The 144,179-nt window shown below is 45.6% G+C and overlaps 1 protein-coding gene and 1 pseudogene across 2 annotated transcripts; one reads left to right on the top strand and one right to left on the bottom strand.

Annotated features, from left to right (window-relative positions):
* Window positions 1-50,465: 50,465 nt before the first annotated feature.
* Window positions 50,466-50,704, bottom strand: LOC139264904 (U2 spliceosomal RNA; annotated as a pseudogene).
* A 7,693-nt stretch (window positions 50,705-58,397) lies between these two features.
* Window positions 58,398-118,457, top strand: LOC139264343 (transcription factor E2F3-like). 2 transcript variants are annotated; one of them, XR_011593326.1, is made up of 8 exons: window positions 58,398-58,916; window positions 77,349-77,460; window positions 84,479-84,698; window positions 90,345-90,505; window positions 92,300-92,412; window positions 92,612-92,750; window positions 113,257-113,695; window positions 114,308-114,376. XR_011593326.1 is itself a non-coding variant. In XM_070880633.1 (7 exons), exons 1-7 carry the CDS (start codon window positions 58,665-58,667, stop codon window positions 114,568-114,570), a joined length of 1,260 nt encoding a protein of 419 aa, XP_070736734.1. In that variant the 5' UTR covers window positions 58,398-58,664; the 3' UTR covers window positions 114,571-118,457. The 2 variants fall into 2 exon arrangements, 1 of the variants encoding a protein (XP_070736734.1); XM_070880633.1 differs by lacking the exon at window positions 113,257-113,695 and having other exon boundaries at window positions 114,308-118,457.
* Window positions 118,458-144,179: the final 25,722 nt, after the last annotated feature.

The following is a 144,179-nucleotide window of genomic DNA, read 5'->3' as shown; positions in this document are numbered from 1 at the left end:
TCCCCTTGGAGGATAAGCCACACCCTGAAGTTTCACTGGAATGTGTAACTGGAACCGCCCATCCCAAGGTCTCACTGACTTTGCAAATTGTAACTTGATCCACTTTGACTTCCTGAAGCGACAGAGGAAAGAGCTCCCCAGAAGACAGCAAGGGCCAGTCAAAGTGCCTTACCCCAGTCCAAGTGCAGGCCTCCCCCAGCCGAAGTGCCTTACCCCAGTCCAAGTACATCCCTCCCCCAGCCGAAGTTCCTTACTCCAGCGCAAGTGCATCCCACCCCAAGCCAAACTCTCTCCTTACACCAGCGTATGTGCATAACTTTACCCCCACCCCACCAGAGACGGGGCATTGTGTACGGATTGTTCACAGGTTTATTGGGTATGAAGTGAATAGTAACAATGTCGTGACTTCTGGATTTCATCCACTCCAAGGTGTCCCTTGTCGGGGATTGGAAAAACGTGATCCGTCTTTCCGTCTTCCCTGAATTCCCCCTCTCCATCTGATCCCCCCCCCCCCACCCGTGTCTCTTCCCCCGCCCGCCCAACCATCTCTTTTCCACCCCACCCGTCTCTCTCCCGCCCCACCCCCACCCCCAGTCTTCTCTCTTTCTCTCTCGATCCCCCAGTCTCTCCCCCAGTCTCTCTCTCTCTCTCTCCCCCAGTCTCTCTCTCTCTCTCTCCCCCAGTCTCTCTCTCTCTCTCCCCCAGTCTCTCTCTCTCTCTCTCCCCAGTCTCTCTCTCTCTCTCTCCCCCAGTCTCTCTCTCTCTCTCTCTCTCCCCCAGTCTCTCTCTCTCTCTCTCTCTCTCTCTCTCTCCCCCAGTCTCTCTCTCTCTCCCCCAGTCTCTCTCTCTCTCTCCCCCAGTCTCTCTCTCCCCCAGTCTCTCTCTCTCTCTCCCCCCCAGTCTCTCTCTCTCTCTCTCTCCCCCCGCCCCCCCCAGTCTCTCTCTCCCCCCCCAGTCTCTCTCTCTCCCCCCCAGTCTCTCTCTCTCTCTCTCTCTCTCTCCCCCCCAGTCTCTCTCTCTCCCTCTCCCCCAGTCTCTCTCTCTCTCTCTCTCTCCCCCAGTCTCTCTCTCTCTCCCCAAGTCTCTCTATCTCTCTCCCCAAGTCTCTCTATCTCTCCCCCAGTCTCTCTCTCTCTCCCCCAGTCTCTCTCTCTTTCTCCCCCAGTCTCTCTCTCTTTCTCCCCCAGTCTCTCTCCCTCCCCCAGTCTCTCTCTCTCCCTCCCCCAGTCTCTCTCTCTCTCTCCCCCAGTCTCTCTCTCTCTCTCCCCCAGTCTCTCTCTCTCTCTCCCCCAGTCTCTCTATCTCTCCCCCAGTCTCTCTATCTCTCCCCAAGTCTCTCTATCTCTCCCCCAGTCTCTCTATCTCTCCCCCAGTCTCTCTATCTCTCCCCCAGTCTCTCTATCTCTCCCCCAGTCTCTCTCGCTCTCCCCCCAGTCTCTCCCTCTCTCTCTCTTCCCCCCCCCCCAGTCTCTCTCTCTCCCCCCCAGTCTCTCTCTCTCTCCCCCCCAGTCTCTCTCTCTCTCCCCTAGTCTCTCTCCCCCAGTCTCTCTCTCCCCCAACCTCTCTCTCTCTCCCTCTCTCCCAGTGTCTCTCTCTTCCCCAGTCTCTCTCCCTCACCCTCCCCGTCTTTCTCTCTCTTCCACTCCCCCCTCTGCCGCCCACCGCTGCTCTCGGCCACCCATTGCTGCTCTCCTGCCCTCTTGGCCCCCCTGCAGCTGCAAGCGGGCCCTCTCGGTCCCCCGCCGAGATCAGGTCGGCAGTCTCGGGCCTCAGGTCCTGCTTCTTGGCACCAAGTGGAGTGAATTATTTGGGGCAGAGGGTGGGGGGGCGAAGCTTGACAGATGCGGCATGGGGAGGGGGGAGGGCTTGACAGATGTATGCACAAAAAAAATGCAGTACAAATAGTTATATCGTTAAAAAAGCAGGGCCTCAAAGTTCATCATCGGCAGTCCTTCGAAATCGAGCAAGACTTGCTTCCATTCCAAAAGCCGGCACGGACACGATGGGCTGAAATGGCCTCCTTCCGTGCTGTAAACTTGTATGATTCTAAGAATTCTAGAAAGGAGTAGAAATGAGATCAGAGGGCAGTGAGATATGAACAACAGTACAATTAGAAATCTCCCCCAAATTGGACCGTATTGAGGGAAATAATCAAAGTGATGAAGGAGGCATTAAGTTGTATGTTCAGCAATATATAAAGAGTAACTAAAGATTGGTGAGCTGCAGGGAGAATTTTCTACATGGGATTATGATGTAGTCACATTGACAGAGACGTGGGTCAAACAAGGCCAGGAATGAGTTCTTAATAATCATGGTTACCAGGAATGATAGAGAAGGAAAAAGAGGGGGTGTGGCAGCATTGATTAAGGATGATACCATTGTAAATAGAAAGTATATACTAGATGGTTCTAGGATGGAATCTATTGGGCTTGAGTTGTTCTAGGACGGAATCCATTTGGCTTGAGTTGAGGAACAGAGGGGGAACTGTTACATTGTTGGAAGTTTTTTTTATAGAGCTCCAAACGGTGATAAGATGGATGAGCAAATTTGTCAGCAAATTTCAAAGGCGTGTAACAAAAATAGAATACTAACATTAGACTTTAATTACCCGAATCTAGACTGGGAAAAACATAGTGCTAAGTGTTAAGCTCATAATAAAGTAATGCAACTGAGTATTGTAGACAACGAGTAAGTGTGACCTTAGCTCCTTTATTCAAACTCCAGAGTGCCGGTACAGCATGGGAGGCCTGCTTATATACAGAGCTCCCAAGGGATACTGGGATCCCTTGGGACTCCAACAGGTTAGGCGGTATGATGCAGGTTGCCTAGGTTGCATACATAACATCACTCCCTCCCAAAGTCAATAGTACACTTATTTACAGGGCGAGACGATCTGAGGCTTTTCACTCCCTTGTTGATCGTCTCGGTACAAATGCAGGTGTGGGTGAGTTGGTTGGTTCTTCACTGGGCTGCTGGGCAGCTGGCCTTGCCGGGCTGCTGGGGATGGTGAGTTCAGCTTCGTGGTCAACCGTGATGTCGGTTGCCACTTGTGTGTGTGTCGGAGGGTCGAAGTTGGTGGTGTCCTCTTCGGGTTGCTCGTGGCTGTTGTGAATCGCAGTTTGGTTTGGTCCAAATGCTTTCTTCAAGTTAGTCCATTGGCAAGTTTGACCTGAAACACCCTACTCCCTTCTTTGGCTATGACTGTGCCAGTAAGCCATTTGGGATCATGTCCATAGTTGAGTACAAATACAAGGTCATTGACTTCAATATCGCGTGACATGTTTGCGCGATCATGGTACATGCTTTGTTGATGCCGCCTGCCCTCGACATGATCATGGAGATCAGGGTGGACAAGAGAGGGCCTTGTTTTGAGTACCCTTTTCATGAGCAGCTCGGCTGGGGGAACCCCGGTGAGCGAATGCGGTCTGGTGAGGTAGCTGAGCAGGACTTGGGACAGGCGGGTCTGTAGGGAGCCTTCCAGTTCTATCTGGCCGTTGGATGCGGGCTTCAACGGGGCAGATGTGATGTGCTTGATCCCATTGCGGATCATGAATTCCTTGAATTCAGCACTGGTGAAGCACGGCACATTGTCGCTGACAAGGACATCAGGCAGGCCGTGCGTGGCGAACATGGCTCGTAGGCTTTCGATGGTGGCAGTGGACGTGCTTACAGACATTATTACACATTCAATCCATTTTGAATAAGCATCCACAACAACCAAAAACATTTTGCCAAGAAGCGGGCCTGCAAAGTCAACGTGGATCCTAGACCACGGTTTGGAGGGCCATGACCACAAACTTCGCGGTGCCTCTCTGGGTGCATTGCTCAGTTAAGAGAAAGTGTTGCATTGACGCATGCATGACTCTAAATCTGAGTCGATGCCGGGCCACCACACATGGGGTCTGGCTATAGCTTTCATCATTACTATGCCTGGATGGGTACTGTATATGAATGTTTCCCTGCCTTTCTTGGGCAAAACCATGTGATTACCCCACAAAAGACAGTCCGCCTGTATGGACATTTCGTCTTTGCACGGCTGGAACGGCGCTGGACCAGCTCTCATGGAGGGCACAGTTTTTTTTACAAGGGACAGTAAAGGATCCTGGCTGGTCCAGGTCCTGATCTGCCGGTGGTGGGCAATGGTAGCCGACTGAGAGCATCAGCGCAGTTCTCTGTGCCTGGTCTGTGGCAGATTACATAGTTGTATGCAGATAGCGTGAGTGCCCATCTTTGGATGCGGGCAGAGGCATTGGTGTTAATCCCTTTGATCTCTGAGAATAGAGATATGAGCGGCTTATGGTCAGTTTCTAACTCAAACTTGAGACAAAACAGATACTGGTGCATTTTTTTCACCCCGTAAACGCATGCCAGAGCTTCTTTTTCAATCATGCTGTAAGCCCTTTTGGCCTTGGACAAACTCCTGGACGCATAGGTGACCGGTTGCAATGTTCCCGATTCGTTACCTTGTTGTAACACACACCTGACCTTCGTGTGAAGACGCATCGCAAGTTAGCACTAAAAGCTTACATGGGTTATACAGAACAAGCAGTTTGTTGGAACATAACAGATTTCTGACTTTCTCAAAAGCAGCCTCTTGTGATATCCCCCATACCCAGTCATCTCCCTTGTGTAGCAGCACATGTAGGGGTTCTAGCAAGGTGCTTAACCCGGGTTAGAAATTACCAAAATAATTGAGGAGTTCCAGGAACGACCGCAGTTCCATCACGTTCTGTGGTCTTGGCGCATTCTTGATGGCCTCTGTCTTGGCGTTGGTGGGTCTGATGCCGTCTGTCGCGATTCTTCTCCCTAAGAACTAGACTTCAGGCGCCAGGAAAACACACTTTGAGCGTTTCAACCTGAGTCCCACGCGATCTAGCAGACTTAGAACCTCTTCCAGGTTCTTCAATGGTTCAATGGTGTCCCGACCTATGACCAGTATGTCGTCCTGGAAAATCACGGTGCATGGAACCGACTTTAGCAGGCTCTCCAAGTTCCTTTGGAAAATTGCCGCGGCCGATCGAATCCCAAACAGGCATCTATTGTCGATGAACAGACCTTCGTACGTGTTGATGCAGGTGAGGCCTTTCGAAGACTCCGCCAGCTCCTGATTCATGTAGGCTGAGGTCAGGTCCAACTTGGTGAATGTCTTTCCTCCATCCAGGGTCGCAAATAGGTCGTCTGCCTTGGGTAGCAGGTACTGGTTCTGTAGCGAAAAACGGTTAATCGTTACTTTATAGTCCCCACAAATTCTGACCGTGCCGTCGCCTTTGCGAACCGGAACAATCGGACTGCCCCACTCGTTGAACTCCACCGGTGCGATGATGCCTTCTCGCTGCAGCCTGTCCAGCTCAATTTCCACTTTCTCTCGCATCATATATGGCATCGCCCGTGCCTTGTGGTGGATGGGTCATGTACCGGGAACCAAGTTGATCTGCACCTTCGCCCCCGAGAAGCTTCCGAATCCTGGCTCAAACAGCGATGGGAACTTGCTCTGAACCTGGGCACATGAGGCGTCGTCGACGGACGCGCTCGGATGTCATCCCAGTTCCAGTGGATTTTTCCCAGCCAGCTTCTACCGAACAGTGTGGGGCCATCTCCTTTTAAAATCCATAGTGGGAGTTCATGCACTGCTCCATTATCGGAGACTTTTACTGCTGCGCTGCCAATAACAGGGATCAGCTCTTTAGTGCAAGTTTTTAGCTTGGTATGAATGGGAATAAGCTTGGGCCTGTGTGCCTTGTTGCACCACAGACTGTTGAAGGCCTTTTTGCTCATGATAGACTGACTCGCACCCGTGTCCAGTTTCATGGATACTGGAATTCCTTCCAGTTCGACTTTTAGCATGATCGGTGGACATTTTGTGGTGAAGGTGTGTACCCCGTACACTTCTGCCTCCTCGGTTCGAGTCTCTAGTTCAGCCTGATCCGCCATAGATCGACCCTCCTCTGCAGCCTGGTGGTTTGCAGTGTTTGCAGCTCGTCTGCACATTCGCTGGAGGTGTCCCATTGTTCCACAGCCTTTGCACACATAGTGTTTGAAGCGGCATTGATGGGCTCGATGATCACCTCCGCAGTGCCAACAAGGTGTTAACTGCCTCGCATTAACGCTTGATGGCGGACTCTGGGTCATCTGTGGTTGTGCAGCTGCCGGTGTGTACGTTCTGCCATATGCATTTCTGCTTGAAAACGACATTACTTTGTGTACAGTACTAGCCGAAACCTCTATGCTGCGAAATTTGTTTGGTGTTATCGCTGGTGGACATAAATGCCTGGGCTATCGTTACGGCTTTGCAGATTCGGTGTATCAACAGTCAATAGTTTGCGAAGGATAACCTCATAGCCAATGCCAAGCACAAAAAAGTCTCTTAGCATTTGCTCCAGGAATCCATCGAATTCGCAATGTCCTGCAAGGCGTCTTAGTTCAGCGACGTAGCTCGCCACTTCCTGGCCCTCCAACCGTTAAAATCAATACCTTGCCATCAAAACGCTTTCCTTCGGATTTACGTGCTCCCGGACCAGCATGCACAGTTCTTCATAGGATTTGGTTGTTGGTTTCACCGGAGCTAGAAGATTCTTCATGAGGCCATAGGTTGTTGCCCCACAAACGGTAAGGAGGATCGCCCTTCGTTTGGCAGCGTTGTCGTCCCTTCCAGCTCGTTGGCCACGAAGTATTGGTCGAGTCGCTCCACGAAGGCCTCCCAATCGTCCCCTTCTAAGAATTTCTCCAGGATGCCAACAGTTCTTTGCATTCTCACGTGGTTGTTCGTAAATCGTCGCCAGTTGTTAAGCTCATAATATAGTAATGCAACTGAGTACTGTAGTTAATGAGTAAGTCTGACCTTAGCTCCTTTATTCAAACTCCAGAGTGCCGGTACAGCATGGGAGGCCTGCTTCTATACAGTGCTCCCAAGGGATGCTGGGATCCCTTGGGACTCCAACAGGTAAGCCCTCTGGTGGCGGTATGGCTCAGGTTGCCTAGGGTTGCATACATAACACGAAGGATGGGGAAGGAGAGGAATTTCTGATATGTGTACAGGAGATCTATCTAATCAATATGCCTCCAGTCCAACAACGAAGGAAGCAGTGTTGGATTTGGTTTTGGGAAATTAAGTAGGGTAAGTGGAGTGTGTTGCAGTAGGAGATCTTTTAATTAACAGTGACCACAACATAATTTGGTTTAAAGTAATTATGGAAGGAGACCAGAAAATATCAACGGTAAAAATGTACAACTGGGGAAGAGCTAATTCAGTGATTTAAGAAGGGACCGAGCATGGGTAGATTGGAAAAGGCAATTGCAGAGTAAATCAGTATCAGAGCTATGGAAGGCATTCAGGGAAGCGATAGTTCAGATACAAACTAGTCATATTCTTTTGAAGGGAAAAGGTAGACGATCCAAAACTAAAGCGCCTTGGATGACAAAGGAAATAAAAGTTAAAATAATAAGAAAAAGAGGCTTATGTTAAATGTCAGGAGCAAAATTTAGTTAATAACCAGGAAGATTATGGAAAGTACAGGAGGGAATTAAAAAAGTTAATACAGGAGGCAAAGACAGGTTGCAAGAAAAGATTAAAAGATAATATTAAATTGGGCCTATTAAAGACCGAAAGGGAAATCTTCATATAGAGGCAGAGGGCATAGCTAAAGTACTAAATTAGTACTTTGCATCTGTCTTCATAAAAAAAGTGAATGATGTACACTAAAAGAGGAGAGGGAAGTTATGAACAGGATAATAATACAGAGAGAGGTCGAACTAAAAAGATTAGCATCAATGAAAGCTGGTAAGTCACCTGGTCCAGATGGAATGCATCCTAGCTTGCTGAGAGAAGCAAAGTTAGAAATAGCAGAGACATTGGTGACAATCTTTCAATACTCATCGGATACAAGAGTAGTGCCGGAGGACTGGAGGATTGCTAATGTTATACCACTGTACAAGAAATGGGAGAAGGATAAACCAGGAAACTACAGGCCAGTCAGCCTAACATCGATGGTGGGGAAGTTATTGGAAACCCTTATCCGGAACAAAATAAATTTTCATTGAGAAAGGCATGGGTTAATCAAGGAGAGCCAGCATGGATTTATTAAAGGCAAATCATGTCTCATTAACTTGATTGAATTCTTCCATGAGGTAACAGAGAAGGTTGATCAAGGTAATGCAATAGATGTTGTCTATATTGACTTTCAGAAGGCATTCGATAAAGTGCCACACAGGAGACATAATAAGAAGATGGAAGCTGTTAAGCAACTTCCTTTTCTCCTCTGGATCACAACAACATGTTTCAAATAAGCATGAGACTTTGTAGTGGAGTATATGGATCAGACTTTATTGATGTACAGTAAACGTGATCAATCTTAACTACATACAGGGTGGCTATTCGGATTCTGTGTCTTTTGTGAACACTCTGACAAACTATTGTAAACCATACTCCTTTATACACCATATTTTGACTACAACAAAGGAAAATGTAAAAATGACATGTCTATTTCCCAAATCCTCTGAAAACAGATTATCTATGAAAGCACTTTGCAATTGTTTACATCAGAACCATTTCCCCAACACGAAACTTCCTGATGTAACATTTTCTAACATCTTTACCAATTGTTATCTGTATCTGATAGATACCTACTTATCCTAAAACTAAATGTCACTAGCACTTATTCCATTACTCAAGCATTTTACATTTGGACTTTCAAAAGGCTTTTGACAAGGTCCCACACAAGAGATTAGCGTGCAAAATTAAAGCACATAGTATTGGGGGTAATGTATTGACGTGGATAGAGAACTGGTTGGCAGACAGGAAGCAAAGAGTAGGAATAAACGGGTCCTTTTCAGAATGGCAGGCAGTGACTTGTGGGGTACCGCAAGGTTCAGTGCTGGGACCCCAGCTATTTACAAAATACATTAATGATTTAGACAAAGGAATTGAATGTAATATTTCCAAGTTTGCAGATGAGACTACGCTGGGTGGCAGTGTGAGCTGTGAGGAGGATGCTAAGGCTACAGGGTGATTTGGACAGGTTAGGTGAGTGGGCAAATGCATGGCAGATGCAGTTTAATGTGGATAAATGTGAGGTTATCCACTTTGGTGGCAAAAACAGGAAAGCAGAATATTATCTGAATGGTGACAGATTAGGAAAAGGGGAGGTGCAACGAGACCTGGGTGTCATGGTACATCAGTCATTGAAAGTAGGCATGCAGGTACAGCAGGCGGTGAAGAAAGCAAATGGCATGTTGGCCTTCATAGCGAGGGGATTTGAGTACAGGGGCAGGGAGGTGTTGCTACAGTTGTATAGGGCCTTGGTGAGGCCACACCTGGAGTATTGTGTACAGTTTTGGTCTCCTAACTTGAGGAAGGACGTTCTTGCTATTGAGGGAGTGCAGCGAAGATTCATCAGACTGATTCCCGGGATGGTGGGACTGACCTATCAAGAAAGACTGGATCAACTGGGCTTGTATTCACTGGAGTTCAGAAGAGTGAGAGGGGACCTCATAGAAACGTTTAAAATTCTGACGGGTTTGGACAGGTTGGATGCAGGAAGAATGTTCCCAATGTTGGGGAAGTCCAGAACCAGGGGTCACAGTCTAAGGATAAGGGGTAAGCCATTTAGGACCGAGATGAGGAGAAACTTCTTCACCCAGAGAGTGGTGAACCTGTGGAATTCTCTACCACAGAAAGTAGTTGAGGCCAATTCACTAAATATATTCAAAAGGGAGTTAGATGAAGTCCTTACTACTCGGGGGATCAAGGGGTATGGCGAGAAAGCAGGAAGGGGGTACTGAAGTTTCATGTTCAGCCATGAACTCATTGAATGGCGGTGCAGGCTAGAAGGGCTGAATGGCCTGCTCCTGCACCTATTTTCTATGTTTCTATGCTTCTATTCACTCCGTCTACCACTGGCGCATCATGGCTGCGGTGTGTACTATCTACAAGATGCACTGCAGCAACTCCAAAACCAGCGACCTCGACCACCTAGAAGGACAAGGACAACAGGTGCAATGGAACACCATCACCTGCAAGTTTCCCTCCAAGTTACACACCATCCTGACTTGGAAATATAACACCATTCCTTCATCGTTGCTGGGTAAAAATCCTGGAACTTCTCCCTAACAGCACTGTTGGGAGCACATTCACCACACGGACTGCAGCAGTTCCAGAAGGCAGCTCACCACCACCTTCTCATGGATTCGGGATGGCCACTAAATGCCTTGCCAGTGACACCCACATCCCGGAACAAATTTTTTAAAAGTCCATGGAGTTAAGGGAAAAGTGGTGGTGTGGATACGAAATTGACTCAGTGACAGGAAGCAAAGGGTGGTGATTTTCTGACCGGGAGGTGGTTTGCTGTGGTGTTCCATAAGGGTCATTTTGAGGTCCATTACTCTTTTCGGTTTTTATAATCCACCGAGACTCGGGTGCAGGGAGCAGCATTTATAAAGTTTGCAGATGTTGCAAAACTTGGTAAAGTAGTAGATAGTGATAAGGATAGTTATAAGCTTTAGGATGGCATTGACAAGTTGTTGAAATGGGTAAAAGCAAGGCAGAATGGAGTTCAATGTGGAGAAGTGTGAAGTGATGCACTTTAGGAGGACTAATATGGAAAGACAGTACACTGTAAATGGCACAATTTTGAAAGTGTAGATGAGCAGAGAGACCTTGGTGTCTAGATACACAAATCCTGAAAGGTGGCACGGCAAGTTGATAAGGTGGTTAAAAACGCATATGGATTACTTGGGTTTACAAACAGAGGAATAGAATATAAAACCAAATATCATGCTACAGCTTTATAAATCACTGGTTAGAAACATAGGCCCCAAGTTTCCACACGATAAAAAACTGGCGCCCCTCCGAGCTGGGCGCCCGTTTTTCGCGCCGAAAACAGCGGCGGAAAAAAAAACACGCGATTCTGGAGCGCCCTGCAGCTCCATGTCTGCTTGGCGCGGCGCCCAGGGGGGCGGAGCCTACCACTCGCACCGATTTTGTAAGTGGGAGGGGGCGGGTACCATTTAAATTAGTTTTTTTCCTGCCGGCAGCCCTGCGCGTGCGCGTTGGAGCGTTCGCACATGCGCAGTGTGAAGGAAACATTGGCACTCGGCCATTTTTGTAGTTCTTTGCAGCTGTTTAATTTTTGAACATTTTTTAATAAAAGCACATTGCCATCAGCACTGAGGCTTCCTGCAGCAGTGAGAAGGCTGCAGGAAGCCTCAGAAAGTTGAGGCAGCCGTTTCCCGACTGCCTCCCCCCCTGCCGTCGGGAATGGCTGCTGAACTTGAGGTTTCCTGCAGCCTTCTCACTGTCTCCTTCATCCCCCCCGCCCGCCGTCGGGAACGGCTTCCTCCTCCCCGCCCCCCCCTGCGGGAACGAACGGCTGCCGCCTCCTTCCCCTTCCCCCCCCCCCCCCCCCCCCCGCGGGAACGAACGGCTGCCTCAACTTGTGAGGCTTCCTGCAGCATTCTCCCTGGCTGAAGCACTTTCACACAGGTAGGAAGATGGTTTATTTAATCTTTTCTTTGCTTATAAATTTTTATTCAGGTTGGATTTATTTGTATAATATTTGTATAAGTATAAATAAGGATTTATTATAGAATTTAATGAGTTCCCCCCCCCCGCCCCCCCTCGTTCCCTACGCCTAATTTGTAACCTGCGCCTGATCTTTTAATGTGCAGACAAGGTTTTTTCAGTTCTACAAAAATCTTCACTTGCTCCATTCTAAGTTAGTTTGGAGTATGTTTTCACTTTGGAACCTTTGAAATCAGGCGTCAGTGGCCGGACACGCCCCCTTTTGAAGAAAAAATTCTGTTCCAAAGTGAAACTGTTCTAACTGACTAGAACTGCAGAAAAAAAAATGTGGAGAATTGCGATTTCTAAGATAGTCGGTTCTCCACCAGTTGCTCCTAAAAATCAGGCGCAAATCATGTGGAAACTTGGGCCCATAGAAACCTAGAAAATAGGTGCAGGAGTAGGCCATTCGGCCCTTCTAGCCTGCACCGCCATTCAATGAGTTCATGGCTGAACATGCAACTTCAGTACCCCCTTCCTGCTTTCTCGCCATACCCCTTGATCCCCCTAGTAGTAAGGACTTCATCTAACTCCTTTTGAATATATTTATTGAATTGGCCTCAACAATTTTCTGTGGTAGAGAATTCCACAGGTTCACCACTCTCTGGGTGAAGAAGTGTCTCCTCATCTCGGTTCTAAATGGCTTACCCCTTATCCTTAGACTGTGTCCCCTGGTTCTGGACTTCCCCAACATTGGGAACATTCTTCCTGCATCTAACCTGTCTAACCCCGTCAGAATTTTAGACGTTTCTATGAGGTCCCCTCTCATTCTTCTGAACTCCAGTGAATACAGTTAGGCTTCAGCTGGAGTATTGTGGACACCACACTTCAGGAAAGATGTAAAGACCTTCGAAAGGATACAGAGGAGGTTTCCCAGGATGTTACCAGGGATGAGGGACTTCAATTATGAGGGGAGGTTAAAAAAGTTAGGACTATTCTCCTTGGAACAGAGAAGGTTAAGAGGTGAGTTAATAGAAGTTTTTAAGATGGAGAGGTTTTGATAGAGTAGATAGAGAAAAACTATTCCCTCTGGCAAGTCGGTCAATAACCAGAAGTCATAGATTCAAAATCATTGGCTTTCACTGAGTTGTTGGATCGGGACCTGAAAAGGTGGTGGAAGCTGAGTTGGACAGGTACTTGAGGATGAGGAACTTACAGGGTTATGGACAAAAGGTGAAGATGCGGGACAAAGCAGGACTGCTCTTTCAAAGAGCCAGCACAGGCACAATGGGCCGAATAGCCGCCTCCTGTGCTTAAAGTTTCGATGATTCTTTGACCACAGAGGAAAGATGGTAGGGGAGGATAGAATGGCCAACTGTATCGAAAGCTGTAGAGAGGTAGAGGAGGACAAGGAGAGTGCCATAGTTGCAGTCACACAGAGTATCATTGGTAACTTTCATGAGGGTAGTCTTGGTGAGACTTCCATATGGGAGGTAAAGTTTGGGTCGTGCGGTGATCATGAAAGACGCTATATAAATGCAAGTCTCTTTTTCTTTTTTAATATATTCAGTGGGTGAGGAAGTGGAAGTTTTTTGTTCGCGTTTCAAAACACTCCAGGAATGGCACAGGTATTGATGAAATAGTAAAAGATTGATTGGGGAAACGTTTGTCTACAGAAATCCAATTTTTGAAAGAGCTAAATTCAAAGGAAATAAGAAACAGATTTGGTGAATGGTTTCATAAACAACCTTTTACAGTTTGGCTGAACACTGTGTTTCTGCTACTCTGTGTGACAAAACAATGTGTAATTGTATTATAGTGAGAGTACAAGATGGATACTGTCCGAGAGATTATAGTTAGACCCAGAGTTAATCTTTGGTGAACCAGCAACTCAAACTAAACAGATTGAAGTTACAAAGGGACAGCAAGTTGAAAAAGTGAGGAAGACCTCGGCAGCCAAAATGGACTCAGAAACAAGATTATAGAAAAGCCCCTGAAGGAACAGTGGACTTATGATGTGGGAGATTCCTAGTACATCCCAGAAGTTTAGGTCTGGCCAGACACCTTGGGGCCAAAATTTCCCCTTTCATTAAGGCCTGTTAACACCAGAAAGTGGCGGCCATATTGCGGTGTGCAATGGCTGCCGACTTTTCGTGTAATGGCTGCCATTATCAAAGATCTGCTCTTGTGTTCACCCGGCAGTGCCCTGATCCCCCTCCACCCACCACCGCTCCGCTGCTGCCGATCCGTGTTAAGTGCATCATCACAGTGTGCACCGCCGATCTACCCGCCGCCTGCCCCCCCCCCCCCCCCCCCGGCGGCTTACAAGGGAAATTAGGGATAGTGTTAAATCCAAGGAAGAGGCATATAAATTGGCCAAAAAAAGCAGCAAACCTAAGAACTGGGAGAAATTTAGAATTCAGCAGAGGAGGACAAAGAGTTTAATTAGGAGGGGGAAAATAGAATATGAGATTAAGCATGCAGGGAACATAAAAACTGACTGCAAAAGCTTCAACAGATACGTGAAGAGAAAAAGATTAGTGAAGACAAATGTCGGTCCTTTACAGTCAGAATCAGGTGAATTTATAATGGGGAACAAAGAAATGGCAGACCAATTGAACTTTGGTTCTGTATTCACTAAGGAAGACACAAATAACCTTCCGAAAATACTAGGGGACCGAGGGTCTCGCGAGAAGGAGGAACTAAAGGAAATCCATATTAGTCAGCAAATTGTGTTCGGAAAATTGATGGGATTGAACGCCAATAAATCCCCAGGGCCTGATAGTCTGTATCCCAGAGTACTTAAGGAAGTGGCCCTAGAAATAGTGGTCATTTTCCAACATTCTATAGACTCTGGATCAGTTCCTATGGACTGGAGGGTAGCTAATGCAGCCCCACTTTTTAAAATAGGATGGAGAGAGAAAACAGGGAATTATAGACCGGTCAGCCTGACATCAGTGGTGGGGAAAATGTTGGAATTGATTATTAAAGATGTAATAGCAACGCATTTGGAAAGCAGTGATAGGATCAGTCCAAGTTAGCATGGATTTATGAAAGGGAAATCATACTTGACAAATCTTCTAGAATTTTTTGAGAATGTAACTAGTAGAGTGGACAAAGGGGAGCCAGTGGATGTGGTGTTTTTAGACTTTCAAAAGGTTTTTGACAAGGTCCCACATAAGAGATTAGTGTGCAAAATTAAAGCACAAGGTATTGGGGCTAATGTACTGACGTGGATAGAAAACTGGTTGGCAGACAAGAAGCAAAGCGTAGGAATAAACGGGTCCTTTTCAGAATGGCAGGCAGTGACTCGTGGGGTACTGCAAGGTTCAGTGCTGGGACCCCAGCTATTTACAATATACATTAATGATTTAGACGAAGGAATTGAATAAAATATCTCCAAGTTTGCAGATGACACTAAGCTGGGTGGCAGTGTGAGCTGTGAGGAGGATGCTAAGAGGCTGCAGGGTGACTTGGACAGGTTATGTGAGTCGGCAAATACATTGCAGATGCGGTATAATGTAGATAAATGTGAGGTTATCCAATTTGGTGGTTAAAAACAGGGAGGCAGATTATTATCTGAATGGTGACAGGTTAGTAAAAGGGGTGGTGCAACGAAATCTGGGTGTCATGGTACATCAGTCATTAAAAGTTGGCATACAAATACTGGTACACTCATAATAAAGAATGAAACTGAGTGCTGTGTACAATGAGCAAGTATGATCTTAGCTCCTTTCATAAGACTCCAGAGTGCAGGTACCTCATGGGGGGCCTGCTTATATACCGTGCTCCCAAGGGATGCTGGGATCCCTTGGGACTCCCAACAGGTAGGCCCTCTGGTGGTAGTGTGATACAGGTTCCAAGGGGTTAAACAGCTAACATCACTCCCCCATGAAGTCAACAGTATAATTATTTACAAGGCGAGACGATCTGGGGCTTTTCGCTCCCTTGTCGATCGTCTCGGTACAAATGAGGGTGTGAGTGAGTTGGTTGGTTCTTCACTGGGCTGTTGGGCAGCTGGCCTTGCCGGGCTGCTGGGGATGGTATGTTCGGCTTCGTGGTCAACCATGATGTCAGTTGCCACTTGTGTGTGTGTTGGAGGGTCAGAGTTGGTGCTGTCTTCTTTGGGTTGTTCGTAGCTGTTGGTGAACCGCAATTTGATTTGGTCCAAATGTTTTCTGTACGTTTGTCCATTGGCCAATTTGACCTGAAACACCCTACTCCCCTCTTTGGCTGTGACCGTGCCAGCGAGCCATTTGGGACCATGTCCATAATTGAGCACAAACACAGGATCATTGATCTCAATATCGCGTGACAAATTTGCGCGGTCATGGTACACACTTTGTTGATGCCGCTTAACCTCCACGTGATCATGGAGATCAGGGTGGACAAGAGAGAGCCTTGTTTTTAGCATCCTTTTCATGAGCAGCTCAGCTGGGGGAACCTCGGTGAATGCGTGGGGTCTGGTGCGGTAGCTGAGCAGCACTCGGGACAGCCAGGTCTGCAGGGAGCCTTCCGACACACGTTTCAAGCTTTGCTTGATGGTCTGAACTGCCCGTTCTGCCTGGCCGTTGGATGCGGGCTTGAATGGGGCAGATGTGACATGTTTGATCCCATTGATAGATTTTTAACCAATAAGGGAATTAAGGGTTATGGGGAGCGGGCGGGTAAGTGGAACTGAGTCCAGGGCCAGATCAGCCATGATCTTGTTGAATGGCGGAGCAGGCTCGAGGGGCTAGATGGCCGACTCCTGTTCCTAATTCTTATGTTCTTATGTTCTTATTAATGTTGGGGAAGTCCAGAACCAGGGGTCACAGTCTAAGGATAAGGGGTAAGCCATTTAGAACCGAGACGAGGAGAAACTTCTTCACTCAGAGAATTGTGAACCTGTGGAATTCTCTACCACAGAAAGTTGTTGAGGCCAGTTCGTTAGATATATTCAAAAGGGAGTTAGATGTGGCCTTGACGGCTAAAGGGATCAAGGGGTATGGAGAGAAAGCAGGAATGGGGTACTGAAGTTGCATGATCAGCCATGATCACATTGAATGGTGGTGCAGGCTTGAAGGGCCGAATGGCCTACTCCTGCACCTATTTTCTATGTTTCTATGTAATCCTCCTTGCTATTTCCCACACCTCTTTTGTTCATTCAGCAAATTTTGAGGTTCTGCTCCCCATTGTCAAATCTAAATTACATCGATAACAAAAGTAGACGCAGCACTGATCCCTGGGATACATTACTTCCAACCCTTCTCCAGTTTGAGCAACACCTGTTTACCCGAACCATGTTATCTAAAAACTGTGCTCAAACTAGATCACAAGCACAAACACATGGTGACAGATATGAAATATTTAACCACAATGGAATCCTATGAGAAGTCATGTTACTTAATGCACCATTATGGTACTAGACTAGCAATGCAGAGTGCAAATCACACCACTTAAATAGTAAAATTGAATTCAATTTGTGGGCTAGCACCAGAAAAGCTGCTGTGTTGTGAAAATCCAACTAGTTGTTGAATGTTCTTCAGAAATATACAACCCCACCTGCTCTGGCCTGTATGTTGATTCCGGTTCCTCATTAAAGAATTGACCGTTAACCCCCTCTGAAGTAGCCTAGTAAGTCATTGAAAAGAAGACCGACCACCACCTTCATAGGGCAATCGGGGGGGGGGGGGGGGCGCGGGTATTAAATGCAGCCTTGCCAGCATCACCCACATCCCTGAAACAAGTATAAATAAAAGTTCTTGGCAGAACGCATTGTGAATTCCCAGAATAATTTGAGTTTATTCAACTTGGATAGGTCCCTAAATACACAGAGTAATGAGGAGGCAGACAGTGTGGCGAAACCTGAAGGATTTGCTGAAGTAATCAACAGACCCATACTGGACATTTTGGCATACCAAGTTACACCATTGACAAACAGTTTTAGACCAGTAGAATTATTAACAGGAAATTAACTAAGAATGATATTGGCATTATTGATAGCAAAGCTTAGTCCTTTTGTAAGCATATTAATCCAGCTTCTGTGAAAAGGAGTACAAGTCCTGTCAACTGAAAAAAGGGGCTGAATTTGTGGTTGAAAGCTTCTCGCAGGTGGATACCTCCGACCTGCAAAAAATCGACGAACTTACCTACTGGTCCTGGAGGTTCGGATACCCGCACTCCTGGGTCTCTACAAGTAGGCCTGCGTAGAGGCCCAAGTATCCCAGGGATGCATGCGGTTTGCAATCGCCCCTGGGATCACGTGGGCTTGTCCAACCAATCAAACGGAATTCCCATTCATGCTTATGGCGGTTCCGTATTTACAGAACTCCCATAAGTACGAATGGGGATCACATAAAAAATATCTCTACACATCAAATATATTTTTAAAAACTTACATATTTAAAATTAATTAAAATGGCATTCAATTATTTTAATTTAATTTATTTGAATATATTTTACCTTGTTGCACAGGATTTTTAATGTATAAATGATTGCAAATTTTATTTTTCTGTTTTTTAAAACTCTTGGGGTTCGACTTTCCTGAGAGACCCTCAATGCCCGATTGCCCGCTCAGAAAAACTGCTAACGTTTGGTAAGTAACGCTGGCGAAAATTTACACTTTTATGTCAAAACTAATTAATACTAATCGCCCTGCAAGAAAATAGGCCCTGCACCTTTATTCTCAGCGGTTTTCTCAGTGGTTAAGAGGCTAAATAAAACGGCCGTTTTTTTAAAAATGTAGTCCGAGGCTGCGGTTGGGCCTAGGGACAGGGGAAAACTTTTTTTTTTAAATTTCACGAAAAGAAAGATGTAAAAAGCATTCCCAAGACACTTTTACACTTAATCGCCATTTTAAAATTAAAAATAAATAAAGAACTTTTAACTTACCTTTCTTTGCAGAGTACTCACCTACCGCCCTGTTTAAGCAGCAGTTCCCTCGGTGATCTGGATGGGCTTCCGTTGAGGCCAAACTTACGCCCTGGCAATTTTTTCGGCGGTGCATGTCGGCGGTTTTGTCCTGAAGGGCGTTTTCAGATTTGGGCGATACCACTAAAAAAATAATGGGCAAACTTTCGCTGGGTGGAAAAAGAGCTGTACCGCCGAGAAAATCGCCGAGAACTCATCGAAAATGATAGGAAAGTTTAGCCCTTAAGGCTGAAAATTCATCATATTACCGCCCACTTACCGCCCAGAAATGGGAATTTGATTCAAAAAAATTTTTATACTGCCCATTTGCTGCCCACGGCCCCAAAAACGCAAATTTGATCACTAAGATTCATTTACTGCTCGCCCGAAATACCGTCCGGAAAAGTAAGGTCTTGCCTGATCTTAGCCGATCTTAAGTGGATAGTACGGATGCCATTTTGAAAATGGGAGTATTTGATGAAAGCCTGCTGAGAGCTTAACTGAAGGATTTATAGGGAATTGGAAGCAATTTTTACAATTTCAGCACCAGTTTCAGCCCAGTCCAAGTACATCCCTCCCCCAGTGCAAGTGCATCCCTCACCCAGCCAAAGTCCTTCCTTACACCAGTGCAAATGCATGTCCTTACCCTAGATGGGGCATTGTGTATGGATTGTTAACAGATTTATTGGATATGAAGTGAATAGTGACAGTGTCCTGACTTCTGAATTCTATCCACTCCAACGTAAGAACGTGATCCGTCTTTCCTAAGATCTCCCTCTCTTCTCCGAACCACCCCCACCCCCCCCCCCCCACACTCACCCATGTCTCTCCCCTCCCAGTCTCTCTCTCCCCCCATCCCCCAGTCTCTCTCTCCCCCCATCCCCCAGTCTCTCTCTCCCCCATCCCCCAGTCTCTCTCTCCCCCATCCCCCAGTCTCTCTCTCCCCCATCCCCCAGTCTCTCTCTCCCCATCCCCCAGTCTCTCTCTCCCCATCCCCCAGTCTCTCTCTTCCCATCCCCCAGTCTCTCTTCCCATCCCCCAGTCTCTCTTCCCCCATCCCCCAATCTCTCTTCCCCATCCCCCAATCTCTCTTCCCCATCCCCCAATCTCTCTTCCCCATCCCCCAATCTCTCTTCCCCATCCCCCAATCTCTCTTCCCCATCCCCCAGTCTCTCTCCCCCCCTCAGTCTCTCTCCCCTCCCCCAGTCTCTCTCCCCTTCCCCATTCTCCCCTCCCCCAGTCTCTCCCCCCCCCCCAGTCTCTCTTCTCCCCAGTCTCTCTTCTCCCCAGTCTCTCTTCTCCCCAGTCTCTCTTCTCCCCAGTCTCTCTTCTCCCCAGTCTCTCTTCCCCCCAGTCTCTCTCCCCCCCCCAGTCTCTCTTCCCCCCCCCCCAGTCTCTTTCTTCCTCCCCCAGTCTTTCTTCCCCCCCCCAGTCTCTCTTTCCCCCCCCAGTCTCTCTTCCCCCCCCCCCCCAGTCTCTCTTTCCCCCCCTCCAGGCTCTCTTCGCCCCCCCGGTCTCTCTTCGCCCCCCCGGTCTCTCTTCGCCCCCCCGGTCTCTCTTCGCCCCCCCGGTCTCTCTTCGCCCCCCCGGTCTCTCTTCGCCCCCCGGTCTCTCTTCGCCCCCCGGTCTCTCTTCGCCCCCCCGGTCTCTCTTCGCCCCCCCGGTCTCTCTTCGCCCCCCCGGTCTCTCTTCGCCCCCCCGGTCTCTCTTCGCCCCCCCGGTCTCTCTTCGCCCCCCCGGTCTCTCTTCGCCCCCCCGGTCTCTCTTCGCCCCCCCGGTCTCTCTTCGCCCCCCCGGTCTCTCTTCGCCCCCCCAGTCTCTCTTCGCCCCCCCCCAGTCTCTCTTCCCCCTCCCCCAGTCTCTCTTCCCCCCCCCCCAGTCTCTTCCTCCCCCCAGTCTCTCTTCCCCCCCCCAGTCTCTCTTCCCCCCCCCCAGTCTCTCTTCCCCCCCCCCCAGTCTCTCTTCCCCCCCCCCAGTCTCTCTTCCCCCCCCCCAGTCTCTCTTCCTCCCCCAGTCTCTCTTCCTCCCCCAGTCTCTCTTCCTCCCCCAGTCTCTCTTCCTCCCCCAGTCTCTCTTCCTCCCCCAGTCTCTCTTCCTCCCCCAGTCTCTCTTCCTCCCCCAGTCTCTCTTCCTCCCCCAGTCTCTCTTCCTCCCCCAGTCTCTCTTCCTCCCCCAGTCTCTCTTCCCCACTCCCCAGTCTCTCTTCCCCACTCCCCAGTCTCTCTTCCCCACTCCCCAGTCTCTCTTCCCCACTCCCCAGTCTCTCTTCCCCACTCCCCAGTCTCTCTTCCCCACTCCCCAGTCTCTCTTCCCCACTCCCCAGTCTCTCTTCCCCACTCCCCAGTCTCTCTTCCCCACTCCCCAGTTTCTCTTCCCCACTCCCCAGTTTCTCTTCCCCACTCCCCAGTCTCTCTTCCCCACTCCCCAGTCTCTCTTCCCCACTCCCCAGTCTCTCTTCCCCACTCCCCAGTCTCTCTTCCCCACTCCCCAGTCTCTCTTCCCCACCCCTCAGTCTCTTCCACCCCCCCAGTCTCTTCCCCCCCCCCAGTCACTCTTCTCCAATCCCACAGCAGTCTCTCTTACCCATCCCCCAGTCTCTCTTACCCAACCCCCACCCCCCCAGTCTCTCTCCCCCCCCCACCCCCCAGTCTCTCTTCCCCACTCCCCAGTCTCTCTTCCCCACCCCCCAGTCTCTCTTCCCCACCCCCCAGTCTCTTCCCCCCCCCCAGTCTCTTCCACCCCCCCCAGTCTCTTCCCCCCCCCCCCAGTCACTCTTCTCCAATCCCACAGCAGTCTCTCTTACCCATCCCCCAGTCTCTCTTACCCAACCCCCACCCCCCCCAGTCTCTCCCCCCCCCCCACCCCCCCAGTCTCTCTTCCCCCCCACCCCTCCCCAGTCTCTCTTTCCCCCCCCCACCCCAGTCTCTTTCTCCCCCCGCCAGTCTCTCTCTTTCTCTCCCCCACCACCCCCACTCTCTCTCTCTCTCCTTCTCACTGTTTCTCTCACTCCCTTCCACCCTCGCCGGCTGCTTCTCGGCCCCCTGCCGAGCTTGGGCCAGAGTGGGGACAAACAGGTCGGCAGCTTGACAGATGCATGCGCAGAACTCGGTCAGCAAAAAAAAAATTGCACATGCGCAGAACACAGCCTCCGAACTTTACTGATTCTGATGGCCTGCACCGCCTGCTAAACCCGGCTCCCACTACCGCCCACGACATCACCATGAAATTCGGGCTGGAGGATCTCAGTGGCAGTGGGCGGTAAAAAATTAAGGGCTGCCTAAGTACCGCCGAGAAACGGGAGCAGCGGGACACCATCAATTTCGGGCCCAAAGGCTATGCTTTTACCAGGCATAAGAATTTCACAGGCATTTGCTGGGCAGAAGTTGGACAGATAGCTCCTTTCCCGGGGATGCATGCGATCTGTCAAGAGAATTCTTGACAGATAGCAAGTTCTGAGTTTTAGCACATGCCTAAACCCGAAACTTGTGTGGCCCCTATGGGTGCGTGTGCACATCGTACACACCCGTTGGGGCTGCAAATTACGGCCCAACATTTTAGAATCAGGGTGAAACATAGGAATAGGAGTAGGCCATTCACCAACTCAAGACTATTCTGCCGATCAATTAGATCATGGCTGATCTGTCCCTCAACAACATTTACCCATCTTTTTTCCATATCCTTTGATAATCTTTCCTTTTAAAAAAAAAAGCTATCAATGTCAAACCTGAAAATTTCAATTGACCCAGCATCCACAGCCTTTTGAGGAAGTGAGTTTCAAATGTCCACTACTTTGTGTGAAAAATTGCTTCCTCATTTCACTCCTAAATGATCTAGCTTTCATTTTAAGATCATGTCCCCTTTTTCTGGATTATTCCGCCAGAGGAAATCGTTTCTCTGTATCTATCCTATTGAATCATTTTAAATACCTCGAATAGAGTGATACAAGCCAAATTTAGCCCTTTTAAACCCTGGTATCATTCTGATGAATCTACGCAGCACCTCTTGGAAGGCCAAAACTGATCGCAATACTCCAAATAGTGAATGACCAAAGCTCTGTACAAATGAAGCATGGCTTCCACCCCTTTGGAATAAAGCCTAACATTCCATTAGCCATTTTGACACATTTTATACCTGTGCACGAGCTTTTAGTGATTTGTGTACATGATCACATAAATCCCTTTGTTCCTCCGAGTCGCTCACCATTAAGTATCATTAATTAAATTGTTTAGATCAACACAATTGCAGGAAACAGGAAGTAGACATAGACATGAGTGGAATTTTCTTAATGGTGAGAGGGCTATCAAATAATTGAAAGACTAATAGTGCAGCAAGAAGCCTCAACATTGATTACAGCATATACAAACACCGAATAGTTGTGTAAAAATAAAAATAGTCCCAAACCAATAGAAAAAGACACACCCAGAGAGCCTCAACCTAGCACATTGGAGGGTAAGAATAGCCAAAGTAAAGATGATGTCTCTGGCAGAAAGGAATGGAATTCTTCCAAGAAATAGAGTGGAAAGAAGTACAACCCAGGTAGTTGTTGGAGTTCATGGGCTTGTAATAGATGTCAGTTGAAAGCCTATCCCCAGAGAGAGAGAGAGAAGTCCAGCAAGGGAAGGAAGGAGTCAGAGATGGCCCATGTTATAGGTAAGGGAGGGACAGAAATTTGGTACAGTTTGAACCTCCCTTATCCATAACTCCCTTATCCAGAACCAACTTTCGTCCAGAAGCATTCCCGGCCAACAGGTGGTGCATGCACAAAACTCTAACATGAACAAATTGAAATTCTCCTCGTTGCCAACTCCCGCAATCGCTGGCCTGACCTCGCGATCCACCGCCCCGCCCCGCCCCCCCCCCCACCATGCTCTCTCTGCCATACTCCCAGCTTCAAGCCAGCCAGCCCCGATATTCCCTTGCTTAGTACCTGTCCCATCCAATTTAACGTGACCACCCCTCGTCCGGAAAAATCCCTTATCCAGAACAGGCCAGGCCCCTGAAGGTTCCGGATAAGTAAGGTTCAACCTGTGTAATTAATGAAATTCCTTAGATCAGGGCAATTGCAGAAAGCAGCACTGACATAGAAATGAAATAGAGAAAAGGTGATGGAGGGAATATTGAGTAGGACTGGAACAAAGAATGTTCAAGATAACCAACAAAAAGGCAAACATGACCAGGGCTTGTGGGTTCCCATCGCTAAATGTTTTATCTGGAGGAAGTTAGTTTGAGTTTCAGGAAAAGTTGTTCAGTGTGAGAACAAAATTCAGCCAGGTGGAAGAGATGGTGGTAGGTGAGGACTGGTTGGGCAGCTGTTTGAGGAAGATTATTGGATTATTGTTTGAGTTGACTCAACAAAATGCACAAATATTATTGAAACGAGAGTTCTATTGTTTCCTTTGTAGTTTACAACAAAGAATTTTAAATATTTTGCGGTATTTCTTATAAAGTGGGATGTAGGATTGCGTACCGTTATGTATATTTGTAATATAAATAAATGCCAGTAGAAGGATTGTTGATCATTAAAGAGAGGAACTGCATATATTCCTGTTTGTCGCTGTGGCAGTTGAAGGGTTTTCATGATCTAGCTGGAAGCTAGAAACCTCTTGGAAAACATGCAAATAAAGTTACCATTATATGACCTTTCAGCAAAGTTATATTCAAGGTTCTCTTCTTTCTCCCTTGTTGCGCTTTCTCTAATCCAAAAGCAAAATATTGCGGATGCTGGGAATCTGAAATAAAAACAGAAAATGCTGGAAATACTCAGCAGGTCAGGCAGCATCTGTGGAGAGAGAAACAGAGTTAATGTTTCAGGTCAATATATTTTTGTCAGAACTAACCAGCTGGATTGAGAGGCTAGCTGATTGTGGGCGGGTGGACATGCAGCACTAGGCCGCAGAGAGGAGGTAGGGTGGGATTGTGTGGGGGCGGGGGGTATGAGTGGGGGCAGGGGGGGTATCAGGAACTCCTCGGGGGTCTGAGTGGCTGATCGAGGGTCCGGAGCAGTTTGGAGGGCCACAAGAGTGGGGGAGAGGAGGGCCAGAGGAGCATGGACGGGGGAAGTAGTCAGGTGCTTATCGCGGGGTCGGAGGAGCATCATCAGAGGAGCGGGGAAGGGGGGTCGGTTGGTGGTGGAGGCTGACATTGGAGTGGGAGGGAGGCAGTTGACATTGAGGGGCCGGAGGAGCATGGGGGTGGGAGGCAGATGGGAGGCCGAGGGGGGTGTGATCGGAGGCCTGGGGGATCAGAGGCCTCGTGGGGGGTCTCTGATCACAGGGGTGGGGTTAGGCTGCGACAGTGGATCCATGGGGTAAGTGTAAAGTCACCTACCTCCTGGATCCAGCAGTCCTCGCCTTCCCTTAGCTGGTGAGTTTCACGAGGCCTGCAAAACTCAACGAGCCACTGTTAAATTTGAAATGGTGGTTTAATCTGAGGCAGACCAGCCTCATTATAATATTTAAATGGACGACCCGCCTCCTGGGAGAGGGTTAGCTGTCGGCCCCACGTCCCGCCTCCATTAAAACAGGAAGTAGGTGGCTTGGAGGCAGGTTCTGGTCAGCATTCAGATGTTCAACACTTTAGCCTCCCACTTGACCCGAACCCACCTGTTGTTTGGGGCCAAAATACCCCCCAAAGTATCAGCCAAGATAATGTGCTCAAGTCACTGGAGTGGGGCTTGAACCTATGACTTTCTAACTCAGAGGTACTGAGCCATCGCTGACACTTAACTGCATTTATGGTTGCACTGTATATAATAGAGAGGAAATCATCCCTCTGTGCAATTGTTCTTGACAGAGTACAGAGACAAGCATTTAAAGTAATTGTGAGTATTCAGGAATTTAAGTTATGAAGAAGGATTAAGAAATGTGGTCTTGTTCCCTTTGGAAAAGACATTTTCAGGTTTTTTAACTGAAATTTTCAAGATCTGAAAAGAAGTGATAACATTGATCCAGGCAACTTGTTCACTATGTTCAAATATCAATGCTCACAAGTTAAGAATTATGGAGGGAAAAATTTATGTTTGCCAGCAAAGTTGCTGGTGTCACCAACATCTGCAGTTAACGGCCACTGGAAATGGCCGCAACGCTAATCACGTGAAATTGGTCTGGGGGCATGGAGATAGGCGGCACAGTGTTCATCTTCCATGCCATCATCATAGGCAATCCCTCGAAATCGAGGAAAACTTGCTTCCACTCTAAAAGTGAGTTCTTCGGTGACTGAACAGTCCAATGCGGGAATTACAGTCACAGGTGGGACAGACAGTCGTTGAAGGAAAGGACTGGATTGTCACACGCTCCTTCTGCTGCCTGCGCTTATTTTCTGCATGCTCTCGGCGACGAGACTCGAGGTGCTCAGTGCCCTCCCGGATGCACTTCCTCTACTTAGGGTGGTCTTTAGCCAGGGATTCCCAAGTATCGGTGAGGATGTTGCATTTTATCAAGGAGGCTTTCAGGGTGTCCTTGAAATGTTTCCTCTACCCACCTGGGGCTCGCTTGCCGTGCAGGAGTTCCGAGTAGAGCGCTTGCTTTGGAAGTCCTGTGTCAGGCATGCAAACAATGCGGCCCACCCAACGGAGCTGGTCGAGTGTGGTCAGTGCTTCGATGCTGGGTGTTGGCCTGATCGAGGACACTAACGTTGGTGCGTCTGTCCTCCCAGGAGATTTGCAGGATCTTGCGGAGATATCGTTGGTGGTATTTATCCAGCAATTTGAGCTGTCTACTATATATGGTCCACATCTCTAAGCCATATAAGAGGGCGGGTATCATTACAGCCCTGCAGACCATGAGCATGGTGGCAGATTTGAGGGCCAGATCTTCAAACACTCCCTTCCTCAGGCGGCCGAAGGCTGCGCTGGCGCATTGGAGGCGGTGTTGAACATTGTCGTCGATGTCTGCCCTTGCTGATAATAGGCTCCCGAGGTATGGAAAGTGGTCCACGTTGTCCAGGGCTGCGCAGTGGATCTTGATGACTGGGGGGCAGTGCTGTGTGGCAGGGTCAGGTTGGTGGAGGACCTTTGTCTTACAGATGTTTAGTGCAAGGCCCATGCTTTCGTACACCTCAGTGAAGATGTTGACTATGTCTTGGAGTTCAGTCTCTGAAAGTGCGCATACGCAAGCATCATCCGTGCACTGTAGTTCGACGACAGAGGTTGGGACGGACTTGGATCTGGCCTGGAGATGACGAAGGTTGTCCAGGTTCCCACTGGTTCTGTAGTTTAGTTCCACTCCAGCTGACAGTTTGTTGAATGTGAGGTGGAGCATTGCAGCGAGGAAGATCGAGAAGAGGGTTGGCGCGATGACGCAGCCCTACTTGATCCCGGTCTGGACTTGGATTGGGTCTGTGATAGATCCGTTGGTCAGGATCACAGCTTGCATGTCATCGTGGAGCAGGCGGAGGATGCCGTCTTGGTGGCATTGCTGGAGGGATTCGGGACAAACTTTCTGTCCAGGTCTGGCATTGCAGCTTCCCACAGCCTCTGAGAGCGAAGCTGGGGAGCTCGCAGGGAATTGTGGGCAATTTAGAGGTCTGAGAATTAAAGGGGCTTTGCACACTGAAGGAATGCTAAATAAAGTGAATCAATATATTTTTCAGCCCTTTCTGCCCTTTAAGAAAAATTCAGTATTTAAAAGTTCCAAATGTGAATATTCAGCTATTAAAGCTGAATAATTTCCTAACCTCAACAAATGGGACAACTGTCTCAGCACCAACACAAATGGCTCAGCAAGCCAGGGAATGGTCCCACACACAGCACTCCAGCTTTGTGCAGGGGGTCAACACTGCAAGAGCGGCCCTCTACCCACAGGGGCCAGGCAACCCTCCAGAAAGAATGATGCACATCATAAGGCCATCACTGCCAGAAGTGTTGCCCCCACCACCTGGCTCCAGTGTGCAAAGAAGTTTCATGACCTTAGACCACTGGTCAAGACCAGTGACTGCATCTTTAAAAGCCATCTCCGACCAACTGAGTCACTAGCCTCACACACTGCTCAATGCACGACTCGCCCGCCGCCCCCTCCCTCCCCCCCACTTCAATCACCTACCAACAATCTGCAGCAATGATGAAGCACATATCCCATTCCTAGCCTCACCTCATCCCCTTGGAGAAGACGGTGCAGGCCATTCTTGGCAGGGGCATGGCTGAGCCTTGGTTAGAGGATATCCTCATATGTTATCCTCCTTCTGGCATTCACCTTTTGCTTTCCTGCCCTCCCCTTACCACAACTCCACCCATGTGCCTTCCTTATTTCAAATACCCAAGAAATGCAACCTGGGTCAACAAGAAGAGGCAGCCTGCCCAGTCAGTGGGACGACAGGCAGATGATTCCATCTTGGATATCACGGCTGCAAAAGGGCTGTCTGGGATGCATCCTTCAGTCTGATTCCTCCTCTTCAGCTTCCTCCTCTTCTGCGTCTTCCTCTTCCCTCTGCAAGCGGATGCTGGAAATGTGAAATGACACCATAAAATGCTGGAAATACTCAGTTGGTCAGGCAGTATGTCGACCTGAGACGTGAACTCAGTTTTTCTCTCCACGGATGTTGCGTGACCTGCTGAGTATTCGCAGCATGTTCTGTCTTCTCTAAGGTCTTCATTTACCATCCGTGCCCTTGCAAGCTTCCAGCAGCACTCCGTACACACTTTTAAAAACATTTTCACATCTATTGCAGCAAGCCACCACTTCAATAAAATCAAAAGAAATCACTCCAAACCCTTCAATTCAAACTTAACTGAATGATGTGTGTCCCTTTAAGAGCTGTAAACATCGCCACTTTCAACCTGCTTGCACGCCAGGTTAACCTGGCGTGCTTAGGACCCAGTGTTGAATTCAGTGCTTAGGTCGAAGTTCACGTTGGTGATGTTAAGTTGGCGTTGCATGCCGATTGACGTCACCACGCCACCATTTTCTGGGTGCTGCCAGTTACTGACAGTGAAAAGGTGAACATAAGGAGCAGGAGGAGGCCATTCGGCCCTTCGAGCCATTCTATAACTCCACTTTCCTGTACTATCCCCATATCCCTTGATTCCCTCAATATCCAAAAATCTATCGATCTCTGTCTTGAAAAAACTCAATGACTGAGCACCACTGCCTTCTGGGGTAGAGAATTCCAAAGATTCACCATCCTCTGAGTGAAGACCTTTCTCCTCGTGTCAGCCCTAAATGGCCGACCCCTTATTCTGAGACAGTAACCCCTGGTTCTAGACTCCCCAACCAAGGGAAACATCCTCCCTGCATCTACCTGGTCATGCCCTGTAATCATTTTATGTGTTTCAATGAGATCACCTCTCATTCTTCTAAACTCCAGAGAATATAGACCGAGTCTACTCAATCTCTGCTCACAGGACAATCGCCCCATCCCAGGAATCCATCTATGGCAAGTATATCCTTCCTTAAATAAAGAGACTAAAACTGTACACAGTATTCCAGGTGTGGTCCCACCAGGACCCTATATAATTGCAGTAAGATATCTTTACTCTGATACGCAAATCCTCTTATAATAAAGAACAACATACCATTTGCTTTCTTAATTGCTTGCTGTACCTGCATGTTAACTTTCAGTGATTCGTGTACAAGGACATCCAGGTCCCTCTAAACACCAACATTTCCCAATCTCTTGCCACTTTAAAAAAATACTCTGCTTTTCTATTTTTCTTACCAAAGTGGATAATGTCACATTTCTCCACATTTCTCCATTTGCCCACTTACTTAGCCTGTCTATATCCCCTTGAAGCCTCTTTGCATCCTCTTCACAACCTACATTCCCACCTATCTTTGTATCATGAACAAACTTGAATATATTACATTTGGTCCCCCACATCCAAATCATTGATATAGATTGTGAATAGCTGAGGTTCTAGTGCGGTAGGTACCCCACTAGTTATAGAGTCTGCCAACCCAAAAATGATCCGTTCATTCCTACTCTCTGTTTTCTGTCCTTTAACCAATCCTCAATCCATGCCAGTATATTATCCTCAATCTCACAAGCCCTAATTTTGTTTAATAACTTCTTGTGTGGCACGGTCTCGAATGCCTTCTGAAAATCCAAATACACCACATCCACTGGTTCCCCTTTATCTATTCTGCTAGTTACATCCTCAAAAAACTAGAACAGATTTGTCAAACATAATTTACCTTTCATAAATCCGTGTTGACTCTTCCCAATCCGATTATTCTTTTCTAAATTACCTATTACCACATCCTTAATAATAGATTCTAGCATTTTCCCTATTTATTGATGTCAGGCTAACTGGTCTGTAATTCCCTGTTTTCTCTCTTCCTCCTTTCTTAAATAACGGGATTACATTTGCTGCCTTCCAATCCGTGGGAACCGTTCTAGAATCTATGGAATTTTGGAAGATGACAACCAATGTATCCACTATCTCTATAGCCACCTCTTTCAAAACCCTCGGATGTAGGTCATCAGGTCCAGGGTATTTATTGGCTTTCAGTTCCATTAATTTGCCCAGTACTATTTTTTTACCAATACTAATTTCTTTCAGTTGCTCATTCTTGCTAGATCCTTGGTTTTCCACTATTTCCGGGAGGTTTTTTGCATCTTCTTCCGTGAAGATAGACACAAAGGGCTTGATTTTCGGTTGTCTACTGCCTCAGTGAGCGTCCAGAGGGGGCTCATACTTGGACCTATCCGAGGAGTAGTGTGTCAGAAGGCTACGCTTCTGAAAGGAGGTAGTTGCAGAGATATGCCATCTCCTGCAGGCAGACCTGCAGCCTCACATCGGCACCAGGACTGCGCCTGCCCATCGCAGTGAAGGTCACGGTGGCACTCACCTTCTATGCCTCTGGCTCCTTCCAGGCTGCATCAGGGGACATATGCAGCATCTGACAATTCGCAGCACATCACTGCATCCGCGACATCACACTGGCTCTCTGCACAGGTAGAATGGTTCTTCTTAGCAACTGGGCGCACAGCTTCCCCGACAAAAAATTCATTAGAGGTTCACCGGGGGCTCACCTGGCTGCTGCTGATCAGTGACATCAGTCCTGGTGCAACACCCACGCTTGCGCCGAATTCGGTAAATTAGGTGCAGCCGCCTCGTTTAGCGACCGCTGATAATCAAGTTTGAAAAAACAGTCGGTACAACCTTCCAGGTGTGTTAAATGGTGGCTACTTAAAGGGATGAGGAAGAATATTCCTCAGAGGTCACAGTCAGTGCAATGTTTACACAGAGCACGGTGCATAAGCCTCCGAGTTTGCAGGAGCAGACAGACATAACAGTTTAGTGTTCGAAAAAGTAATTTGCTAAACTTGAATGGGTGCATTACTATACCGCCAGTGTCGCATTGTACATGCTCTAGCAAGGCGGCATCAACAGAGAAGGACTGTTGGCCATATCGGCGGCCGAAGGAGGACAGCCCATAGATGTCGGTGCAGGAGGCCGTCCCCTGCCCCACGGTTTTACCATCGGCAACGCTCATACCTGGACCTGTCCGAGGAGCAGTGTGTCAGAAGGCTGCGCTTCCGAAAGGAGGTAGTTGCAGAGATATGCCATCTCCTGCAGGCAGACATGTAGCCTCACATCTGCACCAGGACTGCGCTGCCCATCGTCGTGAAGGTCACGGTGGCACTTGCCTTCAATGCCTCCGGCTCCTTCCAGGCTGCATCAGGGGACATATGCAGCATCTGACAATTCGCAGTACAATGCTGCATCCGTGACGTCACACAGGTACTTTATACACGTAGAATGGACTTCATTATTTTCCAGAGGACATTGGAGAAAGAGGATGAGCGTGCTTGTGGGTTTGCCAGAATAGTCGGCTTCCCCAGAGTGTAAGGAGCAATTGACTTCACGCACATGGCCTTGCGAGCACCATTCCAGAATGCACAGGTCTTCAGAAAGAGAAAGGGATACCACTTCCTAAATGTGCAGCTGGTGTGCGATCACATGCAGCGCATCCTCGCAATCAATGCTATCCTGGAAGTGCATATGATGCCTTTATCCTGCGGGAGAACACTGTGTCTCGACTGTTTCAGCCACCAAGACAAGGCCAAGGTTGGCTGCTTGGGGACAAGGAATACGGCCTGGACACCTGGATAATTACCCCCCTCCTCAACCCCACTGCAGCGCTGGAGGAACGCTACAGTGAGAGCCATGATGCCACTCGTAACATCATAGAGCAGACAATAGGGCTGCTGAAGTAGCAATTCCGATACCTGGACCACTGTAGAGGCAGCCTTCAATACTCCCCTCAACAGGTCTCACTATTCTTTGTGCGGTGCTGCACAACTTGGCCATCATGAGGGCCCAGGCCTTGCCAGTGGGAATTGCAGGCCCACCTCAGGAGGGGGAGGAGGAGGAGGAACAGGAACAGGAGCCTGGCAACGCCCCGAATGTCCAGCAATACGATGAGGACCAGCAGCAGCCACGGTGGAGGCAGCCTGCCAATGTTGGCGGCACCAGGGCTATTCGGCGACGGCTCATAAGGGAGCGCTTCGCTTAAATGGAGGTAGCTGAGGGATGCAGCTAATAATGACCGCGCATTGTGCCGCGATAATGCCACATCTCCATCACAACTGAACAGTCAGACACTAGAGGGTGAAAGAAATGGTCCAACTCACATTTTATTTGGCAAACATGCCTCAACCTCAAACACCACACCCTCCAATAAAACAAAATGGAGCACCCACCCCTTCAAGAAACCTAACAGATGCTGAAACTTCCCAACATATGTACATAGGTCCCATGGGGACACATTTACTCAGTTGGGTCTTCCGCTGGCATTTCCCACCCCTCTGCCTCACCTCCCCCTCCCTCACCTATTGCTCCTCCTCAATGGGTCCTCAGTGCCTGCAGCTAGGTCGCTTGAGGACTGCTGTCTGTCTGAGGGAGACAGGACAAATTACCTAGAACGACACCCGAAACCAGCTCTGGGCCTGGAAGGCCCGGCTGCTGACAGTACCACCTGAGACTGGGCGGCACCAGTCTTGGATGGCTGGGGAATAGACTGCAGCAGGTGCAAAAGCGAAATGGCAGTGGTGGGAGCTAGAATTATGTCCCCCCCGAGTGGGAACATCAGGTTCCATCTCGACTAACTAGCTGCTACTCCCCCTGGCAGAGCCTCAGCATCCGGAGCAGTCTGGTAGAGCGCAGATTGCTGGCCTACTTTGGCACTGTTAGCTCCCTGTTGGACTGATGGGGACCCAGACACGATGGCAGCAGTCAGTGCTTGCGTGGCATAAATTTGAGCCTGCATCAGAGCACACAGCGCATTGATGCTACCACGCATTGATGACATGGCAGAATGCAGGTGTAGCATGGTCTCGGCCTGCTGTTCAATGGCTACTGCCATGTCAGCCATGGCCCATGCTATCATGTCTGGGACCCCGTGGTGACTTGTGTCCATCATCCATTGAATCTACTAAGAATGGACTTGATGGGCTCCTGAGATACAAATGCAACGGTTGAGGTGGCCTCCACCACACACAAAGCAAGTGCATCCACGCTCTGCGGGATCTCCACCAATGCACCCATTAGCTCGTGGTGCATCTACATTGACTCCCTGGACATAGCCTCCAAGTCCAGGTCCTCATCTGCCTGTCTGTGAGCAGGACTCATGGGCCGACTTATCCTCCGGAGAGATGGCCCCCGAGCTTCCTCTCACGCTGGCCATTGTTACAGGTCACTAGGGCCAAGAACCTCAGCTTCATCCAAGCCCGGGAAGACAGCCTCTTCCACCGAGGTGGTCTCCCCACTCGCTCACAATGAGGACATGTCGTGCTGTGCAGACACACTACTCCACACCTCCTCTTCATCTTCCCCGTCATATGAAGACATCTGCTCACGGACAAGCTGCCACTCTTCTGGCTGATCATCTGTAAGCACAAAGCAACAGAACTATGGCTATCAACTGGGGAGGGGGCAGGAAGGCAAGAAGGTTATTTTGGTTGCAACATGTTGTAAGATATGTGGCCTCAAGGCTAAGGGGAGTCACACAAAACACCCATCTCATTCACATCCCGTCACTGGCGAGCGGGGGCCTCTGCCTCTCTGCCCTCCACCTCCACGACTACAGCGCCCATGAGGGCAAACACTCTCTCCTCTACTTCGGTAAGGTCCTGGAGGTAGGGCTCACTATCTCCCCTACGATGCAGCTCGAGCATATTGTGCGCGAGTTTGACCTGCAATAACAAAAACAAAAAGTTGGTAGTGGCTGTGGAGGTGCTGGTGTGCCACATGTGTGTGCAGTAGGGTACTCGCAAGTAATATGGTGGTGTGTATATCTGCATTTCATCCTGCGTGGCATCGCACAGTGGATATATGAACAGTGGATCTGGGGCGCAAGCAACTACCAATAAGTATGAGGTTTAGGCCTGTGACCGCATATGAAGAGTTGAAAGGTGCTGCTTGGTGGGCTCAGGCTGAGTAAGGAGCTAGAAGGTGAGAGATGCTTGGATGAGCAGGGCATGTCTGGTGAGGCAATAGACAGGTCTCAGGCTGGCTTCAGCAAGGAGAAGCATGGCCTGGTAGACATAGAGAAGGGGTCGGAACTGCAAACTTTTTACATTGTGTGAGACAGTGAGGTTCACATGAAGGCATTGGAAGGTGAATGGAAAGGGTACTCACCTTGATGACCTAGTAAGCTCGTTGAATTTATTGCGACATTGTATCACTGTTGTGGCCACCCTGTTCCGGGCTGCAACGTGCTGTGCCACCTCCCTCCACAGCCTCGTCAAAACTGTAGGCAGTGGCCTTCGTCCCCCTGCAGGCAGGAGGGCATTCCAGCGACTCTCCACTGCCTCCAACAAGGCATCAAGGGCGGTGGGCAAGATTGGGGAGATCGCTGGTGTCCTCCTTGCTCCTCCATTTTCGCGCTCCGAAGATACTGTGGAGCTGGAGCTGTTCATGCACTAACTTACCTTGCCGCGTCTTTAAGACTCGGATTTTTCCGGGATCTGAATCGGAGTTCGGGACATGCGCAATTGCTCCGCTAAATTTAGCGCCCCCCAAGTCAAGTGTGTAACGGCTGATTTTGCACCACCTTCAGCTCTTCGGCCAATTCCGACAAATTTCTCGGCGGGAGCACAAACTTTTTCTTAGTTGGGTTACCGCCCCAACTGAGGCACAAGCAAATTTCTCCACCAAAATATTTGTTTAATTTCTCCACCATTTCCTTATTTCCCATTCTAATTTCTCCTGTCTCAACCTGTAAGGGACCCACATTTACTTTCGCTAATCTTTGCCTTTCTACATACCTATAGAAGCTTTCCAAGTCTGTTTTTATATCTCACGCTAGTTTACTTTCATGTTTTATTTTACCTTTGTTTATCAATTTCTTGGTCCTCCTTTGTTGAATTCTAAAATCCTCCCAATCCTCAAGCTTACTGTTCTTTTTGACAACATTATAAGCCTCTCCTTGGATCTAATACGATCTTGAACTTCTCTTGTTAGCCACGGTTGGACCACTTTTCCTGTGGGGTTTTTGTGCCTTAAAGGAATGTGTATTTGTTGTAAATTATGTATTAATTCTTTAAATACCAACCATTGCTCATCTACCGTCATACCTTTTAATGTAGTTTCCCAATCTACCTTATCCAGCTCGCCCCTCATACCTACTTTGTTTGCTTTGTTTAGATTTAAGACCCTAGTTTTGCAATGAACTAAATCACTTTCAAACTTAATATAAAATTCTATCATATTATGGTCACTCTTCCCTAATGACCCCTTTACTACAAGGTTATTAATTAACCATTTCTCATTGCACAATACTAGATCTAAAATAGCCTGCTCCCTAGTTGGTTCCTCAACATGCTAATCTAGAAAACTATCTTGTATACATTCCATGAATTCGTCCTCCACATTATTACTGCAAATTTGATTTGACCAGTTTGTATGTAGATTAAAGTCTCCCAAGATTGCCGTATTACCCTTGTTACATGTGCCTCTAATTTCCTGATTTATACTCTGCCCTACATTACAACTACTGTTTGGGGACCGATAAGCAACTCCCACCAATGTTTGCTGCCTCTTGCTGTTTCTTAGCTCCACCCAAACTGATTCTACTTCTTGATTTTTGGAGCTAAGATCCTTTCTCTCTACTGTCTTTATCCCATCCTTTATTATCAGGACCACCCCTCCTCCTTTTCCAATTTGCCTATCTCTTCTAAAAGTTAAGTATCCTGGAATATTTAGTTTTCAAACTTGGTCACTTTGCAACCACATCTCTGTAATAGCTATTCGATCAAACCCATTGGTTTCTATCTGTGCTATTAATTCACCTATATTGTTGCGAATGCTTCATGCATTCAGATATAGTGCCTTTAGCTTTGGCTTTTTTCTATTTTTCCCTGCTGTCACTTTAGTCTCTGATGCCCTATTACCTTTGTTACTCTCTCTGTCCCTTCCTGACCCACTCTGCTTATTTTTACCCAAAGATTTACCCAGAGCCTTGACATTTCTGTTGGTACTTTTAAATTTACTCTTTCCTGAGTCCTTTCCCTCCGCACCCCCCCGCCCCCCCCCCCCCCTCCACTGTCTTCATTGGTTTAAAGCCCTATTTACTGCCCTAGCTATTCAATTCGCCAGGACACTGGTTCCAGCCTGGTTTAAGTAAAGCCTGTCCTAGTACTGGTGCCAGTGCCCCATCGAGCAAAACCCCTGCCACCTGGGAGACCAATATGATGGCCGCTGCGGGAGCTGCCACCAGCTGGCAAAAGGACGGGGGCTGCCATTTTATCGCCATTTCATGGCACTAAGGAGTGGCGCTCAACAGATGAATTTCTAAAAGGGCAGTCACATGAAACTTCTTCAAAAGTAAAACAGTCATGGAATAAGTTACCAGAGTAGGCCATTAGATCAGGCAGTATAAATGGGTTCAAGATATACCTGAAACATTAACTTGTCTTTTTGCTTTGCAGATTCTGCCTACCTGCTGTATATTTCGAGCACTTTCTGTACTTATTCGTAAATTACAAGGCTGCACAGTCAAATCAAAAGCATTTTACTCCATGTCAGTGAGTTTGCAAAACAACAATATTTTGAAGCATCATCATAGCAATGTCAATAGTGCACATGAGTTTTAAAAAGAATGATATCATAATTATAGCAGCCATTGTTGTGCTCTGCATAATGCAGTGCAACAGGGGCTAGGAAAGGACAAGGACATTGCAGTGTCACAACTGGATGGAATTACTGTGTGACAAGTTTGCATATGTGGTTTCATTTGAACGATTTGGACCACAATATTTTGCAAGTCTAACTACAGATCTTGTAGCTTTGTTAAAATTTTAAGACCTGATAACTTAAAAAAAAAAATATATATATATATATATATATCTTCTGATTCATGGGATCAGGGCAGTGTGTAGATCGGTTTAAAAAAAAATCCTTTTGAATAAATGTTTTTGAACTGGCTACAATTGAGCAGTTTTGCACCTGACTTTCCAAGGAAATTCATAGCCACTGCACTGTTCCCGAGAGCTTTGCATTTTAAATAAATGCTCTTTTTTTGGTAAAGCTATCATAGTAACAGAAAGTATGCAATTGTTTGCGAATGTGACTCTACATCAAAATGTAAGCTTGATCCACAGCTGAAAGCTTGCAATAAGCAACACTGACATACAGAAAACCCAGTATGGATTAGCTTTTGTTTAATACGAAAATGTGGATACACTCATATATAAAGGAATCTTTCTAACAGTGTCAAAAATTAACATCAGAGCACTGGAATTCAAGCCATTCTGGAGCATGAAAGTCAGGACTGCCCTTTTGATCTGAGTGCATATCGGGCCTTGTGGGCAAGTCAGGATATTCTCAATTTCACTGAGCTGTTCAGCACAAATATTGGATTATTAAAGTTTTCCATATTTATATTAGTTCAATGGTTTGCGAGCTGCAAGTCAGAAAATTGTGTGTTCAAGTCCCACTTCAGCACAAAATCCAGGCTGACACTCCAGTGCAGTAGAGTTCTGCTCTGTCAGAGCTGCTGTTTTTTTGGATGAAAGATTAAACGCTGCCTTCGTTGGTAGATGTAAAAGATCTCATGGCACTATTTTGAAGAAGAGCAGGGGTGTTGTCCCGGTGTGCTGGTCAATATTTATTCGCAATCAACATCACAAAAAAAAATAGATTATCTGGTCGTTATGTCATTGCTATTTGTGGGACCTTGCTGTGTGCAAATTGGATGCTACATTTCCTATATTACAATAGTGACTACACTTCAAAAGTACTTCATTGGCTATAAAGCACTTTGGGGTCCTGAGATAGTGAAGATCTTTCTTTCATTAATTCTTTTTGCTCTTCCTAAAACTTATTATTTTAGAATTTATAGGCAGAAGAGTAATATTTGGAAGGATAAGACGGGATCACTTTCTGTGGGAGGTATGGTCAGCAGCAAATTTCCAAAGACAGGAGAGGATGAAGAGGCATCATAGGTCAGGGGAGCATTTGGTTGCACCTACTATCCAAAAAGAATATTGACAGGTTCACTAACCAAAGACTGAAGTTTGCAACATACATCGAGATGAATGAAACTTGGAGTTTGTCACAGTAGTAGAACAGAATGGAGAAATAGAGGGAAGAAGTTTGCCAAGGTCATTTAGATTAGAAGTGGGAGGGGGAAAGTGAGCCAACTGGTAATCTTTCTCTTTAGGGTTTATCCCCTTTTCGCGCAATCACAGGGAGACATGCGTTTGCTCTTTGTGATTTCTTTGAGGTACAGTGTATTGCACTTAAATGTAAAACTAAGCAGCCAGTTAATTTGTCTCAATAAGGTTTTGAGTTCAAGTACCACTCCAGCCATTATCACATTGCTGTTTGTAGGACCTTGCTATGTGCAAATTGGTTGCTGTATTTGCCTAACAGTGACTACTTTTCAAAAGAAACCCTTTGGCTGTGAAGTGCTTTGCGGCATCCTGAGGATATGAAAGTTGATATCTAGTGCACTTTTTAATTGTGAACAACCCTCCTAGGTGCAGGAGCAGGCCATTCGGCTCCTCATACCTGCACCGCCATTCAATAAGATTATGGCTGATCATTCAACCTCAGGACCCCGTTCCTGCTTTCTCTCCATACCCCTTGATCCCTTTGGCCGGAAGGGCCATATCCAACTCCCTTTTGAATATATCTAACGAACTGGTCTCAACAACTTTCTGCGGTAGAGAATTCCACAGGTTAACCACTCACTGAGTGAAGAAGTTTCTCCTCATCTCGGTCCTGAATGGCTTACTCCTTATTCTTAGACTGTGACCCCTGGTTCTGGAACTCCCCAGCAACAGGAACATTCTTCCTCCCTCTAACCTGTCCAATCCCGTCAGAATTTTATATATTTCTGAGATCCCCTCTCATTCTTCTAAACTCCAGTGAATACAAGCCCAGTTGATCCAGTCTCTCCTCATATGGCAGTCCTGCCATCCTGGGAATCAATCTGGTGAACCTTCGCTGTACTCTCTCAAGAGCAAGAATGTCCTTCCTCAGATTAGGAGACCAAAACTGAACACAATATTCCAGGTGCAGCCTCACCAAGGCTCTGTACAACTGTAGCAAGACCTCCCTGCTCCTATATTCAAATCCTCTAGCTATGAAGGCCAACATGCTATTTGCCTTCTTCACTGCCTGCTGTACCTCCATGCCAAACTTCAATGATTGATGTACCATGACACCCAGGTCCCGTTGCACCTCCCCTTTTCCTAATCTGTCACCATTCAGATAATATACTGTCTTCCTGTTTTTGCCACCATAGTGGATAACCTCACATTTATCCACATTATACTGCATCTGCCATGCATTTGCCCACTCACCTAACCTGTCCAAGTCACCCTGCAGCCTCTTCGTATCCTCCTCACAGCTCACACCGCCACCCAGCTTAGTGTCATCTGCAAGCTTAGAGATATTACATTCAATTCCTTCATCTGTATATTGTAAATAACTTGGGTCCCAGCACTGAACCCTGCGGCTCCCCACTGGTCACTGCCTGCCATTCTGAAAAGCACCCTTTTATTCAGAATCTCTGCTTCCTGTCTGCCAACCAGTTCTCTATCCATGTCAATATATTACCCCCAATACCAGGTGCTTTAATTTTGTACACTAATCTCTTGTGTGGGACCTTGTCAAAAGCCTTTTGAAAGTCCAAATACACCACATCCACTGGTTTTCCCTTGGCCACTCTACCAGTTACATCCTCAAAAAATTCTAGAAGATTTGTCAAGCATGATTTCCCTTTCATAAATCCATGCTGACTTGGACCGATCCTGTCACTGCTTTCCAAATGCGCTGCTATTTCCTCTTTAATAATTGATTCCAACATTTTCCCTACCACCGATGTCAGGCTAACCCGTCTATAATTCCCTGTTTTCTCTCTCTCTCCTTTTTTAAAAAGTGGTGTTACATTAGCTACCCTCCAGTCCATAGGAACTGATCCAGAGTCAATAGACTGTTGGAAAATGATCACCAATGCATCCACTATTTCTAGGGCCACTTCCTTAAGTACTCTGGGATGCAGCCTATCAGGCCCTGGAGATTTATCGGCCTTCAATCCCATCAATTTCCCCAACATAATTTCCTGACTAATAAGGATTTCCTTCAGTTTCTCCTTTTCGCTGGACCCTTGAACCCCTAGTATTTCCGGAAGGTTATTTGCGTCTTCCTTCGTGAAGACAGATCTAAAGTATTTGTTCAATTGGTCTGCCATTTCTTTGTTCCCCATTATAAATTCACCTGATTCTGACTGCAAAGGACCGATGTTGGTTTTCACTAATCTTTTTCTCTTCACATATCTATAGAAGCTTTTGCAGTCAGTTTTTATGTTCCCTGCAAGCTTCCTCTCATACTCTATTTTCCCCCTCCTAATTAGACCCTTTGTCCTCCTCGACTGAATTCTAAATTTCTCCCAGTCTTCAGGTTTTCTGCTTTTTCTGGCCAATTTATATGCCTCTTCCTTGGATTTAATCCCAAATTTCCCTTGTTAGCCACGGTTGATGTACCTTCCCCGTTATATTTTTACTCCAGACAGGAAGTTCATCCATATAATCCATAAATGTCTGCCATTGTCTATCCACCATCAACCCTTTAAGTATCATTTGCCAGTCTATCCTAGCCCATTCACATCTCATACCATCAAAGTTACCTTTCCTTGAGTTCAGGGCCCTAGTCTCTGAATTAACTGTGTCACTCTCCATCTTAATAAAGAATTCTACCATATTATGGTCATTGTTCCCCAGGGGGCCTTGCACAACAAGATTGCTAATTAGTCCTCTCTCATTACACAACGCCCAGTCTAGGATGGCCAGCGCTCTAGTTGATTCCTCAACATATTGGTCCAGAAAGCCATCCCTAATACACACCAGGAAATCCTCCTCCACCGCATTGCTACCAGTTTGGTTAGCCCAATCTATATGTAGATTAAAGTCGCCCTTGATAACGGCTGTACCTTTATTGCACGCATCCCTAATTTCTTGTTTGATGCCATCCCCAACCTCACTACTACTGTTTGGTGGTCTGTACACAACTCCCACTAGCGTTTTCTGCCCTTTGGTATTCCGCAGCTCCACCCTTACAGATTCCACGTCATCCAATGTTCTTTCTTACTATTGCGTTAATTTCCTCTTTAACCAGCAACGCTACCCCACCTCCTTTTCCTTTCTGTCTATCCTTCCTGAATGTTGAATACCCCTGGATGTTGAGTTCCCAGCACTGGCCACCCTGGAGCCATGTCTCCGTAATCCCAATTATATCATAATCATTAATAGCTGCCTGCGCAGTTAATTCATCCACCTTATTATGAATACTCCTCGCATTGAAGCACAGAGCCTTCAGACTTGTCTTTTTAACACTCTTTGTCCCTTTAGAATTTTGCTGAACCTCGAGTTAACCATTATAATAGACTCAGAAGCACTATAAATAATACCTGCATCTGGTAAAGTAACAGGATGCCTTCCAAAACACTGCAGGAACAGGACAGGCTAACCCTGGTACATAGGCTGGATTGTCTGAATCTTCCAAACATAGACAGATGTGGCAAGTTGGCTTGCAAGCAAGTTCTCAGGAGACCACTCAGGAATCGTCCCTACCTAGTCCTTCTAATAGGACGTCACTTGGAGAAGTAGCACACACAGGAATTGCCTTGAAACACAGTGGTACATTATTTTTAACATACAGCACACATGCACTCTTTCATCATGAAAATCATGGTTGAGCCTGGGGAATTTTGTTGTATAAAAAAATATAAGGTTGACTGCTTTCAGGAAAAAGCATTCAGTCTTTTGCCAAGAAATACAGAGAAAAGCCAAGCCGCTATAGTTAAAGTACAAAGTTCTATGCAAGCCTCAGGAGAAAAACATTGTTAATATAGGGGCACTGGTTGGTGTACTGCACGTAGCTCAAGTTTTCCCTCATCTTCTTCCTGCAGCTCCTCTTCAAGAATGTATCTACCTTTCAATGGCAATCTTGTGTAACATTGTACAATTATTCTACCACTCCCACCTCGAATCATAGTGTAAAGCACCACCAAAATTGTGCAAATATCAGAAATGTTGTTTTAAAAGCCAAAGATCAGCTTGGTTCAGTATCTTAATGATGGAGTGAATGAAGTTTTACAGAAAAAAAATTTCAATTTCTGCTTGTGATGGGAATAAAGATAATAATCAAACGAGCAATGTGAAATACATGAATTAATATTCGAAGTAATTCCTGCACTTGTCTACTTATTTAAATAATAGAGATCCCACATCAATATTAAAACACCATTCTCTTTCTGAAAGTGTTTAATTAATCTTTCTTTACAAGCACAAGACAACATAGGAGCAGGAGTAGGCCATTCAGCCCTTCGAGCATGTTCTGCCACTCAATAAGATCATGGCTGATCTGTATCCTAACTCCATCCATCTGCCTTTGCTCTATAACCCTAAATACCCTTGGCTAGCAAAAATCTATCAATCTCATATTTAAAATTATGAATTGAGTTAGCATCGACTGAATTTCTTGGGAGAAAGTTCTACACTTCCACCACCCTTTGCGTGAAGAAGTGTTTCCTAACTCTCTCCTGAATGGCCTGGCTCTGATTTTAAGTTTATTTCCCCTTCACCTATACCCCCGCCCCCCCCCCCCCCCGCCCCGATCCCCCACCCCACCAACCACACCAGTGGCAAAAGCTTCTCTCTTATGCTATCAATTCCTTTTAACATCCTAAAAACCTCAATCAAATCACCAAGGAGGGGTCGAGAGAAGTGGTAGTGAGGCTGCAGGGCATTCTGCGGGGGGGGGGGTGGGGTGGTGCGTGGAGGGCAAACAGTCAGAGGTCGTAGTCCACATCGGTACCAATGACATATGTAGGAAGAAGGATGAGGTCCTGCAGGAAGAGTTTAGGGAGCTAGGAGATTAAAAAGCAGGATCTCAAAGGTAGTAATCTCCAGATTACTCCCAGTGCCACGAGCTAGTGAGTACAAAAATAGGAAGATCGACCAGCTAAATATGTGGCTGGAGTAGGTGCAGGCGGGAGGGCTTTAGATTCCTGAGACATTGGGACCGCTTCTGGGAAAGGTGGGACCTGTACAAGCCGGGCGGGTTGCACCTCAATGGAGCAGGGACCAATATCCTCTCGGGGGGGGGGGGGGGGGGGGGGGGGGAGGTCGCTAGTGCTGTTGGGGAGGGTTTAAGCTAGCTTGGCAGGGGGATGGGAACCTGAGAGTTGATTCAGTAGGGAGGGGAGAAAAGCGGAAATTAGAAAGCAAAAATAAAGAAAGTGAGTTTGAAGGAGAGAGAAAATAAGCAGAAAAAAGGGTAAAATAACAAATTTAAAGGCACTTTGTCTAAATGCACGTAGCATTTGTATCAAAAGAGATGAGTTGACGGCACAAATTGAGACAAATGGGTATGATCTGATAGCCATTACAGAGACGTGGTTCCAAGGTGACCAGGACTGGGAATTAAATATTCAGGGGTATTTGACAATCTGGAAGGACAGACAGAAAGGAAAAGGAGGTAGGGTAGCTCTATTGATAAAAGATGGAATCACTGCAATAGTGAAAAATGATATATGCTCAAAGGATCAGCATGTTGAAACAGTTTGGGTGGAGATAAGGAATAATAAGGGGGAAAAGTCACTGGTGGGCGTAGTATATAGACCCACTAACAGTAGCACTCTGTTGGTCAGAGCATAAACCAAGAAATAGTGGGGGCTTGTCAAAAGGTAACATCAATAACCATGGGTGATTTTAACCTCCATATTGATTGGACAAATCAAATTGGTCAGGGTAGCCTTGAGGAAGAGTTCATAGAGTGCATAAGGGACGGGGTTCCTTGAGCAGCATGTAACCGAACCAACTCGGGGACAGGCTATCCAAGATCTGGTCCTGTGTAATGAGACAGGATTAATAAACAATCTCTTAGTAAAGGATCCCCTTGGAATGAGTGATCATAACATGATTGAGTTTCAAATTCAGATGGAGGGTGAGAAAGTTGGATCTCTAGCCAGCGTACTAAGCTTAAATAAAGGAGACTATGAAGGTATGAGGGCAGAGTTGGCTAAAGTGGACTGGGAAAACAGATTGAAGTGTGGGACAGTTGATGAACAGTGGTGTACATTTAAAGATATTTCACAACTCTCAAGAAAAATATATTCCAGTAAGGAGGAAAGGGTGCAAGAGAAAAGAAAGCCATCCGTGGCTAATTCAAGAAATAAAGGACGGTATCCGATTAAAAACAAGGACATACAAATTGGCCAAAACTTGTGGGAGGACAGAAGATTGGAAAACTTTTAAAAGCCAGCAAAGAATGACTAAAAAAAATGATTAAGAAAGAGGAGATAGACTATGAAAGTATCTAACACAAAATATAAAAACAGATAGTAAGAGTTTCTATAGGTATATGAAAAGAAAAAGAGTGGCTAAAGTAAATGTTGGTCCCTTAGAGGACGAGACCGGGGAATTTGTAATGGGGAACATGGAGATGGCAGAAACTTTAAACAAGTATTTTGTATCAGTTTTTACGGTGAAGGACACGAACAATACTCCAACAGTGGATAGTCAAGGGGCTATAGCGGGGAAGGAACTTAACACAATCACAATCATGAAGGAGGCGGTGCTCAGTAAGATAATGGGACGAAAGGCAGATAAATCCCTGGACCTGATGGATTGCATTCTAGGGTCTTAAGAGAAGTAGATTGTGGATGCATTGGTTGTAATTTACCAAAATTCCCTGGATTCTGGGGAGGTATTAGCAGATTGGAAAACTGCAAATGTAATGCCCCTATTCAAAAAAGGAGGCAGACAAAAAGCAGGAAACTATAGATCAGTTAGCCTAACATCTGTGGTTCGGAAAATGTTGGAGTCCGTTATTAAAGAAGCAGTAATAGCACATCTGGAAAAGGAAAATTTGGTCAGGCAAAGTCAGCGTTTATTTATGGAGGGAAAGTAATGTTTGACAAATTTGCTGGAATTCTTTGAGGATGTAACAAACAGGGTGGATAAAGGGGAACCAGTGGATGTGTATTTGGACTTCCAGAAGGCATTTGACAAGGTGCCACACAAAAGGTTACTGCACAAGATAAAAGTTCATGGGGTTGGGTGTAATATATTAGCATGGATAGAAGATTGGCTGACAAACAGAAAACAGAGTGTCGGGATAAATGGTTCATTCTCTGGTTGGCAATCAGTAACAAGTGGGGTGCCGCAGGGATCAGTGCTGGGACCCCAACTATTTGCAGTCTATATTAACGACTTGGAAGAGGGGACTGAGTGTAATGTAGCCAAGTTTGCTGACGATACAAAGATGGAAGGAAGGGTAATGTGTGAGGAGGACATAAAGAGGACATAGACAGGCTAAGTGAGTGGGCAAGAATTTGGCAGATGACATATAATGTTGGAAAATGTGAGGTCATGCACTTTGTCAGAAAAAAATCGAAGAGCAAGTTATTATTTAAATGGAGAAAGATTGCAAAGTGCTGCAGTACAGCGGGACCTGGGAGTACTTGTGCGTGAAGCACAAAAGGATAATATGCAGCTACAGCAAATAATCAGGAAGGCCAATGGAATCTTGGCCTTTATTGCAAAGGGGATGGAGTATAAAAGCAGAGAAGTCTTGTTACAGCTGTACAGGGTAATGGTGAGGCCACACCTGGAATACTGTGTGCAGTTTTGGTTTCCATATTTATGAAAGGATATACTTGCTGTGGAGGCAGTTCAGAGAATGTTCACTAGGTTGACCCCGGGGATGAGTGGGTTGACTTATGAGGAAAGGTTGAGTAGGTTGGGCCTCTACTGATTGGAATTCAGAGGAATGAGAGGTGATCTTACAGAAACATAAGATTATGAGGGGGCTTGACAAGGTGGATGCAGAGAGGATGTTTCCACTGGCGGGGGAGACTAGAACTAGAGGGCATGATCTTAGGATAAGGGGCCTCCCATTTAGAACTGAGATGAGGAGAAATTTATTCTCTCAGAGGGTTGTGAATCTGTGGAATTCGCTGCTTCAGAGAGCTGTGGAGGCTGGGACATTAAATAAATTTAAGACAGAAATAGACAGTTTCTCAAACAATAAGGGGTTATGGGTGTTGTGTATGAAGAAAGAGTCAGACTGAACACTGTGAGCTCAAAGTAAAGTGTGACTTTAGTCTTTTATTGCAGGTCTCCAGAGTGCCCCTCCAACCTGTGAGGTCTCCTTAAATACCTGTGCTCCCAAGGCATTATGGGATCCCTTGGGACTCCAGGAGATGAGCCCTCTGGTGGCTGTACAGAGTATATACAAGTATACATATATAACAACAGCCGCGCCCCCCCTCACCCCCTCCCCCCCGCCTCCCAAAGTCAATAGTGTAACTACAATGTGAGTCGATCTGGGTCCGTTCTTGCCCTGGTTGATCGTCTCAGTGTGAAAGCTGGTATTGTTGAATCATTTTTGGGCACTCTCTCGTTGGGCTGCTATGCAGCTGGCCTTGCTGGGCTGCCTGGTGTGTTGGGCCCTGCTGGGCTGCTTGGTGTGTTGGGCCCTGCTGGGCTGCTGTGGATGATGGGTTCTGCTTCGTGGTCAACCGTGGTGTCGGTTGCCACTGGTGTGTATGTTGGGGGATCAAAAAAGTTAGGGTCCAAGGTGGGTTGCTCTGGATAGTTCGTGAATCTGAGTTTGATTTGGTCCAAGTGTTTCCGGTGAATGAGTCCATTTGAAAGTTTGACCCGAAATACCCTGCACCCGTCTTTGGCCACGACAGTGCTGGGAAGCCACTTGGGATCTTGTCCACAATTTAATACAAATACAGGATCATTGATTTCAATCTCGCGTGACACATTTGCGCTATCATGGTATGCACTTTGTTGAAGCCGCCTGCTTTCTACCTGTTCATGTAGATCAGGGTGAACTAACGAGAGCCTTGTCTTAAGTGCTCTTTTCATGAGCAGTTCAGCAGGTGGGATCCCAGTGAGTGAGTGGGGTTTTGTGCGGTAGCTAAGCAGGACTCGGGATAGGCAAGTCTGCAGTGAGCCTTCAGTTACCTTCTTCAAGCCTTGCTTGATGGTTTGCACTGCTCTTTCTGCCTGACCATTGGACGCTGGTTTAAGCGGGGCAGATGTGACATGTTTGATCCCGTTACGGGTCTTGAATTCTTTGAACTCAGCACTGGTAAAACATGGCCTGTTGTTGTTCACCAGTACATCGGGTAGGCCGTGCGTGGCAAATGTGGCCCGCAGGCTTTCAGTAGTGACAGCGGATGTGCTAGCCGACATTATCTCACATTCAATCCACTTGGAGTACGTGTCTACAACCACAAGGAACATTTTACCCAAGAACGGGCCTGCATAGACCACGGTTTGAAGGGCCAAGACCATAAACTTAGCGGCGCCTTCCTGAGTACATTGCTTAACTGTGAGCATGTATTACATCTGTGAACGCAAGACTCTAAGTCCGCATTGATACCGGGCCACCACACGTGGGATCTGGCTATCGCTTTCATCATTACGATGCCTGGGTGGGTACTGTGGAGCTCATTGATGAAGGTGTCTCTGCCCTTCTTGGGGAGCACTACTCGATTGCCCCACAGAAGGCAGTCTGCCTGTATAGACATTTCATCTTTGCGCCTCTGGAACGGCTTTATCTCTTCCTGCATTTCCACTGGGACACTGGACCAGCTCCCGTGAAGCACACAGCTTTTGACTAGAGATAATAAGGGGTCCTGGCTTGTCCAGGTTTTGATCTGCCGGGCAGTGACGGGTGATTGCTCACTCTCAAATGCTTCCATAACCATGGCTAGATCTGCGGGCTGCGCCATTTCCATCCCCGTGGTGGGCAATGGCAGCCTACTGAGAGCATTGGCGCAGTTTTCTGTGCCTGACCTGTGGCAGATGGCGTAGTTGTATGTGGACAACGTGAGCGCCTATCTCTGGATGCGGGCCGATAGGTTAGTATTTGTCATGTTTGCAACTACAATGTAACATCACTGTATTACTGTATACACTCAGCTTAGATGCACACCTTGACCACAGGGGGTGAACTTGTGGGAGACACTCCTTACCTGATCACACAGGTATATCAAGGTCCCACTCAGGGTCATCACTTCTGGAATCCTGTAATAAAGAGCTAAGGTCACAGAGTGGCCTTGTCCCTGGAATGTGCCTCGTGTGGTTTCATGCTGTAGAGTAAGGACTTTACAGTATTTATCCCTTTACTCTCGGAGAATAGGGAAATGAATGGCTTATGGTCAGTTTCCAATTCGAATTTTAGCCCAAACAGGTATTGATGCATTTTCTTTACCCCATAGACACACGCTAACGCTTCTTTCTCAATCATGCTGTAGGCTCTCTCAGCCTTAGACAGACTCCTGGATGCATAAGCAGTTTCCCGAAATCATTAGCTTGTTGCAATACACACCCGACGCCATCTGACGACGCATCACAAGCTAGTATCAAACGTTTACATGGATCATACAACACAAGCGATTTGTTTGAGCATAACAATTTTCTCACTTATACAAAGGCATTTTCTTGGCTTTTGCCCCAAACCCATTCGTCCCCTTTTTGTAGTAAGACATTCAGTGGTTCTAACAGCGTGCTGAGACCCAGTAAGAAGTTACCAAAGTAGCTCAGGAGTCCCAGAAACAACCTCAGCTCCATCACGGTGCATTCTCAGTTGCCTCCACCTTCGCGTGGTGGGCCTGGCGCAATCCTCCTTCCCAGGAACTCCACTTCAGGCGCCAGGAAAACGCACTTTGAGCATTTTAACCTGAATCCCACGTGGTTGAGTCGACTAAGAACCTCCTCCAGGTTCTGCAGATGCTTGACTGTGTTCCGACCTGTGACCAAGATGTTGTCCTGGAAGACCACGGTGTGCGGGACCGACTTCAGTAAGCTTTCCATGTTTCTCTGGAATATCGCTGCCGCCGATCGGATTCCATACGGGTGTCTGTTATAAACAAAAAGACCTTTGTGCGTGTTGATGCCGGTGAGGGCCTTCGATGATTCCTCCAGTTCCTGCGTCATGTAGGCTGAAGTCAGATCCAGCTTAGTGAATATCTTTCCTCCCGCCAGCGTTGCAAAGAGGTTATCGGCCTTTGGTAGTGGGTATTGGTCCTGCAGGGAGAAACGATTGCTAGCTACTTTGTAATCACCACAGATTCTGACGGTGCCGTCTCCCTTGAGGACTGGGACGATAGGACTGGCCCACTCGTTGAACTCGATCGGGGAAATGATGCCCTCTCTTTGCAGCCGGTCTAGCTCGATCTCTACCCTTTCTCTCATCATTTACGGATCTGCTCTCACCTTGTGATGGATGGGTCGCGCTCCCAGAATTAGGTGGATCTGCACTTTTGCTCCTTGGAATTTCCCGATGCCTGGTTCGAACAGCGAAGAAAGACCTGGTCACACGAAGTGCTCGGACGTCGTCCCAGTTCCAGCATATCTTTCCTAGCCAGCTCGTCCCGAGCAGCGTGGGACCATCACCTGTACCACCCAGAGTGATAGCTTGTGCACCGCTTCATCGTAGGAGACCTTTACGATAGCACTGCCGATTACAGGAATCACTTCTTTCATGTAAGTTCTTAGTTTCGTGCAAACTGGAGTTAAGACTGGCCTTGAGGTCTTGTTGCACCACAACCTTTCGAAAGTCTTTTTGCCCATGATGGACTGGCTCGTGACCGTGTCCAGCTCCATTGACACCGGGAGTCCATTTAGTTCAACATTCAGCATTATCGGGGACAATTCGTGGTGAATATGTGCACCCCATGTACCTTGCCTCCTCGATCTGAGGCTCTGGTTCGTCGTGATCCTCCGTGGATCTGTCCTCTTCTGCAACATGGTGGTTTTCAGGTTTAACAAGCTTTGCAGCTCGCCTACTCACTCGTTGGAGGTGTCCCATTGTTCCACAGCCCTTGCAAACGTACTCTTTGAATAGGCATGAATGGAAACGATGATCACGCCCGCAGCGCCAACAAGGTGTTAATGGCTTTGCATTCATCACCCTTGATGGTGGACTGAGACATTTGCGGACGTGTAGCTACAGGTATGTGTGACCTGCCCTGTACGTTACGAATCGAAAACAACATCACTTTGTTCACAGTACTTGTAACAGCACTTGTGTGCTGAGAGATTTACTTCATATTGTCACTGGTGGCACTGAACGCCTGGGCTATCGCTGTGGCCTTACTCAAGGTTGGGGTCTGTACAATCAAAAGTTTGCGAAGTATGGTTTTGTGGCCACTGCCAAGTACGAAAAGATCTCTGAGCATGTGCTCCAAATGTCCTTCAAATTTGCAATGTCCTGCAAGGCGTCTTAGCTCGGTGACATAACTCGCCACTTCCTGGCCTTCAGACTTTTTGTAGGTGTAGAACTGATACCTCGCCATCAGAATGCTTTCCTTCGGGTTCAAATGCTCTCGGACCAATGTGCACAAATCGTCGTACGATTTCTCCGTGGGTTTCGCTGGAGTGAGCAGATTCTTCATGAGACCATACGTTGGTGCCCCACAGACGGTGAGGAGGATCGCCCTTCATTTGGCAGCGCTCTCTTTCCCCATCTAGCTCGTTGGCCATGAAGTATTTTTTTTTTAAATTCGTAGCCAATCGTTCCAATTCTTTGTCAAATCACAAATGCCAGAGGTCACCTTGCACACGCCAAGGATCACTCTGCGCCAATGCTCTTAGCCAAAAGGCCTAGAGCCACTGCACCGTTCCTGGAAGTACTGCAATACCAGGTTCGTGCCATGGAGGTGGATGGGTCAGGTCCCCCACACACCTCCGTGGAGGTGGATGGGTCAAGCCACCCCACCCACCTCCTGTTTCCAAAAAAGCAAGCATATACCTTCCTGATCCAGGGAGAACCACCCGGAGGTCATGGTGGCTACTCCCCTGTCAGGTCAGTTACGCATGATCTTAGCCAAAAGGCCGAGAATCGTTGGCCATGAAGTATTGGTCGAGTCGTTCCACAAAAGTTTCCCAATCATCTCCCTCTGAGAATTTCTCCAGGATACCCACTGTTCTCTGCATCTTTGGGTTTGCTATCTGTATCTCGTCGCCAGTTGTTGTGTATGGAGAAAGAGTCAGACTGAACACTGTGAGCTCAAAGTAAATTGTGACCGTAGTCTTTTATTGCAGGTCTCCAGAGTGCCTCTCCAACCTGTGAAGACTCCTTAAATAACTGTGCTCCCAAGGGATTATGGGATCCTTTGGGACTCCAAGGGATGAGCCCTCTGGTGGCTGTACAGAGTAAATACAAGTATACATATATAACAATGGGGAGCGGGCAGGGAAGTGGAACTGAGTCCATGATCAGATCAGCCATGATCTTATTGAATGGCAGAGCAGGCTCGAGGGACCTTATGGCCTACTTACTCCTGCTCCTATTTCTTATGTTCTTATGTAGAGCTGGGTGTCATCAACGTACATGTGGAAACTGATACTGTGTTTTTGGATGATGTCTCCAAGGGGCAACATGTCGATGAGAAATAGGAGGGGGCCAAGGATAGATCCTTGGGGTACACCAGAGGTAACAATGCGGGTGCAGGAAGAGATGCCGTTGCAGATGATTCTCTGGCTACGATTAGATAAATAAGAATGGAACCAGGTGAGTGCAGTTCCACCCAACTGGACGACTGTGGAAAGGGTTTGGAGAAGGATAGAGTGGTCAACCGTGTCAAAGGCTGCAGACATGTCAAGAAGGACGAGGAGGGATAGTTTGCCTTTGTCACAGTCAGAAAGGATGTCATTTGTGACTTTGATGAGAGCTGTTTCAGTACAATGTCAGGCGTGGAAACCGGATTGGAAGGATTCAAACATGGAATTGTGGGAAAGATGGGCACAGATTTGGGAGGCAACAGCACATTCAAGCACTTTGGAGAGGAAAGGAAGGTTGGAGATGGGGCGAGGTTTGTTTTTTTGAGGAGAGGGGTGATGACGGCAGATTTGAGGGAGAGGGGGCTGTTCACAATGTCAGCGAACATGGGAGCCAGAAAAAGAAGTTGGGTGGTCAGCAATTTGGTGGGAATAGGATCAAGGGAGCAGGAAGTGGGTCTCATGGACAGGATGAGCTTAGAAAGGTCATGAGGGGAGATCGGAGAGAAACTGGAGAAAGATGTGCAGTCAGGCTTAGTGCAGGGGGGATCCTTGGAGGAAGTTTGGCCCGGTGGGCGAGGGGAAGGAAGGGAAAAGGCAGAGGCAGCCGAACGGATGGTCTCAATCTTAGAGACAAAGAAATCCATGAGCTCCTCACACTTATTGTCGGAGGTGAGGGTGGAGACTGGGGAGAGGGGTTTAAAAAGACTGTTAGCATGGAGAATAGAAGCCGGCGTTTATCTTTACATTCCAGAATGATTCTGGAATAGTGAGCAATTTTGGCAGACGAGAGCAGGACCCTATAATGCTTTCTGTGGTCCAGCCAGATCTGGCGGTGAGTGGCTAAACCAGTTGTCCGTCATATCCGTTCAATTCTGCACCCCTTGGACTTAAGGGAGCGAAGATCAGGGCTGTACCAGGGGAAATGGCCAGGGTGAGAGTAATTGTTTTAACAGGGACTCGGGCATCAACGGTGCTGGTGAGGGTTTGATTGAGCAGATCAGTAGCTGCAGAAATGTCCTGGTGAATGGCGGGCCAAAGGCTGGACAGTTGGGAGTTGACAAGTGCAGTTGTAAGAGAGTTGGGAGAGACATTTTTCCAAGGGCGGACACAGGAGGAGGTAGGGTTGGGGGGCAGGTGGAAGGGGAATGTGGGTGGAAAGCGATACAAGGAAGTGGTCAGAGATGGCTTTATCTGCGATTTACACGATAGGAGTCGTTGAGGCCACGAGCAATGGCAAGGTCGAGGGAGTGGCCATGAATATGAGTTAGGAGTTTACATGGAGGGAGAGATTAAGGGAAGATAGGATGCCAGGGAACTGAGGAGAAAGAGCATGATGAATTGAGATCGAGGTTGAAATCGCCGAGGATGAGAAGTCGTTTGGTGTAGAGGCAAAGTGAGGAAAGTAGTGAAGAGTGAAAGTAATAAACTGAAGGAGTAGGATTTTTTTAATGCATTGAGAGTTTGGGAGCTCCTGCCCACTCTAAAATTATTTCAACTTTAATTTCTGGCAGCAGAGCCATGCACATTCGTGTAACCATGCCTGCACACAGTGTTCATGGCAGCACGAATGTTTACTTGTAGCCATGCATAGTCCACAGTAAAAATCTGAAGCTCCCAGTTCAACTATCAGTCCAGACCATTAATGTTGTAAAACTGCAGTCCGGGTCTCGCTCTATCAAAGTGAACAGAATTTCAGACCGATCAACTTTGAAAAAGACTTTCTGGTACTTCAGAAACACATCAGCTATTGCATCAGTATCATTTGTTTCAGTGACCAACCAACACGAGTGCCATTTTGACTTGTCGGTGTGATATTAATCACTGTCATTCAGTGTGTGCCATGCATTGGGCAATTTTAGAGAAAGCACAAGTTTGCATCCATATTGCAGAAAGTCTTCAAACAGCTGGGGGAGATACACTGAGCCACGGCCCCCCTTGGCAGAGGGCTTTTTACGAATGGCAATGTGGTCTCTAAACCGGTGGAAAGCAAGGACGGTGCAGGCCCATTTCCACCCCAACCCACCCCCGCCGGCAAATCCAATCCCCATTGATGGGGTGACTGATGGATGATACCTGTTAACCAATTATTAACTAATTAATGAATGCAAAACTGATTTGTGTTTACGAATTGCCATTTTAATTATCTCAAATTTATTTATTTAATTGATTATTTATACTAAATGATAATTAGTAAATTAGTTAAAAGATTTATTCACTAACTTAACACCCTCTGCTCATTAGGCACTTGGCGAGTATTGTAATTGTGCTCATCACTCTACTAATTACACAGCTATTAATTTAAAAGCGACTGAGCGTGGGCCCTCCAGACCACTCCACGACCATGCGGCCGCGCAGCTTAACAAGAACATTGGTGTGTAGCCCTCAACGGCTCACCAAAACTTGTTAAGTGACCCTCCAACCCAAATAATTGACCATCCCTGGTCTAATCCAACGAGTTTATCTCGCACATCACCCTGCAGGATCCATAGCCACCCCTGACAGCTCCTAACTGCACTGCTCCAGACAGTACAATGGACCAGTACAGTGTGGAGATTTGCCCGCAACATCAGGAACTCGGCAGCTTGTATAGGGTGATCTGGTATCTTGCACAGCATTTTCACATTGCAATTTATGTCATATTATAATGTACAGCTTTTCTCCCTTCCCCCAAACCTTCTGCTTATCACTTTTTGATGGTGACTGCCCTTTTTAAAGGGGAAAAATAGATCACAAAATGAACTTAAGATTGTAAGCTAATTTTAATCCTGTTAAATCAATATTTTAGAAACATTTCATGAATTTTAGGTCAAAATTAGTAAAAATTACATGAATTATAGAAATAAATTAGTAAAATTATTTGAAATTTAGGTCAAAATTATTAAACATGCATATATATACATTATTAAAAATAACACGAATAATTAAAAATTACATGTATAGATATCGTATTTATATATGAATTGTAGATCTAAATTATTAGTTATATGAATTTTAGGTATGTTATTTAAACGTACACGAATTTTAAGTAGAAATGAATAAAAACATACGAAAAGAATTTAAGGAGCTAGGAGCTAAATTAAAAAGTAGGACCTCAAAGTAGTAATCTCGGGATTGCTACCAGTGCCACGTGCTAGTCAGAGTAGGAATCGCAGGATAGCGCAGATGAATACATGGCTTGAGCAGTGGTGCAGCAGGGAGGGATTCAAATTCTTGGGGCATTGGAACCGGTTCTGGGGGAGGTGGGACCAGTACAAACCGGACGGTCTGCACCTGGGCAGGTCCGGAACCAATGTCCTAGGGGGAGTGTTTGCGAGTGCTGTTGGGGAGGAGTTAAACTAATATTGCAGGGGGATGGGAACCTATACAGGGAGACAGAGGGAGACAAAAATGAGGCAAAAGCAAAAGACAGAAAGGAGATGAGGAAAAGTGGAGGGCAGAGAAACCCAAGGCAAAGAACAAAAAGGGCCACTGTACAGCAAAATTCTAAAAGGACAAAGGGTGTTAAAAAAGCAAGCCTGAAGGCTTTGTGTCTTAATGCAAGGAGTATCCGCAATAAGGTGGATGAATTAACTGTGCAAATAGATGTTAACAAATATGATGTGATTGGGATTGCGGAGACGTGGCTCCGGGATGATCAGGGCTGGGAACTCAACATCCAGGGATATTCAACATTCAGGAAGGATAGAATAAAAGGAAAAGGAGGTGGGGTAGCATTGCTGGTTAAAGAGGAGATTAATGCAATAGTTAGGAAAGACATTAGCTTGGATGATGTGGAATCTATATGGGTAGAGCTGCAGAACACTAAAGGGCAAAAATCGTTAGTGGGAGTTGTGTACAGACCTCCAAACAGTAGTAGTGATGTTGGGGAGGGCATCAAACAGGAAATTAGGAGTGCATGCAATAAAGGTGCAGCAGTTATAATGGGTGACTTTAATATGCACATAGATTGGGCTAGCCAAACTGGAAGCAATACGGTGGAGGAGGATTTCCTGGAATGCATAAGGGATGGTTTTCTCGACCAATATGTCGAGGAACCAACTGGGGGGAGGCCATCTTAGACTGGGTGTTGTGTAATGAAGAGGACTAATTAGCAATCTCATTGTGCGAGGCCCCTTGGGGAAGAGTGACCATAATATGGTGGAATTCTGCATTAGGATGGAGAATGAAACAGTTAATTCAGAGACCATGGTCCAGAACTTAAAGAAGGGTAACTTTGAAGGTATGAGGCATGAATTGGCTAAGATAGATTGGCTAATGATACTTAAGGGGTTGACTGTGGATGGGCAATGGCAGACATTTAGAGACCGCATGGATGAATTACAACAATTGTACATTCCTGTCTGGCGTAAAAATAAAAAAGGGAAGGTGGCTCAACCGTGGCTATCTAGGGAAATCAGGGATAGTATTAAAGCCAAGGAAATGGCATACAAATTGGCCAGAAATAGCAGCGAACCTGGGGACTAGGAGAAATTTAGAACTCAGCAGAGGAGGACAAAGGGTTTGATTAGGGCAGGGAAAATGGAGTACGAGAAGAAGCTTGCAGGGAACATTAAGGCGGATTGCAAAAGTTTCTATAGGTATGTAAAGAGAAAAAGGTTAGTAAAGACAAACGTAGGTCCCCTGCAGTCAGAATCAGGGGAAGTCATAACGGGGAACAAAGAAATGGCAGACCAATTGAACAAGTACTTTGGTTCAGTATTCACTAAGGAGGACACAAACAACCTTCCGGATATAAAAGTGGTCAGAGGGTCTATTAAGGAGGAGGAACTGAGGGAAATCTTTATTAGTCGGGAAATTGTGTTGGGGAAATTGATGGGATTGAAGGCCGATAAATCCCCAGGGCCTGATGGACTGCATCCCAGAGTACTTAAGGAGGTGGCCTTGGAAATAGCGGATGCATTGACAGTCATTTTCCAACATTCCATTGACTCTGGATCAGTTCCTATGGAGTGGAGGGTAGCCAATGTAACCCCACTTTTTAAAAAAGGAGGGAGAGAGAAAGCAGGGAATTATAGACCGGTCAGCCTGACCTCAGTCGTGGGTAAAATGATGGAATCAATTATTAAGGATGTCATAGCAGCGCATTTGGAAAATGGTGACATGATAGGTCCAAGTCAGCATGGATTTGTGAAAGGGAGATCATGCTTGACAAATCTTCTGGAATTTTTTGAGGATGTTTCCAATAAAGTGGACAAAGGAGTACCAGCTGATGTGGTATATTTGGACTTTCAGAAGGCTTTCGACAAGGTCCCACACAGGAGATTAATGTGCAAAGTTAAAGCACATGGGATTGGGGGTAGTGTGCTGACGTGGATTGAGAACTGGTTGTCAGACAGGAAGCAAAGAGTAGGAGTAAATGGGTACTTTTCGGAATGGCAGGCAGTGACTAGTGGGGTACCGCAGGGTTCTGTGCTGGGGCCCCAGCTGTTTACATTGTACATTAATGATTTAGACGAGGGGATTAAATGTAGTATCTCCAAATTTGCGGATGACACTAAGTTGGGTGGCAGTGTGAGCTGCGAGGAGGATGCTATGAGGCTGCAGAGTGACTTGGATAGGTTAGGTGAGTGGGCAAATGCGTGGCAGATGAAGTATAATGTGGATAAATGTGAGGTTATCCACTTTGGTGGTAAAAACAGAGAGACAGACTATTATCTGAATGGTGACAGATTAGGAAAAGGGAAGGTGCAACGAGACCTGGGTGTCATGGTACATCAGTCATTGAAGGTTGGCATGCAGGTACAGCAGGCGGTTAAGAAAGCAAATGGCATGTTGGCCTTCATAGCGAGGGGATTTGAGTACAGGGGCAGGGAGGTGTTGCTACAGTTGTACAGGGCCTTGGTGAGGCCACACCTGGAGTATTGTGTACAGTTTTGGTCTCCTAACTTGAGGAAGGACATTCTTGCTATTGAGGGAGTGCAGCGAAGATTCACCAGACTGATTCCCGGGATGGTGGGACTGACCTATCAAGAAAGACTGGATCAACTGGGCTTGTATTCACTGGAGTTCAGAAGAGTGAGAGGGGACCTCATAGAAACGTTTAAAATTCTGACGGGTTTGGACAGGTTGGATGCAGGAAGAATGTTCCCAATGTTGGGGAAGTCCAGAACCAGGGGTCACAGTCTAAGGATAAGGGGTAAGCCATTTAGGACCGAGATAAGGAGAAACTTCTTCACCCAGAGAGTGGTGAACCTGTGGAATTCTCTACCACAGAAAGTAGTTGAGGCCAATTCACTGAATATATTCAAAAGGGAGTTAGATGAAGTCCTTACTACTCGGGGGATCAAGGGGTATGGCGTGAAAGCAGGAATGGGGTACTGAAGTTTCATGTTCAGCCATGAACTCATTGAATGGCGGTGCAGGCTAGAAGGGCTGAATGGCCTGCTCCTGCACCTATTTTCTATGTTTCTATATTTTATGTAGAAATTATTTTTAAACCATGTAAATTATATGTAGAAATTATTAATAGGTAAAGTTAAGGATATCTGAAATTTACAAAATGTGTAAGTTCTGACGGTGAGGCTGTTGTATTTATTTCCTGCCATATACTTCGCCATCTAGTGGCTTAGTCAGATTGTTGTCAACAAAACAACACTGACAGATCGGAGACTTTTTGTTTACAGTTACGTGTACATCGCAATAATTAAATTGGAAGTCATTAACTGAAGCAAAGGCAGGTTCCTGCTTTGCTCCCGTTGCTTACTGGCAGGGTGAGCACGTGTGCCTGGTTCTCGGGGAAACCCGGGTAAAAAGGTCACCGCGGGGAAAGGGGAATCTCCTGGAACGTCCAAGCGTTCCGTGGCGCCATGGCAACCAGGAACTCCGCAACCAACGGGATTCGCTGCTGGAACAGCTCGCCAGCGCCACTTCGGCGTGAGCCAATCAGAAGCTGGCGAGCGGTGACGAAGCCGAAGGCGTTCGACCAATGGGGAGAAGAGGGACATGCAAATGAGGTTTGAAAAAGCCGCGGGAAATCCGAGTTTCGCGGGAGGCATTACGCGCGTAAAGTATCTCCCTTCATTCATCGTCAGCTTCCTGGAGCCATTTTCAGAGCTTGGGGCTGTTTTAAGGACTTTTAAATCCTTCGCATCTGCCCCTCCCCGCGTTCAATATCCTGCCGTGACCAAACCCACGGCGACCGGGGTCTGTCTCCTCCTGGAATCGGGGGGTATTTTTATTCTTTTGCGGGGAGGGCAGGCGAGCAGGTTGGAAATAATTACCCGCGCGCGCGCGCCAGCGAGAGAGCGAGGCAGCGAGAGAGGAAGAGGTCCGAGCGGAGACACCGGTCCCAAGTTGGGAAATAATGCGGAAAGGAATCCAAGCGGCTCCGGGGAGAGGCTCGGCCGGAGTTGGGGGTTCAGCGGCGGCGGCGCCCGGGCTGTTGGCCATTATTGTGGGGAGCGGCGGACTGCAGGAGCGGGCGGGCAAGAGCGGCGGTGTCGGCCTCGGGCTCCGGGTCTTGTCGCCAGCGGCAGCCGACGGCTGCTCGACACCTCGCGGCGCGGCGAGCAGGACGGCCGTGGGACTGGTGCCGGCTACTCCGGGAAGGACTCCGGTAAAAACGGGTTGCTCGGGGGGGTGGGTGGGATCCTTTCACCTTTCGATAACGACGCGGGGACCAAAGTGGCGGCGCGGTTTTAAACCCCCTCCCTCCTTCCCCGGGGGCTGGCGATTGACGATCAGCAGCTCCCAGGTTCTTTCTGCTGAGGTGGTTTGTGGTGGTGTGGGTGGGGTTACACCCCGGCTTGGGAGTCGGTCCCCTCCAAGGAGGCCTCGCGGTTAATGTTGGTGTCCCCCACCCCCTGTGCCCAAGGTGCGGGGGTCCCGGCGCCAACTGCTGGCTGGGTGTGTGGGGGGTTTAAATCCAAACATGTCGCCGCCGGGCCGGGTGGTGTGGGGGAGCTGGCCGCGTGCCTCCAAAGGGCCTAGTGCCTGTGAACCGGAGTCGGGCCAGTTCAAGTGCAGGCCTTGCTCACGCTGCCTTCCCCCATTGCCGGCGGAGCCCGGGCTGGCAGTTGTCATTTTGCGGCAGCCCCGCGACCTCCTGGCGATTCAAGCCCGGGACCATTTCTCCAACCCTTTCCAGGTTACACACTGACATTCTGGCGGGGTTGTTTTTTTTGTTGTAGCCTTTAGAGTTTAGAGAGCAGACAAGACGTACTGGAAAGGTACGCCAAAAATGAAAGAAATTCGGGTCATGCAGGGTTAAAAGCTTTTTCCAAATTTCTAATTGCAATACTTTTTCAAAAAAGAACCGCCACGTGAATTTTGTCCTTCTTCACCCCCCCCCCCCCCCCCAGACCCAAGCAAAGCTGACTTGCCTTCCAGCAATGCATAAAAATCAGGATTTCAAAATGCTAAATTTACCTAAATATAATTAAGTATTAAATACCCTTGTTGTTGCATAAATGTTTTGCTGCATCAATTGCTGAGAAAGATAAGTTTATGTCGCAATTGAATAATTCCTTTAAAACTTGGTATATTTTTCTGGGGGTTGGGTGGGTGGGGAAATGTAATAATTGCATTTCATAGAGAAACATCTTTTTTGCAAAATTATGTAATTAATCAGCTGTATACTATGTACAAATCTTTCAAACAATGCAGTAAATTAGTTGAGGCCTAGATGGTCTGAAAAGCCTTTGGGAGTTGAGTTAATTTGGGTAAAGTTTAAATCAATTAGCAATATTAATGGGATTGTAAGTTAACCTGTTTTTGTTGACTTCAAATAAGCATCTAAAATATGTATGCACTACCCTTTCAAAACTTTGTTTTGAAGCAATAAAGATCCCAAATTAGGCATAGGAAGCTAGCTGCAGTTTTAATTAGGACCAGTAACACCGTGTATTTTAAAACATTATTGCAGTTTCAAATTTTAAATATTCGACTGTCTTACTCGCAGATGACTAGGCTAGATTAATTCTTTTTGAACATTCGGCAGTTCTGACGCGGGGTCGTCGACCCGAAACGTTAACTTTGTTTTTCTCTCCACAGATGCTGCCTGACCCGCTGAGAGTTCCAGCATTCTTTGTTTTTATTTCAGATTCCAGCATCCGCGGTATTTTGCTTTTTTATTGGGTTAGACTATGTGTTGAGCAATTGGTTATATTTTGCACCTGTAGTATTCCTTTCGGTTCGGGTTTGCTTTTCTAGTGACCCGACCTGCTAACAAACTGCTTAATTCCAAGAACTCAAATTTGTATGTTACATTGTACAATCCCTTTGCATCTCGATCCAGTGCTTTTAATGAAGTAGCGCTATAGAATTTTGTATGCAAACTGTTGGTCACTTTCGTTTGGACCAAGTGCATTCTGATTCCACACATTTGTGGGCTTTTTAAAAGTAAAATATGTGAAGCTTATGTATCACGAGTCACTATGTAACATCATACAGCACTCTAATACCCATGTATATAGTTGTGTACAGTTGCGTAGTGCTGCACATGGAATTAGTGTTAACTTTCTGGGAGTGGGACAAATTGGATAACTGTTTCAAAGAGCCAGCCCTTCTCTGATGTATGATTCTATGTTGGTTGCAAGCTAAGAGGGGGCATGTTATGTACCAGGAGTGACGAATGGGTGGTGGTTTAGTGGTGCGAGAGGGTATTATGTCGTCATCAGCTTCCTACAGTTGGAAATGACAGCACCGAAGGAGGTCAGTTGGCCCATTGTGCTGGTGCTGGCCCCACTGGAGCTGTTCACTCTCTAACCCTGGATTCTTTTACACCTGTAAAAGAACAGATAATTTATCATATCTCCACTCTTAAAATAGAAGCATAGCAGTTTACAACATAGAACAAAACCATTTGGCCCATCCTGTCAGCTTGTTTTTTTCCTAGAACATCCCAAAACTAATTCCAAAAGCAAAATACTGCAGATGCTGGAATCTGAAATAAAAACAAAATGCTGGAAATACTCAGCAGGTCAGGCAGCATTTGGAGAGATAGAATTGACATTTCAGGTCGATGAACTTTGGTCAGAACTTGAAAAAGTTATAGAGATGCAATGGGTTTTAAGCAGGGAAAAGGAAGGGCAAAACAGAAGGTCTGTGATGAGGTAGAAGGCAGGAGAGTTTAAATGGCAAGAGATGATGGTATGAGCAAAAGGGAGTGGTAATGGGACCGGCAAAGAAACAAAAGATGGATCTAGAGGAGCTGTAAATGACAACAGCAGAATCATTATCAGCAAATGGTGTCTGTGGGGTGGAGGGTGTGGGTGGACAGAAATGGGAGCAGTGGTTATGATCTGAAATTATCTTGAATGGGTGGTCGTGGGGCTGGAGGAGATTAGATAGGGAGAGATTTTAAAACCAGGATGAGAATTTTGAAATTGAGGTGTTGTTTAATCAGGACCCAATGTGGGTCAGCGAGCACAGGGGTGATGGGTGAATGGGACTTGGTGCGAGTCAGGACACAGGCAGCTGAGTTTTGAATAACCTCAAGTTTACATAGGGTAGAATAGGGAAGGCCAGCCAGGAGTGTGTTGGAATAGTCAAGTCTAGAGATAACAAAGGCATGGTTGAGGGTTTCAGCAACAGATGAGCTGGGGAAGAGATGGGTGATGTTACGGAGGTGGAAATAGACACTCTTAGTTATGGCATGCATATGTGGTGGGAAGCTCATTTCAGGGTCAAATATGACAACATTGCGAACAGCCTGGTTCAGCTTCACAGATGTTGGGGAGAGGGATGGAATCGGTGGCGAAGGAACTGAGTTTGTGCTGGGGACCAAATACAATGGTTTCGGTATTTCCAATGTATTGGAGAAAATTTCTGCTCATCCAGTTCTGGATGTCGGACAAGCAGTCTGACAATTTGGAGATGGTGGAGGGGTTGAGAGAACTGGTGGTGACGTAGAACTGGGTGTCATCAGCATACATGTGGAAACTGACACTGTTTTTGAATGATGTCGCTGACGGGGAACACGCAGATAAGAAATAGGAGGGGGCCAAGGATAGATCCTTGGGGGACACCAGAGGCAATGATGCGGGAGCAGGAAGAGAAGCTGTTGCAGGTGATTCCCTGGTTAAGATTAGATAGATAAGAATGGAACCAGCGAGTACAGTCCCACCCAGCTGGGTGACGCAAGAGAGAGGTGTTGGAGGAGGATGGAATGTCAACAGTGTCAAAGGCTGCACAGGTTGAGGAGGGATAGTTTTGTTACAGTTACAAAGGATGTGCCTTTGAGAGCCGTTTTGGTATTGTGGCAAGGGTGGAAACCTAATTGGGGGGGATTCAAACATGGAGTTCTGGAAAGGTGGGCATGGATTTGGGAGGCAACAATGCGTTCAAGGACTTTGGAGAGGAAAGGGAGGTTGAAGATGTGGCAGTGGTTTGCAAGGACGGAGGGGTCAAGGGTTGTTCTCTTTGAGAAGGGGATGAGGGGGACAGTACCTGAGGGGAGAGAACTGCTAACTTGGGAGTCAGAAAAGGAAGTTGGGTGGTCAGCAGTTTCGTGGGAATAGGGTCAAGGGAGCAGGAAGTTGGTCTCGTGGACAAGCTGAGCAGTCATGTGGGAAGATCGATGAGCGACTGGAGAAAGATGTGAGGTCAGGGCGAGTGTGGGGGGGAGGGGGGGTGTTCCTTAGATGAAGTTTGGCCTGCTGGGCTAGGGGAAGGAAGGGAAGTGGTCGAGGCTGATTGGATGGTCTCAGTCTTAGAGACAGAGGAGTCCATGAGCTCCTCACAGTTGTTGTTGGACGCGAGCGTGGAGGAGACGGAAAGGGTTTAAGAAGATGGGTTAGCTGTGGAGAATAGAAGCGGGGATTATCTCTGCATTCCAGAATGATCCTGGAATAGTGAGCAGTTTTAGCACAAGCAGGATCCAATAATGCTTTGTGGTCCAACCGCAATGGCAGTGAATGGCTAAACCAGTTACCCACCATAACCGTTCAAGTCTGTATTCCTTGGACTTAAGGGAGTGAAGATGAGGGCTGTACCAGGGTGAGAGAGTAATGGTTTTAATAGGGACTCGGGCATCAAAAGTGGTGGGGGTGGTTGAGCAGGTCGGTAGCTGCAGAAATGTGGTGAATGGAGGGTCAAAGGCTGGACAGTTGGGATTTCATAGTTGCAGTTGGAAGAGAGTTGCTTCTGGGGGAAGACACAGAAGGAAGTTGGGTGGGGGGGTGGGGGGGGGCGGTGGGTGCAATGCGAGTCGAGAGCAATATAAGGAAGTGGTCAGCGATGGCCTTATCCATGATTGATGCGGTGGGAGTAGTGAGGCAAGATGGCAAGCTTGATGGGGTGGCTGTGAATATGGGTTGGAGAGTTTACCTGGGGGGAGAGATTAAGGGAGGATAGGAGACTCGTGAACTCTGAGGAAAGCACGCATGATGAATTGAGAGCAGGTTGAAATCACTGAGGATGAGAAGTTACTCGATGCAGATGCTGAGGGAGGAAAGCAGTGAAGATATCTCGGTGATAAAAATTTTATGGTACTTGAGTGGGTGGTAGAGAATTTTAAATGAAAGGTGAGATGCTGAAAGGAGGAGAAAGTACCAGAGGAGTAGGGGGACAGACCACAGTGTGATTGGGTGATGTGAGCCACATCGCAACCACGGCAGTGTCAGTGGGGCAAGTGGTTGAAGGTATAACCAGACGTGGAGACTTCATTTAGGGGCTTCATTAATCTGTTGTTTCCTACTTGTCAGTCAACTTTCTAACTTCACTGTTATATCCCTTTTGTGTCAGTGCTGCAGTTACTTTTTTTTCTCCATGGTGTTGGCCATGGCTCTGTGGTAGCACTCATGCCTGAGTCAGAAGGTTGTGGGTTCAAGTCCCACTCCAGAGACTTGAGCACAAAATCTAGACTGACACTGGGTGCGTGCTGCACTGTCGGAGGTGCCGTCTTTCAGATGAGATGTTAAACTGAGGGTTTGTCTGCCCCCTTGGGTGGGTGTAAAAGATTCCATCGCACTATTTTGCAGAAGAGCAGGGGATTTCTCCCTGGTGAGTTTATCCCTCAACCAACATCACTAAGAGATGATCTGATGATTATCACTTTGCTTGACCTTGCTATGTGCAAATTGGCTGCTGTGTTTCCTACACTGCAACAGAGACCAAAAATAAAACACTTTGGGACAACTGGAGGTTGTGAAAGGCACTGTATAAATACAATTCTGTCTTTCTTAATTCTATAAATAAAGATAATATAGTAGATGTTGTATACGCTAATTTGGTGAGACACCTCATTGAATGCCTTCTGTAAATTAGCGTATACTACGACATCTACTGTATTATCTTTATTTATAGAATTAAGCAGCTCAGCAAAAAAAAACTTGTCAAACATTGCCTTAACTAATCCAGGCTGATTTTTCTTGGTCATCCTGTGCATCTCTAAATACTTAGTAATTTGATCTCAAATTATGGATGCCAAGAATTTGCTGAAAACAAAGAATGGTTAGTTGGTTTATCCTTTCCTACCTTTTGAACAGGGTTTTTACACTGGTTCTCCTCCCATTCTGGATGTAATATGCAAATATAAAGAGGACTGAACAATTGGTCAGAGCCTCTGCTTTTTCCTATATTCTCACTTCCACTATCATTTATCAAAACTGCCACAAAATATTTAATATTTTATTTACCTTACCGTCATCCCCCCACAACTAGATTCCCTTTATCTCTGGAATTCTACTCTCTAATTGCTCTTTTGCTTGCATTATGTTTATAAAAGCCCATATTAATTCCACATAATATTTTATGGCCTTTTTTTCATATTCACTGCCCAGTAAAATGATTTAATGCATGAATGCAAGTATGTTGTGTTTTTTTGTGGTTGTACTGTAATACAGGAAACTGGGGCAGCCATTTTTGCACACAGCAAAATCCCAGAGCAGTTGATCCATGTTTTGATGAGGTTGTTTTGAAGGAAGGCGATTGACTTGCTCATCTTTGAATAGTGCAACAGAACGTTTAAAATCTATCTGAACCGGCAGACAGGCGAACATCACTTTCAACAGCGGGCCCTCAGTATGACGCTGAACTTTGGCTGACCATGGAAGCAATTGCACAGCCCCAAACCAACACATGCTCCCCAGAAGAGACCAATCACTTAGACTGACAGAGATCTGGATCTGAATGAAAGTCAAATGACTTAATGAACTTGGCTTACTCGATGCCAGTCAGTCAATCCTTTGTGTCCTTTACATGACTGAGGTAGCAATATCTTGTTGCCCAATTCTAAGCCAGACTTTTGCAAGAGCTGCCACGGCCCAATATACCCCACATATCTGTTGGAAGAAATTCTGCATAGAGTTCTTAGTCTGGCATATTACCTCTTGCGTGTAGAAATTGAATTGCCAAAATAACCATTATTAGATGAAAACCAATTCCTCGATTTAGATATTGGGGTTTGGGAAATAGATGACTTGCCCCAATGATTTTAAGGTCTTTGCTATGCTCCTATCAGAACCAATTTTGAGGTGGTGGTTCTTGTTGCAATATTCTTTGGTTATGTGCTATTCTCGCACCTGAGATAATTAGAAATAGCTATGCCATAGCTTTGGTGCTGATGTGTGGGCATGATTCTGTTTTAGTTTGCACATTTTGCTGCTGTTTTAGTGGTAGAGTGAAGACCCCACTAATAGTATCTGAGTTTTAACAGCCTTTCTTGTCTCTACTGTGATGCTGCTGTTTCTGCTTTTTCTGTGGTATTTTAGGCCTCAAGCAGTAGGATGTTTCCAGGTGAACCCCTCCACATCCCTGTAAAGTCTCAAGACTGTTGAAACTCCATATACACACAACAAATTTTGGGTCAATCTGTTGGCTTCAGATCGGTGGGGCTTGCATGTGCATTTAAGTATGTAAACTTGGCGTGAACCCCTCCACATTTGGAGGGTGTGCATTCTTTAGACATGGCATTCTCTGACTCGGGAAACATTCAAAAATTAAAATTCAATTATTCTTCATTGGGTAGTTGATGCTTCATTGTGGTTGTAGAAGGATCTGTTGCTTCATAAATACACTTCAAAATGTGACATATTGTATAGCAACAATAATAATTCGCATTTAAACTGTGCCTTTTAACATAGTGCAACGTCTCAAGGCGCTTCACAGGAGCGTTACCAGACAATTTGACACCAAGCTACACCGATGTTGGGACAGGTGACCAAAAACTTGGTCAAAGATGTAGGTTTTAAAGGAGGAGAGAGGTGGAGTTGTTTAGGGAGGGAATTCCAGAGCTTGTGGCCTAAGCAGGTGAGGGTACGGCTGGCAATGGTGGGGCGATGGAACTCTGATGTACGAGAGGCCAGAATTGGAGGGTTGTAGGGCTGGAGGAGGTTAGAGATGAGATGGGGCGAGACCATTTAAGTGATCTGAACATGATCAGTGGGTATTGGATGCAAAAGAACTGAATGTATTGGTATACAATGTTGGTATTCCTGAAATCGGTTACTTGGATAGCTATTTTGATAGCTGTATTTACAATGTTACCTCTGAACTAATTGGAGGGTAATAGGCACTACTGCATTTGACAGGGTAGTATGGTTATTGCATTAAATCTATATGCTACCAAGGAAATGGAGGAGGAGTAGGTATGTGAAAGCACAGCTTTTTAAGGGAACTGTCCTTCATACTGCCTGGGAGCAGTGATGAGAGAAATTTAAGGTTTCGATTTATATTGTTGGATACAGAGGCAGCTAAAGATATTTTTTAACCTGCTCAATAGGATCATTCTGTTGATGTTTCATGTGCTTCTATTAATATTTTGGAGTGAGATCGATTCGAGATGGCCACACAGTGTTAAGACGAAAGCTGCATGTTTGTGGAAACTGTCTGGTTCCTTTACTTCCATTAACCTATGTCTTAAGTTTCTGTTCTGAAACCAAATCGTGACCTGATGAAAGTTACTTTCGTGCCACTGCTACAGACCAATTTTTAACAAAAATCTAATTTGCTCCCCTGACGAGTGCACCATGTCAGAATCCGTAAAGATTTCAGTTTCTATGGGGTAACCTTGCCCTGAAAAAACACGTTGGTCCACCTGACTAGGTGGTGATGCTCATTGGAGGATTTGGATACTAATGTTAGCTCAACATGTGAGGGTCTCCACCCGTTCTATAATGTCAGGTGGCTGAGCATTAGCAAGCCTTTTCACGAACTGAGTATCTTCAAGTTACATTTTGTATATGCCCCTTGCATTCATATGTTGGAAAAGATTTACACATTCGTACTGTTACTGCTTCTTCTTTACTTGATGGTTCACTTTGATAATGTATATTAACGACAGTGATATTACAAGTCCTGGTAAATATTGTACAGCAGTAGCAACTTCCCTCATGTTTTTTCACACAAAATCTACAGCACAGAATCAGACTATTCAGTCTAACTGGTCCATGTGGTGTTTGTACTCCAGAAGACCTTCCCCACCCTGTTCCCACTCTGCCCCCATTTCCCTCTATTTCTTTCTCCCTGATGTATGCATCACGCCTCCCCTTAAATGCATCAATGCTATCTGCTTCGATCACTTCATGTAGCAGAGAGTTCTACGTTCTAGCCACTGTAAAGAAAGTCCTCTGAAATTCTTTAATTTATCTGTTGGTGGCTATATTGTATTTATGTCCCTGTGTTCTCGACTTGCCCACAAATGAAAACAGTTTCTTCACATCTACCCTTTTGAATCCCCGTCATAATTGTAAAGACCTGTATCAGATGTCCTCTTGGTTTGGTCTTTTTTTTTCCAAATAAAAGATCCCCAACCTGCTCAATCTTTTCAGTACTTTCTCCAGTGCTTTAATATCCTTTTTGTAGCAGAGAGGCCAGAACTGCACGCGATACCCTCCAGCAGTGTTCCCCTAATTTTGTTTGATCCTGTGTGGACCCTTTAAAATACTGTGCAGCGCGGTTTTTCTATTGAAAAGCCCGCTGCACAGGTTCCCTGGAACATTGCTCTCGTGTGGTTTAACCAAGGTTCGATATAAACTTAATCTTACCTCCTGGCCTTGGTATTCTATTCTTCCAGAAATGCACCCCTATACTTTGCTTGCACTCTTTATGGTGTTATCAACTTGTATTACTAATTTGAGTGATTTCTGGATCTAGCTACCCCATTTAGTTTCTTACCTTGTAATGAATAAGTGACATCCTTATTCCTCTTCCCAAAAAGAACCACCTTAGACTTTGCATTCGATGCCTTTTTACTACTTCCTGTAGTTTGGTTCAGTCCCTCGCATTATTGCTACACCCTCAGTTGGTATCCTGCAAATTTCGGCACCCTACCTCTAATTTGCATCCAGGCCATTTGTCTATATGGTAAACAACAGTGATCCCAGTATGGATCCCTGCAGGGCACCACTTGCCACTTTCTGCCAGTCTGAGAAACTTCCCTAAACTCATGCCCTCTGTTTTCTGTTTTGTAATGAACTTTTTCATTTTTCCACCTGACCCTTTGTCATGAGTCTCTTAAGTGACACCTTATCAAAGGCCTTCTGAAAGTCTTCAGAATATCACATCCAAGGAATTGTCTTTGTCTACTTTCTGTTACATCTTCGAAGAATTCAATAAGGTTTGTTAACCATGTCCGAGAAATTCAGGCAGACTAATTTTTAATTATAATCTGTTTCTTGGCTCCATTGTACTTTAATTCTATATCTGTTGAAAAATGAATGCTTTTCATTAGCTGGTCCGTTAGGAATTTAGTGTATGTGTAAAACCCACTTTAATATGAACCTAAGCTGCATACCCAGACTTGTTTTGTATTGGTGGTGAGTTCCTCTGGGATGGTGCAGTAAGCTAAGCAAGACCTCTTGACAAAGCCAAATCCCAGGTGCTGTTGCTGTAATTCTCGGAGAGGAAAGGTTTGGAGCCCATCATCCAACGGCACAGATTGGAATTGTGCTGAAGTGTTGAAAGGCTATCTCCTTTCCTGAATTAGTAGTGATGTGGTTGGGGGAAGGCAGCGGTTTGTCCATTCAGTTCCTCTTCTCTTTATAGTTGTATTTCAAGCTGGGACATGCTCTGAAATGGCCATTGTCTCATTTAATTGTTCTGCTTTTTCTTTGGAATGTTGCTTTCCAGACCTGTGCTCATCTCACCCACAGCTTGCTATTCGAATCAGGGTTCCATCCCCCTCAGCACTGAAATGGCTCTAACCAAAGTCATGGATGGTATTCTTTGTGACTGACCATGGTGGGTTATCTCCCCTCTGTCCTTGACATCTGCAGCCTTTGACACAATCACGCCATTCTCCTCCAATGTTTTTCAGCTTGGTGGAACTACACGCTTAGTTCCACTCTTGCCTATCTGATTGTAGCCAGAGCATTGCCATAAATAGCTTCTCTTCCTATCCTTGCACCGCGACCTCTAGAATCCCCCAAAGATATCTCTTTGACTCGCCATGTCTTCCTTGAGTACATGTTGCCTCTTGGTGACATTATCTGCAGACATGGAGTTGGCTTCCATATGTAGGTTAATGATACCGAGCTCTACATCACCACCTCTTTCGGACCCTTCGTTACCTCTGTGCTATCAGATTGCTTGTCCAACTTCCAGTCTTGAATGAGCTGCAATTTCCTTTAGCTAAACAGTGGGAAGACTGAAACCATTGTCTTTGGCCTTCATTACAAACTTCAAACCTTGCCACTGATTGCAACCCTGTCCCTGGCCCCTTTCACGGCTGAACCAGACCATTTGTAACCTTGGTGTTCTATTCAAATGCAAGCAGAGCTTGCAGCCGCATCCTCTGCACCATAAAGATCGCCTACTTCCACTTGTTTGAGTTCCACATTCAAGATTTGGGATACCATTAGAATCTCTGAGATTGCTGCCTTGTAATCACTCCTTGGTGTCCATTTCACCTATAAAATGTTTACAGGAAATAAACATTGAGCAAGCTTCTAGTCACCCTCCTAATATCCCCTTTTCACATTTGCCAACCATTCTCTTTAGACCTCAGTGTGGTGCTGTGGGACATGTTCTATGTTTAAGGTGCTATATAAATGCAAGGCTGTAGTACAAGCTTCAGTAGAATCTGATTTCCAAAGACATGTTTAAGTGTCTGGTCTTGGCTGTTCCTGGTGATGCTTTTGAAATGACAGTAAAGTTGGTTAAGTAGTTTGTTGATTCTACATGAGCTGGTTTCTCACAGCCACCATCTTCTCCAACCACCCTGTCTGATTCCTTAACTGTTCAGTTTGTGACAGTAACTGGTTGCACTAAAATTGTTAGCCTGTTCCTCCGCACTGTTGGCAAGCAATCACTGGAAAGTTAAATTAGTGTAATGTACATTCTGTTTTAAGGCATCCTTTCCCTATCTGTAAATGCAGTACACTGACTGTGGGAACCCTGTGTGGATCCAACAGTGGGCTGAATGCAAGATGACGGTGTCATGACAATTGATGCTAGTCTCTGAGCAAAGTCATTTTATAATCTATCGTGTTTATTTCCTGCAAACTAGCAGAAATGGACACACAGGAGCGATTACAAGCAGCAATCTCATTGAGGGATTCTAATGGTGTCCTAAATGAGTGTGGAGCTCAAAACAGTTTGCAGTTATCAACTAATCTCTATTCAAATGGCTGTCTTAGAATCAGTCGAGTGCCTTTAACAAGTTATGCTGTCTATTTTATGGGATGACTTAGTTTTCTGTGTCAGCAGAGGATCAGGCTGTTTGTGTTCCAGGTTTGCTATTTGATCACATTGTAGGATTAACGATTGTGGAGTCAGTATTATACAGGCATTGTGAAATTTTATGGTCCAAGTGTATATTGTAAAACCTCTGATCTAAGTTGCATTGTAACTGTAAAGTGGGGCAGGTGCGCATGACGTGGGGGGGGTGCACACGAATAAGTCGGGGGTGTGGGAAGGTTGGGTGCACACGCATGTCGGGTCGGGGTGTGCACAGGCGTCTGCCATGTCACAATTGATATCACTCCTCTGAATCAGAATGTTGTGGGTTCAAGTACCACTCCAGAGAATTGAGTGAAAAATCAAGGGTGTTGAACAGAGGCCCTCTCTGCCCCCTCGGATAGATGTAAAAGATACCGGAGCACTATTTTGAAGAAGGGCAGGGGAGTTCTCCGCGGTGTCCGAGCCAATAATTATCTCTCAATCAACTTTGGGATGTCTGCCCATGTGGCAATAATGTATTAGCTGGATTTAAAGAGACAACCTTCAAGCCAAACAAACAAATGCCGGTGTTCCCAAAGTCACATGGACCACAGACGCCTGGTCTCCTGCATGTTTGGTTTGGTCAGGACTGAAAGAAAGTTGGCTTTACGCAAGATCACATGAAGTGACTTTAGATGCCCTGAAAGTGGTGTCGGAGCTGCATTGATCTCTGCCTTCAGTTATACTGCAGTCTGAGCGTGCACCGGTATGAGATGGCCTTGTGCTTTGTAGCTTCAGTGTGAGTAGTCTCGAGTTATACTCGTGGCTAATTTGCATTGAAGTGAACGTTGCAGTGGAACTACTCTTAATTGGAGATTGTGATTTGATCCATTCTGGCTGGGTGGAGAATAAAGCTGCTGCATTTTTGTGGTGCCTTTCACATCTTTGAGATGTTCCAACGCCAATTAATTATTCTTGAAGTGCAGTCACTGCTATACAGGTACAGGCAAATGCCATGGTTAATTTGAGCAGAACAGGGTACCCTTGCTGAAAAAATGAGAAATCTGGTTGCTTCCCATCTTTCCTCAGGATTCAGCTTTGTCGGCTTTGCACTGCTTCCAGTGCATGAATATCTCCCTCGATTCGAGTTGACTGGATACAGTACTCGAGGTGTGGTCTTGGCAGAACACTACTTCATGACTTCTTCCTCTGATGACTTGCCTGCTGTTTTGGTTATATAGTTCAACGTTCTATTTTAATTGCTGCTGTTCTTTGGATTGACATGATGAATGTCGAACCCATTCAGAGTCTTTCAGTTTCTTCCTTATTAATTTTCATCATCATCATCATAGGCAGCCCCTTGGAATCGAGGAAGACTTGCTTCCACACTCAAAATGAGTCCTTAGATGGCTGAATAGTCCAATACAAGAACCATAGTCTCTGTCACAGATGGGACAGATAGTTGTTGAAGGTAAGGGAGGGTGGGACAGGTTTGCTGTACGCTTTTTCTGCTGCCTGAGCTTGATTTCTGCATGCTCTCGGCGATGAGACTCGAAGTGTTCAGTGCCTTCCCGGATGCACTTCCTCCACTGAGGGCGGTCTTTGTCCAGGGACTCCCAGGTGTCAGTGGGGATGTTGCACTTTATCAGGGAGGCTTTGAGGGTGTCCTTGTAACGTTTCCTCTGCCTACCTTTGGCTCGTTTGCCATGAAGGAGTTCCGAGTAGGGCACTTGCTTTTGGACTGGCATGCGAACTATATGGCCTGCCCTGCGGAGCTGTTCAAGTGTGGCCAGTGCTTCAATGCTGGGGATGTTGGTCTGGTCGAGGACGCTAACGTTGGTGCGTCTGTCCTCCCAGGGGATTTGTAGGATCTTGCAGAGACATGGTGGTATTTCTCCAGGACTTGAGGTCGGCAAGGATACAGCCCTCTGGGGAGGCGTAGGGAAAGCCAACTCCAGTGGTACCCTGCTCCTGACAAAATGTCCAGAACATTAATTTAACTATCATTCATGTGCCATGGGATGCCCATTTTTCCTTCCAACGTGCAGTGCTTTTCATTTGTTAATTTTATTTTTGCATTATGCACACTACATATAAACATGATTCATAGGAGTTAAGTTGAATTATAAATGGTGGACGTTTTGAATTGAAGCAAATTTTTAATAGCATTTGCTTTGAGTCATCACTGTTTAGGGGAATGGTTTTAGACCTACTTCAGAGTCCCAGGCCTTCTCAAATCCTTAGAGCAGACTGAGGGGGTCATTGGTTCTCCAATTTCCACCCCCCCCCCCCCCCTCCTGTGGGGCAGGGTTCCCAAGTGGTGTGTTTGACAGCTGGCTGCGCAGGCAGAAGCATGGGCAGAAATTTGCACCCTGCTGCTCCTACTTGCAGATGAGTTTTAACATGTTCGGCCTCACGTTGAAGCCAGTTCTTCACTTGGACTTGGTGCTGCACACAGGTCTCTTCAGTGGCTACTGCATTAGGAACTAATGTTGCAGTTGATGATAAAAGCGCACGGAGAGCTCGTACTTTCCTTTCAAATAAATCACATCGAGAGTTTGGCTTGTCTCCTCAGAAACGAAGGGCAACAGTGATTTGTTGGGAAATAGTTCAAACCTTTAGCGATAACTAATAAAATATAAAATAAATGGTTGGCCGTGTGATTCATAAACTGGGACTTGTAGTACCATTTTATTGACATATTTGTTAGAATCACTAATTACTGGAGATGTTCATATTGCTGTGATTGAATCAAGAGCAGTTTATCTCTGGGGGTGGGGATGGGTTAATTTTCAGCTACTTTTTGTTGCTGGTTGCTGTGAACTTTTTGTTTTCATTTAGAAACTGAGATTTCTCATAATGGAGAATTATAGACCTCAGTAAAACTGCATAAACTGGGATGTTCCAAGTTCATATTTGGGAATGCTGGACTGGAAAGTTCAGACTTGATAATCAATTGCTTTTATTGTGCTTTACATCCAGGCTTGCCGGGGCTGTCTGCACACGGGGTTTTTTTTGTGGTATTCAAATTTTCTTTCTTCCCACCCAAAGCATGCACACTTGACTTTTTTTTCTCCTGGTTTCCACTCACCCCTCCTGGCCAAGAGGGAAAGCTAGAAACCTATTTGCAAGGCTCTGTTGTAAGTTATAGAAAAGAGAATCGAGGCTATCTGAAGGCCAAAAGTTTGAGATCTGTCAGAATAGTAACTTCTGTTTGGAAGTGGGAAAAACGACTTTGATCCGAGATGCTTCAGTGTGCTTGGGATAGAAGTGCTGTTGTTTTTCCCTATTTATAAGAACATAAGAATTAGGAGCGCCTTGAGCCTGCTCCGCCATTCAATAAGATCATGGCTGATCTTCGACCTCCACTCTTCTTGCCCAGTTCCCATGATTCCACTAGAGACCAACAATATAGTGATTTCAGCTTGAATGTACTGAACGATCCAGCATCCATAGCCCTTTGGGTTAGAGAATTCCAAAGATTCACAACCCTCTGAGTAAAGAAATTCCTCCTCATTAAAACAGTGACTACACTTCAAAAGTACTTCATTGGCTGTGAAGCGCTTTGAGATGTCCGGTGGTCATGAAAGGCAGTATATAAATGCAAGTCTTCCACCTAGAAACCCACAAGGGTAGGCACTTGAGTCTTTTAGTCAATGTTCACGTCAAGTTTCTGTTAATGTGTCGTCAAATATTGAAATCCTTATTTTCAACACTTTGCCTTATTGGACAGATTTGTGTGCTCCTTTGAAAGTGGCTTTGAATTCCACCACACCTCTAAGGCAAGTATATCCATCCTCCGATAAGGAGACTAAAACTGTGCACAGTACTCTCGGTCTCAGCAAAACCCTGTACAATTGTAGCAAGACTTCCCTACTCTTGTATTCCAAACCCCCTTGGAACAAAGCCTAACGTGCCATTTGCCTTCCTAATTTCTTGCTTTACTTGAATGTTCACTCTGTTTCCTGTACGAGGGCACCTAACTCTCTCAACACCAACATTTAATAGTTTCTCACCATTTAAAAGCTATTCTGTTTTTCTATTCTTCCTACCAAAGTATGGAGCAGTCAGTAACAGGACATTAATTGTGTAGATTTTATATTGACACGCCTTTGAGTTAGCAACGTATTTTAATTACATTTTAAAAAAAATAACTGGAATCTCCAGTTTCCCTGCTTCAGCTGTTGAGTTTTCACACCATGATGTGAAATGGAATTCTGCAGTAAAGAAGCACTCGTATTACTTCAAGATCTCATGGTTCTGCAAATTTGCAAATTTTGGCGACCGTTTAAATTAAGAGAAGTTTTGAAATATTGCTAGCAGATCCCTGTGGTGTTGCTTAGGATGAGAATATGATCAAGTGTGATGGGAAGTAAGTGTGCACATGGGAAGTATCTGCTGCTGTTGCAAAAACTTTAATATATTCCAGCTGCAGCTCGAGCATTTATTGCTAATTATTTGCTCCATTTCTTTTGCTTCTGTATAAATCATTTAAAGAAATTCAACTTCCAGTTTTAGCCTGAATAGTCTGACCGTATGCTTTCCACCTTTGAAAGCAGGCAAGTGTGTATGATGGGTAGCTCGTGCTGCTTTGGGTGTGAAATATTGCAGTTAAAAGGTTCTCAATCCTGTGGCATGTTAATGCCTGCATTCGTGGGTTGTAAGTTTCTGATCGTGGAAAATCAAGATCTGCCTATGGAAACTGCAATGTACTCTGAACACCTGAATTGTAACAGCGCCCGTTCTTGGAATTAAATTATTTTCCATTTGGTCAAAGAGGTAGGTTTTAAGGAGCATAAAGGAGGAGAGAGAGGTAGAGATGCAGAAAGATTATGGGAGGGAATTCCAGTGCTTCGGGCCTAGCCAGCTGAAGGCATTGCCACCAATGGTGGAGCATTGAAAATTGGGAATATGCAAGACGCCAGAATTGGAGTAGCGCAGAGTTCTCTGAGGGTTGCAGGGCTGGAGAAGTTTACAAAGATAGGGGCGAGGCATGGCGATATGAAAACTGTGTAGGGAATGATTACTGTTTGTACTACATGTGTACATGTTGCTTCAAGTCATCTGCCATGGTATGTTGTATATTTAACAAATATTGAATGCTCCGTTAAGATGTTTGTTCAACTTTTTTTTTCCAAAGACAGAGTTGGATGTCACAGGTATATATAGATTGAATACTATTTTTTTGCAAATTAATTTCTGGAAATGCAATTTACTGGCAAGTAAGCTGTCTTGCCATTTGGAAAAGGAACCCAATGAGAGCGACATTGACATGATTTATTAATGAGACATTGTATATGGGCTCATGAAAACACATATATCCTTAGAACCGTCCCTGGCGTCAGGTTGTTGCTTACACCTGGAGGAGGAAGGTCTTTTGTTGAATAACCAGGTCAAGCTCACTATGTGAGAAATTGATCTCTCTCTGTCTCACTCGTTTGCTCCTTGATACCTTTTTTCCCCACTTCCAAACTGGCATTTGAAGATATTTTGGGGAAGTTCCAGTTACTTTTAGGATTTAGTGTGTACTTATTTTGCAACCTCATTATAATCCAATGTTCGAAAAATCCGCTTGTTTAATGTGGGCCATAGCAGCTGATTCCAGAGGCTTTTGCAAGAAAACTGTAATGCCTTGTGCTTTAATCAGTTAGTATTCCAAAATTGAACTTGCAGATTAAAAATTTATAGTTAACATAGTTGAGCCAGTTGTAATAAATCTGGGCTTGGCTGAATCTTCATTGTCAGTGAAGGAGTACAAATTTGAAATTATTTACTCCGTTCCTATGAATTTGCAATACAGTAGCCAGGTTAGATTGTCGGTGAGTTTAAAATGCATGTACAAATTGGAATTTTCAGTGCACTCTTAAAACCTGCAGTTGTGAGACTATCTCAGGTCATGCACAATGGCTTATTAATTGGACTCCTAAATTCTAATAAATGGTACCATCCAGTAACCCAATTACTAACCGTTGACCGTTGTTTTAAGAAAAATTCTGGCAAAGTACAAGCGTGTGGTAACGTGTTGAGTTGGAAATGTTGAATTTGAGTACCCATTGCCATTCAACTTGAGTTTTATCTTCCTGCTTCTGGAAAGTAACTCCGGGAAAGTGTTGTTTAAGCTTCATTTATGCTCTCATTTGAAGTCATTTTCCATCTTTTGCTCTACTGTCCCATGTTTATTTTGTTTTATATTTATTCTGCAACTGAAGCAGCAGGCAACATATGCCAAGACCGTTGTTGATTCAAATGCTTGGTGACAGCTTAAGGGTTAACTCATCCTGCTTTTTAAAAAAAATCTCCTTTGCATGTGCCCTCCCTTTTCCTACTGGTCTGGTGCACTGAGTTAATAAACCTGTATCAAGCTGCCTTGTTGCATGTGTCACGTTTAAAAAGAATTGATGTGAAATGAGTTGTTTAGAAAGATCATGGTTTATTTTTCATTGCACAGGCAAAGAGGAGACTGGAGTTGGAAGAAAGTGATCATCAGTACCTGGCTGCTGATGTATGTACTCCAAAAGGAAAAGGAAGGGGTACAATGAGAAGCCCAAGTAGTCCAAAAAGTAAGTGTAATCTGATGTACCTTGAGTATTCATACTGGGACGAACTAGATAGCGTGCAACTCTCGGTCACATTGAAGTTAGAGCCCGCTTCTGGCCTGGTTGTAGAGTTTCCAGTGGCTGCAGGAACTTAAATTATTGAAGGGAAAAAAAGCATGAGATACAGTAATAAATTTACTAGCTGGCCTTGCAATTGCTATAAACTTTGATTTCACCTGTGACTAGGGCCTTGGAAGACTTGCTGTTTTTCTTCTTTTCTGCCGCCCCCACCACCCCCATTGTTCCTAACGTATTCCCGTCAAACACATTTCAGACTTTATCTTGTTTGGTTTTGTGTAAGTATTTTCTTCAGGCAACTATAAGAATTAAAAAGCTACGAAAGCTGATTCAGCTGCTTTGAGTTTATGATGGCATATCCAGAGGTGAACGAGTTCAAATCCAAACCGACCATTGTTGGGAGCTTTGCTACTATTACGGAGTTTTGGAAATTTTTTGAGCTATAGAAAATCACTTTTGCTTTGGCCAAGGTTCAAGATAAAAATTTTTGCTGCATCCAAATTTTTCTTTTATGTTTGCAAGCTGAAAATGGGAAGTTGAATTTGATTAAATACAGCTTTTTTTTTCAAACCTTTTTGTTTTGCTGAAAATTGTGTTTGACGGGAATACGTTAGGAACAATGGGGGGGGGGTGGGGGCAGGGGAGCAAGATGGGAACTCTGAATCTTATCATCCATCCAGTTGTGAGTTGGATAGCATCACTTAATCTCTGGAAACTAGATAACAATCTAGGTTTGGTTTGAAAGGTTCTCCATTGATAGAAATTGGAAGTCTTGATTGTGTTCTCAATGATTGGGCTGTCCTATTCCAAAATGGTTCCATAAAGGACATCTAGGCCAAAGTAGATGAGGGAGAAAGGAATAAAAGGATATGCAGATAGTATTGATAAAGTAGGGTGAGAGGAGGCTTCGACGGAGCATAAACATTGTCCGAGACCAGCTGAGCCAAATGGCCTGTTTCTGTGTTGTAAATTCTATAAAACTGGATTAATTAGGATGAGTGGTGATGGGGTAGAAAATTTGCATTGCACAGTCCCACAAACAGCAAATATGATCATCAAACCAGTTACCTGTTTTTGGTGGTTAAGGGTTTATTGTTGGCATAGGCTACAGTGAGCAAAATGCAATTGAGAATGAGCTCATAGGCGTGATGTGAATTAATTATCATAATCGCGTTTGGTTCTGACACCAACAATCTGTCGGATCAAATGTATGGGTTGAGTGCCCATTGGCTGACCTTATTTCACAGGTGGTGTGCAGTGCACTGACCATTGTGGTAGGTGCATTATCACTTAGATCTGATGGCCTACATCCTAGGGTTTTGAAAGAGATGGCAATAGAGATGGAGGATGCATTGGTTGTCATCTTCCAAAATGTCATAGATTCGAGAGTGGTTCCTGCAGATTGGAAGGTAGCTAATATAACCCTTCTATTTAAGAAAGGAGGGAGAGAAGAAACTGGGAACGACAGACCAGTTAGCCTGACGTCAGTAGTAGGGAAAATGCTAGAATCTATTATGAGGAAAAGTGTTTGAAGACCAGGCCCTCAAAACTGTCACCAAGCTCATGGTCTACAGGGCTGTAGTAATACCTGCCCTTCTGTATGGCTGAGACATTGACCATGTACAGTAGACACCAAGTTGCTGGAGAAATATCACCAACTATGTCTCCGCAAGATCCGACAAATCCTCTGGGAGGACAGGCGCACCAACATCAGCGTCCTCATTCAGGCTAACATCCCCAGCATTGAAGCACTGACCTCATTCAATCAGCTCCGCTGGCCACATAGTCCGCATGCCAGACACGAGACTCCCAAAGCAAGTGCTCTGCTCTGAGCTCCTTCATGGTAAACGAGACAAAGGTGGGCAGCGGAAACACTACAATGACGCCCTCAAAGCCTCCCTGATAAAGTGCGACATCCCCACTGACATCTGGGAGTCCCTGGCTCAAGACCGCCCTAAGTGGAGGAAGTGCATCTGAGAGGGCGCTGAGCACCAAGTCTCAACGCCGAGTGGATGCAGAAATCAAGTGCGGACAGTGGAAAGAGCGTACAGCAAACCCACTTCCCTCAACGATTATCTGTCCCACCTGTGACTGAGTCTGTGGCTCTCGTATTGGACTGTTCAGCCACCAAAGAACTCACTTCAGGAGTGGAAGCAAGTCTTCCTCGATTCCGAGGGACTGCCTATGATGATGATGAACTGGACCAGCCACGTAAATACTGTGGCTACAAGAGCAGGTCAGAGACTGGGTATTCTGTGGCGATTGACTCGAGGCATAAGTCAGGAGTGTGATTGAATACTCTCCACTTGCCTGGATGAATGCAGCTGCAACAAGCTCGACAACATCCAGGACAAAGCAGCCCGCTTGATTGGCACCTCATCCATCACCGTAAAGATTCACACTCTCCACCATTGGTGCACCGTGGCTGCAGTGTGTACTATCTACAAGGTGCACTGCAGCAACTCGCTACAGCTTCTTCGTCAGCACTTCTTAAATCCGCGACCTCTACCACCTAGAAGGATAAGGGCAGCAGGCGCATGGGAACGCTATCACCTCCAAGTTGCACACCATCCTGACTTGGAACGATATTGCTATTCCTTCATAGTCGCTGGGTCAAAATTCTGGAACTCCCTCCCCAAAAGCACTGTGGGAGTACCTTCACCAGAACTGTAGCAGTGCAAGAAGGTGGCTCACAGCCATCTTCTTGAGGGCAATTGGGGATGGGCAATAAATGCTGACCTTGCCAGCGACACCCACATTAGAACATAAGAAATAGGAGCAGGAGTAGACCATCTGGCCCCTCGAGCCTGCTCCGCCATTCAGCAAGATCATAGCTGATCTGATCTTGGCCTCAACTCCACTTCCCCACCCTCTTAACCCTTGACTCCCTTATCTTTCAAATATCTGTCTCTCCACCACTACATCCTATGAATGAATTTTTTTAAATTACTCCGAGAAGTTAACCATATGGAGAATTGTAAACCTGAATCTGCATCATATTACTTGTATGATGCCATGCACTTGGGAAACAGATGAAATTAATAATTACAGTTCCTTTTGAGCTTTTAATATTTAATGGCTCACTTTCCCTTGTAGAGCAACAGTAGAGAATCTTTTACCCGTACAAGATTTCAGTGTTGTGCCTGAGGTTATTACATGGTGACTGTCGCTGTACTGAACTGGCTGGCTGGTGGTATGCATATTCGAAGTGCTTCATACCATGTTATATTCCAGCTGTGGTGTAGGTCATCATTACCTCCATTTACTGAGGATAAAATCACACATTGACCACATGTTTGTCCTGACTGTCCACTAGGACATCTGTCACTGAAAGGGAGCAGTGAACTGGTGAGACACTGCACCAGTGCCGAAGTGTGTTTTTAAGAGACTGGGAGTTTTCAGGCAATAATATCATCCAGGCATTTAGATGAATTTTATTATAATTTGTCTGTTGCCTCTTGAAACCTCAGTCACTTTTTCATGCCCATTATGCTCTTGGTAATCCATATTCAATTTCATGGGACGTTAACAAATGTTCAACCATTTTGTTGCCCATAAATATTGGATGAAATGAGCTATTGCGGTTGCTGGTATACATCAAATTAATGGCTTCGTCTAACTGTTCAGATTATTAAATGGAAATGCACTAGCATAGTAAGGGGTGCTTTGCTAAACTTGAGGTTTAGACATGTTAAGTACATCCGGAGAAGAAAATAGCTTTCAGCAGTCTATCTTCGAAGCACTTGACCCATAGAGTAGGTTCATGACGATTTGACTTGAGAAATTGTTTTGGGGAACTTGCCCCCACTTGTAACCCCTCTCGATAAGATGGTGCTTAAATTAAGTTGATCTTCAGGCAGATTTCAACTATATCATAGAACCTATGGGTGCTCGGCAATGATCTCCAGATATTGATCAGTGTTGTGGGTTTTTTTTCCAGCGATGTCCAATGGTGGATGTATAAACTCCCCATACCTACAGTTTGGCTATTAAGTTTGCTTTAGCAGTCATAACATAAGGTCAGTGCTAACAAATGGGCCTGGTATTGGTTGGCAACCAAATTGATACAGGTGAACTTGATTTGGTTTTAGGGAACATTTTTGATGTTTAATCTTTTAATTGTATTTGGAACATAAGAACAGGAGTTGGCCATTCAGCCCCTCAAGCCTGTTCTGTGATTTGATAGAATCTTACAGCACAGAAGGAGTTAATTTGGTCCAATGTGCCTGTGCTAGCTCTTTGAAAGAGCTATCCAATTACTCCCACTCCTGCTTTTTTTCCCCATAGCCCTGAAATGTTCTGCCCTTCAAGTATTCCCTTTTGAAAGTTACTATTGAATCTGCTTCCAATATCCTTTCACACAATGCATTCCAGATCATCATAACTTGTTGTGTAAACTCATTTTGCCTTTGGCTCTTTAAAGTCGATGTCCTCTGGCATCAGCTTCTCGTTCTTTACTCTAACAAATTCAAAATCAATGATTGATTTTGGGCACCTCTTAAATCTCTCCTTAACCTTCTCTGTGCTGAGGAGAACAACCCAAGCTTCTCTAGTCTCCACATAATTACAGACCCCCTCATCCCTGGTACCATTCTAGTAAATCTCCTCTGCATCCTCTCCAAGGTGAGTGATGCCCAGAATTGAACACCATACTGCAGCTGAGGCCTAACTCTACCTCAACCTATAAAGCCAAGGATCCTGCATACTTTGTTTTTTTAAACAGCCTTCTCCACTTGGCCTGCCATCTTCAAAAATGTCTGTACAAACCCCCCCCCCCCCCCCCCCCCCCAAGTGTGTCTGTTTCTGCATCCTTGTTCTTCTTTCCAAAATACATCAAACTTCTCTGCATTAAATTGCATCTGCCATGTGTCCGCCCATTTCACCAGTCTGAAGTGTGCTACTATCCCCTTCACTAGTTACTACCTTTTGAACTGTGTCTGCTCCCAACTTTGAAATGATGCCCTGTATACCAAAGTCCACGTCATTAATATGTATCAAACAGAGCAGTGTTCCTAATACCGACCCATCAGAGACACTGCTGGACACTTCCCTCGAGTCCAAAAAAAACAAACGTTCACCACTACACTCTCCTTTCTGTCCCTTAGCCAATTATGTATCCACGCTGCCATTTTAATCCATGGGCTTCAATTTTGCTAACTGGTTTGTTTTGTATTACTTTATCAAATACCTTTTCAAAGTCCATATATACATCAACCATAATACCCTTTCTGTTATTTCATCAAAGAACTCGATCAAATTGGTCAAACATGATTTTCCTTCCTGTGCTGGCTGTTTATTTATTTATTTATTTATTTTTCCAAGTAACAATTAATTTTGTCCTGGATTATTGTCTTCACCACCAACGTAAAGTTGACTCTCCTGTAGTTGCTGGGTAATCCCCTCCCCCTTGTTTGTACAGGGGTGTATAATTTGCAGCAGGGGAGTTATCCCTGGTGTCCTGGCTAATATTTATCTCTCCATTGACATTACATCAACAATATAAAGACATTTTGTTTTTCTCTTTAGAAAAGATTTTTGGGTTCCCTTTTATGTTGCCCCTCTTATTTCCTTTTTCAGTTCTCGCGTGTACTTTTTGTATTCAGGTTGGTTGTCTACTTAATTGTGAACCTAACATTTATCATAAGCCTCCTTTTTCTGTTTCATTGTAATCTTTAGTCATCTAGGGAGCTGTAGCTTTTGGATGTTCTTCCATTCCCCCTCATGGGAATGTGTCTAGACTGTACCCAAACTACCTGCTCTTTGAAGGCTCATTTACTGTTTAACCTGTCAATCTTTAACTCCAATCCACCAGGGCCAGATCTCTTCTCAACTCACTGAAATTAGCACTGCAGCAGTAGTCAGAATTGATGACTTCTCCATTTAAACTATCCAGAGGGAATTTGAGGGGTGCATTCTCTCCATCTCTTTCCCCATTTCATTTTAACTGAGTAGTTAAGAGATTCTTTGTGCTTGGGAGGGTAAAGGGAAAGTTGCTTCATTTGTTTTTTTTAAAAGTTGCAATGGGCATTTTGTTCCTCAAATAAGACATGCTGAGCAGCATGCTTTTTTGTGGCTCTGTGAAACACCATACCAGGATTGTGCTAAAACATTCTGAGCTCAACATTCCACTTACATTCTCATGACAAAGAATGGATGTTACATTGAGTGTGACTGAATCCACTCTCCAGTGCGCTGAAGCCAATAAGAATCGTTCAGGTTGGCGTGTGGATGACGGAAAATTGAATTGCGTCTGGAATATACCAGGATAGGGTTATGTTTGTTGCATTGTTGTCAAAGAGCTCTACTTTTCTTCCACCCCCTTTATGCTGACTTGCCAAAAGTAAAAAGGTTTACATTACTCAATACTGACATCCTTCATTTTTATGATGGGGAAATGTCTGCACGTGAGAACTGGAGTGGCAAGATTTGGACAGTTAAGTGTAAATTATAGAGATTGGCCATTTTTGTGGTAGCTTGGAGTTGTATTTTCTGCCTGTGGAATAGTGACCCAGAAAATGTATGAAATGCTGTATCTTCCAATATTGATCTGACATCTTTTTGGATTAATCCCTTTAAGAACAGAGCCCTCAAAGGGCTCTTTATCCCATCCCCACCCCCAAGGCCAGAATATATCTTGTCCATACAAGCACTTGAAGCGTCTTGGGTGAAAGCATTTTCTAACTGAGCATTTCCTCCACTGCTGTTTGGAAACTTTTGCTTCCAGTCTGGGGAAATCTATGTCTGTGCTTTTAAGGTAGGTCACTTAATGTGCAAGTTGGGGAGGCACAGATTAGATATGTTACAGGAAGCTGCTTCAGCCCTATTTTATTACTGAGTTAATTACTGTTAGAGGCCAGTTAGATGAGTGCTTCTATTCAAAAGATTTGTGAGTTGCAGTTAAGTTTGAATTTCAAAATGATCCACGTCCGTGAATATTCTTTACTTCCTTCCTTCCACAATACAGCTCCCAGATCTCCGTCGGAGAAGGCTCGCTACAATACCTCACTAGTTCCCCTCACAAAGAACGTTGTTCAGCTCTTGGGCCAGTCTCCAGATGGGGTGTTGGACTTGAACCGAGCTGCAGAGGTCTTAAACGTGCCAAAGCGAAGAATCTATGACATCACAAATGTGTTGGAGGGTATTCATCTCATTGAGAAGAAATCCAAAAATAATGTTCAGTGGATGTAAGTTTTTTAAATTTCCACTTTTTCATTCAACTTGGATAGCTGTTCCAAGTTTTAAGTGGGACTCCAGATTAGTTTACTGAAATGTAAATGCTTCCAGGACTGGTAACATTTGGGCTGTGACAATCTACCTTGTTTTAATGTCAACAAATTCTCATTTCAAATATTCATATTCGGCATATAAAATCAATATCTCAATAAATTATATCCTTTGTTCCTTCAAATTTTTAGTTTAGGGCCACCAAAACTTGTATTAATTGCTTTAAAGGGTCAATTTATGTATCAGCATATTTGGAGGGGAAATTTATTTTCCTTCAGTCAAAGGATAATTCAATTTCCTGTGCGATGGCAAGCTTCCCCCTAAAATGCGCAAAGCATTCTCGATGTAAAGCTGCACTTTTGTCTCCTCGATTTTTGTCGTCTTAGTACTTACCATTCATGGCCAGGCACCTGTCATTCTGATTAAATTCTTCTTATCCTTTCACACCACCTGAGGGGCCACAGGGAGTATGAAAAATGTGTTGGTGTCATGAACCTCCTTGTTTTGTAATGCCTCTTCCCTTGCCAGATAACCTCAGTGCTCATCTTCACTTATTCAGCTTCTACATAAAAATGGGAATTAATGTTATCCCACACCGTTTTCAAGAAGATTGAGAGCATGGGTTTTCAGCTGGTCTCCACCCATCTCCCAATGCAATAGCCTTGATACGAGGTTGGCCTCCTGTGCTCTTCCAAGTCAATGCAGGCTCATTCATTGTGTTTACCTTGCTCCGGTTCCTTACACTTCGTGGGAAAAACATCTCTAATTTGCTCCTTTGGCTGTTTTTATTTTCCAGATGCAAAAGTTTTTAACAGTAATTTTGTGCTCCGTCGGACTGCATCTACCACGCATGCTTCCTTTTGGGGCGGTTATGGCGTGGGTTCCTTTCACTTTCCAGCTACTTTACATTTTTTATTCATCTTAATTGTACATAATTGGAATTTTAGCTTGACTTGGTAAGCACAGTGCCACTTTCTGATCTTGCACTCTTGCATCTGAGAATCCTGCACATCACTGTTATCTGGTTAAGAGGATGTGCTTCCGCATACCAAAGCCCATAAAGTATCACTCATTACTTATTCCTGTATTTACTGTACTTAAAGTCGGCTCCCAGGAGATAATTTTACATGGATGTGTTTATGTATGATATAGAAATATATATTTCGCTAGAGCTTGTGTATTCAAAAATAAAAGTAGTGAGTAGGCCCAAGGTTATAAAGGTACCGCAGTAATAAATAATGCTGTAAACTCAAGTTCTGTCACATAATGTTCACACACACTCATGTGCTGCCTGAGCAAGCAACCCACTTCCCCTGTGGAGCAGAATTTGAGCAGATCTAACCCAACCCCATTCCCAATAATTAAGATTTAAGCCCTTAACTTCCTCCTTCCCTTGCTGAGCAAAAAATGGAGTCCTGATTTGGTGTTTGACGGAGGCAGATACTAGGTAGGTGGGAGAAAAGTACAAATCAAATAATGGGGAGCACTCCCTCCACAGAGTATGTGTATCGGCCCACTATCTCTGTTGGCTGCATTTTTCATTGAAGCCACCTTCTAGTTATCAATCCCTTTCTTCCCACCCACAAACGCTGCTCTAGCTCCATTTGTTCCTTGCAGACTACCCCATACTCCATTTATTTCCCTCTTCCAGTAAAATCCACTTCGCTGACAATTTCCTGTCCCCAGTAACTCTTGTTACTTTTCTCTCAATGGCTGATTGACACTCTGGGAGCTTCAAATTGACACGGCTGAATCAACTGAGGCAGGCATGTGGCTATTTTGTGATAGCCAAGCTGACTTTTTCCCTCTTCAGAGGAGGATGAGGTAAGGGTCGGGGGAGGGCTTAACTGAGATGGAGAAGTAAAGTTGTGCGCCATGAGGTTGCACATTATGGAGCTATACAATTCTGCTGATGACAGCACCTCGGGGATGCCCAGTTTAAGGTTGCTAGATCTGTCCTTGGTTTGTACTGCTTAATACAATGGTAGTACCACACTACACAACGGCGAGTACCTTCACTCTGCCTTTACAACAACCACACAGTGGTCACTTCCTTCAATGCTATTGTGGAAAGTTATTTCTACATCAGGTAGGTTAATGAGGACAAGGTCATAAGAACCTAAGAAATAGGCATTTGGTCCCTCGAGCCTGCTCCGCCATTTAATAAAATCATAGCTGATCTGATCATGGGCTCAGCTCCACTTCCCTGCCCGCTTCCCATAACCCTTCACTCCCTTATCCCTCAAAAATCTGTATCTGCACCTTAAATATATTTAATGACCCAGCCACCACAGCTCTCTGGGGCAGAGAATTCCACAGATTTACAGCCCTCAGAAGAAATTCCTCCTCATCTCAGTTCTAAATGGGCAACCCCTTATTCTGAAACTATGCCCCCTAGTTCTAGATTCCCTTACAAGGGGTAACATCCTCTCTGCATCTACCTTGTCGAGCCACCTCAGTATCTTGTATGTTGCAATAAGATCACCTCTCATTCTTCTGAACTCCAATGAGTATAGGCCCAACCTGCTCAATCTTTCTTCATAAATCAACGCCTTCATCTCCGGAATCAACCTAGTGAACCTTCTCTGAACTGCCTCCAATGCAAGTATATCCCTCCTTAAATAAGGTGACCAAAACTGTACACAGTACTCTAGGTGTGGCCTCACCAATACCGTTGTAGCAGGACTTCCCTGCTTTTATACTCCATCCCCTTTGCAATAAAAGTCAATGTTGAAGACTCCCAGCACTGTGGCCACACAACTGTCTACCAATGGAATTTGATCTAATGATATCTGGGTTGCTAGTCCAGTACCATAACCACTTGAACGTTGTATACCAAGAAGTAAGAAACAGCAGGGTGACTCTTATTGTTCTGTCCACGTGAGCTGTGATTTTTTTTTTCCAATTAAACACCAACAGTGCCACAGGTTGCAAAACACTGGGGTTCCTGAATCCTCAACTTGATCATCTTTTGCCTTAATTCTCTTGCAAGTGTTTTTGGCCAAAAACTCCCAAGTGGACAATCATACTTGGCCTCCTCCAGAGGACAGCGTCGAGGCTTGGACTGATAAGTGGCAGGCAACATTTGCGCTCCAATGCCAGGCAATGGCCATCTCCAGCAAGAAAAGATTCAATCACCTCTCCCTGACCATCCATGACACTGCCATCAGAGTCCCTCCACAATCAGCATCCTGACCAGAAGCTCAAATGGATCAGCCATATGTGAACATTGGATACAAAAGAAGGGCCGCCTGGGTACTTGGAGGCTGTCTGTTCTGTGGTAAATGACTCTCCTCCTGATATCCCCAAAGTCTATCCACCACCTATAGGGCTCAAGTCAGAAGTATGGTAGAATATTGACAACTCACCTGGATGGGTGCAGCAGCAGCAACAACAACACTCGAAGGTTGACACCATCCAGGACAATGCAGTTTACTTGATCAGTGCCCATGCTGTTGGACTCTGTGATCCCCTCCACCACTGGCACATTGGCTGCAGTATGTGCAATCTACAGGATGCATTGCAGCAACTCACAAGGCTTGTTACAACAAAACCTTTCAGCCCTGTAACTTCTACCCAAGAAATAAAAGAGCATAAATGCCATGGGGACATAAGTCACCTGCAACTTCTGCAAGTCACATGCCATTCTCACTTTGTTTATTTATTCATTCTATGTGGGTGTCACTGGCAAGGCCAGCATTGCCTGTCCCTAATTGCCCTTGAGAAGGTGGTGATGAGCATCCTTCTTGAACCGCTACACCGTGTGGTGAAGGTACTCCCACAGTGCTGTTATGTCGGGAGTTCCAGGATTTTGACCTAGCAACGATGAAGGAACAGCGATATATTTCCAAGTTGGGGCGGTGTGTGACTTGGTGTTCCCATGCGCCTGCTGCCCTTGTCCTTCTAGGTGTTAGAGGTCACAACTTTCAGAGGTGCTGTCTTAAGTAGCCTTGGCGAGTTGTGGCAGTGCATCTTGGAACATATATTCCTGTTCCTTCAGCGCCACTGGATCAATATCCTGGAATTTCTTACTAAACAACATTGTGGCAACACCATCACTGCATGGTCTTCTGTGGTTCAAAGAGAATGCCCCTCGCTACTTTTTCAGGGCAACAAGCAATGAGGCAATAATGTGCTGCTCACGTCACCCACCTCCCAAGAGCAAATGAATAAAGCTCGAGGCACTCGTTAGTTTAAAGTGCGAGCTTTTCAGGGTTGTTTGGAGCAAAGTTGTAGAATCTTAGTCTTGATATTTGCCAAGTGCCGGCTGATTGTGGATCGCTCCCTGCATCAGAGGTGTGTATGTTTCTATACCCGACACTTGCAGCTGAAGCCCAGGGGCCAACAGGGCATGGAATCTGCTCTCGATGAGATTGAGCACAGCCTCCCTCCCACTCAACAATGGAGCCACCTTCCAGTCATTTGGGCAGGGCCAGGGTTGTTGTGCTGTGAATGTGCTTATTCTCCATGCTGCTACAGGTGAACTGAACACGCTGGTTCCTTGCACAACTTCATATCAGCCTTGATCTTTGTGCGTGTGATGCCCCCCCTATTGCTGCATCCAGGGTTCCAGCTTGCTGCAACTTTCCCACCATGCCCTTTTGGTAAAGCCTTGGTGACCAATGCTTCCTGTGTGTGGGATTCTCTCCTCAAATTGTGGTAGGGAAAAGATTTAAGCTCTGACCAGTTCAGTTGATCCTTAAACACTACAGCCACCGAATGCACGTTGATGCAAACGATATGACTGTCTCGCTCGAAAGGACTATGTCATGGAGCAGCAGAGGTCCTGGTCTGTGACCACCTTCTGCAGCATCACGTAAAAATTGGTGTGAGCTGATCTCGACAGATCTTTTCACTCTCAGTTGTGGCAGCTGTGCTGAGCAAGGATAAGGTCCAATCTCCTGAATGGGCTCCCCACTTTGAAGCAAACAATGCCATTTGTAACAAATTGAGTTTATCCAGAGATTTTTCCCTACAGGGTAATGGGTGAGGCATCTTTCAAAAAATGAGCAAGACTTGGCATAAGTCGTACCTTGATTTGTGCCAGAGTCCAAAGAATTGGAAGAGGGAAGAGGTGGCTCTTCATTCTGAACGTTAAAGATTGTAGCTTCCAGTAGTGTTAAAAGGATTACATGAGAAATCTCTTGTCCTTTTTGTTAGGATAAATGAAATGTGATCTTTCAACAGCTAATTTTTCAGTGTCTCTTGCTGAGGTCTCCGAATGCTCTCTGGTAGATGTGAAAGATCCCATGGCACTATTTTGAAAATTATCCCTGGTGCCCTGGCCAATATTTATTCCTCAATCAACATCACTAAAACAGATTATCTGGTCATTATCACATTGCTGTTTGTGGGAGCTTGCTGTGCGCAAATTGTCTGCGATTCCCACATTATAGCAGTGACGACACCCCAAAAGTACTTCATTGGTTGTAAAGTGCTTTGAGATATCTGGTGGTTGTGAAAGGCGCTATATAAATGCAAGTCTTTTCTTTCTTGTCAACTTTCAACACTGGGAGTTGGAGAGTTGTGTCTGTTGATCACGGAGTTTTTGATGTTTGTTTGAGTTGTTAGTGATTGATTGCCATGGTGATGCTCTCCTGTTGCAGGGGCTGCAGCTTGATAGACAACGATGGGATGCTGAAACGATGCCAGGGTCTGAACCGGGAGGTAGCCGAGCTCAGCCTGAAAGAGAAGAGGCTGGATGACTTGATCCAGAGCTGCACCTTGGACCTCAAAAAATTAACCGAGGACTCTGAAAACCAAAGATATCCTTTTTGATTTGGTTTTCAAAATTATGACGGTATTTGACTGATTAGATGGGGAGAACGTGTTTCCATCAGCAGGAGGGGCGATAACCAGAGGGCACAGGTTTAAGAAAGTTGGCAAAAGAATCGGGAGAGATGAGTTTTTTTTAACACAGTAAGTTTTTAATCTGGAATACACTACCTGAAAGGGTTCAGTAGTAACTTTCAGTTGGTTATAAGAACATAAAAAATGGGAGCAGGAACAGGAGTAGGCCATTTGGCCCCTCAAGCCTGCTCTGCCATTGAATAAGATTGTGCTGATCTGATCATGGACTCAGCTCAACTTCCCTGTCTGCTCCCCATAACCCTTTACTCCCTTATCGCTCAAAAATCTGTATCTCCACCTTAAATGTATTCAATGACCCAGCCTCCACTGCTCTCTAGGGCAGAGAATTCCATAGATTCACAACTTTGAGAAGAAATTTCTCTGCATCTCAGTTTTAAATGGGCGGCCTCTTATTCTAAGACTGTACCCTAGTTTTAGTTTCCCCTATGAGTGGAAATATCCTCTCTGCATCCACCTTGTCGAGCCCCCTCATTATCATCTGTTTCGTTAAGATCACCTCTCATTCGTCTGAACTCCAATGAGTATAGGCCCAACCTACTCAACCTATCCCCATAAGTCAACCACTTCATCTCCGGAATCAACCGAGTGAACCTTCTCTGAGAGGCCTCCAATGCAAGTATATCCTTCCTTAAATACGGAGACACAAACTGCACGCAGTATTCCAGGTGTGGCCTCACTAATACCCTGTACAGTTGTAGCAAGACTTCTCTGCTTTTATACTCTCTTTCCCCCCCACCCTTGCAAAAAAGGCCAACATTCCATTTGCCTTCCGGATTACTTGCTATACCTGCATACTAACTTTTTGTGTTTCAAGCACAAGTACTGCAGCACTTTGCAATTTTTGTCCATTTAAATTATAATTTGCGCTTCTATTTTTTCTGCCAGTGGATAACCTCGCATTTTCCCGCATTATATTCCATCTGCCAAATTTTTGCCCATTCACTTAGCCTGTCTATCCCTTTGCAGATTTTTTTTGTGTTCTCACAATTTACTTTCCCACCCATCTTTTATCATCAGCAAACTTGGCTACATTACACTCAGTCCCTTCATCCAAGTCATTAATATAGATTGTAAATAGTTGAGGTCCAGCACCGATCCCTGCGGCACCCCACTAGTTACTGTTTGCCAACCAGAAAATGACCTATTTATCCCGACTCTGTTTTCTGTTAGTTAGCCAATCCTCTATCCATGCTAATATATTGCCCCCAACCCAGTGAGCTTTTATCTTGTGCAGTAACCTCTTATCGAATGTCTTCTGGAAATCCAAATATACCACATCCACATATATTCTTGAAAAGGAAAAAATTGCAGGGGTGTGGGGGAAGAGCAGGGGAGTAGGACTAATTTGGTAGCTCTTTCAAAGAACGGGCACAATGGGCTGACTGTGAAGACAAGTAATGTGTGTGTCATAAACGTAAGACAACTTCAAAAGCTGTGTTTCTGAAAGCTTCAAGTGAAGTGAGTGGTTAATTGATGAGGATATCAAACTTCAAAACAACTTCTACTTAATCCACAGGACCTTCCTCCGATGTCGAGCTTGTAAGGTTAAATCATTTATTTTTGTATTTTTATAATCACTTGTCTGTCTAACAATCATTTCAAAGTGCTTTTTGTACTCCACTGACTGAGAATGTGGGTGAATTTAATTGTTATTCGATGTCTAGTTTACTTGCCTTAACAGCCAACACATTAAATTATGTGACTTATCAGGACATCCGAAAGATCCAGAGTTTCAAGGGCCAGGTGGTAGTAGCTGTTAAAGCTCCTCCTGAAACCCGGCTGGAAGTACCAGATCCCTATGATGTAAGTCGGGCTTGTTGGAGAGGGTCAGACAGGCCTTCACTGAAACAAATTTGAAGAGTGGAGTTTTAGCTCTGCAAAAAAAAAAAAATTATTTAAACTGTTTATGCTCTTAAGTAAAGTAGATTGTGATCTCCATTCATCTCCCTGAAGCACTAATTTTGTCTGACACATCATCTTTTGTTTTTAATTTCTTCTTTAGAATTTCCAGATACACTTGTCAAGTTCGAGAGGGCCTATTGAGGTTTATCTGTGTCCAGATGACACTGCAGCATCCAGTAGTCCATTGAAGGGTGCCAGTCAGGAACATTCTAGAAGTATTTCCCAGTCACGTATTAGAGGTAAGCCCGAGGCAAAGATTATTTTTGACGACAATCAAACTGTTATGCTGGGCCTGTACTTTTTTTTTCTTCCGTGCTCTCTGGCAGAAGCTTGGATTATATATAACAGGTTAATAAGGCCGTAAAAAGGCAAACCAAGCACAGGTTTATTTTGAGGATAGAATTGGAAAGTAGAGAAGGTATGCTAAACTTGTATCAAACCTTGGTTAGACCACACTTGGAGTACTGTGTGCAGTTCTGGTTGCCATACTCATATTTAAAAAAAAAGGATTTGGAGGCACTGGAGAAGATGCAAAAAAGATTTTAAAGGATAATACCAGTATTGTGAGGTAATACCAATCAGGAAAGGATGAACAGGCTTGGGTCTCTTCTCTTGAACAGAGAAGACTGAGGGGTGACCTAATTAAGGCCTTTAAAATGATTGAAAGGTTTTGATCGTGTGGATACAGGGAGAATGTTTCCATTTGTGGGGAAGAGCATAACTAGAGGCCATCAATAGAAGATAGTCACCATGTAATCAAATAGCGAATTCAGAAGAAACTTGCGTTACCCAGAAAGTAGAGAGAATGTGGAACTTGCTACCACAAGGAATAGTTGAGGCGAATAGTATAGATGCGTTTACAGAGAGGCTAGATAAGCATATAAGGGAGAAGGGAATAGAGGCTTCTGCTGACAGATGAGAAAGGATGAGAAGAAACCTTGAGTGGAGCATAAACGCCGGCATGGACTGGTTGGGTTGAATGGCCTGTTTGTGATGTATATTCTATGTAATATGCAATCTCTCAAATTAGTATCGTGGCAAATTGAATAACTAGGGCAGTAGATGGGGCTTTAAAATAAAAAGTGGGGAGGAGGGATAGGTGAGGGGAAATTTTGAAATCCACAGAGAAAAGTTAAGGCATTGCAGCAATTTGTGGTAAAGATAAGCAGAGTGTGACAGGAAGGGACAGAGTGCTTAACGGTAATAGTGCATGAGCAAATATGGTGACAGCAGGGAATAATGGTGGTAAGTTAAAATTAAAGGCTCTTTATCTGAATGCACAAAGCATTTGTCACAAGATAGATGAATTAGTGGCACAAATAGAGATAAATGGGTTTGATCTATTAGCCATTATAGAGACTTGGTTGCAAGATGACCATGGTTGGGAATTAAATATTCCAGGGTACTTGACATTTTGAAAAGACAAACAGAATGGAAAAGGAGACAGGTATAGCCCTGATAATAAAGGATGAGACAAGGTCAGTTGTGAGAAAGGACGTGCTCGGAAGATCAGGAAGTAGAATTAGTATGGGCAGAGATAAGAAATAACAAGGGATAGAAAACACTGGTGGGAGTAGTTTTATACACTCCCAAACAGAAGCTATACTGTTCGACAGAGTATTAATCAACAAATAATAGGAGCTTGTAACAAAGGCAATACAATAATTATGGGGGACTTTCATTTTAATATAGATAGGGCAAATCAAATTGGTAACGGTAGTCAGGAGGATGAGTTCATGGAATGCATTAGACAGTTTCCTAGAACAATAGGTTGTGGAACCAGCTAGGGAACAGGCTTTTTTAGATCTGTATTGTGTAATGAGACAGGATTAATTAGCAATCTCCGAGTAAAGGATCCTCTGGGAAGTGATCATTAATATAATAGAATGTCGCATTGGGTTTGAGTGAAATACTTAAGTCCAAAACAAGAGTCTTAAACTTGTATAAAGCCAATTATGCAGGGGTGAGTTGGCGAATGTAGATTGAGAAATTGGATCAAAAGGTATGATGGTAGCGAAGCAGTGACAAAAATGTGAAGACATATTCCAAAATTCTCAACGAATCTACTTTCCATTGTGAAACTTAAGCTCCATGACAAGTGATCATAGAAACATAGAAAATAGGTGCAGGAGTAGGCCATTCGGCCCTTCGAGCCTGCGCCACCATTCAATAAGATCATGAGTAATCATTCCCTCAGTACCCCTTTCCTGCTTTCTCTCCATACTCCTTGATCCCCTTAGCCGTAAGGGCCACATCTAACTCCTCCTTGAATATATCCAATGAACTAGCATCAACAACTCTCTGCGGCAGGGAATTCCACAGGTTAACAACTCTGAGTGAAGAAGTTTCTCCTCATAGCGGTCCTAAATGGCCTACCCATTATCCGAAGACTGTCCCCTGATTCTGGACTTCCCCGACATCGGGAACATTCTACCCGCATCTAACCTGTCCAGTCCCGTCAGAATCTTACACGTATCTATGAGATCCCCTCTCATCCTTCTAAACTCCAATGTATAAAGGCCCAGTTGATCCAGTCTCTCCTCATGTCAGTCCTGCCATCCCGGGAATCAGTTTGGTGAGCCTTCGCTGCACTCCCTCAATTGCAAGAACGTCCTTCCTCAGATTAGGAGACGAAAACTGAATACAATATTCCAGGTGAGGCCTCACCAAGGCCCTGTACAACTGCATCTGTGGCTAACTAGAGAAGTTAAGGATAGTCTTTGATTAAAAGAAGAGGCTTTTCATGTTGTGAAGAATAGTAAACCTGAGGATCGGGAGAGCTTTAGAAACCAGCAAAGGATTACCAAAAAATTGATGAGAGTAAACTAGCAAAAAATATAAAAAAAGATTGTAAGAGCTTCCACAAGTATGTAAAAAGGAATAAATTATAATAGTGAATAAGGAAACTAGTATTAAAACACTTTACCTAAACGCACGCAGCATTCGAAACAAAGTAAATGAGTTGACAGTACAAATCATTACAAATGGGTATGTTTTGGTGACCATTACTGAAACGTGGTTGCAAGGTGGCCAAGACTGGGAATTAAACATACAGGGGTATCTGACAATTCGGAAAGATAGCCAAGAAGGGAAAGGAGGTGGGATAGCTCTGTTCATAAAGGATGATATCAGGGCAGTTGTGAGAGATGATATTGGCTCTAATGAACAAAATGTTGAATCATTGTGGGTGGAGATTAGAGATAGTAAGGGGAAATAGTCACCGGTCGGCGTAGTTTATCGGCCCCCAAATAATAACTTCACGGTGGGGCGGACAATAATCAAGGGAATAATGTGAAACAGGAACGGCAGTAATCATGGGGGATTTTAACCTACATATCGATTGGTCTGATCAAATCGCACGGGGTAGCCTTGAGGAGGAATTCATAGAATGCATACGGGATTGTTTCTTAGAACAGTATGTTACAGAACCTACAAGGGAGCAAGCTATCTTCGATCTGGTCCTGTGTAATGAGACGGGAATAGTAAACTATCTCCAAGTAAAAAAAATCCCCTCGGAATGAGTGATCATAGTATGGTTGAATTTGTAATACAGATTGAGGGTGAGGAAGTAGTGTCTCAAACGAGTTTAAACAAAGGGGACGACAGTGGGATAAGGGTTGAGTTGGCTTAAGTCGACTGGAAACAGACTAAACGGCACAATTGAGGAACAGTGGAGGACTTTTAAGGAGCTCTTTCATAGTGCTCAACAAAAATATATTCCAGTGAAAAAGAAGGGCAGTAAGAGAAGGGATAACCAGCTGTGGATAACCAAGGAAATAAGAGAGAGCATCAAATTAAAAACCAATGCGTATAAGGTGGCCACGGTTAGTGGGAAACTAGAAGATTGGGAAAATTTTAAACGACAGCAAAGCATAACAAAGAAAGCAATAAAGAAAGGAAAGATAGATTACGAAAGTAAACTTGCGCAAAACATAAAAGCAGGTAGTAAAAGCTTTTACCGATATATAAAACGGAAAAGAGTGACTGAAGTAAATGTTGGTCCCTTAGAAGATGAGAAGGAGGATTTAATAATGGGAAATGTAGAAATGGCTGATACCGTAAACAATTATTTTGCCCCTGTCTTCACAGTGGAAGACAGACAAACCATGCCAAAAATTGCTGGTCGTGGGAAGGGAGGACCTTGAGACTATCACTAGGAGGGTAGTGCTGGACAGGCTAATGGGACTGAAGGTAGACAAGTCCCCTGGTCCTGATGAAATGCATCCCAGGGTATTAAAAGAGATGGCGGAAGTTATAGCAGATGCGTTTGTTATAATCTACCAAAATTCTCTGGACTCTGGGGAGGTACCAGCGGATTGGAAAGCAGCTAATGTAATGCCTCTTTTTTTTTTTTTTAAAAAGGGGGCAGACAAAAGGCAGGTAACTATAGGCCGGTTAGTTTAACATCTGTAGTGGGGAAAATACTTGAAGCTATCATTAAGGAAGAAATAGCGGGACATCTCGATAGGAATAGTGCAATCAAGCAGACGCAACATGGATTCATGAAGGGGAAATCATGTTTAACTAACTTACTGGAATTCTTTGAGGATATAACGAGCATGGTGCATAGAGGTGTACCGATGGATGTGGTGTATTTAGATTTCGAAAAGGCATTCGATAAGGTGCCACACAAAAGGTTACTGCAGAAGATAAAGGTACGCGGAGTCAGAGGAAATGTATTAGCATGGATAGAGAATTGGCTGGCTAACAGAAAGCAGAGAGTCGGGATAAATGGGTCCTTTTCGGGTTGGAAATCGATGGTTAGTGGTGTGCCACAGGGATCGGTGCTGGGACCACAACTGTTTACAATATACATAGATGACCTGGAAGAGGGAACAGAGTGTGTAGTGTAACAAAATTTGCAGGTGACACAAAGATTAGTGGGAAAGCGGGTTGTGCAGAGGACACAGAGGCTGCAAAGAGATTTAGATAGGTTAAGCGAATGGGCTAAGGTTTGGCAGATGGAATAAAATGTCGGAAAATGTGAGGTCATCCACCTTGGGAGAAAAAAAACAGTTAAAGGGAATATTATTTGAATGGGGAGAAATTACAACATGTTGCGGTGCAGAGGGACCTGGGGGTCCTTGTGCATGAATCCCAAAAAGTTAGTTTGCAGGTGCAGCAGGTAATCAGGAAGGCGAATGGAATGTTGGCCTTCATTGCACGAGGGATGGAGTACAAAAGCAGGGAGGTCCTGCTGCAAATGTACAGGGTATTGGTGAGGCCGCACCTGGAGTACTGCGTGCAGTTTTGGTCACCTTACTTAAGGAAGGATATACTAGCTTTGGAGGGGGTGGAGACGATTCACTAGGCTGATTCCGGAGATGAGAGGGTTACCTTATGATGATAGATTGAGTAGACTGGGTCTTTACTCGTTGGAGTTCAGAAGGATGAGGGGTGATCTTATAGAAACATTTAAAATAATGAAAGGGATAGACAAGAGAGAGGTTGTTTCCACTGGTCGGGGAGACTAGAACTTGGGGGCACAGCCTCAAAATACGGGGGAGCTAATTTAAAAGAGTTGAGAGGAATTTCTTCTCAGAGGGTTGTGAATCTCTGGAATTCTCTGCCCAGGGAAGCAGTTGAGCCTTGTTCATTGAATGTATTCAAATCACAGATAGATAGATCTTTAACAAATAAGGGAATTAAGGGTTATGGGGAGCGGGCGGGTAAGTGGAGCTGAGTCCACGGCCAGATCAACCATGATCTTGTTGAATGGCAGAGCAGGCCCGAGGGGCCGAATGGCCTACTCCTGTTCCTAATTATGTTCTTATGAAATGGCAGAGACTTTAAACAAATATTTTGCACCTGTCTTCACAGCAGAAGACACAAAAACCATACCAAAAATAGTGGGGAAACAAGGGGCTAATAAGAGTGAGGAACTTAATGTAATTAAGATCAGTAGAGAAAAAGTACTTGAGAAACTAATGGGACTAAAAGCTGACGCATCCCCTGGACTTGTTGGCCGACATCCTCGGGTTCTAAAAGAGGTTGCTGCAGAGAAAGTGGATGCATTAGTTCTGATCTTCAAAAATTGCTTAAATTCTAGAATGGCCCCAGCAGATTGAAAGGTAGAAAATGTAGAAACATCGAAATTTACAGCGCAAAGGAGGCCATTTTGGTCCATCGTGTCCGCGCGGGCCGACAAAGTGCTGCATGGCCCTTGGTCAGCAGCCCTAAAGGTTACACACAAACCTATGAACAATGACGGAAAGGCAAAGAGCGCCCAGCACAACCAGTCCGCCTCACACAACTGCGACACCCCTTGTACTGAAACATTCTACACTCCACCCCAACCGGAGCCATGTGATCTCCTGGGAGAGGCAAAAACCAGATTTAAAAACCCAGGCCAATTTAAGGAGAAAAAATCTGGGAAAATTCCTCTGACCCATCCAGGCGATCGAAACTCGTCCAGGAGATCACCCTGGCCGTATTCGATTCCCTGCAGTACTTGCCATTATATCTGCACCGTCCAACAAAAATTTATCCAGTCTAATCCCAATTACCAGCTCTTGGTCCGTAACTCTGCAGGTTACTGCACTTTAAGTGCCCATCGAACCATCTCTTAAAAGTGATGAGGGTTTCTGCATCCACCACTCTTCGGCAGCAAGTTTCAGATCCCCATGCCCCTCTGCGTAAAGAAGCCCCCCCCCCCCCCCCAACTCAAATCGCCTCGGAACCTTCCGCCAACCACTTCAAAACTATGCCCCCTCATAATAGACCCCTCCACCAATGGAAATAGGCCCTTATTATTCACTATATTTCGTACACTTCAATGAGGTCTCCTCTCAACCTCCTGTTCCAATGAGAACAAACCCAGCCTGTCCGATCTGTCCTCATAAATAAGATACTCCATTTCATACAGCATCCTAGTAAATCTCCTCTGCACCCTCGAGTGCAATCACATCCTTCCTATAATACGGCGACCAGAACTGCATGCAGTACTCCAGCTGTGGCCTAACCAAAGTATTATACAATTTAAGCATCACCTCCCTGCTCTTGTATTCTATGCCTCGGCCAATAATGGCAAGCATTCCGTATGCCTTCTTAACCATCTTATCCACCTGGCCTACTTTCAGGGATCTGTGGACAAGCACTCCAAGGTCCCTTTGTTCATCTACACTTAAGTGGCTTACTGCTTAATGTGTACACTCTTTCCTTAGCCCTCCCAAAGTGCATCACCTCGCACTTCTCTGAATTAAATTCTATCTGCCACTGCTCTGCCCACCTGACCAGTAGATTGATATCCTCCTGCAGCCCATGACATTCCTCTTCATTATCAACCACACAGCCAATTTTTGTGTCGTCTACAAACTTCTCAATCGTACTCCCTATATGCAAATCTAAATCGTTGATATATACCACAAATAGCAAGGAACCCAGTACTGAGCCCTGCGAAACCCCACTGGAAACATCCTTCCAGTCACACAAACATCCATCAATTATTACTCTTTGCTTCGTACCTCCAAGCCAATTTAGGATCCAACTTGCCACTTTGCTTTGTATCCCCATGGGCTTTAACCTTCATGACCAGTCTACCATGTGGGGCCTTATCAAAAGCCTTGCTAAAGTCCATATATACTACATCGTATGCACGACCCTCATCGACCCTCTTGGTTACCTCAAAAAATTCAATCAGGATAGTCAAACACTATCTTCCCTTAACAAATCCGTGCTGGCTGTCCCTAATTAATCCTTGCCTTTCCAAATGCAGATTTATCCTATCTTTTAGGATTTTTTCCAATCCACTGAGTTTTGGCTGACAGACCTGTAATTACTCGGCCTATCCCTTTTTCCCTTCTTAAACAAGGGTACTACATACGCAGTCCTCCAATCCTCTGGCACCATGCCCACATTCAAAGAGGACTGGAAAATGATGGTCAAGGCCTCTGCTGTTTCCTCTCATACTTCGCTCAATAGCCTGGGATGCATTTCATCTGGGCCTGGGGACATATCTACTTACATATCTACTCTCTCTCTCTCTCTCTCTCTCTCTCTCTCTCTCTCTCTCTCTCTCTCTCTCTCTCTTTATTTCATCCAGAATATCACACTCCTCCTCGATAGCAGTATCTGCATGACCCATTTGTGAAAACAGATGCAAAGTATTCGTTGTTAACCCTACCAACATCTTCCGCCTCCACACAAAGATTACCCTCATGGTCTCGAATAGGCCCTACCTTTCTTTAGTTACCCTCTTACTCTTAATATATTTATAGAACGTCTTAGGGTTTCCCTTAATTTTACTGGCCAAGAATTTCTCGTGCTCTCTTAGCATTCCTATTATCCTTTTTTAATTTTGCCTCTGAACTTTCTATATTCCTCTAAAGATTCTATAGTATTTAGCCATTGGTATATGACATAAGTGTCCCTTTCTTTCTTAATCCTTCCCTGTAAGTCCCAAGACATCCAGGGAGCTCTAGAATTATTTTTCCCAGCCTTTTTCTTTAAGGGCACGTGTTTGGCCTGAGCCTTCCGGATCGCCTCTTTGAATGCCTCCCACTGTTCCGACACTGATTTACCCACAAGTAGCTGTTTCCAGTCCACTATGGCCAAATCACTCTTGACTTGGCAAAATTAGCTTTTCCCCAATTCTTGTCCTTATCCATAACCAACTTGAATCTGACTGAATTATGGTCATTGGTATCATCATCATCATAGGCAGTCCCTCAGAATTGAGGAAAACTTGCTTCCACTCCTTTGGTGAGTCCAATGCGAGAGCCACAGACCCTGTCACAGGTGGGACATACATTCGTCGGGGGAAGGGGGGGGATGGGGACTGAGTTGCCGCATGCTCCTTCCGTTGCCTGCGCCTGACCTTTTCACGCTCGCGGCGTTGAGATTTGAAGAGTTCAACGCCCTCCCGGATGCACTTTCTCCACCTTGGACAGTCTTTGGCCAGGGACTCCCAGGTGTCAGTGGTGGTGTTGCACTTTACCAGGGAGGCTTTGAGGGTCTCCTTGTAACTTTTCCGCTGCCTGCCTTTGGCTGGTTTGCCGTGAAGGAGCTTAGCATAGAGCAATTTCTCAGGGAGCCGTGTGTCAGGCATGCAAACTATGTGGCCTGCCCAGCGAAGCTGATCGAGTGTGGTCAGTGCTTCAATGTTGGGGATGTTAGCCTGGGCGAGGACACTGATGTTGGTGCGCCTGTCCTCCCAGGGAATTTGCAGGATCTTGCGGAGACATCGTTGGTGATATGTCTCCAGCGATCTGAGGTGTCTTCTGTACATCGTCCATGCCTCTGATCCATACAGGAGGGCGGGTATTACTACAGTCCTGTAGACCATGAGCTTGGTGGTAGATTTGAGGGCCTCGTCTTCGAACACTCTTCTTCAGGCGACCAAAGGCTGCGCTGGCGCACTGGAGGCAATGTTGAATCTCCGCATCAATGTCTGCCTTTGTTGATAAAAGGCTCACGAGATATGGGAAATGGTCCACGTTGTCGAGATCTGCGCCGTAAATCTCGATGACTGGGGGACAGTGCTGTGCGGTGAAGACAGGCTGGTGGAGAATCTTTGTCTGACTGATGTTCAGCGTAAGGCCCATGCTTTCATGTGCCTCAGTGAATACATCGACTATATCCTGGAGTTCAGCCTCAGAATGTGCGCAGATGCAGGCGTCGTCCGCGTACTGCAGCTCAATAACAGAGGTTGGGGTGATCTTGGACCTGGCCTGGAGACGGCGAAGGTTAAACAGCCTCCCACCGGTTCTTTAGTTTAATTCCGTTCCAACGGGGAACTTGTTGGAGGTGGAGCATGGCAGCGAGGAAGATTGCGAAGAGGGTCGTAGTGCTGACGGAGCCCTGCTTGACCCCGGTCAGGACGTGGATTGGGTCTGTAATGGAACAGCTGGTAAGGATCACGGCCTGCATGTCGTTGACAAACTTTTGGGGGCATTCAAAACGGAGGAGGACGCTCCATAGACTCTCACAGTTGACAGGGTCACAGGTCTTTGTAAGATCGAAAAAGGCCATGTGTAAGGGCTGGCACTGTTCCCTGTATTTTTCCTGCAGCTGTCGCACTGCAAAGATCATGTCTGTTGTGCCCCGTAGGGGATGAAATCTGCACTGTGATTCCGGGAGGAGCTCCTCGGTCACAGGTTGAAGACATAGAAATAGTAACATAGAAAATAGGTGCTGGAGTAGGCCATTCGGCCCTTCGAGCCTGCACCGCCATTCAATGAGTTCATGGCTGAACATGCAGCTTCAGTACCCCATTCCTGTTTTCTCGCCATACCCCTTGATCCCCCTAGTAGTAAGGACTACATCTAACTCCTTTTTGAATATATTTAGTGAATTGGCCTCAACAACTTTCTGTGGTAGAGAATTCCACAGGTTCACCACTCTCTGGGTAAAGAAGTTTCTCCTCATCTCAGTCCTAAATGGCTTACCCCTTATCCTTAGACTGTGTCCCCTGGTTCTGGACTTCCCCAACATTAATAAGAACATAAGAATTAGGAACAGGAGTCGGCCATCTAGCCCCTCGAGCCTGCTCCGCCATTCAACAAGATCATGGCTGATGGACAGTTGAGGAGAACTCTAGTGACAACTTTCCCAGTGGCTGATAGCAGGGGGATACCCCCAAAGTTGCCTCAGTCGGACTTGTCCCCCTTTTTAAAGATGGTCAAGATCACTGCATCTCTGAGATCTCCCGGCATGCTCTCCTCCCTCCAAATGAGAGAGATGAGGTCATGTATCTGTGCCAACAGCGCCTCTCCGCCATACTTCAGTGCCTCAGCAGGAATTCCATCCACACCGGTAGCCTTGTTTTTGAGCTGTTTTGTAGCTTTGCCGACCTCGTGCAGCGTTGACGTTTCACTGAGGTGGTGGCGGATCGCATGCTGCAGGATGAAGTTGAGAACACTCTAATCAAAAGCAGAGTCTCAATTGAGGAGATCTTCAAAGTGCTCCTTCCAGCGGGCCCTGACAGCCTATGTGTCCTTGAGTGTTTCCCCATTCTTGGCCAGGAGTGGCGTAGGGCCTTGGGAGTTTGGATCGTCGGTGGCCTTGACTGCAATGCAGAATCGTCGCATGTCGTGGCTGTCGGCCAGTTGTTGTATCTCCTGTGCTTTCTCCATCCACCACCTGTTCTTTAGGTCCTGGGTTTTTTGTTGGACTTTAGCCTTGAGCCATCTGTAACGCTGCTTTGCAGCTCCTGAATTGGATTGTTGCTTGAGGCTCAGAAATGCTCTGTGCTTACGATCTATTAGTTCTTTGATCTCCTAATCATTTTCATCAAACCAGTCCTGGTGTTTTCTGGTTGAGCAGCCGAGTATCTCTTCACAGGCACTGGTTATGGAGACCTGGAGGGCAGACCAAGCGCTGTGGGTTTCAGCATCTTTGGGTCATCAAGGTCATTAGATCAGCTATGAGACACTGGCTGGAAAGAGCTCTCTTAGCTCGGTCTTTAAGTTCCCTGGCATTAACTTTTTTGCAGTACTGCTTCTGCTGTCCCCTCTGCTTTGGGGCTATGTTTATATTGATGATGGATCGGATTAGGCAATGGTCCTTCCAGCAGTTGTCAGCTCCTGTCATGGCGTGGGTGATAGAAACATAAAAACACAGAAAATAGGTGCAGGAGTAGGCCCTTCAAGCCTGCACCACCATTTAATAAGATCATGGCTGATCATTCACCTCCGTATCACCTTCCTGCTTCAATACCCCTTGATCCCTTTAGCCATAAGGGCCATATCTAACTCCCTCTTTAATATATCCAATCAACTGGCATCAACAACACTCTGCGGTAGGGAATTCCACAGGTTAACAACTCGCTGAGTGAAGAAGTTTCTCCTCATCTTGGTCCTAAAGGGCTTACCCATTATCCTTAGACTGTGACCCCTGGTTCTGGACTTCCCCAACATCAGGAACATTCTTCCTGCATCTAACCTGTCCAGTCCCGTCAGAATTTTATGTTTCTATGAGATCCCCTCATCCTTCTAAACTCCAGTGAATACAGGCCTAGTCGATCCAGTCTCTCAAATCTCAGTCCTGCCATCCCAGGAATCAGTTTGGTGAAGTTTCGCTGCACTCCCTCAATAGCAAGGGCGTCCTTCCTCAGATTCGGAGACCAAAACTGAGCACACTATTCCAGGTGAGGCCTCACTAAGGCACTGTACAACTGCAGTAAGACCTCCCTGCTTCTATACTCAAATCCCCTAGCTATGAAAGCCAACATACCATTTGCCGCCTTCACCGCCTGCTGTACCTGCATGCCAACTTTCAATGACTGATGTACCATGACACCCAGGTCTCGTTGCACCTCCTTTTTTCCTAATCTGCTGCCATTCAGATAATCTGCCTTCGTGTTTTTGCCACCAAAGTGGATAACCTCATATTTATCCACATTATACTCATCTGCCATGCGTTTGCCCACTCACCTAACCTGTCCAAGTCACCCTGCAGCCTCTTAGCGTCCTTCTCACAGCTCACACCGCCACCCAGTTTCATCTGTAAACTTGGAGATATTACTCTCAATTCCTTCATCAAAATCATTAATGTACATTGTAAATAGCTGGGGTCCCAGCACTGAGCCCTGCGGCACCCCACTAGTCACTGCCTGCCATTCTGAAAAGGACCCGTTTATCCCGACTCTCTGCTTCCTGTCTGCCAACCAGTTCTCTATCCACATCAGTACATTACCCCCCAATACCATGTGCTTTAAATTTGCACATCAATCTCTTCTGTGGGACCTTGTCAAAAGCCTTTTGAAAGTCCAAATACATCACATCCACTGGTTCTCCCTTGTCCACTCGACCAGTTACATCGTAAAAAAATTCTAGATTTGTCAAGCATGATTTCCCTGTCAAAAATCCATGCTGACTTGGACCGATCCTGTCACTGCTTTCCAAATGTGCTGCTATTTCATCTTTAATAATTGATTCCAACATTTTCCCCACTACTGATGTCAGGCTAACCGGTCTATAATTACCCGTTTTCTCTCTCCCTCCTTTCTTAAAAAGTGGTGTAACATTAGCTACCCTCCAGTCTATAGGAACTGATCCAGAGTCAATAGACTATTGAAAAATGATCACCCATGCATCCCCTATTTCTTGGGCTACTTCCTTCAGTACTCTGGGATGCAGACTATCAGGCCCTGGGGATTTATCAGCCTTCAACCCCATCAATTTCCTGCCAATTAAGGATTTCCTTCAGTTCCTCCTTCTCACTACACCCTTGGTCCCCTAGTATTTCCAGAAGGTTATTTGTGTCTTCCTTCGTAAAGACAGAACCAAAGTATTTGTTTAACTGGTCCCCCCATTTCTTTGTTTGCCATTATAAATTCACCTAAATCTGACTGCAAGGGACCTACGTTTGTCTTCACCAATCTTTTTCTCTTCGCATAGCGATATAAGCTTTTGCAGTCAGTTTTTATGTTCCCAGCAAGCTTCCTCATACTCTTATTTTTCCCTTCCTAATTAAACCCTGTCCTCCTCCTGCTGTATTATAAAATTCTCCTAGTCCTCGGGTTTGCTGCTTTTTCTGGCCAATTTATATGCCTCTTCCTTGGATTTAACACTATCCTTAATTTCCCTTGTTAGCCACGGTTGAGCCACCTTCCCCGTTTTATTTTTACTCCAGACAGGAATGTACAATTGTTGAAGTTCATCCATGTGATCATTAAATGTTTGCCATTGCCTATCCACCGTCAACCCTTTAAGTATCACTCGCCAGTCTATTCTAACCAATTCTCATACCATCGAAGTTACCTTTCCTTAAGTTCAGGACCCTTGTCTCTGAATTAACTGTCACTTTCCATCTTTAATGAAGAATTCTACCATATTATGGTCACTCTTCCCCAAGGGGCCTCGCACAACAAGATTGCTAATTAGTCATTTCTCATTACACATCACCCAGTCTAGGATGGCCAGCCCTCTAGTTGGTTCCTTGACATATTGGTCGAGAAAACCATCCCTAATACGTTCCAGGAAATCCTCCACCGCATTGCTACCAGTTTGGTTAGCCCAATCAATATGTAAATTAAAGTCGCCCATGATAACTGCTGTACCTTTATTGTACGCATCCCTAATTTCTTGTTTGATGCTGTCCCCAACCTCGCTACTACTGTTTGGTGGTCTGTACACAACTCCCACTAGCGTTTTCTGCCCTTTGATATTCCGTAGCTCCACCCATACCGATTCCACATCATCCAAGCTAATGTCCTTCCTTACTATTGCGTTAATTTCTTCTTTTAACCAGCAACGCCACCCCACCTCCTTTTCCTTTTTGTCTATCCTTCCTGGATGTTGCATTCCCAGCTTTGGTCACCCCAGAGCCATGTCTCTGTGATGCCAATTCCATCATTTCCATTAACTGTTATCTGCGCAGTTAATTCGTCCACCTTATTCCGAATACTCCTCGCATTGAGGCACAGAGCCTTCAGGCTTGTCTTTGTAACACACTTTGCCCCTTTAGAATTTTGCTGTAATGTGGCTCTTCTTGATTTTTGCCTTGGGTTTCTCTGCTCTCCACTTTTAATTTTAATTCTTTCTATCTTTTGCTTCTGCCCCCATTCTACTTCCCTCTGTTTCCCTGCATAGGTTCCCATCCCCCTGCCTTTTTTAGTTTAACCTCTCCCAAACAGCACTAGCAAACACTTCCCCCCTGGACATTGGTTCGGTCCTGCTCAGGTTCAGACCGTCCAGTATGTGCTGGTCCCACCTCCCCCAGAACCGGTTCCAATGCCCCAGGAATTTGAATCCCTCCCTTATGCACCACTGCTCAAGCCACGTAGTCATCTAAGCTATCCTGCGATTCTTACTCTGACTTGCATGTGGCACTGGTAGCAATCTTGAGATTACTACCTTTTGAGGTCCTACTTTTTAATTTAGCTCCTAGCTCCCTAAATTCATCTTGTAGGACCTCATCCTGTTTTTTACCTAAATTGTTGGTACCTCTCTGCACCACAACTGGCTGTTCACCCTCCCCCTTCAAAATGTCCCGCTCCGAGACATCTTTGACCCTTGCACCAGGGAGGCAACATATCATCCTGGAGTCTCGATTGCAGCAGCAGAAACGTCTGTCTATTCTCCTTACAATAGAATCCCCTACCACTATAGCTCTCCCACTTTTATTTCCTGCCCTCCAGTGCAGCAGAGCCACCCACGGTGCCATGAACCTGGCGGCTGCTGCTGCTCTCCCCTGATGAGTCAACCCCTTCAACAGTACCCAAACCAGTGTTTCTGTTTTGCAGGGGGATGACTGCGGGGGACCTCTGTACAACCTTCCTTCCACTGCTCTTCCTGTTGGTCACCCATTCCCGATCGGACTGTGTAACCTTTACCTGCGGTGTGACCAACTCATTAAACGTGCTATTCACGGCATTCTGAGCATCGCGGATGCTCCTGAGTGAATCTACCCGCAGCTCCAGTGCCGCAGTGCGGTCTGTCAGGAGCTGCAGCAGGATACACTTCCAGCACATGTCGTCGTCAGGGACACTCGAAGTGTCCAGAGTTCCCATATAGCACAGGAGGAGCATGACACGTGTCCGAGCTCTCCTGCCATGACTTAATCCTTAGCTTAACTTAATTTGGCAACTACAATGTTAAAGGTTACTTACTGATAAGGAAAAAGAAAGAAAAACTACTCGCCAATCACTTACCCTCTTAGCTGTGACGTCACCCTTCGATTTCTTTCTACTTTTTTGCCTTCTCTCCCTGCTGCAACTGCACTGGCTGGCCTTTTATTGGCCTCCCCAAGCTGCAGCTCCGCCTCACTAACTCCCCGCTGGCTCCTTGCGCACGTCCTTGCGATCCCTGGCTCGGACGATGACTTAGTCGAGCAGGTGCCAGTGTTTGGAGCGAGGGTTTTGCCACAATGCCTTGTATTTGTCCCTCTGGCGGAACAGGTTGTTGATGATGAGTTTGTGTTCTCGACATTTTGTCAGGAGTAGGGTACTGCTGGACTTGGCTTTCCCGACTCCCTCTCTGCCAATCACGCCTCCCCAGAGGGCTGTCTTTGCCGACCCTGGCATTAAAGTCACCGAGGAGGATCAATTTGTCGCCCATGGAGACGCAGGACTGGGATGTCTCAAGGTTGGAATAAAAACCCGCTTTAGCCTTATCCGTTGCATCAAATGTTGGGGCGTACGCATTGATGACTGGCGCATTGGTTCTGGGGTAGGGTATGGTGAAGAGTCATGAGGCGTTCATTAACCCCGTAGGGGGGAGTCTTTGAGGCGGTCGACCAGCTCATTTTTGACTGTGAAGCCGACTCCATGAAGGTGGTGGTCTTCCTCTGGTTTTCCTTTCCAGAAAAAGGTGTAACCTCCACTGTGTTCCTTGAGCTGGCCTTCCTCTGCCTGCTGGGTCTCGCTTAGGGCGGCGATGTCGATGTCAAAACGTCTTAAGTTCCCGGGCAGCTATGGCGTTGCAGCGTTCCGACCTGTTGGTGTTGGAATTGTCCATGAGGGTCCTGACGTTCCAAGGCCCGAACTTCATGTTAGCAAAGTGGAAAATGCCTGTGAGTGAGTTCTTGTAACGTGGGGTGGCCGCTGCACACTGGCAACCACATGGGCTTAGCTGAGCAAGGTCTTGGTCCAGTGGCAAGGGGGTCCAAGACGACTGGAGACCAGGCGCAGCTGTATAAGTCGAATTGCCTCCGGCGAGATGTTGGCCGCAAGCTCGGCGCTGAGTAGCGCCATTGATGGTGGATGGCCCGGGGCTAGGTTGGGAGGCAGGCATTGGGAAGGTCAGCTGTCTGCTGGAGTTCTGAGGGATGTTTGGAAAGTTTCTTCCAAGGTTAAAAATTTCCCCAGATGTTTCCAAGTTGTTTTAAAAGTTTGTATTTAAAAAGTATTTCCAAATTATTATTATTTTTTTTTAAGTTACACAGGTTGATTGAAGGTTTAATAAATAGGTTAAGAGTTGATTAAAAGTTATAGAAAAAAAGTTCTCCAAGTTGATTAAAAATTTAAAAGTTTTCCCGAATTGTTTATGAAGTTTAAAAGTTTAAAAATTGAGTCCTTTCAGCTATTTCGGCGCCAACCCCGGGCAGAATGTCCCACAATACTGCCGGAACACTCCACCCCAGCGTCCTCCTTGTGGCCGGTGGGCCTTGGAAGAGCCGGTGCGCCCAGAATAGCCAGCGGGACGGTGAGGGGGTCCCTTCGGCCCAGGATAGAAGCGTGCCAGTGCAGGATCCTTTCGGCGGGGTCCTAGGAGGTCATCCACGTGTCTTGTTCAGCTGGCTGTTGGAATATACAAGCACAGATGCCTGTTGCAAGGAGTAGATGTCCCATGCCACAGATACTAATGCATTTGAAGAATTGCGCACCCTCTATATTCTTCACACTATATTTGTCCCAATCAATATTTGGATAGTTAAAATCCCCTACTATTACTACCCTATGGTTTTGGACTTCACAGCAATTTGTCTACATTTTGGTCCTCTATCTCCCTCCCACTGTTTGGGGTCTATAATGCACACCCAGCAGTGTCATCGCCCCTTTTTTATTTTTCAATTCGACCCATATGGCCTCATTTGATGATCCCTCTAACATGTCATCTCTCCTCACCGCTTTAATAGTTTCTTTAATCAGTACCGCAACCCCCCCCCCCCTTTTTACCCCCTCTAGCTTGTCTCAAAATCCTGCAGCCAGGAATATTGATCTGCCAAACCTGTCCATGTTTCTGTAATGGCAATAATGTCATACTCCCAAATGTCTACCTGTGCTCTTAGCTCATCCGCCTTATTCGCGACACTCCTTGCATTGAAGTATGTACCATTCAGCACAGGAAGACCTCCTTGCTTACTACAAACTAAGCCCTGTTTCCTCTGTCTTAGAGATTCGCTTTCTCAATTCTTGCTATCTGATTTCTGCTTTACTTCCTTCCCTTTTGAATTCATTCACTGGTACCCATCCCCCTGCCAAGCTAGTTTAAACTTTCCCCAACAGCACTCGCAAAACTCCGTGAAGATATTGGCCCCGGCGCTGTTGAGGTGCAACCTGTCCGATTTGCACAGGTCCCATCTTCCCCCAGAAGCGGTCCCAATGCCTCAAGAATTTAAAGCCCTCCCTACACCAACTTTCGAGCCACATGTTCATCCTCTCTCTCTCCTATTCTTATACGCATTAGCATGTGGCACCGGTAGTAACCTGGAGATTACTACCTTTGAGGTCCTACCCTTTAATTTTCTTTCTAGCTCTCTGAATTCTTCCTGTAGGATCTCATCCCTCATTTTACCTATGTCGTTGGTCCTGATCTGGACCATGACCCCTCGCTGTTTACCCTCTTTCTTCCCCGCCCCCCCCCCGCCCCGGATGCCCTGCGTCCGCTCTGTGACATCCTTGACCCTGGCACTCGGGAGGCACAAAAACATTCGGGAGTCACGTCAATGGCCACAAAACACCTGTCTGTTCCCCTAACTATTGAATCCCCTCTCACTGGGGCTCTTGTTCTTCGTCCCTCCCCCTGTGCAGCTGAGCTACCTGTAGTGCCTTGGAATTGGAATTGGCTCTGGCTGCACTCCCCAGAGGCATCATCGTCCTTACTGATGCCCAGAAGTGAATACCAGTTTGAAAGAGAGATGGACTCACTGGGTGGGGGGTGGCGGTGCTCCTGCACTACCCGCCTAGCACACTTACTATGTCTGGTGGTCACTCACTTCCCCTCTATCTGCACGCCTTTAAGCTGCAGGGTGACCACCTCCTGAAGCGTGCTATCCACGTAGCTCTCAGCCTCACAGATGCATGATATTGACTCTACCCAGTGCTCCAGCTCCAAAACCCGGAGCTCGAGCAGTTGTAACTCAACTATTCAAGAAAGGAGAGAGAGAAAACTGTAAACAACAAGCCAGTTAGCCTGACATCAGTCGTCGGGGAAAATGCTGGAATCAATTATTAAGGAAGTGGTAATGGGGTACTTTTTAAAAAAAAAAAAAAAAATTTTAAAAATCTTATGATTGGGCAGAGTCAACATAGTTTTATGAAAGGGAAATTGTGTTTAACAAGTTTATTTTTTTGAGGATGTAACTAGCAGGGTAGATAAAGGGGAACCACTGGATGTCGTATATTCGGATTTCCGAAAGGCATTCGATAAGGTGCCACATAACGTTGCCATCCAAGATAACAGCTCATGAGGTTGGGGGAAATATATTAACATGGATAGAGGATTGGTTAACAGACTGAAAACCGAGAGTAGGGATAGACTGGTCATTTTCTGATTGGCAGGATGCAACTAGTAGGGTGCTGCAAGGATCAGTGCCATGGCCTCAGCCATTTACAATCTATATTAATTGACTTGGATGAAGGGAACGAGTTCAATGTATCCAAGTTTGCTGATGATACAAAGCTAGGTGGGGGAATGTAAGCTGTGAGGAGGACACAGAGCCTGCAAAGGGATATAGACCGGTTAAGTGAGTGGGCAATGAAGTGGCAGATGGAGTATGATGTGGGGAAATGTGAAGTTATTCACTTTGGCAGGAAGATTAGATTTAAAAAAAATTTTAATGGTGAGAAACTGTTAAACTGTTAAATGTTGATAGGAAACACAAAGTTAGCATGCAGGTACAGCAAGCAATTAGAAAGACAAATGGCATGTTGGCCTTTATCGCAAGGCGGTTGGAGTACAAGAGTCGGGAGATCTAACGACAATTGTACAGGGCTTTGGTGAGACCTCCAACCCCATCTCTTCTCCCCCACCCCCCCCCCCCCCCCCGGCCAAAAACAAATCAGACTGCTGTCGAGTTCCAATATCATTTCAACACTTGGGGCCGGATTTTCAAGAGGTTTCACCGCGATTTGACCCTCCGCGGCACAAAACCAGTCGCAAAGCCCGGCAGGATCCTCGGCTACCTGTTTACGGCAACGCTTCCAAGTACCGCCGGGGAGAGGGTCAAACCTGTGTGTGCTGTCCTGCCAGCAGAGGTAAGTATGAAAACCTGCAAAAAAGGTAAGTTCAAGTTTTTATTTTTTTATCTTTCAGCAATTCGATAGATGAGGGTCTTGTAAATGTTTTGGGGAATTTTTTCTTTCCCTCTCCCAAGACCTCTCGCAGCACTCCCAACCCCGGACTAAATTTGGCGAAACTCGTGCTTTTACGCTGAGAATGCTTGTACAACCCCCCCCCCCCCCCCCTCACCTTACCGACGTAAAGGCTGAAAGTTCGAGCTAAAAACAGTAGCGCAGTGCAAACGATAAGTTTCACACATTGCTACCATTTTCACCGAAAAAGACAAAAATGTTAATGTTTTTGCAGGTGATTTGTTTTTTTACGCAGCAAGTTGTTTTGATCTGGAATGCACTGTCTGAAATGGTTCAGTAGTAACTTTCAGAAGAGCTATATACTTGAAAAGGAAAAATTCGCAGGGCAGGGGAAAAAGCAGGCGAGAAGGACTAATTCGGTAGCTCTTTCAAAGAACCATACAGCCACAATGGGCTGAATGCTGTATAATTTGTGAGGGCACGTAACAAGTCATAAACTTGTAAGACAACTTCTAAAGCTGAGTTTCTGAAAGCTTCAAGTTCAGCGAGTGGTTAATTGATAAGGAACTCCAACTTCAACACAACTTGTATTTAATCCACAGAACATTCCTCCAGTATCTTGCTTGTAAGGTTAAATCAATTTTTTTGTATTGTTATAATCATTTGTCTAACTGGCAAAGTTATTTCAAAGTGTTTGTCCTCCACTGACTGAGAATGTGGGTGAGCTTAATTGTTGTTCGATGCCTAGTTTATTCTTGCTAGTTTAAGAGTGGTAACATTTGTAAATGTTTTTATGCTGAATTGTAACCCTACTTGCATTTTTGTATCAGAATCGAGAGTACCAGCTGCTTGAAATTCTCCAGGGTAAAGCTGCTGTGGTTCTTTTTAACCAGTAGTGGGAGCTGCAGCACAGTTTACTGGCCCCCTCTAGTGGCAGGAACACTTTCTACAGCAACGTATTCCCATCCCTCTTTTATTATTTTCCATTTCATTTGCACATTAACATTTCACCAGGGGGCTCAAGCCCTTTAAGTATGCCCCCCCCTCCCCGAACTAGTGTATACAAATTTTGATGTGTCATGGTCTATGCTGTATGGGAGCACATCCAGCTTATGAAAACAGGATCGGACTTGGCCGTGATGCCTTTAACTAGTGAATAGCCTGCTGAGACTTGGAAATGAGGAATTGTGAAGTTGGCTACTGTTGTCCATGGAACTGCATTCCAGCATGAGTTAGTGCCTTCAGGAGAGGAGGACAAAAATCAAAAAGGTATTCTGATCTTGTCCTTCAATTTTCCTTCCTCTCCTTATCTTTCTTTCATGAATACGCGCACTCAGTGAGGGAGTATAATTCCACACAAAGCTACATTATTAAAGTGTGTTTACTGCTATCGTCGGGCTGCTAAAATGAAGTGGGATCACTGTCTAGCCCAATCCTGGACTCTCCCATCTTCTGTGTAACTTATCAGAACTGGCAATGTTTGCTGAATTTCTACCTTGTACCCCAGGTGCTTCTATCGCTATCCTGGCTTTAAAGCAAACCACTTAACAGTACAGATTGGAGGTGGAGCCTGCAACTTCAGTGGTCTGCATAGCTCGGATTCTGAAACATTACCTTCAGATTGTGAAAGAGGACCGCACATTCTGCGGTGTGTAAATGGGTCCGTTTGGACGTGATGGTCAAGGCTAGATAGGCCTACTTTGTTTGGTTGGTGTGTTTTCACAGGGTGACTAAGTCATAGCTATTCTCTTCCCAAATGGAATCCCATACTTTGAAATCATATCCAATCCTCTATTAATGGTATTGTTGCTGGGAGACGAAATGTTTGACTGGGGAAAAAATTGAAATATATTAACTTGGTCGATTTTTTTTTTTTGACAGATTTTGATATTTCTAATGGTGACGGTTCAGGTGCACACTTTTCTCGCCTTTCACCTTTAACCTCGCTGAATAATCTCCTGCAGCAAACCGAAGATCAGATTTCGTTGCCCATGGAAGAGGAAGGACTGTTTGTAAATCTGTCACCGTCAGTGCCTCAAGAAGATTACCTGCTGAGCATCGGCGATAAAGCAGGAATCAGTGACCTGTTTGATTGTGATGTTGATGGGCTTTTCCCACTTGAAGGTTTTTATGTAACCAATTAAGTGTTCTTTTTTGAGTATTGAATAACTGCTGCCAGTGATGGATCTGGAAACCGAATGTAAGTTTGGGAGCTGGTGAGTGATAAAGGAAAATCTGTACCAATTACAGGAATAGTAATGGAACTTTTTGCTGATAAAATCACAGCCAGTTGTGTTGACCCAAATAGTCTGTATCAGGCAACTGAGGTGATTTGTGCTGGTATTTTATATAAATTATGTAATAGCATGAAATGAAACTTCACTATTGATCACAATATATATCTAATAATGAGAATTTGTTTTGTTGGCTTTGGACACGCATAATGTAAATATTCACTCTGCAAATCATCAAGTCCTGGTAACCTTTTTGACTGCAGTCTTCCAAGGTGAATTGGTCAACTGTGGAAATTCTCAAGTGTGAGATGTAAAAGTGTGGAATTTGGTCTTGCCCGTGAGAAAAGGCTGTGGCTGTACTGGCAAACATTTGGTTTGTCCTACGATTGAGTAGAATGGATGGTTTCAGAATGCGTTAATTAAGAAGTTTGGTTTTATGCTGTGTGTGCAGGGAAAAACTTTTATGAAGGGAGCAAATCAAATTTCAAAAACAACTGCAGATATGGTTTCTTTGCAATAATGATATTATTAATTATCAAAAACCAACCTAAATTCAGAGTCTTTGCAACAACAACCAAGTTAATAACAGCAGCTGAATTTCCCCCGCATTTTCCTTTGTTCCTTTTCCCCCATGCACGTTGTGAGCCAGATGCTAGAAGGTTACTCTGCTTCAAACTGTGACAGCACTTCTCCGCTGCTTATTGCTGGTACTTGGCTTGTGGAGAATTATTTAATGTTCTATTATTGTATCATAGCTTGTGTGGTGTGGGGCAACCGTCTTAATGCACTGCCTGACAACCTACTGATCAAGATGCTGAGAATCAGCTCGTACACTTCATGTGTTGAGGTATGATTCTTTGCTCTTGTATCCTTGGATTAAGTTGGACCAGAGAAGTGGTTGATCTGTTAGCCATTGCCACGGTGTTGTATATTAAATGAGGTTATGTAATTAACCTGGCTTCTGTTGAACAGGAGCCCATGGCACAACAATTCCCAGAAATTCCTTTGGAGACTACAGATTTCAAACTAGAAATTGTGTGTCGCACTGGTGTTGAGTTGATTCAAGCAATAGTGATTGAAAACGTTACATTTCCTAGTGCTTTAATCCTTCATTTTAAAATCAATGCAATTAATCCAGGCGCATGCAATGAAATTCCTGGTAAATGGTGGACGGAGTGAGGGAGTGGTGCCGAAAGGAAATGAGCTCCCCCAATAGCTTGCTTAGTACTTGCACTGCCTGGTGTAGAACTGAGCTATAAAGACCAGTTAGGCGCCTGGTTTGATTTTTGGTTTGATGAGTTAGCTCATGTCAGCTGGGTTGACAGTCAGGTTGCTCCAATTAGCTGCAACATCCTTGGCTAATGAAAGGATTCTTCCTTCTGATCAGTAGCTAATAACTGCTAATAGAAAGTCTATGCACGAGTGCAGGATTGAACTCCATTTTGACGTCACTTTGTGGTCAAATTGATGCACTCACTTGAGGCTCTCGCGTGTGTCATAGTGAGTAGGGTGAGATCGTGGAGCCTGGATGACATCAATGCAACTGTTGCCTCCATGCGAGTCAGTGCTTTCAGGAGGAGACCTGGAAGTCCAATAGGACATCTGTGGATTTTTGCCATGTGTCTACGGAATGCTTCATGTCGTGGGAATCTTTGTTTTGAGTAAGTTGATTGAATAGAGAGATGGAGGCTGATCCAATGGGTAAGCAGGTGCTCCTTTTATCTCTGGGGTCTTGGTCACATCCACACTGCAAATCCTGCGAGTCCAATGCCCCTGGATTGCAGAGGATTGGGAGAAAGAGAGAATCACTATCCAAATTGGAAAGTAGATATATGTGCAAGATGGAACTGAAATACAGCTGAAACAAATTTGTTGAGGTTAAACCCTTAATCCTGACCAGGAGCTGATTTTTCTGAGGTTCTGCTTTTGTTTTGGTTAAATTAATTTTGCCACAAGCTTTAGAATTGGTTACAAAGAGCTGTTCGAATTGGTAGCATAGAATTTGCACTGAATTTGTTCAGGGAACAAATCAAAGTAAATCTGTTTAGTGTGACCTTTTCCTTGATGTGTAAAATATTTCTATGTGCTTGGCATTTTCTTTTTGTAAATTTCTCACTATTTAGATGTTTCAAAACATTCAGAAGGACCACAACTTCACTGGATTATCCAAACAGGCAAAGAATAAAAATAGAAATGTAACCAATAGTTAAACTAATTTTTAACACGAGATTGTAGAAGCACCGTTGTGAATCAAGTTGTGGTTGGCTCTGAAGCTGCCCAGTTGGTATGCTTTGCACTGACTGGTTAATCCAATGACCCAAGAAGGGTAGTGTGTCATGGCTACCACTTGATGCAGAACAGAAGAGTTCTCTTGTCCTTTTTTGAGCATGTGTCAGTTTGCATCATTTATCTAGATTGTTACAGATGAAAGCACTCAAATGGATGTACTTCAATAACTGCCTTGTATGTGGGCAGTGAAGACATGAGCTGCTTTTTCGTGTCTACTTGGCTTGATAAAATTCCATAAATATCCCTCCCCCTTCTCCTCCACCCCATCCCCCATATGCTTGCACTGCGACATAGACATTTACTGTTGACCTCTGAGACTATGTTAGTGCAGGAGCACACGCACTTATTGATGCCGCTTTTTGTTGGCCAGTTTAAAGACGCAAAAGGCTCTTGTTTTTACTGTGTAGCGAACGAGTATGATAATCTGTTAATTGATTGAATTTCCCCTGCCAGTATGCCCCATTGATTACTCAGCTGAGACTTCAATCCACACTTTCTGAATAGTTGCCCAGTGTTCCAAAACTAAAGCTGCAAGATATTAGCTTCAGATTCTAATCATTTCACTCCACTGGTGTCCTAGCTTTTGGGTTAGTCTTTTGGCTGCTTGTCATGTCAGTGCAGCAGCTGAAAGCACTTCTGTCTGGACTCTTTCGAATCTGATCAATCCAAACAAATTCTGCTGCGTCACTCTACAGTTGTAGTGACCAGCGATACTGGACTCGTGCCCATTTGGAACATCAATTTCGCCATTGTACCTTGTAAGTAATTCAGACAATGTACTTGATGGGCACCCAAAATCTGTATTAGCTTGGTTTCGCTTTTTCTGTGGACTACAAACCACAAAAGGTGTCAACTTCAATTAGTTTAATTTCATATTTCTGTTTTGTAACATTTTGGGATCCAACACTGTTTTAGACATGTTATGATTTTAATAGAGAAGTGTCCAGACCCTTGGGTGCCATTGGCTTATTTGTCAATTGGTTGCTGCTCTTGAAGCTATACATTCAGAATCCAATGTGTTTTTTTTAGCTGTATAATTATGTACAGAAAGATCAGTGTGTAGCACTGTGTGTAAAGGAACTGAACAATGCATAAGGTACTGTTCAGCACTGTGCTGGCTCTTGTTAATAAAAAAATTATGGGAAGAAAAGATAATCTATTTAAAGAGATTTTGCAATCTTTTGTTCTGCCTTTTTGTACAACATGTTTATGCGCCAATGCATTTTCTTGGTTTTTCCAAACTTAAGTGGACACTGCCATCAAACTTTGTAAAGACTTGTAAAGGTTTTGTCACCTGCATTTGTAACTAGTTTTTTTTTTAAAGATACTATATAACCTTTGAGATGGGATGCCTGTTAAAAATTGTACATATTGTAAATGAAAAGTGTGCATCACACGTTAAACTTGCAAAATGCCAGCACAGTTCTGAATTGTGAGGGTACTTCACACGTTAAACTGTAAAGCTTTGTGTAAAAGCTTTCTTTGAATTTCTAATGTTTAAACTTTGACACGTGTAAATAAAATAATTGAATTTAAATGATATATCTTTATTTAATCTTGGATTAAACATTTTTCATCTATACATCACACACTGGACCAAGATGAGTCTTAGCAATTTAAGACAGATGCATACCACGAGACCCCAGCAATTCAGCCACTTGAATCCCAGGCAACTCGGTCCGATTTATGTGTCTGTTTCTGATCTGCACAGATTAAATTCTGTTAACTGGAAGGGTTATTATTGGCCCTTCTGTCTCATTGGTAAATAAATCCTGAGGAAGAAGACGTAGGTTATTTCATTAAGGATGCTGTTCTATACCTCGAACTGAGAACGGGAGACTACGATGTGCAGCTTGCAGACCAAAATTACTGCGACTGCACAGAGTTCCATTCTTCGGTTGCATGATATTTTAATATCTTTTGAGTGGGTTTGGCAGCGTGAATGTTCTACTAAACATGTTTTTTTTTTTAAACTTGCATTTATATAGCCTTTCACAACTTCAAGACGTCCTAAAGTGGTTTACAGCCAGTGAAGTTCTTTTGAAGTGCAGTCACTGTTGAAATGTAGGATATACAGCAGTGAATTTCTGCAAAACAAGCTCCCACAAACAGCAATGTGATGATAACGAGATAATCTGCGCATTTTTTTTAAAAAGTGATGCTGATTGAGGGATAAATATTGGCCAGGACACCGAGGATAACTTCCCTGCTCTTTTAAATAGTACCATGGAATCTTTTATGTCCACCTGAGAGCATAGGATATACGGCACAGAAACAGGCCATTTGGCCCAACCAGTCCTTACTGGTGTTTGCTCCAGTCTTGGCTGTGACTCATTTGGTAGCACATTTGCCTCTGGGCCAGAAGGTTGTAGGTTCTAGTCCCATTCCAGGGATGAGGGCACCAATCTAGGCTGACAATATAGTGCAGTGCTGCACTGTCAGATGAGACGTTTAAACCAACGCCCCGTCTGCTCTCGGGTGGATGCAAAAGATCCCATGGCACTATTTCGAAGAGGAGCAGGGGAGTTATCCTCTGAGGGATAAATATTGGCGAGGACACAAGCAGCATAAGAACAGATTATCTTGTCATTATCACATTGCTGTTTGTGGAAGCTTGCTGGGTTCAAATTGGCTGCCGCATTTCCCACATTACAACAGTGACGACACACACAGTACTTAATTGGCTGTAAACCCCTTTGAGACATCTGGTGGTTATGAAAGGCGCTATATAAATGCAAATCTTTGGGCTGGATTTTTGGTTGTCTCACGCCTCAGCGGCGAGAGTGTGTTAATGGGAGCACGAGAGATTACTGACTGCGCTGCAACCGAAAATTCATTAGCGGCTCATTGCCTTGTTAGTTAGAGTATGTAGAATGTGACATTGTGAAGAGAGAAGGGCTGTTGGCCATGTCGGGGCAGGAGGCCTTATCACCCCCTACGGCTTTACCGGTGGCAATGCGCATACCTGAACCTGTCCAAGGAGCAGTGTGTCAGAAGGCTGTGCTTTCAAAAGGAGGTAGTTACAGAGATATGCCACCTCCTGAAGGAACACGTGCAGCCTCGTCAGCACCAGGACTGCACTGCCCGTCTCAGTGAAGTTCACGGTGGCACTCGCCTTCTATGCCTCCGGCTCCTTCCAGGCTGCATCAGGGGACATGTAGCGTCTGACGATTCACAGCACATAGCCTGTGTGACGTCACGGATACAGCTATCTACAACCATCAACAGACTTCATTACCTTCCCGATGACCAGGGAGAAACAGGATGAGCGTGCATGTGGGCTTGCCAGGATAGCGGGCTTCCTGAGGGTCCGAGGAATAATTGCACGCATGTGGCCTTGCGAGCACCATTCTAGAATGCAGAGGTATTCAGAAATAGAAAGGGATACCACTCCCGAAATGAGCAGGTGGTGTGCGGCCACACGCAGCACATCCTCGCCGTAAATGCACGCTACCCTGGAAGCGCACATGATGCCTTTATCCTGCGGGAGAGCATTGTGCCATGCCTGTTTCAGCCACCATGACAAAGCTGAGGCTGATTGCTTGGGGACAAGGGATATGGCCTGGCTAATGCCTCCCCCTGCCCTCCGCAACCCTCGCACAGAGCCGGAGGAACACTACAATGAGAGCCATGCCGCCACGTGCAACATCATAGAGTGGACAATAGGGGTACTGAAGCAGCAATTCAGATGCCTGAACCACTATGGAGGCAGCCTTCAATACTCCTCTCAACAGGTCTCACTATTCATTGTGGTGTGTTGCATGCTGCACAACTTGGCCATCATGAGGGCCCAGGCCTTGCCAGTAGGGATCGTAGGGCACCTCAGGAGGACCAGCAGCATGCCAATGCCCCGAATGAACAGCAACACGATAAGAACCGGCAGCAGGGCTATTTGGCGCCGGCGGCTCATAAAAGAACGCTTTGCTTAAATGGAGTGAGCTGAGGGATGCAACTAATAATGAATGTGTATTGAAGCACGATAATGCCACCTCTGATACAAGTCAACAGTCATACACCAGAGGCTGAAGGAAACGTTCAATGTTATGTTTTATTGGAACCACATCCCTCAAGAAACCCAAAATCCCCACCCCCTCAAAGAAAACAAAATAGGGCACTTGCCCCTTCAAATAATACAACAGATGAATAACATTTGCACCTTTTCTACACCGGGCTCACAGCCACACCTTTCATCAGTGGGTCTTGCGTAGGCATTTCCCACCCCTCTGCCTCAGCCCCTCCCTCACCTACTGCTCCTCTTCAATGGGTCCTCAGTGCCTGCAGCAAGGTCGCTTGAGGGCTGCTGTGTGTCAGGATGACAGGACAGATGGCCTAGCATGATACTCTGGGCCTGGAAGACCCGGCTGCTGACAGCCCGTCTGAGAATGGGTAGCAGCAGTGTGGGATGGCTGGGTTGCAGGTGCAAAGGCGGAAAGTATCGGGAGACCGAATGATGTCCTCCTGAGAGAAGACATCACGTTCCATCTTGACTGAGGGCCTGCCACTCCCCCGAGGCAGAGTCTCGGAATCCAGAGCATTCTGGTGGAAACATGGAAACATAAAAAATAGGTGCTGGAGTAGGCCATTCAATCAGATCATGGCTTATCATTCACCTCCGTACCCCATTCCTGCTTTCTCTCCATACCCCTTGATCCCTTTAGCCGTAAGGGCCATATCTAACTCACTTTTGAATATATTTAACAAACTGGCCTCAACAACTTTCTGCGTAGAGAATTCCACAGGTTAACAACTCTCGAGTGAAGAAGTTTCTCCTCATCTCTGTCCTAAATGGCTTACCTCTTATCCTTAGATAAGACCCCTGGTTCTGGACTTCTCCAGCATCAGGAACATTCTTCCTGCCTCTAACCTGTCCAATCCAACGGAGAGGTACTCATCAAGGTCAGAGAGGCAGTCAGTGCTTGCTGGAAGGAACACTTTGAATATCTCCTTAACCGAGACTCTGTCTTCGACGTGAGTGTCCTCAACTCCATCCTGTAGCATGCTACTAACCACTGCCTCAGCACAACCCCAGCCCGGCATGGGGTTGAAAAGATCATTCTGTCTGTGAGCAGGACTCATGGGCTGATTTACCCTCCGGAGAGCTGGCCCCCGAGCTTCCCCTCGCACTAAGTGTCGCTCCAGGCCACTGGGGCCAGGAGCCTCAAGTTCAGCCAACCCCAGGAAGATGGCCTGTTCGACCATGGTGCTCTCCCCACTCAATGCAACTGTGGATGTCTCGCCCTGTCCCAGCAGCACCACCTCCTCCTCATCTTCCCCATCGTCTGAAGACGAAGGTTGATGGGAAGGCTGGCGCTCTTCTGGCTCATCATCTGTAAGCACAAAGCAACAGAAGTGCGGTTATCAGCTGGCGGGGGGGACAGGAAGGCAAGATGGAGGAATCATCATTATTTTGGTTGCAACATCTTGCAAGGCTAAGGAAACTCACAAAACAGCCATCTCATTCTCATACCGTCACTGTCGAGTGAGTTTCATCTGCAATGAAAAATCATCGGCAGTCCCTCGGAATCGAGGAAGACTTGCTTCCACTCCTAAAGTAAGTCCTTTGGTGGCTGATCAGTCCAATACGAGAGCCACAGACCCTGTCAGAGGTGGGACAGACATTCGTTGGGGTAAGTGGGGGCGTGGGACTAATTTGTCGCACGCTCTTTCCGCTGCCTGCGCCTGACCTCTTCACGCTCGCAGCGTGAGATTCGAAGGACTCCACGCCCTCCCGGATGTATTTATCCACCGAAGGACGGTCTTCGGCCACGGACTCCCAGGTGTCAGTGGTGATGTCGCACTTTACCAGGGAGGCTTTGAGGGTGTCCTTTTAATGTTTCCGCTGCCCACCTTTGGCTCTTTTGCCGTGAAGGAGCTCTGCATAGAGCAATTGCTTAGGGAGTCTCGTGTCTGGCATGAAAACTATGTGGCCTGCCCAGCGAAGTTGATCGAGTGTGGTCAATGGTTCAAGCTGGGGATGTTAGCCTGGACGAGGACACTGATGTTGGTGCGCCTGTCCTCCCAGGGGATTTGCAGGATCTTGCGGAGACTGTTGGTGATTTATCTCCAGCGACTTGAGGTGTCTTCTGTACATCGTCTATGCCTCAGACCCATACAGGAGGGCGGGTATTACTACAGCCCTATAGACCATGAGCTTGGTGGTAGATTTGAGGACCTGGTCTTCGAACACTTTTTCTCAGGTGGCCAAAGACTCCACTGGCACACTGGAGGCGATGTTGAATCTCCACATCAATGTCTGCCTTTGTTGATAAGAGGCTCCCAAGGTATGGGAAATGGTCCACGTTGTCGAGGGCCGCGCCGTAAATCTTGATAACTGGGGGGGCAGTGCTGTGCGGCGAGGACAGGCTGGTGGAGGACCTTTGTCTTACAGATGTTAAGCATAAGGCCCATGTTTTCATATGCCTCGGTGAATACATCGACTATATCCTGGAATTCAGCCTCAGAATGTGCACAGACGCAGGCATCGTCCGCGTACTGCAGCTCAATAACAGAGGTTGGGGTGATCTTTGTCCTGGCCTGGAGGCGATGTAGGTTAAACAGCTTCCCACTGGTTCTGTAGTTTAGTTCCACTCCAGCGGGGAGCTTGTTGACTGTGAGGTGGAGCATGGCAGCGAGGAAAATTAAGAGAGTTGGAGTGATGATGCAGCCCTGTTTGACCTTGGTCCGGATGTGGATTGGATCTGTAATGGAACCGCTGGTAAGGATCACGGCCTACATGTTATCGTGGAGCAGGCGAAGTATGTTGACAAACTTTTGGGGGCATCCAAAACGGAGGAGGACGCTCCATAAGCCCTCACGGTTGACAGTGTCAAAGGCCTTTGTAATATCGAAAAAGGCCATGTATAAGGGCTGGCGCTGCTCCCTGCATAGGGGACAAAATGACAAAAGCAAAATGGTGTTAGTGGCTGTGTAGGTGCTGGTGTGCCACATGTGTCTGCAGTAGGATACGCGTAAGTAATATGGCGAAGTGTGCATATTGGCATTTCATCCTGCATGTCATCGCACAGTGGATGTGTGATCGGTGGGTCTGGGGCACAAGCAACTACCAGTATGAGGCTCAGGACTGGGACCGCATATGAAGAGCTGAAAGGTGCTGGTAGGTGGACTCAGGCTGAGTTAGGAGCTAGAAGGTGAGACGCTTGGATGGGCAGGGCATGTCTGGTGAGGCAATGGAGAGGTCTCACGCTGGCTTCAGCAAGAAAGAGTGTGGCCTTTTAGACAGAAGAGGTAGGCAGTGCAAAATCTTTACATTGTGTGAAAGAGTGAGGTTCACATGAAGGCATTGGAAGGTGAATGGAAAGGGTACTCACCCCGCCGATGATAGTAAGGCAGTTGAATCTATTGCGACATTGGATCGTTCTTGTGGGCACCGCGTTCTGGGCTAAAATGCTCGGCCATCTCCCTCCAGAGCCTTCTCAAATCTGGAGGTGCTGGCATTCATCCCTCTCCAGCCTGGAGGGCACTCCAGCGACTCTCCCCTGCCTCCAGCAAGGCATCAAAGGCGGTGGGTGAGAAGCGGGTAGATAGCTGCCGTCCTCCTTGCTCTTATATTTTAACGCTCTGAAGACCCTGTGGAGCTGGAACTGGACCTGCGCGAACTTGAGTTGCCGTGTCTTTAAGACTCAGCTGTTCCCGGGGTCTGACTCATGCGCAAGGAGTCTGCCAAATTTGCCGACCAAACTTTTGTTATTGCACCCGCCACCCCCCAGCTGTAGTGTACAATGGTTGATTTAGCGCCCCACATCAGCTCTTCGATTGTATTTCTGGCCAGAGGGCACAAACTTTGCCAAGGCGCTAAATTTACCACTCCGCTGGGTTACCGGCCCAAATGAAGTGCGACCGAATTTCTTCCCGTGTCTTTCTCCACTCGAGCCTCCCATCTTTCCTCAACATATCAGCATAACCCTCTATTCCCTTCTCCCTCATATGCTTATCTAGTCTTTCCTTAAATGCATCTATACTATTCGCTTCAACCACTCCCTGTGGTAGTGAGTTCCACATTCTCACCACTCTTTGGGTAAAGAAGTTTCTTCTGAATTCCCTATTGGATTTCTTGGTGACTATCTTACATTGATGGCCTCGAGTTATGCTCTTCCCCACAATTGGAAACATTCAATCTGTATCCACTCTTTCATAATTTTAAAGATCTTAATTAGGTCACCACTCAGCTTTTTCCAAGAGAAAAGAAACACAACCTGTTCATCCTTTCCTGATATGCATACCCTCGCATTTCTGGTATCATCCTTATAAATCTTCTCTGCACCCTCTCCGGTGCCTCTATATCCTTTTTATAATATGGCGACCAGAACTATACTCAGTGCTGTAAGTATGGTTTAACCAAGGTTTGAGACAGGTTTAGCATAACTTCCCTTTTCAATTCTATCCCTCTGGAAATAAACCCTAGTGCTTGGTTTACTTTGTGGTTCATGCGTTGAACTTAATTTCCCAATTATATGCCCATTCTGCAAGTTTATTAATGTCCTCCGTAAATTTAGATATTGTGTTTTTGATTCCAAAGTTTAAATCATTAATGTAAATTGTTCGATACAAGTTTAGCTTAACTTCTCTACTTTTTAATCATATCCCTCTAGAAATAAATCCTAGTGCTTGGTCTGCATTTGTTATGGCCTTATTAACCTGCGCCACTACTTTTAGAGATTTGTGTATTTGAACTCTGATATCCCTTTGCTGCTCTTATCCCATTTAAATTTCTATTTTCCAAGTAATATGTGACCTCATTAATTTTTTTACTGAAATATAATACCTTATATCTGTGTTGAAATTCATTTGTCAATTATATGCCCATTCTGTAAGTTTATTAATGTCTTGTAATTTGTTGCAGTCCTCCTCAGTATTAACTATCCACTCCAATTTGGTGTCATCTGTAAAATTAGAAATTGTGTTTTGGATTCCAAAGTCTAAATCGTTAATATAACTTGTGAACAACAGTGCTCCTTGTGGGACCCCACTTTCCACCTACTGCGACTCTGAATAGCTGCCCTTTACCCCTACTCTTTGCTTTCTGTCTTGAAGCCAGCGAGTTATGCACTCTGCCACTTGTCCCCCGACTCTGCATTTTCTGACCTTGTTCATCAGTCTATTATGAGGTACCTTATCGAAGGCCTTTTGAAAATCTAGATACATTACATCTACTGCATTACCATTGTCTATTCTCTCTGTTACCTCTTCAAAGAGATTGGTCAAGCAAGATTTTCCCTTTTAAAATCCATGCTGACTATTCATTATTATAGTTTTGGTTTCCATTATTTTTCCAGCCACCGATATTAAGCTGACTGGTCGAAAATTCCCTGGATATGTTCTAGTCCCCCTTAAATATAGGTATTACATTAGCTATCTTCCAGTCACCTAGCACTACACCATTTCAAACGAATTATTAAATATGTGTAGTGATGTCTCTGCTATCTCTTCCATAGATTCTTTTAAAATACGTGGATGCAATCCACCCAGACCAGGGGTTTTATTCTCTGAGCTTGATGAGTTTATTTAATATATCCCCTCTTTTTATTTTACATGCACTTATCTCATCATCCAATGTAATGTCCACTTGTTTTATCTCCCTGGTAAATACTGAAGCAAAATAATTATTTAATATTTCTGTCATCTCTCTATCGTTACCCGTGGTATTATCCTGTCTATCTCTTAATGGCCCTATTCCCATGCCAACCTTCCTTTTTTTAATTAATGTGCCTATAAAATATTTTACTATTTTGTTTTATGTTCCTTGATAATTTAATTTCATAGTTCCTCTTTGCCTTCCTAATTATTTTTTTTAAATTCTCTCCTAATCTCTTCATAATTCCCTTATTATGCACTCCCCTGTTGTCCATGTACTTAATGTATGCCTCTTTCCTTACCCCCAATTATTGCCTTAATGGCTTTATTCATCCATGGAGTCTCCTTAGTGTTTAGTTTAGTTTTTCCTTTTAGCAAAATATATTGTTCCTGCATTCTGTTGAACACAGTTTTAAATGTTTCCCATTGCTGTTCTACGTCGTCGTTTGTCAATATTGTTGCCCATTTTATTTTTCCAAGTTCTATTGTCAGCCCCTCAAAATCAGCTTTTCTCCAATCTATTAACCCGGTTTTCAACATGTCCTTCTCAATTATCATCTTAAAGCGTATTATATTATGGTCACTATTGCCTAGATGTTCCCCTACTTTTACTTCTCATCTGTTCTGGTTCATTCTCCATTACTAGATCCAATAGTGAACCCTCCCTTGTTGGGCTTTTTACATATTGGGTTAGAAAGCAGACAGTTTAACATCACATCCAACAATGCAGCACTCTCTCAGTACTGCACTGGAGTGTTAGCCTCGATTTTTGAAAGAAAAGAAAGACAGACTTGCATTTATATAGCGCCTTTCACAACTACCGGATGTCCAAAAGCACTTTACAGCCGATGAAGTACTTTTTAAAAAAAAGTATAGTCACTGCTGTAATGTAGGAAAAGTCTCTGGAGTGAGGCTTGAACCAACAACCTTCTGACTTTGAGGTGAGGGTGCTACCAACTAAGCCATAGCTAACCGTATACCATGAACTAAAAGTTCCAAGTCAAATACGAGCAGGTGCTTTTCAACTTCACCATACACCAGGCTTAGTGCAAAGGTTGGTTGGTACCGACCCTCCTCTGACTGAAGGTGTGAACTGTTTTTTTTAATATCTGAGCGATTTATATATAATATATAATGTGCTATTTGCTGCATTTTCAGCCCCTGTTGTGTGTATAATTGCAGTTCCCTCTGCTTATTGTATGTACATTGGTGTTGACTCGATTTGCTCGCTATATAGAATGGATGGTAAAATCAAAAAGTGAAGTAACCAACATTTTAAAAAGTAGGATATCTCCACTTAGCAAATCTATTTCCCAATTGATAGCGGTCGCATCCAGAATCTCATCGCTGAGGTAATCGCATTTTAACGAGGTGCAAGCAACTGATTGAAACTGCTTGAAGACCTGACTTTGCCTGAAAGCAGCAATGCCTTCAAAATCAGTGTGTACTTATTGTGTACTTGTTAAGTATCGAATAACTCCACGAGGCTAAGTACGTTGTGCTAGTTCAGGCATGACCTTACTCCAGTTTATTTATTCTCAAAGTGAGGATTCAACATGGCTGCCAACATTATATACACGGCTTGCACGAGTCTGCCAGTGACCTTTAGGACTCTAACTGTCGCGCCCTCCAATGTTAGGTAAAACCCAGTTAACATACATAACATAATTCCTCCAAAGGTCCTTGGGACAGGTTGTATTTACAAGTTGAGATGGTCCGGGGCCTTCCGTTCCCTGGTTGAGCTTCTCAGTTCAAACCCAAGCTTGGGTGAGTTAGTAGGACCATTGCTGCATTGCGGAGCAGTCGATCTGACAGGACTGTCGGGGATGGTAGGTTCGTCTTCGTGAATGACACAAGGGTCAACTGATGGTTGGATGTGTGTTGGTTGGTCGATGATGAAGTCATCAATTTGTTCTGGGTTGTCTGTGAACCGCAGTTTGGTTTGGTCAATGTGCCTCGTGCACGTTTGGCCATTTAACAGTTTGACTACAACCACCCTGTTCCCCTCCTTGGTCAAAACTGTGCCAGCAACCCACTTTGGACCATGACCACAATTCAGGACAAACACAGGGTCATGAACAGCAATGTCACGTGATACGACTGCGCGAGCGCAGTACCATTGCTGCTATTGCCTTCTGGTTTCGATGTGATCATTGAGATCCGGGAGAGCCTGGTTTTGAGGCCTCTCTTCATTAATAGCTCGGCAGGAGGGACCCCGGTGAGCGAGTGGGGTCTCGTCCGGTAACTGAGTAGAATGCGGGACAAGCAGGTCTGTAGGGAGTCGTGAGTCATGCGTTTTAGGCTTTGCTTAATGGTTTGGACAGCCCGCTCCGCTTGACCGTTAGACACGGGTTTGAAAGGGGCAGACCTGACATGCTTGATGCCATTACGGGCCATAAACTCGTGGAACTCTGAACTGGTGAAACACGGTCCATTGTCGCTGACAAGGACGTCGGGCAGGCCATGGGTGACTAACATGGCCCGGAGACTTTCAATGGTGGCTGTGGACATGCTGGATGACATGATTACGCATTCAATCGATTTGGAGTAAGCATTAACTACCATAATAAACATATTGCTGAGAAAGGGGCCGGCAAATTCGATGTGGATCCTTGACCACTGTTTGGATGGTCATGACCACAGATTCAGTGGAGCCTCCACAGGTGCGTTACTCAGTTGCATGCAAGTGTTGCACTGATGCACGCATGACTCCAAATCCGAGTCAAAGCCGGCCACCAAATGTGAGACCTGGCAATGGCCTTCATCATGACGATGCCTGGATGGGTACTGTGTAAATCTCGCACAGAAGTTTCCCTGCCTTTTTTTGGCATAACAACACGATTACCCCATAACAGACAATCAGACTGAATAGACAATTCATCTTTGCAGCGGCTATAAGGCTTAATGTCATCCTGCATTTCCCTGGGAATGGCAGACCAATTTCCATTTAGGACACACCTTTTTACACTTAACAGTACAGGATCCTGGCTGGTCCAGGTCCTAATTTGGCGAGCCGTGACGGGTGACCCCTTGCTCTCTAAGGCATCAATGACCAGCAGCAAGTCTGCGGGCTGCGGCATTTCCACCCCGGTTGTGGGCAATGGTAGCCGGCTAAGCGCATCAGCACAGATTTCAGTGCCTGGTCTGTGGCGGATGACATAATCATAAGCGGATAATGTGGGACAAGGCATTGGTGTTAAAACCTTTGCTCTCAGAAAACAATGAAATGAGCGGCTTGTGGTCTGTTTCAAGCTCAAACCGAAGCCCAAACAGGTATTGGTGCTTTTTCCTAACCCCATATACACATGCTAAAGCCTCTTTCTCTACCATACTATAGGCTCTTTCAGCCTTAGACAGACTTCTGGAAGCATATGCAACTGGTTGGAGTTTGCCTGATACATTGGCTTGCTGGAGCACACAACCGACCCCATATGATGAGGCGTCGCAGGCCAGCACTAACTGCTTACATGGGTCATAGTGTACCAGTAATTTATTGGAACATAGTAGGTTCCTGGCCTTAAAGGCTCTATCTTGAGATTTGCCCCAAACCCAATCGTTACCCTTTCTCAGCAACATGTACAAGGGCTCTAACAATGTGCTCAAACTAGGTAAAAAGTTACCGAAGTAGTTGAGAAGATCCAGGAACGAACGCAGCTCCATCACACTCTGGGATCTAGGTGCATTCTTGATGGCCTCTGTCTTCGAGTCCGTAGGCCTGATGGCATCTGCTGCAATCTTTCTCCCCAGGTATTCGACTTCTGGTGCCATGAAAATTCACTTGGAGCGTTTGAGCCTGAGTCCCACTCTGTCCAGACGACATAGAACCTCTTCTAGGTTGTGCAGGTGTTCGGTGGCGTCGCGACCGGTGATCAGTATGTCATCTTGGAACACGACGGTTCTCGGGACGGACTTCAGCAAACTCTCCATGTTTCTCTGAAATATGGCTGCTGCCGAGCGAATTCTGAAAGGACATCTGTGGTATATAAACAGACCTTGGTGCATGTTGATGCACGTCAGTTTTTTCGAAGATTCGATCAGCTCCTGTTTCATGTAAGTGGACATCAGGTCTAATTTGGTGAACAACTTCCCCCCACCACCCCCTGCTAGCGTTGCAAACTGGTTGTCAGCCTTGGGTAACGGGTACTGATTCTGTATCGAGACTCGGTTGATCATTATCTTATAATCGCCGCAGATCCTGACCGTGCCATCACTTTTCAACACCAGGACAATTGGACTGGCCCATTCGCTGAACTCGACTGGTGATATGATTCCTTCCTGTTGAAGTCTATCCAGTTCGATCTCAACCTTCTCCCTCACTGAACCGCCCGAGTCTTGTGATGGACGGGTATTTCATCTGGGCCTAGGTGGATCTGCACCTTGGCTCCCATGAAGTTGCCGATGCCTGGTTTGAACAACGAGGGAAACTTGCTCAGCACTTGAGCACACGAAGCGTGATCCACTGATGATAAGGCTTTAATATAGTTCCAGTTCCATTTAATTTTCTCAAGCCAACTCCTGTCGAACTGCATTGGGCCATTGCCTGGAACGATCCACAACGATGAATCATGCACAGCTCCATCGTATGATACCTTTACTGCCGCGCTGCCAATGACTGGTATGAGCTCTTTGGTGTCGGTACGCAACTTCGCATTGATTGGGCTCAGTTTGGGTCTTTTTGCCTCAGTGTCCCATAGCTTTTCGAATGCCCTCTGGCTCATTATTGACTGACTCGCACCCGTGTCCAATTCCATGGATACTGGAACCCCATTTAATTGAACTTCCAACATTATCAGAGGACTTTTGATAAAAGAATGTACCCCATACACTTCTTCATCCTGTACCTCAGGTTGAGTTGCCTGTGCTGCTTGATCCATGCTGGATCGATCATCCTCAGCCACATGGTGTGTTGCAGCACGCTTGCTCAGTTGCAGACACATTCGCTGAAGGTGCCCCATTGTTGCACAGCCTTTGCACACATATTGCTTGAATCGGCATTGATGGGCCCGATGATAGCCCCCACAACGCCAACAAGGCGAGATTTGATTCACCTCCGATGGCGGACTTTGAGCAGTTACAGGTCGTACAAATGCGGATGAGTAGGCCCTGCACAGACGGCCCGGGACCTAAAGAACAGGTGGATGGAGAAAGCACAGGAGATACAACAACTGGCCGACAGCCACGATATGCGAGGATTCTTCGCTGCAGTCAAGGCCACCTACGGTCCAAACTCCCAAGGCCCTACCCTACTCCTGGCCAAGAACGGGGAAACACTCAATCAAGGACACAGAGGCTGTCAGGGCCCGATGGCAGGTGCACTTTGAAGATCTCCTCAATCGAGACTCTGCCTTTGACTCGAGTGTTCTCGACTCCATCCCGCAGCATACGACCCGCCACCAACTCGGTGAAACTCCAACGTTGCAAGAGCTAAGCAAAGCCAAAAAACAGCTGAAGAATAACAAGGCTACAGGAGCGGATGGAATCCCTGCTGAGGCGCTAAAGTATGGCGGAGAGGCACTGTTGGCGTGGATACATGACCTCGTCTCTCTCATCTGGAGGGAAGAGAGCACGCCGGGAGATCTCAGAGACGCAGTGATTGTGACCATTTTTTAAAAAGGGGACAAGTCCGACTGCGGCAACTACAGGGGAATCTCTCTGCTATCAGCCACTGGGAAAGTTGTCGCGAGAGTTCTCCTCAATCGACTTCTCCCTGTGGCCAAGGAGCTCCTCCCGGAATCACGATGCGGATTTCGTCCCCTACGGGGCACAACAGACATGATCTTTGCAGCGCGACAGCTGCAGGAAAAATGCAGGGAGCAGCGCCAGCCCTTATACATGGCCTTTTTCGATCTTACAAAGGCCTTTGACACTGTCAACCGTGAGGGTCTATGGAGCGTCCTCCTCCGTTTCGGATGCCCCCAAAGGTTTGTCAACATCCATCGCCTGCTTCACGATGACATGCAGGCCGTGATCCTTACCAAATGGATCCATTACAGACCCAATTCACATCTGGACTGGGGTCAAACAGGGCTGCGTCATCGCTCCAACCCTCTTCGCCGCCATGCTCCACCTCACAATCAACAAGCTTCCCGCTGGAGTGGAACTAAACTGCAGAACCAGTGGGAAGCTGTTTAACCTATGCCATCTCCAGGCCAGGTCCAAGATCACCCCAACCTCTGTCGTTGAGCTGCAGTATGTGGACGACGCCTGCGTACATTCAGAGGCTGAACTCCAGGATATAGTCAATGTATTCACTGAGGCATATGAAAGCATGGGCCTTATGCTTAACATCCAGAAGACAAAGGGCTTCACCAGCCTGTCATCGCCACACAGTATTGCCCTCCAATCATCAAGATTTACGGCGCGGCCCTCGACAATGTGGACCATTTCCCATATCTCAGAAGCCTCTTATCAACAAAGGCAGACATTGATGCGGAAATTCTACATTGCCTCCAGTGCGCCAGCGCAGCCTTCGGCCGTCTGAGGAAAAGAGTGTTTGAAGACCAGGCCCTCAAACTCATGGTCTACGGGCTGTTGTAATACCCACCCTCCTGCATGGATCTGAGGCATGGACGATGTATAGAAGGCACCTCAAGTCGCTGGAGATATATCACCAACGATGTCTCCGCAAGATTCTACAAATCCCCTGGAAGGACAGGTGGACCGACATCAGTGTCTTTGACAAGGCTAACATCCCCAGTATTGAAGCACTGACCACACTCGATCAGCTTCGCTGGACAGGCCATATAGTTCGCATGCCAGATACGAGACTCCCGACGCAAATGCTTTATGCAGAGCTCCTTCATGGTAAACGAGCCAAAAGAGGACACCGGAAACGTTATAAGGACACCCTCAAAGCCTCCCTGGTAAAGTGCGACACCACCACTGACACCTGGAAGACCCTGGCCGAAGACCGCCTGAGGTGGAGAAAGTGCATCTGGGAGGGCATTGAGCTCTTCAAGTCTCAACGCAAAGAGCGTGAAGAGGACAAGCGCAGTCAGCTGAAGGAGCGCGCGGCAAACCCCACCGATTCCTTCCCTTGACGAATGTCTGTCCCACCTGTAACAGGGTCTGTGGCTCTCGTATCGGACTGTTCAGCCATCAAAGAACTCACTTAGGGAGTGGAAGCAAGTCTTCCTCGATTCCGAGGGACTGCCATGTGCACTGTGAGCTCTGCCTGCCGACGATATTTTATGCACAGTACTTGCCGGTGAGTTTCAATGCTGGGAAGATATCTGTTTCGAGTTTTCGTCTGTGAACACACATGCCTGGGTGATCGTGATGGCCCTGCTCAGGTCTAGAGATTCAGCAGCCAGCAGCTTTCGAAGGATGACTTTGTGGCCAATGTCAAGCACGAAAAAGTCCCACAACATTTCCTCCAACGCAGCTCCGAAGTTGCACGGCCCAGCGAGACGTCTCTGGTCGGCGACAAATTCCGCCACGTCCTGGCCCTCAGAGCGATTGTGTGTATAGAAACTATACCTCGCCATGATGATGCTTTCCTTCGGTTTAAAGTGGATCCGAACCAGCGTACACAATTCATTGTAAGTCTTATTCGTTGATCGAGTCGGTGAGAGTAGATTCTTGATAAGGCCATAAATTTTTGACCCACAACGGTGAGGAGAACTGCCCTGCGCTTAATTGCATTATCGGTTCCTTCCAATCCGTTGGCTACGAAGTACTGGTCGAGGCGATCAGTGAAATCCTCCCAGTCTTCCCCTTCCACGAATCCTCCAAAATTCCAACATACATGGTTGCGTGAAAGTTCGCATTTTTAATTTGTCGCCAATTGTTAAGTATCGAATAACTCCACAAGGCTAACTATGGTGAGCTAGTTTAGGCATGACCTTACTCCAGTTTATTCATTCTCAAAGTGAAAATTCAACCTGGCGACCAACATTATATACACGGCTTGCACGTGTATGCCAGTGACCATTAGGACTCCAACAGTCGCGCCCTCTGGTGGCAGGTAAAACCCAATTAACATACATAACAGAACTGCCGAATACAGCGATGCTTTTATCATTGACGTCCATGGTGATGGCAAATGGTTAGCACCATTTGCTCAATCTAGCCAGCTGCCCCGTGATAAGCGGTGTGGACTTTTTGTAATATTTCACGCGTGTATCACTCCAGATGTCACACTTTGTTCAGTTTCAATCTGTTGGCATTCAAATAAAGCAACAGGAAGAAACGTGAGTTCAACAACAGCCAATTTCAAAACTGACAATGCTTCTCCGTGATCTCAGGACATATCCAGACCACTATCCCACAACACCAACAACTTGCATTTATATCGCACCTTTAACACAATAAAACGTCCCAAGGTGCTTCACAGGAGTATTATCAAACAAAATTTGACATAAGGCGATATTAGGACAAAAGAGGTAGGCTTTAAGGAGCGTCTTAAAGGAAGAGAGTGACAGAGATTTAGGGAGGAAATTTCAGAGCTTGGGGTCTAGGCAGCTGAAGGCAGGTGCGCCAATGATACAAATCGCGGATGCGCATGAGGCCAAAATGGAGGAGCGCAGAAATCTCTCTCGTGAACGTGACCTGGTGTGAGTTAGAATGTGGGCAGCGAAGCAGCAAAGCTTTGAATGAGCTCAAGTTTATGGTGGGTACAAGGTGGGAGGCCAGCCAGGAGAGTGTTGGAATATTTGAATCTCGAAGTAACAAATGGATGCATGAGTGAGCTGAGGCAGAGGCGGAGACATGCGATGTTACAGTGGTCAAAGTAGGTAGTCTTGGTGATGGACGGGATATGAGGTCGGAAGATCAGGTCAAGGTTGGCAAGGTTGCGAACGATCTGGGTCAGCCTCAGACAGTGGTAAGGGATGGAGTTGGTGGCTAGGGAACATAGCTTGTGGCGGGGACCGAAGCCATTGACTTTGGTCTTGCCAATATTTAATTGGAGGACATTTCTGCTCATCTTATACTGAATGTCAAACTAGCAGCATGACTAATCGCAGGTAGTGGAGGGTTTGAGAGAGGTGGTGGTGAGGCACAGCTGGGTATCATCAGCGTACATGTGAAACCTGACATCGTGTTTTCAGAAAATGGCACCGAGGGCAGCATATAGATAAGAAATGGGAGAGGGCCAAGAATACTTCATTGGACTCCTGAGGTACCCGTGCAGGAGCAGGAAGAAAAGTTATTTCAGGTGATTCTCTGGCTACGACTTGAGAGATAGGAATGGAACCAGGCAAGGGTAGTCCCACTGTTGTGGAAAAATATTTCCGAGACTGTATAATATATAAAGAGAGGTTTATTAAATCGGAGACAAAGCTTTGGGAGAAGTGTTAGAGACCCCTGTCTCTGAACCAGCTTCTCAATTTGGTATCTCCAGTGAGGTTCTTTTATCTTACAAATTACGTCACTTTACATCACATGCTTTAGCACGAGTCCTTAAGTCTAATCATCGCATTACAAGGTTTACAAAGCTTTTCATACAATTACTATCCAAGGCTGAGCTCTTGATATAAACCAGCCTCGCATTGTGTCAGGGCATTATAAACAAGTGCAGGCTTTTTGGCACCGGTATAGACAACATAACCCCACTTATCTCTCCAGTCTTTCATTATCTCACTTTCCTATCTCCATAACTCAAGGCCAGCATACCTTGAAGTCTAACTGTTTTTTTTTATATAAAGCATAATGCATCAGTATTGTCCCTTGCAAAATTCATTAAAGGGGAAAATAAAAACAAATGTTTGGTCCCGTATACTAGTCAAGTATATGTCCAAAAATCCGCTCCAACAATATTCCCCCTTTTGGTCCTGGAGGATGTTCACGAAATCCAGATGACCACAATGATAGTAGCATGGTGTCATATATTCATCCTTTGGGGTATGTTACTTCCCTGATGTTCTGTATGTCCACCTTGCCTGTAGCTCTAGGCTACCCTTCAAAGATAGTGGTCAGTGTCAATGTCGTCTGTTTCTTCATCCTTGGTGTCTTCAGGTATTTCCATCAGGTGTGCTGCTGCTTCTTCGGCGATTACACTGGCTACTGGCATCAGTCGGGCCATCATAACTTTACAGCAGATATTAAAACACCCGATAATCAGACAGCAAGTAATTATTATTACAACCAGAATAATTACTCCATGCATAAGATAGGACCCCCAGGATTCACCTAACAGCCAGTCAAACCAGCCAGATCCTCCTGCTGTCGTGGATGACTTCTTTACCTCCTTTCTTATGTGATCAGCGAGGCTGGTTATGTTTTCTGAATTATCGGGAATGTAAGTGCAACATTCAGCTCCAATTAAGGCACATGTACCCCCGCTTTGTGCTAGTATCTAGGGCCATTCGGTTCTGGAGTACTATTGTGCATATGGCTACCATTTCAGCTGTTATGCCCTCCATTGCTTCAGCAGTGTCGTTAACTATCTGTTCCAGTACCCTCTCTAGGTTACGTAATTCATCCATGGTGCGTCCTATCCCGAATGGGAGCATCATGACCCCAAATAGCCTCTTTACCGGGGTAAGATCTCGTCTTAGCCGACCTGGTGTCTGTACTTCTGCTAAAGTACATACCCGTCGAACAAAAGGGACCACATATCCCAAATAACAGGACCCCCTCCAGTTCTGAGGCAACCAGAGGTAGGCCTTATGCCCGCACACAAAATAAGTGCCATTGTATGCGGTTAGATTCGATCCCAATCTCTCTCTCAGGCCCCGTCGCCACCGAATCTTAGGGTCCCAGTCCTGGCTACTTGTCTGATTCTTCAAACCCTCTATTTCAAAAAACCCCTGGTTTGTTGTTTCGCTACCTGTTATGTTCCACCTGGTGAGGTTAAAGTTTTGTATACAATTGCTATATCCTGCTACAAAACCTGTTTCCTCACCAGTCAGGTTTCTAGTGAAACAAATGTCAGCGGTGGGCCTTCCAACTCCTGAGGTGTTGGTCAAAACCAGGAACGGGGGTCGTATCGACCTATTGTATTCCAGCTGGTACCATCCGTCAAATGTATCCAAAAGGTAACACCCCGATCTCCACGTTTCTTTATCCCCACTCTGGTTCCAAGTATCATTTATTTCCCCTATACCGTTTTGTCGCATTACCCACTCTGCTACTTCCGAAATGTTAAGGGAGATTGACCTCAAATGGATGCCTCCTTTGCTATGTATGGGGATGTGCAACTAGAAAAGTTCTCATTTTGCGCATAAACATAAGACATGTACAAAAAGGTATTCACATGTAACTCTCGTTTCGGTCTAGCTAGCAGGCCGGACCTAACACGAACTATGATAATCGCACCGATCGCAATATTTCGTTTCATCATCTTATTACTCTATATTTAACAAATAGTCAAAGGCAAAATGGCCAAATGGTTTGCTTGAAGAATCTCTCGCTGTCAATCTGTAAATAGACAAACAACAACTAATACGTGTGCTAAACGGCTGGTTCAAAAACCTTAAGCTGGGTCCAATGCTTCCATTGTCCGTTCCCTTTCACATCGATGTAGGCACAAGTGTCCCTGCTGATTATAACCTCATATGGTCCTATCCATTTTGGGGCAAACCCCGGTTTTCCCGGGAGGACCCTTACCATAACGCGACTTCCTGCCAACGGGACTTCAGGGAGCTTTGTAAGCTCTGCTTCCGCGTCTCTTTCTTCCTGATTGTCCCTAACTAATTTACGCATCCCTTTTAATTGAGTACTTAGTTCCAAAACATACCGTTTTATTTTGTCTTTTAATGGGCCTACATCGGCCCCACCTGTTATGATGTTCTCTGGTAATTGCATCGCCCTTCCTGTCATAAGGAGTTAATACGGTTGTCCGGTTTGTCGTGGCTCTTAACTTCATCAATATAATGGGTAATACTTCTGTCCACGTTTTTCCTGACGTTTGCATGGTCTTTGCCAGGACGTTCTTAAGGGTACGGTTCATGCACTCTACCATTCCAGAACTCTGCGGGTGGTAGGGGATGTGGAATTTTTGTTTTATGCCCATCAGCTGGCAAACTGTTTTTACAATTTTCCCGGTGAAGTGGGTGCCTTGGTCGGAATCTATCTGAAGAGGCACTCCCCATTGGGGAATCACCTGCTCGGTCAATATCCTTGCCACAGTTGAGGCAGTGCAATCACGTGTGGGGAAAGCTTCCACCCACCGGGTAAATTGATCTATAATCACTGGGCAATATCTTTTTCCATGGGATGGGGGCAAAGGACTTGTGAAATCAATTTGTACGTGTTCCCATGGCCCCCGTGGATGGGGCTGGTGTCCCATTTTAATTTTAATGGGCCTGCCTGGATTATATTGTGCGCACGTAACGCATCGATGGCAATATTTGGCGATATCTCTCCCCATCCCTTTCCACCACCAATCTCTTCCAAGACTCCCGGTCATGGCCTCTCGTCCCAAATGAGACAGGCCATGGTGCAACTCCAATAAGGTATTCTGTATGCATTCAGGCGCCATTACCTTGTCGTTTCGTCTCCAAACGTTATCCTTCCCTTGCGTTGTGCCCTGCTTTGTCCACATACTTATTTCCTCCTCAGAAGTGTCCTGGTGTAGTTTCTCAATACTGATCTGTTGGTCTCGGGCCCCAGCGGCGCTGACTGAGGCTTCCTCACACTCTTCCTGTTCTAATGCCTTCTATGCAGCTACGTCTGCAGCTTTATTCCCTGGTGACTCAGCCAATCTGGACTGGTTCGGTCCGGCTCCCTCCTGTGGGCTTTAATTTTAATAACCGCTACCTGTTTTGGTTTATTACTGGCTGCTAAAAGAGCTTCTATTCTCAGCTGATGCTTTATGGGATGTCCACTAGTTGTGATAAAACCCCTTCTCCCCCATGCTGTCATATAATCGTGTACTACCCCGAATGCATATCTACTGTCCGTATAGATATTAACAATCTTATTTTCCGATAATTCCAGTGCCCAGGTGAGGGCTACCAGTTCTGCCACTTGAGCTGACGACCCCCCCATTAATTCGCCCTGATTCAACTGTCTCTAGATCCTGGTTAACTACGGTCCCTCTACGTATTTTCGTGAGCCGTCCACAAACAAGGTTTGTTCTGCGGTTTGAAGGGGGGCGTCTTTTATTCTATCCTCTTCCATATCCTCACATACCTCTTCGCAAAAGTGGGGTTCCCTTTCACCCATCATACCTTCTGCGGGGTTGTTTCCTACATCCCTAATTATGGTTACCGCTTTGTTGGGTGGTAAGAGGACTGCTTCCCACTTTGCCCGTCTCATATTAGATACGGTTCTCAGTTTTCCTGTGTTTAACATTTCTACCGATGTGTGTTCAGTGTGGAGAATGATGTTTCCAGTCATCACCACAGGCTCGCTTATTTTTACCGCCCAAGCTGCGCAATCTAGCGCGGCTATACATCTGGATAACCCAGTCACCACCGGGCTTTCGGTGGTGGAGTAATAGGCTATAGGTCTTCTTTTATCCCCATGATCTTGGGTGACCACGGCCATATAGAACCCACCTTCATTGTTACAGTGGATGTGGAAATCCTTACCCATGTCAGGCAGTCCCAATCCAGGTGCGGAGACTAGTTCTGACTTGAGTTTACTATACGCCTGTTCTTGTTCAGGGCCCCACTCTATGAGGTCTAGGGCCGGTTTCCCCCCTTTCACTAATCTTTGTATTGGCTCAGCGGTTTTTGCAAAATCAGGGATAAAGTTCCGGCTGTAATTAAAGAGGCCCAGTACCTTCCTCACCCCCCTTACCGTTACTGGTCTCGGCATGTCCTTGACAGCCTTTTTCCTATCCGAGGGTCCCTTTGAGAGGCAGTACCCGAGGTACAGGACCTGGGATTTCCCTACCTGGGCCTTTTTGGTGTTAACCTTAAGGCCTGCCGTTTCCAGAGCCCTTAATACTAAGTATAGGGTTGCCTGATGTCCTTCCTTGGTTTCTGAGGCTATTAATATATCGTCGACATATTGTAAAATACTATTTCCTGCCGGTACCTCTATTTGTTTTAGTACATCACTCATGACTCGATGGAATATGGCAGGACTATTATGGAATCCTTGTGGTAATCGGGTCCAAGTATATTGTTTATCCTCCACCGTGAGGCAAATTTTTCTTGTGATTCTGGGTCGAGGGGAAGGGCCCAAAAACCATTGGCTACGTCCAGGACTGTAAAGATCTTATGTTCAGGGGATAATCCATTAAGGATTGTGGAGGGGCTGGCCACTATCCGGTGTAATTTGGGGGTGACCTTGTTAAGGGCAGTGTAGTCGATAGTGAGTCTATAACTCCCATCTGGTTTCCCTACCGGCCATGTTGGGGAGTTAGTGGTGCTAACTGTTTCTTTTAAGATACCCTTTTCCACTAGCCCTTTTACTATTTCTACAACCGCTGTTCTAGCTTCAGGTCTTATAGGGTATTGTCGGTGTGGTTTATGAGGTGGTCCAGGGACTTTAATAGGATCCATCTTCGCCTTTCCAGTATTTTGTCTGTGCCCAGACCCCGGGCACAGAGGCACATATGCCTCCATACCTTCCAGTCCCGATAAGCCAGTCAGTTTTTGTGGCTGTAGCTACACCTATACTTTCCACATGGTGGGCTATCTGTCCTAAATCTCCCTTACTGCCATCCGCCTTTGGCCATGTCAGTTTCCCCTTGCCGCAATCAATCAGGGCCTTAAATTCCCTCATTACATCATTCCCCAATATTGTTCCCTCACGATTCTTGCATACGTAAAATCTCATGGGTATATATAAGTTATCAATTTCCACCAATTGGGTGGTGCTCAGGTAGGCCAGTGTAGGCCGTCCATCTATTCCGTTTATCAGAGCCTTCTTGTCGGTGACGGGAAGGGGCATATTGGTAATGGATATTGAGGCTCCCATGTCCACTAGCATCTCACACTGTCGGCCCCCTACTAGTGCAGACACATATATCCTTCCCTCCTTTTTACTTTGTACAGGGGCCGCCGGACATCACAGGGTGGCTTTGTACGCCTGCCACTTCTGGTATTCCTGTTCTGACAGGGTCCTTGCCTTATTAGGATAGCCATTTTTACCATAGCATGTCGCCCTTTCTTACCACAATACGTACATTGCTTTTCACTGCCTTTCCCTTTGCATTCCCTGGCAAAATGGCCCAGGTTTCCACAATTATGGCAAGTCCCCCTTTTCTGCCCTCCTCCTGTTCCCGTGGCAGAGACCTTTTCCTGCTTTATCTTTTTCTTTTCTAAACTGCTAAAGCTTACTGTTTTAGCCTTTTTCAAAAGTCCCTTTTACACCTTCACAGATAGCTCACCACTCGCCCAGGAGTTTGACCTGATCCCTGAAGGTATTTCTAAATTTAAAACTCTTTTTTTTTTACTGAGCTAGAAGCTTTCGTGTCAAGGTTTTACACAAAGGAAAATGGGAGCGTTTTAAAAGGCATTCTTTATCTCATTCCTAGACTAAATTTATGTCTTTCAACCCAATTGCATGTTTTCTTTCGACAAGTAAGTGAGCGTGTCAAATAAATTCTTTTTTTTTAATACCAGGACAATGTATTTTTTATCTTTTACTCAACAAACCTATCCTTTGTGCATTTCCGAGCTCCGTAACTTATCATCCGAATATATCCACACCTTCGTTTCTAACTTAAAATGTAATACCATAAGGTTCACAGTTTCTTAAACTTCCCACATACAGGACAACACTACGAAGGGTTAAAAAAAAATTCACTCTGTTTGGAAAAAGTGGGTGGAGCTAAAACAGGCAGGCAACTCCACACCTTCCAAAACAGGCTTTCATTCATTCTGCAGTCAAAATCACTCAAGTACTCTCTTCATTCAAAATAGACACTCACAAAAGTCTCTCTTCATTCAACAAAGCTTATGTCTGGATCCATATGTCACTTAAGATAGTCACTATCAGCTTTTTTATGGCATTACGTAATTACGCAAATTACAATTAATGATAGGAATGAATTAATGACCCGGGCAGCCCGCGTTTTACATTCCCTTCCTTACCTTCCACATTCGCCAGTCTCGGACGTTTCCCTTTGTTTCTGTAATACTTACGGACACAACTACTCTGTGGAGACCCTTTGTCTTCGCAACAAAGCTAGCTAGCTTACCACCGGAGTTTCGGCTCTAGGTTGGAGTGATCAGCTCCCTTCCGCACCGACCTTATTTACTAAAGGGACAACTCAAACTGGTTAGTCAGCCTCTTCCCGCTATCTACTTACTCGTATCTTATACACTATCCCGTCGTACCCGTACACCTCTCTTTTCAGTCTCTAACACCAGATTCCAGATACTGTTTTAAGTGATCACGTCTGATCGGACAGCATCCTGTTCGTGACGCCATTTTGTTGTGGAAAAATATTTCCGAGACTGTATAATATATAAAGAGAGGTTTATTAAATCGGAGACAAAGCTTTGGGAGAAGTGTTAGAGACGCCTGTCTCTGAACTAGCTTCTCAATTTGGTATCTCCAGTGAGGTTCTTTTATCTTACAAATTACGTCACTTTACATCACATGCTTTAGCACGAGTCCTTAAGTCTAATCATCGCATTACAAGGTTTACAAAGCTTTTCATACAATTACTATCCAAGGCTGAGCTCTTGATATAAACCAGCCTCGCATTGTGTCAGGGCATTATAAACAAGTGCAGGCTTTTTGGCACCGGTATAGACAAACATAACCCCACTTATCTCTCCAGTCTTTCATTATCTCACTTTCCTATCTCCATAACTCAAGGCCAGCATACCTTGAAGTCTAACTGTGTTTTTTTTATATAAAGCATAATGCATCAGTCTTGTCCCTTACAAAATTCATTAAAGGGGAAAATAAAAACAAATGTTTGGTCCCGTATACTAGTCAAGTATATGTCCAAAAATCCGCTCCAACACCCACCGAGCTGGCAACGAAGGAGAGGCAGGGGAGGAGAATTGTGTGGTCAACCATGTCAAAGCCCAGACATGTTGAGAAGGATGAAGGGGGATAGTTTACTACAGTCACAGTCACATCAGATGTCATTTGTGAATTCGTAAAAGCCTTTTCAGTGCTGTGGCAGGGTGGAAACCTAATGGAAGGGGTTCAAGAACGCAATTGAGGGAAAGATAGGCACAGATTTGGGAATCGACTGCACATTCAAGTATTTTGAAGAGGAAAATAAGGTTGGAGATAGGGTGGTAGTTTGAAAGGACGGTGAAGATGGCAGATTTGAAGGAGAGGGGAATGGACATGAAGAGAGGGAACCGTTATCAATATCAGCTAACATGGGGGCCAGGAAGGAAAGTTGAGTGGTCAGCAGTTTGGTGGGAATAAGGTCAAGGGAAGAAAAGGTAGACCTCATGGACAAGATGAGCTCAGAGAGGGCATATGGGGAGATAGGAGTGAAAATAGAGAAAAATGCGAGTTCAGGGTTAGGGGAGGGGTGAACCTTTGTGGAAGTTTGGCTTGATGGGATAGGGGTAGCGAGCAAAGCGACATAGGCTGCGAAATGGATGTTCTCAATCTCAGTGACAAACAAGCCCATGAGCTCCTCATGCTTGTTCTTAAAGGTGAGGGTGAAGTGGATAGAGGAGTGAGGTTCACAAAGACTGGAATAGTGAGCAGTTTTCGCAGAGGAGAGCAGGCCTAAAAGAGGGAGTGCTTTATGTGGTCCAACCAGATCTGGTGATGAATGGCTTAACCAGTTGTGCGCCATAAATATTCAAGTCTGCCTT

The sequence above is a fragment of the Pristiophorus japonicus genome, chromosome 5 (genome assembly GCF_044704955.1).
Source record: "Pristiophorus japonicus isolate sPriJap1 chromosome 5, sPriJap1.hap1, whole genome shotgun sequence".
NCBI lineage: Eukaryota > Metazoa > Chordata > Chondrichthyes > Pristiophoridae > Pristiophorus > Pristiophorus japonicus.
The sequence above is the reverse complement of the archived record's forward strand: the minus strand, read 5'-3'. Positions and strand labels throughout refer to the sequence as shown.

Coding starts and splice junctions, on each gene's coding strand:
- LOC139264343 (XM_070880633.1), top strand. CDS start 58,665: ATGCGGAAAGGAATCCAAGCGGCTCCGGGGAGAGGCTCGGCCGGAGTT. Junction 92,413..92,611: donor AAGTACCAGATCCCTATGAT/GTAAGTCGGGCT, acceptor TTTCTTCTTTAG/AATTTCCAGATACACTTGTC. Junction 92,751..114,307: donor TTCCCAGTCACGTATTAGAG/GTAAGCCCGAGG, acceptor TTTTTTTGACAG/ATTTTGATATTTCTAATGGT.